The sequence below is a fragment of the Euleptes europaea genome, chromosome 1 (assembly GCF_029931775.1).
Source record: "Euleptes europaea isolate rEulEur1 chromosome 1, rEulEur1.hap1, whole genome shotgun sequence".
NCBI classification, from domain to species: Eukaryota; Metazoa; Chordata; class Lepidosauria; order Squamata; family Sphaerodactylidae; genus Euleptes; species Euleptes europaea.
This window is the reverse complement of record NC_079312.1, coordinates 147,537,182-147,681,360: the sequence shown is the minus strand read 5'-3', so window position 1 is coordinate 147,681,360 and position 144,179 is coordinate 147,537,182. Positions and strand designations below refer to the sequence as shown.

General features: G+C 44.9%; 2 protein-coding genes across 2 annotated transcripts; one reads left to right on the top strand and one right to left on the bottom strand.

The window, feature by feature from the left end:
• Positions 1–5,496: 5,496 nt before the first annotated feature.
• Positions 5,497–11,747, top strand: LOC130476921 (aquaporin-2-like). Its single transcript, XM_056848936.1, has 4 exons — positions 5,497–5,859; positions 7,709–7,873; positions 9,480–9,560; positions 11,562–11,747. Exons 1-4 carry the CDS (start codon positions 5,497–5,499, stop codon positions 11,745–11,747), a joined length of 795 nt encoding a protein of 264 aa, XP_056704914.1.
• Positions 11,748–41,334: 29,587 nt separating this feature from the next.
• On the bottom strand, positions 41,335–105,974 carry FIGNL2 (fidgetin like 2). The gene is made up of 2 exons (XM_056867065.1): positions 105,878–105,974; positions 41,335–43,955 (listed from the first exon to the last, which is right to left on the bottom strand). The coding sequence occupies exon 2, from the start codon at positions 43,942–43,944 to the stop codon at positions 41,785–41,787; it is 2,160 nt and encodes a 719-aa protein (XP_056723043.1). The 5' UTR covers positions 43,945–43,955; positions 105,878–105,974; the 3' UTR covers positions 41,335–41,784.
• Positions 105,975–144,179: the final 38,205 nt, after the last annotated feature.

The window sequence follows — 144,179 nt, the reverse complement described above, 5'->3', positions numbered from 1 at the left end:
CAAGGACCAAATGGGCCCTAGAAAATTTGGCTCAGGAAGAAGCCAAGCCTAAGGGTCCCTATAGGGATCACCCAGCTTGAACTCAACCAGGGGTGACTAGGACCACAAGTGCAGGTTCACCAGTTGTCTCCTCCTACGCTACTGCCAGTTGTGTCCAAGCTGAGCACGGATGCCACTGTTCTTGCTGCAGCTGGCTAGGTCTGAACTGAACGATCCTTGCAGTGGTGTCTGGCAGGCCACTGGGGCTCAGGACGGTTTGTTCTTGGCTGCTGCCGGATCTCTGTTGCCCCAGCACACCTGGAGTTTTCCCTATAAGATAAAGGGAAATTTTGCCCCTGCTTTCCTCTCCTCTCAGATGTCTTCTGCCCACCCTTTATGAAATCACTGGAAAGAAAGAGGAGGGAACTTCACCCAGGGGGGAGGGAATAGGGATGCCAGCCTCCTGGTGGGACCTCGGGATCCCCTGGAATTACAGAGATCAGTTCCCCCTGGAGAAAATTGATGCTTTCGATGGTACTGTGTTCCACTGAAGCCCCTGTCCTCCCCAGGCTCCATCCCCAAATCTCTAGGGCCGTTTATGCTTGGTAATTAGCAGTGTGTTCCAGGCTGAAGTGCCCCCCATATTTTTTTAATTTATTCATGCTGAACCGTCATTACAGCCGGTAGCTATGTTAGTCTGTTTGTAGTAGTCAAAAAGGGCAAGAGTCCAGTAGCACCTTTTTAGTTAGTCTTTAAGGTGCTACTGGACTCTTGCCCTTTTTGACGTCATTACAGCCGTCACTGCAAAGCTGGCACATGCTTTGCATTTCTTAAGAGACCCTTTTGTATTTGCCCCGCCCCCCGAATTGAAGCATTTACTGATGGAACCATGAAAAATCACAGCCGCGGCTTAGCTATGCAAACGACTTCTGCTAATGGCTATGCAAATTAAGGAACGAAGGAGTAGGCGAGTGGGGAGGTGGAATTTGTTTGACTTTCTTCTCTTGCATCGGGACTGTGAATAGTCATTTTAAAGAGCGGATTTTTAAAAAGCAGCTTTGAGCGAGCATCAAAATCGACCCTGCATAAATGGCCTAGGAGTTTCCCAAACTGGATCTGGCAACTGTACCCCCCCTTCCCCCTCTTGTGGCCAAGGGGGACCTGGCAACCCTGGGGAAGGGAAAGCATTTTTGGTCCGGTGACAGCAGCTGCTCAACTCAATGTCAAGTCATTCTTGCTCCTTTAAGGAGCAGTTGTCATCATAACTTATTTATTTATTCATCACACTTATATCCCGCTCTCCCCAGCAAAGTGGCTTACAATAAAACATAAATATATTAAACAATTAAAATGCATGAAAACATTATATACCAGTAAAATCCAAACCTGAAACAAATAACTAAAGACAGAATAAAAAGGGCATATCTGCAAAGATGGCGCTCCTTAGTTGTATATGCCATTGCAGGGCCTATGGGCAGTACGTCCCCCCACCAAGTAATTAATTGACTAAAGATGTTAAAAAGGGGGAGAGGGGTTAGGGAGACCAGCACTGATTGAAAACTGTAGCTGTCCTCAACCATAAGCTTGGCAGAATAGTTCCATCTTGCAGCCCCTGCGGAATTCCTTAAGGTCCTGAAGGGCCCTGATCTCATTGGGGAAGCTATTCCACCTGGCTGGGGCCAGGGCAGAAAATGACCTGGTCCTGGTCGAGGACAGCCAGACACTCTTTGGGCCAGGGACCACCAGCCGATTGTTACTAGAAGAACATAACTGTCAGGCCTTTGCTTCTTTTGAAGTTGGGGGTTTGGCAGTTGCAGGCCAGAGGCTGGCTTCCTGTCAAGAGCAAGTTCTGGCTGCTGGTCAAGGTCTTGTTCTCTTGCTGCAAATCCTGTTTATCCTGTATCCATGTTATGTCTTTGATTCTCTGGGAATCGTTATCTCTTAGTACGGCACTGTGGTTTCATTTTGTATTGCTTTTTGCCTAGAATGCTTTTATACTGTAACCCACCTGCATAGACCCCATTAACACCCTCTCCTGCGTGAGAGGCAGTCAACTTCTGTCAATCTGCCTTTTTGCTCCTAATAAATTAGCATTGCTTAGGTTCACCTGCCTGAGCATGTCTGTTTATGGGACGCTAGGGATAGACAGCTGAGCTGACAGTAACGTCCTCTGGGGAGCATACAAGGAGAGGACTTGCACTCAATTTCAAAAAAAGAAAAAACTTACTTGATTTAAGGTTATGAGTTTTATGTATGAATGAAATAATTGTGAATAATAATTCTGAAGGAAAAAAGCATACTGCCACTGGTAGTATTTGCAGCCACTGGTGCTACTAATTGGACTTCATGCTTATGCCTCCTCTCAATGTAATTGTATGCTACAAATACAAAGCTCCAGGCTGCTTTTGGGCCCTCCCTGGTGACCACAGGAGATGAGGCTTGGATTTCTGCCTCAACGTCCAGCCTTGACGATTCCATTGGCATTCCCTCATGTGTGGGAGATCCACTTAAATCTTGCCTATGGCAACTATCTTGGCAATTGTGGATATTTCTGCCCTGTATTCTTGGCCTATGGTTTTTATACTATATGACAAAAGGAACAGTACTGCCTGGTAATTCCTCCTAATGGCTATAGAAACCCCCCCTTCAATGTGCCTTAATGGTTCTGACCAACAACCACCAGGACTGGAAGAGACAAACCCCCACACTTGGGTTGCTAACCTCAGGTGTTCCTCCACATATTTGCTGTGAAGTCTGCAGCACTTCCACTGAGAAAGAAGCTGGATACTTGGCAGCTGAAGGTTTCTCCCTCCCTCTCCCCCAGGGCTCTAATGTGGGGTAGCTGATCAAGTGCGAGGTTTACCAGATTGCCTTGTGTCCTGGCTCCTGGCCCCCGCTGCCACTCTTCCCGCCAGAGGGAGAAAAAATTGGGGGTGGGAAGAAATGTAGCAACAACACTCCCATTTGTACCCAGAAGTGGTTTCTACCATAGATATTGGAGAATTCCTAGAGGGCCATGGCATCACTTCCAGGTACAACCAGAAGCGATATTGCAACATCACACAATGTTTCTCCACTCCCTCATTTTTGTTCCTACTGGAGCAAAGAGGCCGGCTGGCAACCCTATCAGTTATCCTGTAGGAGTGCTTCTGCATCTTCACCTGTGCTCTACCTGTTTGTGCTTCTGCATCTTCACCTGTGCTCTACCTATTTGTTTATAAATGAAGCAAACACCAAGAAGACACCATAAGCTTCCAGTATCTTACAAGGGAACGTGCTTAGATAAGCTTCTCACCACTCAGAGAAGTGGGGCACTGTAGGTTTCAGTTGGCTAACAACCAGGGCATTGCTCTCCAATGACTGTTTCTTGGCACTCCCTCCCCTCCACCCCCGCATTCTAACTTTGCTGCCATTTCAACTTCAAGGAGATCAAGGTCACCCAGTTTGTGTCTCTCTCTGAATAAATTTTATTTCTGACACATCAGGTCACAACCATGGCCAAAGAAGCAGGGGTTAGGATATTTCAGCATAGGAACATTCTGTACTTTTAATCTGTTGCTTTCCCTAAACTAAAAGCACACAAAAGTCCTGTATGCATATGCTCTGCATACAGAAGATCACAGGTTCACATCAGGGACTTTTTAAAAATCTTTACCAAAAATCACTATGATGTAGTGCAAGGATTCTCTATATTAACGTAACTGACCCCTCATTCACAGCTGCAATCTAACCGTGGTTAAACACTTTTAAGGCCCATTTATTTCTCTGGGAGAATTAAGCATGTGTTCAAATCCATAATCAATCCTGAGCCTTAAAAGTGCTTATGAGTGTAATCCGATTTAAGCCTAATTAAACATAGTGTAAACCATAGTGTAAAAAGTCTAGGGACTGCTTTGTGTCAAGTGCACTTGTGGCTCAATCATTCCCTTTAATTTTAAAATTCAAAAATTGATTCTAACAGCCACAAGCGCTGTTACAAATGTGACTATTTGTGTGCGATGTCATTCCATTCCATTTAAAAAGTGGGAAAACTACCCCCCCTCCGAATTATTTAATAAGCTTAGGATCCTTTCTAAAATGTACCTGACCTGATATGTAAATGCGTGTCACATGTACTCAGGATTGAGTCTAATGAAACTCAAAGAGTTAGTTCCACATAAGATCATATTTCATGGACTGCAATGAGATTCACACAAAGATGTCAGAGCGAAGTCAATTTGGATGCAGAATGTATCTTCACAAGCTTTTGTAGCTTTGTGTTGCTGCTGCTCTCTATGGGCATGATTCACACTGAGGTTGTGAGAGACCCAGCCATTCTGTACAGAGAACATGGAGTTTCTGAAGATACTTCCACTTCCTGGGAGATCATTCCTAGGTTCTTGGGTCCTGTGCAGAAGAATAGCCACAGGGTGACTGAAATAGTGATGGGGGGATGAAATTGTTCCACTTCTGCAAGCTCAGTTCTGCTGAGAAAAGAGCTTGATTTCATCCCCTTGTCCTTTCTAACTTCTATGCACTGTCCCATGCAGGTATTCCTCTGCTTAGATACTGCAACCCCGGGAATGGTCTTTCTGGGGAATGGAGGTGAATGTGGGAAAACTTTGTGTGCTTTTCAGAAGTGGATGGTTGGATCCACACCACTTGGGGGTGAATCCTAGACATCTACTTATGGTGGCGAGGGGAAGGGAGGCCATAACTCAGTGGTAGAGCATATGCTCTGCATACAGAAGATCACAGGTTCACATCTTGTTGTCTCCAGGCATTGAGAAAGGCTTCCCTCCTCTGCTCAAGACTCTACAGAGTCACTACTGGCCAGAGGAGACATCACTGGACTCAGTATACAGCAGCTTCACATATTCAAATACCTAATTTTTATGGTCCTGTCCTGTCCAACAGGCACTCCACAGTGGTTTGTGTGGTTCTTGCTTTTGTTACATCAACTTTGTGACCCACCAAGATAAACATAGCCCAGTCTGCCATAAACTGCAACCTACCAGTTTCTTGGACAACCTCTTATTTTTTGTAGTTCTAGTAGAAACAGAAGTTAATTGAACCCCTGCCAGGCTATCGTACATCACTTTTTTTGGCTTGGTGGATCATGAGCAGGCCTGAAATTTCTGCAGAGGACCTATGGAGACGATGCTCATCCTGATGATGCAGAAAGTAGTTGAGCAGGAATGCACTTGCCTAGTTTGAAAAGTTTTCTGTGGGAATATTCAGGATTCAACCGAAAGCCAAGTTTGGGCCATAAATCATGAACTGAAAAAAAGGCAAAGCTGAGTATTACTAATAAGGTCAGGATTTCAGAGGCAGGTGATGGGTGCTTTCCAAGGAGCCTCAACCCCAGTTCCCAGTCCCAACCCATTTCACATTTTTTCCCTATGTGTGTCCGTGTATAATAATATATATATTCTAGCCATCCTTCCAGCAGGGGAGAGAGAGAGAGAGCAAGCAAGCAAGCAAGCGTGAAAAGCCCTTAGAGTGTTGTTCATTGGCTTCCCCACTGCTGCTTGCACCATGGCAAATGAAGCTCGCTCCTTGGCCTTTTTCAGGGATGCTGCTACAGAGTTTTTGGCCACCATGATATTTGTCCTGATAGGCATAGGCTCTGCCTTAAATTGGCCCTCGGCACTCCCAGGAGTCCTTCAGATTTCACTGGTATTTGGCTTGACTATAGCCACTCTGGTCCAGTCTGTAGGCCATGTCAGCGGGGCACACATCAACCCAGCAGTGACTGTGGCCCTCCTAGCAGCACAAAAGATTTCAGTGCCTCGAGCCGTGGCTTATATTATAGCTCAGATGGTAGGAGCAATAGCTGGAGCAGGAGTGATACACCAGATCACCCCCTCAGAGATCCGGGGAGGCCTGGCTGTCAATGGGGTAAGTGCAACAGACAAGAGAATCCCTGTTGTTCTGATTAAGTGATAATGAGAAAGTGATAACGACTGTAACTTCAGAAGTCATTGCTTCTAGATGCAGGATGTTCTACTCTCAGGTAAGTGTACATAGGGCTGCAGCCGCATAAATCTACCTGCAGAATATGTTATGTTCTCCACTCGCTAGAACAGCATGACTGATTGATTTAAAATCTTTGTGTCCAACTTTTCCCCCAATTGATGATACTCATAGCAGCTAATAATAGCACTTATTGTAGACTGCAAGTCTTATCCCTCTGTTAAATAATGTGCTGAAAGGCTGATCTTCAAGTACTAAGAATTTTTGTGGATATCCAGAAGGCTGTGAGAAAAGTCTAGGGACTGCTCTTATCTACAGCCATAGACGCTCGAAGGAACAGAGTGGTTGTGTGCCGCCTGGTGAGTCTCTAGACCTCATTAAGCGATCTAGAGTCTCTTCAGCTGAACACTGTGAAAAGTTTGTCAAGTTGTGACTCTGGCTTTTTGTGGTACAAAGAACAAAGGGACTTGAAGGGCTGTCATATAGAGGATGGTGCAGAGTTGTTGTCTGTTGCCCCAGAAGGTTGGACCAGAACCATGGGTTGAAATTAAATCAAAAGAGTTTCTGGCTAAACATTAGGAAGAACTTTCTGACAGAGCAATTCCTGAGTGGAACAGTTTCCTTGGGAGGTGGTGGGCTCTCCTTTAGAGGTTTTTAAGCAGAGGCTAGACAGTAATCTGTCAGCAATGCTGATTCTGTGAACTTAGGCAGATCATGAGAAGGAGGGCAGGAAGGGTGGCATCAGTGATTGGCTCTCATGGCCCTTTCTTATATGCCCAGGGAAATGCTGATTGCCACTTTGGGGTCAGGATGGAAGTAATTTTCCTTCAGGCCAGATTGGCTAGGGATCCTGGAGGGTTTTAGTTGCATCTTCTGGGCATGGAGTAGGGGTCATTGTGTAGGGGGTTGGACTAGATGACCCTGGTGGTCCCTTCCAAATCTATGATTCTATGATTCAATCTGAGTCATACCTACAAAATCACAGTCTCTCTGTGCTGCTATTTTGGGATTCTCTCATAACACTTTAAGTTGCCAGACAATTGTGTCTTTGCTAAGTTGGGTCTTATTGCATGAAATCTGCTTTCTTCATCTTCCTCCTGTCCTTTCTTTCTGAAACCCCTTTTGTTTTCTAGCTGCTTTTAGGGATCCTTTGATGGTTTCCATTGAGGGAAGAGGGACAGTTGGTAGGTTTTCTTGAACAGGAGTGGGGGGGAGAGAGAGATGTACCTGCTAAAATCCCCTCTTTTGCACAACCGTCTTTGGCATGTGGTGGTCTTTAGAGCCACATCGGAGGTTAAAGAATTGGGTCTGCAGGTTAGTCAGCAGGGCTTCCAAGCCCACTGCTAGCCTACAGTTTCTGTTTTTTAGAGGTTAACCAGTGGCCGAGTTCCTCTGGCTACTACTGGCTCAAGTTAATTACCTAGACTCTTGATTTCTCTGTTGGTGCTGATCCAGCTCTTATTGCTGAGATACACAGACATTTGGGCCTGGGAGGGCTTCAGAAATGACTAGCCAGACAAACACATAATTATTACCTCAGTCATTGGGCAGGCCAGTAGTCAGGCTACGTGGGTGTTTTATGGTGGACTTGACAAACTGTTGAATTGTAGCCTATTCCTAGAAATCTAGCCTGTGGGTCCACTTTCCTTTTGCACACTAAATACTTCTGTGAGCGTAAGGTTTGTTGTTGTTGTTGTTGTTGTTGTTGTCTCTGTGATCGCCAAGGCAGCCTTTCTCTTCTAATCTGTGCATCATGGGTTTTTTCATCTTTCAGTTACAAAACAACACAACAGCTGGGCAGGCAGTGGCTGTGGAGCTGATTCTGACCTTCCTCCTGGTTCTCTGTGTCTTTGCCTCAACTGACAGCTGCAGAACTGATAATGTGGGCTCCCCAGCGTTACCTATTGGACTGTCAGTCACAACTGGTCATCTCCTGGGGGTGAGTGTGGTTGTTTCAACTATACAAACAAACAAACAAACAAAAAGGACACAGTTTGATTCTAGGTTGACTGATTGCAGTTCTTTCCCACCCCCTTCCAGCAGAGGGTGCTGAAGTAACTTGGAACAAATAGTGCTGGAGCCATAATCACATGGTTTGTTACTGGAAACGTGACACATTTTACTTTCTCTGAGGACTTTCTCTTGTCTTTTATGGTATGGGAGCCACAGGGGTACATGAACCCTTTCCCAAATAACACATGTATGGAGAAACCACATGGTAAAGGCTAATAACCCAGTTTCTTCAGGCATGTTAGAGGAGGGGCACAAGGAACCAACAATCATCAATCACTACAGTCCAGTGGGAACCAGCAGATCAAGTTTAAGTGACGAAGAACCAGCACCATAAATTCCTCCTTAAAAACGAACCACCCTTATACAAGATCTGTTTGTTCCTTTGAGCACCTGGGAAGGGGGTTCAGTGGTAGAGTACCTGCTTTGCATCCAGAAGCTCCCTGGTTCAATTCCTGGCGTCTCTAGTTTAAAAAGGACCTGGTTGTAGGCAATATGAAAGACCTGAGACCCCGGAGAGCTGCTGCCAGGCAGACTAGACAATACTGACCTTGATAAACTTGTAGTCTGAATTGGTATAAGGCAGCTTCAAGTGTGTTTGAAATTAGACTGCTTCCAGTTATATTTTTCTGCCTCGTGTTTTTGGCCCTTGCCTCCTCTGAGGAGTTTAGGACAATCTGCATTAGGGTTGCCAACCCCCAGGTGATGGCTGGATGTCTCCTGGGATTACAAGTTATCTCCAGGTTGTTACACCAATTAGAGGGGTCTCGTTTTACTGGGGGAATTAGCTTGGAGACAAATGTAGCTTTATGAGAGGAGGCGTAGGGGATATTTAAGCTTATTTATATGAAGGATGAGCACACCCATGGAAATACTCTGAATAAAGAAGTGTTTTATAAATTTAAGGGTTTTTTTAAGGTTTTCAATAACACACACACACAATGCACAAACAAGATACACATAAGGTCTAAGGGAAGAAAGGGTTAGAGGGGGATTATGTTTACCCATCAGAGGAGGAGGACCAGGATGGCAGCAGCTGCTGGGGGAGCAAAGATATCAAGCGTTCTCACAGAAGAAGCTGTACTGAGAGCACAGGGTGCAGTGTTTCAGATCCAGAAATGAGACACAACTTCCCATTGTGAGGGATAATATTTATGACCCGGTGTTTGCACAGGGGACCTTTACCTTTACCTTTTTCTGCCCTGAAGTGGGAGGACTCGTCACGGGCAATGGCAGTCATTGCCTAGTATATAAAGGTTTCATTGCTTCCGGATTGGGTTACTACTTGGGTAAGAAAGAAGTGGAGGTTTGGGGGAATGGCTGGATACTTGAGCCCAAGTACCTTTACGTGCTAATTATAAAAAAGTAGATAAAGGGAGATGGCTCAGGAGATCTTTCCCAGGAAGCAGCAAGGTGACTCAGATGGGTTCGGCTGTCTCTAATTTACAAGTTATCCAGCTGTTTGCCAGTAGAATATCTTCATAAACTCTAGGAGCTTTCCTTACTGACATGCATCTATCTTTATTGGCTTACAGATCTATTTCACTGGCTGCTCCATGAACCCTGCACGGTCTTTTGGTCCTGCAGTTATAATGGGAAATTACCAGGATCACTGGGTAAGTGAATCCTTATGTCTTCTATCTGACACAAGCTACAGCTGAGCCTTCAGAATGACATTCACAGAGCCCAGGATTGCTTGGAGGAAAGGAAGGGCATGAATCATCAATCTAGACCCTAAGTCCAGATTTCCAAGGATTTGGCAAATAAGTAAAAGTAAAGGGGAGAATTGCTATCCCTTCAGTAGCTGGCAGGGGGATGAATGGCCAATACATTAATGAGCTGTATACAAACAGGATTAATTCCTTGTAGGGCTGTGTCTTAATTAAAATCAGTTGCTTATGAAAAACAACAAATGTTGATCGTGATATATGAGCCATGGGCTTATCTTGTGTGTGTGTGTGTGTAAAGTGCCTTCAAGTCGCAGCCGACTTATGGCGACCCCTTTTGGGGTTTTCATGGCAAGAGTTTCATGGCAAGAGACTAACAGAGGTGGTTGGCCAGTGCCTTCCTCTGCACAGCAACCCTGGTATTCCTTGGTGGTCTCCCATCCAAATGCTAACCAGGGCTGACCCTGCTTAGCTTCTGAGATCTGACAAGATCAGGCTAGCCTGGGTATCCAGGTCAGGGTGGGCTTATTTTAGGGCCTGTTTATTCCATCACTTATTCTGGGAAATCCTTCTTTAACTCACTTTCAGTGTCTAATTTGTGTGTGTGTTCAAATGATGAATTAGAGGCCACTGAAAGTCAGCCAAATCTGGCATGATCAGAGGCTCTTGGCTCACCTCCCCATCATCCTGGGATAGCAGAACCCTTGGTAGGCAGAATTCACAATTCCAGAGAAAAAAATAATGACCTGCAAGCGCCAAAACTCACAAAGGCAGAGAGTGTAGAATGGCTGAAATGTCATGAAAGTCCTTTTTTCTGAACAAATTTCTTATATTAAAAGGTAACAAACATGAAAATTTTGATTGTGGAAAAAAGCCTAAGTAGGATCATATTACCATATTATAAAATATAATGGAAGTTGTCAAATTCAGAATAAAGAACTCTGTCTCCTGCTCATATAAGTAACAAACAACAATATGTTATGTAGGCTTCGATTTTGAGAACTACATTATGAAAGCATTTAAAGGCACATTTTCCTATGTCAAAGATACATGGAGGTTTTGACTGCAGCTCTGGTTGACGTAGGATGCTCAAAATGTGCTTGCATGGGATGTAAGGAGCTGGCTTTGGCTAGAAGTAGCATCACCAGGAAATACTAGGAAAGTTCTGTGTTCCTAGCACACTGTATGATGCCAGAGAGAAGCCTGGGCATGTCTAAACTTCCCCTGAACAACTCAAGATAATTGTGAAGCCATTTGGCTATGTTCTGTTCCAACTACTCAAGCAGAACAGGGATTTATATATGTACTAAAATCAGAAACTCTGGTCATTTATGCATAGGAGTTTTACCTGAGGTTCGTTGCTGGCTGGACCCACACTTTCCTGTTGGGAATCTATGCACCAGCAGTCTCCAAGCTCAAATCAAGTCCCCACCCCTTTAAATGCTGCTTTTTAATTGGCTTGCTTGTAGTGCGTACTGTGAGAGAACCCACCCCCAAACCCAATTGCCACATAAAAAAGCATTTTAAGAACAACAACAAAAATGAAGCAATCTGAAAAGGAGAAATCCAAGCCTTGGTTTTAAAAAGTCTTTCTTGTGCTCAGAAAGAGCTCCCAGGAAGAGGGAATATTTGAATCCCCGCCTCTGGACATGCTACTTTGTAATTGGCTGTGAGCAAAACCAAGCTTGCATGTCCTCCACTTTGCCTTCTGCATGGGGATTTCACCTGGGTTTTGCTCAGGGAAGATGGAAGAGTCGTGTTAACAGAGGAATGGGAAGACCTGGACATTGCGAGGGCTGGCAACGAGGTCATCACTAATAGACAGAAAACTCATGCATAACTCAAGGAACAATAGAGACAGACTAGGGGCGAACATGAGTGAAAGTACCCATGCATAAACAACCTCTGTTTGGGAGCAAGTAAACATTTTTTTTAAACCCTCTTCTTTAGGTCTTCTGGGTGGGACCTCTGGCTGGTGGCATCATTGCATCCCTGATCTATAACTTTATCCTTGCTCCTGATGCAAGAAGCCTTTCTGAGCGGATTGAAGTCCTAAAAGGGACCTATCAACCTGAAGATGATAGGGTGGAGAAGAATGATCAGAAGTACTCCGTGGAACTGGTGGAGAAGTTCTAACATACCTCGAGGCATAGGAACCCTCCAGACTGATCAAAGGCAAAATGAAAATTCCACTCACAAATTTTTCACTCTCTTCCCTTAAGGGCATGCTTGTCCCCTCTCAGCCTCCCCTATTCTTCATGATCCCCAATATCCCTATAAGATTGTACATTAGTATGAAGTCATGAAGCTTGATATCAGCTACCCTAAGGGAAGAAAAAGGACAATCTATAATGTATGTCTGCTGCAGATAGGCGGAAAGGGTGTGGGTTGTTGCTAAGTATCCCAGATGTATATGATTAGCTGCCAAAGACTGCCAATGGGTAGTCCATGCACAAGGACCTTGATCACATCTTTTTACTTATTGAGTGGGATCTCTAGCCTGCTAGATGGGACTGTGTTTGGGGCATATGGACTGGTGACACTTGAAAAGGCATACAGAGACATCACAAGAAGGAACCATTTCTGCTTTGGTCCACCCCACTTCGTGGTCTTCTGCTTTCAACTATATCTCATCACAGCTTCCCTGTGGCTGGAGCAGCCTCCCATTCTCTATGTGAGAAAATTCTTTTACTTCCTTCCTTAACATCAACTTATTTAACAATGTATTTGCTTACTCATAGAATCATAGAGTTGGAAGGGACCACAAGAGTCATCTAGTCCAACCCCCTGCACAATGCAGGAATTTCACAACTACCTCCCCTACACTCCCCCAGTGACCCCTACTCCATGCCCAGAAGATGGCCAAGATGCCCTCCCTCTCATGAACTGCCTAAGGTCATAGAATCAGCATTGCTGACAGATGGCCATCTAGCCTCTGCTTAAAAACCTCCAGGGAAGGAGCACTTGCCACCTCCAGAGGAAGCCTGTTCTACTGAGGAACTACTCTAACTGTTAGAAAATTCTTCCTAATGTCTAGATGGAAACTCTTTTGATTTCATTTTAACCCGTTGGTTCTGTCCGACCTTCTGGGGCAACAGAAAACAACTCTGCACCATCCTTTATATGACAGCCCTTCAAGTACTTGAAGATGGTTATCATATCCCCTCTCAGTCTTCTCTTCTTCAGTCTAAACATACCCAGCTCCTTCAACATTTCCTCTCAGGACTTGGTCTCCAGACCCCTCAACATCTTTGTTGCCCTCCTCTGGACATGTTCCAGCTTGTCTACATCTTTCCTAAATTGTGGTGCCCAAAACTGAACACAATACTCTAGGTGAGGTCTAACCAGAGCAGAGTAAAGCGATACCATCACCTCACGTGATCTGGACACTTTACTTCTGTTGATGCAGCCCAAGATCGCATTTGCCTTTTTAGCTACCGCATCACACTGCTGACTCATGTTCAGTGTTTGGTCTACTAAGACCCCAAGATCCTTTTCATACACACTACTGCTAAGACAAGTCTCCCCCATCCTATAATTATGCATTTGCTTTTTCCTACCTAAATGCAGAACTTTACATTTATCTCTGTTGAAATGCATTTTATTGGTTTTAGCCCAATTCTCCAGCCTGTAAAGATCATCCTGTATCCTGGCACTGTCTTCTACCATATTTGCTACCCCTCCCAATTTAGTATCATCTGCAAATTTAATAAGCATCCCCTCTATTCCTTCATCCAAATCATTTATAAAGATGTTGAACAACACAGAGCCCAGGACAGATCCCTGAGGTACTCCACTAGTCGCTCCTCTCCAAGTGGATGAGGAACCATTAACAAGCACTCTTTGGGTGTGATCTGTCAACCAATTACAGATCCACCTAACTGCATGACAGCTGCATGACCGCTGTCTTTAAGATGTGCCAAATATTGAAGAACCCAATGCTCTGTTACTGGCCAGCATTCAGGACCCCCCAACCTCCTGGTGAATGCCAAAAAACGCCTGGCTGCCGCTGAATACGCCTGAAAAGTTGATGGAGAAACAGATAAATAAATCCCGTGCATTATGGATCGATGCCAAGCGCCCACAGCTCCTCCGGAAATTCTGCTGGAAAGGGATCTGCCTTCGGTGCTAGGGTCCGAAATCTGTCGAGCTGTAAACGAGATAGAGAATCTGCAATGCAATTATCAGTGCCAGGTACATGTTGAGCCATGAATGAAAGGTTAGCAGAGAGACAAGTTAATACAAATTTGCGCACCAACTGCATCACACGGTGTGATTTTGAAGTCTGGCGGTTAACTATGTGCACTGCTGCCAAGTTGTCGCACCAGAATGTAATATGTGTGTCCTGAAATAAATGCCGCCAAATTATCACTGCCACAACCAATGGGAAGAGTTCCAGAAATGTCAAATCTCTTGCCAAGCCAGTGTTAAGCCAGTGTTCAGGCCAAGGCTGTGCGCACCAGTGTCCCATGCAATACAACCCAAAGCCGATGCTGCCAGCCGCGTCTGTGTGTACCTGAAAGTCCTGCCCAGGTGCCCAACTGGCTTGCCAGAGTGAAATCCCATTAAAGTTGTCCAAAAACTGCAGCCAAGTGAGGAGATCTTCCCTTATTTCCCGGGTTATTCTGATTCTATGGTGAGGAGCTTTGATGCCCACCGTGGCCCTGCACATACGTGCGCAAAAGGCCCTACCAGGTGAAATTGACCCGGCATGCAAAATTCAAATGCCCAATTACGGACTGTAGGTCTTTTAATGTACACTTCTCTTTTGCCAACATGGAGCTCAGTAGGTGTCGTAGAGACAGTAATTTATCCTCTGGGAGCTTGGATGTGCCTGACACTGTGTCAATCTCGATGCCAAGGAATTTCAAACGGGAAGATGGACCCTCCGTCTTTTCTTGAGCTAGGGGAACCCCAAGTTCAGAGGCCAGAGTCGTGAAACTTTCCAATAAAGTGGCGCATAAGGACGATCCCTCTGGTCCCACCATCAGAAAATCATCCAAATAATGAGCAACCAGCCGGCTGCCAGTTCTGTCCATTAAGGCCCACTCTAAAAAAGTACTAAATTTCTCAAACGCGGCACAAGCCACGGAGCAGCCCATAGACATGGCCTTGTCAACATACCATTGGCCCTGAAATTGTAAACCCAGTAGGCAAAAGTCTGATGGGTGTACAGGTAATAACCGAAAGGCCGACTGTACGTCGCACTTAGCCAACAGTGCCCCCCGGCCACAGCTCCGGACAATACCAACCGCGTGATCAAAGGTCTGGTATCGCACTGAACAAAGCTCTGGGGGAATGGCATCATTTACTGAATTACCTTTAGGGTAAGACAGGTGATGAATGAGTCTGAATTCCCCGGGGACTTTCTTAGGCACAACTCCCAGGGGAGAAACTCTTAAATTCAACAAGGGGAGCGAGTTGAAGGGGCCGGCCTTCCGGCCTAGCCGGCATTCTTTAGCAATCTTATCGTCCAGCACGTCAGGCAATTCCAGCGCAGTTTTTTAAAATTGCCGGCTGCCATGGGTATTCGGGGTAGAAAAAATGGAATTCTAAATCCTATGGAAAAGCCTTCCCATAAATATCTGGCTGCCGGTTTATCAGGGTAACAAGTAAGCAATTTTGCCAAGGCATCTAACCGGATAGGCGATTGTGCCAGATGAAGTAAACTGTCTTTATTATTTTGCCCCTGTAGTGTTGAGGCCAACATTGGAGGGCTCTTTTTGGGATGATAAAGCTGATGGCCGCTGACCCCGAAAGGAAGGTGCACTGTTTTGACTGCGAATGCAGCTGAGTTTTGGGTGGGGGCCTGAACAGAGCTCGCAATTATGGTCAAAGTGGCATTTTGCTCGCAGGCATTTTCCAGCATTGTATTCCCAGCAAACGCGTTTGCTGGCCTCTCTGCGAGCCCCCCCCCCCTGTTCCGCTTCCCTACTTCAGTTTTAGCCTTAATGTGAGGCCCGACAGTTACTAGCCATAGTTTGTCATTGATTAAATCCCAACTAGATCTTTCGCTTTGGGATGCCCTTTTTCTAAATGCTTCGTCATAGTCAATGGCGGCCATGTCTCCAGCTAGGCTCCGAGCCCGCAACACGTTGGACAGGTGGTTCACCAAATGCCAACCCCTAGCTGGGTAAGCTGAAGATACCACTCCCATGAATATAGTATAACCTGCCAGCCATTTTTCAAAAGTTCTATCAACCGAGTTCCACCTATCTTTTTCCTTCTTCTTATCTTTTGAAGAGAGCCGTGATCTGCGTCCCTCTTCCACCTCAGGTTTTATGAGGGTAAAGAGGTCTACGTAAAACCCATCTAAAATATCTTCCCTCAGTTCCCTGGGGAGGTGAATGCCAGGGGGATCTTCGTCATCATTGAATGGAGGGGGCACTGAAGATTGTGACAAGCTTTTATTCTCCTCCCAGACCCTTCCTGGGCCGTCTTTATCAGGGGGAATGGCAGTAAAGAAACGACGCCGGATGGCCCAAGCAGGTAACCCTGGTACATTAGCTGCCGCCAACCAGTATTCCCCTCCCAAAACCCCAGAGATGGAACTAGATGAATGCTCACCATCAGAGCTGTCTACTGGTATCCTCCGTGATGCCCGTTGGGAGTGATGATGAGTTTTATGCCCCCTATTGCTGCGTCTGCGTTGAACTCTCCTTTTAGGAGGTGGGCTGGATGACGACGAAGAAGAGGTTGCCCTAGCTAACGCCCTTCCACGTCTGGTAGCTCTGGAAGGGGTAACCCCACTCGGGCCAGCCACTTCAGCGGCAGGAACCATCTGGGCACTTGAGTAATCAACGTGCCCGCCCCTAGCTGTTGGGGAACCTGCCGAGGCAGCACCAGAAAATGCAGGGGTAACCCTGCAACTCCGCCTAGTGGCCTGTGAGGTGGCTGCCCTTCGCATATGACCCGGCCCGGCTGTGGAGGCTCCATCGGGGGTATTCATGCCCCTCAGGTTGGATATATTTGAGGGTCCGGGCGCCCCTGATCCACACCTGGCCCCCCTCTGCCTCGGGGCCAAGTGCTCCCAGGACTTTCTGGCGGCCCCGGCCCTGCTCCTCGTCCGAGGTAGCGATGCCTGCCTCTTCCTGACACCGGGGGTCTTTTGGGGGGACATGGCAGCTCTGGAATCCTCACCCACGCAAGGGTAAAGGAATCGGACCCCACGCAAGGGGTAGTGATTGTCAGCACAGCGATTTGATTTTTTTTTAGCTCTTTTTTTTTTTAAGCCCGGTGGAGTCTCTGCTCCGCGCGACGGGCTGCCCAATAGCTCGTGACCGAGCCAAACGCTGTCCTCGCCTTTCCGCTCCTTCGCTGCTGTCCCCCAATGACCTGCCTCCAGCGATGAGAACGGCGAACTGAGAGGGGTCCGCCTGGCCCTCCCTTTTTTATACACTGAAAGCGGACCTGAGTGAAAACTCCCCAGGTCCAGCTTTCTGACCGGCTGGCTTTTCAAAATTAAACGGGGGCTGCCTGATTGGCCCCCTTGCCCCAACTCAACTCCTCTGATAGGTGGAGGCTCCCAGGTTGATGCGTGCACCCCCACGTGCTGGTGCCACGATCCGGGCCACGTGCATGTCCACCCACGCCTCTGGGAGCCTCCGATTGCCTTTTTGACCCCTCCCGGCCCGGGCTCTGCAACCCAGGCTCCAGGTGAGTCCTGGAACCTTTTATTTCTTTAAGTACCTTTGGATGCAATTCATCTGGCCCGATGACTTTGTTTCATTTAAAGAAACTAAATGTTTGTGCACTACCCCAATGCCAATCCTCGGCTATAAATCCCTTCCCTCTATCGCGGAAGCCAGCGGGTTATCAGTTGGTCCAAAACACGCCACCAGACTCCAGCTACTAAAAAGTGCTTAGTTTATTTTTACAGTGTATAATACAACACTCACTCCCGGCAATAGCTTCCGAAACAATGAGCTTCACATTCTTCTTAGTTTTATACATTTCTACCCCCAGATATCAATTAGGCCACCTGCTGTTACACCCACAGCGTTATATCAGCCTACTAGCCATATCTGGTTTAATCCAGTTCATTCTGCTGCTTCCAGGCCCTTTCAGCCTCTTGCATCAGACCAGATCCTTCTGATCTGACAGTTCCTTGACAGCTTTACTGACCACCTGTCTGTCACAATATTATAACATGCTTGTATTTCTGACACCCTCATCATGTGTTCTGTTTATGCCATGTTGAGCACTGCTCCCCTCACAAGAAAAGACTGAGGAAAAATAGGAATTGAGTTCTGCCCACTCTTCATCTCCTGTTACAATTTCACTTTCTGGTCCCCACAATGGGCTTATCTTGTCCTTGTTCTTATTCTTACTCTGTACATAGGAAAAGAACCCTTTTTTGTTGTGTTTAGCATCCCTCACTAGCCTAAGCTCATACTGAGCTTTAGCTTTCCTAACACTCTCCCTACAAGCACTAGTTATTTGTTTATATTCTTCTTTGGTTATAAGGCCCTCCTTCCACTTCCTAAATGAGTCTTTTTTATTTCTCAACTCTTTAAAAAGCTTTTTATGGAGCCACCCTGGCCTCTTTAGGCTCCTCCCACTCAGTTCACAACAGTTGCTCTTCCGGTGTCAACTGAGTCACCCATTCCCTCTGCTTGTTTGACAGTTGCACATCTTTCCTTCACAGTTCTGCTGTTCAGTTAACATGTACTGTAAGCCCTTGCAGGCAAGAACCCTGTCATTTCTGTGCAGCACATAGCATACTGCTAGAGCTAAATAATATTAAACAAATAAATATAAATAATACATACTAATTCTAAGCAGGCAGACACCTCAGACCTGCTAATGGAGAAGTACAGATGGGCCTATTGTATTAGGCCTGGACCTCCCCTCCACAGCATAATTCCAATGGCCAGTCACCCTGAGAAGGAACTGAGCCAGCAGGTTGAGAAAATATCACCTTGTTGGGCAGTGCCTGCAAATGATTGGCTAGAGGCTCTGGCTCCTACGGTTATGGAGATAATTGTTCTAAACTCTTATTGGTCTATTGTGTACCGGCAGGTGGGAATTCTCACTCACTTTATCCTGTCTTTGCAACCATTTGGGGGAGAAACAGGAATGTATTGGGACTTGGGGAAGAGACATTTCCATGGGATTACATGCAGCCAACAGTCAACAAAATCCTCTTGGTGCTCCTGAACAGTAGTGGAGATGGAATGACTAATAATGAATATCCTCAAATAGGAATAATAGGAATGTGCTGTGGATGCAAGCAAAAACCTGACGTTAGCTGGTTCACACCCTCAGATAATGTACACTGTTTTTTTAAAAAAAGCTACCTTTCTGGGATAATGAAAAAAGCACATTTTCATGGAAATTAAACACAAAAAAGAGTAGGCCCACCATGACATTCTGTAGATGCAGAGGGAGGGTACATGGACAAGCCAGTCGCACAAAAGGCCATTTCCTGAATAATTCTAGGCAATGGCCTGTCATTTTTGTTACATGATCCAAATGAACCTGACAGCTGGTGTATTTGTGTCCAGAGATAAATGTCTGCTGTCAGAATGTTCCTCTGTCCCTCAGCCACTTGTGCTGTCAAATAGGCAGACTGAAATTTTACTTTAGAGCAAAATCTGTCCCTAGGAGGATGGTATCGTAATTAAGGGGAAAGTCTGGGAAGTGAAGGAGATTGTGGGGCCTGGGTCATGGAACAAATTCTAGTGTTGGGCCACCATCAAAAGTAGGAGCACTTCTCCCATTTGACATTGATGGCATGAGTTGGGTTTTTGGAAGGGCTGTATTTATCTGTTTCAGACCAAAGCTAAACCATAATAAGGAAGTAAAAGAACAATTCTTATAAATATCCTATACACCCATGTGAATGTTTTACCGGCGCTAGCCCATTCACACAATCAAACTTGGTTGCATCCACACATTATTGGATTTTGTGCTGTTGTGCGTCAGCAGTCATTTAGAGCTGGATGTTCTGCCAGGTCTATAGTTGAGGGCAGCAATAGGTTTTCATCATATTATCTAAACTGGGGACCCTGACTGTTTCCCCAGGCCAACAGCAGACCTATGCTGTAGATACAAATCGAAATAAATAATAATATAATAAAGAAATAATTCTGAAAACTCAACATTTGGATCCCTCCATTACCCCCCCCCCCCAATTTGGTTTGGTAACACTGGTGCGCTTCCTGGTTTGTGTGAGCTCACAAGTGTGTGAATGATACTATAACAACAAATGTTCAAGAAAAACCGAAAAGGTCAAAGAGGTGGCGGAGTGGCGCTGTATGTGAGGAGAGGGATTGCTTGTCTAGAAGGTCAAGAGAAGGAGGGTGACAGCCTAGTAGAAAATATCTGGGTGAGGATAAGAGAAAGAAGGAAAACATACTATTAAGTTTTAAAACCCAACATTTAAAATAGAACAGGTAAAGAAGTCGTTCCAGGTATTTCCCAACCCAGAGTTGGCAGCCCTAGCACCCATAGAGAGACCTTGTATGCACAAGTCTTTGTAGGCCCCCTCCTTAAGTCTGGCTGCTTCTGATGATGCCTCTGGACTACCTGAATAGTTTCTATTGCCTTCTGAATAAATGAATTGGTCGCAGGGCATTGCAACTTCCATGCACTCTAATGGCAAAGAACACCCCTGAACATACTCCAGACAATCCAGGGTTTAAGGAGAAGGTCTGCGCAGCCTGTCATGCTCCTAACAAGCCCAGCCATCCCTGCTGCTGAACCACTCTTCTCAAGGACAGGTTTGACTGGCTGACAGCACATTATAAACTGGGCCAGAGGTTGAAGGGTGTGTGGGTAGGGTTACCAACTCTGGCGTGGGAAATTTGCTAATCAGTGCATAGATTAGCCACGAGTTGCTGAAGGGAGAAAGGTGGCCAATAAACATCCAAACAAATATTTTTGGAGTAGTGCTTGCTAGAGAGACCTCCCATACCTGGCCTCCTGTTCCCCTCTGCTGCTTGGTGCAGCAGCATGAGCAAAATGGTGGGGGGGGGGGGGACACAGGAGCACCATCATGGCAGCACTATGGCATCACTTCCAGTCCTGTAAGCTGATGAGATGTCACACATCGCCATGATGCTCTAGCAGTCCTTCAATGTATGCTTCTGTTGATACATCTGGAATGCTTGAATAGTTTCCAGTACTCCCTGAATTGCCCCCCAGAACTATAGAGATTTGGGAGTTTGCTAGAATATTGCAGCAACGCATGATGTCACTTCCAGTTATGCAGTCAGAAGTGATACTGTAAGATGCTTAGCCTCATCTCCCAAAACATCCAGGGGTTGCTAGCCCTTGGCAGGCAATAGGGTTGCCAACCTCCAGGTGGGCTATGGAGATCTGTTGCTATTACAACTGATCTCCAGATGTCAGAGATCAGTTCACCTGGAGAAAATGACCACTTTGGATGGTGGACTCTATGTCATTATACCCCACTGACATCCCTCTCTTCTCCTCCCCAAACCCTGCCCTCTTCAGGCTCCACCCCCTGAATCTCCAGGTATTTCCCAACCCAGAGCTGGCAACCCTACTGCCCCTGCAGAGCAACCCTAGACTTCCTTGGTTGTCTCCCATCCAAGTACTAACTTAGCTTCTGAGATCTGATGTTATCAGGCCAGACTGGGTTATCTACTTTATGCTTCACTGCTCTTTTAAGGCTTCATTACATCCTTTTTTAAAAAAGCATTTATTCAGCAAATCATCTGAAGTGGATAAATCCTTTTTAAAAACTAAGGAAGTTCATTCCCATATAAGTTATAAAGACTGCAGTTTGGACATGAAAATATGAAGTCCTGGCTGAAACCACCCCACCCCTTTATTTTTTATTTTATTTTTTTGCTTACATCCAGCCTATTGAAGACTTGTAGAAAACTCAGAAGTTTGCACAGTTTTATGTTACTTTGGCCGGTCTTAGTGAATAGTGTAACATGGATTTTACTTTTGGACAGTACATTTTAGAACCTGCTTGGGACTTTGGTTTACAAAAGTTTATGCTGGAATAAATACATTGTTAGTTTTTTAAATGTTTCACCATTCCCTTTTGTATTTTCTGCAACAAACTAACTGCTACATCTCTGGAATTATTTTCATGGTGGGGAAATGTTTGATTTTATGCTACTTAATTTAAGAGTAAACGTCGGGATGTGATGTCACCCCATGGGTCAGGAATGACCCGGTGCTTGCACAGGGGACCTTTACCTTTAAGAGTAAGGGAGCCATCCTAGGCAGGTCTAATTGGAGGTAAGATCTATTTTATTCAGTTAAGTTTTGCTCCTACTCCCTGGAAAGAGTTCATAGAACTGCAACCTACTTTGCTGCTTTGACATTCTAGCAAAGAGTGAATATAATTTTAATATTTTTGCAAGCTTTGCACATTGCTATAACAGCTAAATGAATGTGGAATGGGTCTTGCCACAGATTTTAGACCCAGTAGGAGCGGGGACAACATAGAATGTGAAATTAGCTGCCCAATCATTAACAAGCATGCGTAATTCAAATCTTGTATCAGCTCAAGGCAATTTTCAGCCAATCAGCAAACACATAGTTAAATATAAATTCTCTGCTCCTGTGTAAAGCAGTGACTTTCAGCATTACTTTCTTTTAGGGTGGCAGCATCAAGATCCTTTGCTGATGACAAAAAATGACTCGCACAAAGCAAACAGCTCATAAGTCCACTGGTGGCAAAGCACCAAACAGCTGGCTATAAAAGCAGCTTGAAAAAGCGTTCCTGCAACTGGCGGTGTGAAGAAACCGCACCACTATTGGACAGGGTCTGTAGCTCTGCAAGAAAACCGCCGGTATCAAAAATCCACTGAGTTGCTGATCGTGCACCTGGTGTGGGAGATCGCCCCAGGATTTTATGATTCTGTTTGGCCAGACTTCCGGGAGAATGAGTGCCTACCATTCTACAGTGCTTCATTTAGTGCATTAAGGCAATCGCTGCTGCTCTGGGGAAGAGTGATGGCTCAGTGGCTTTGCCTACAGAAAGTTCTGGGTTCCATTTCTGGCATCTCTTAAGTAGTGGGAAAGACCCCTTTCTGCTCTGGAGAGTCACTGCTAGACGGAGTAGATAATACTGAACAAGGTTGTCTGAATACAGCTTCCTATGGTCACTTCTGTAAGCAGGCAGGGGCAAACAACAATGCCTGGCTGTATCTTCTGTATGCTCTCACGCGTGAGTTACAGGCCTCCTTTACCCCCCCCCCCAACAACTACCTTAAACTGCTGTTTTCAATGTGGAGAGTTTTATTTAGCTAAGACTCATTAAGGTCCCACTTTTTTCTCCATATCATTTTCTCCATATCATTTAAGCAGTGATGCACAGCAACCATTTCTCCCTGCTAGAAACATGACTGTTTCTTTCCCAGATTACAACAGTGGGCTGTCCCTTTTAAATCAGAGATGGAGGGACAGTGAGCCCCTGACTGCTCAAACAAACAAAAAGTCTTGTGGCATTTTGAAAACTAATGGATTAATTGTAGTACAAGGTTTTTGGGATTATAGCCCAATTTGTCAGGTACACCAAATGTATCCTTGAGCATACAAGAACGGGAAAGTAAACAGTGTTGGTCAAAAGCCAACAAAATGCAAAATGTACAGTCTATGATATTTGAAGGTGAAGCTCAACTTATATAAGACCCAGTGTGATGTAATGTTAAAGTCTTGGACTAGCATGTGAGAGACCCAGGTTCAAATCCCCACTCTTGCCATGGAATCTTCCAGGATGAACTTGGGCCGGCCAGTCTCTCAGCCTAACATTCCTCACATGGTAGCTGCTATGAGGATTAAATAGAGGAGTGGAGATTGATGATCTAAGCTGCTTTAGGTTTCCATTGAGGAAGAAAAGCAGGATATAAACACCCAAACAGGTTAAGTATAGTGACGATTCTCAACAGCACTAATAGGTGAAAACACAGTTCTGCTTTCACTAAGCTACCTTAATGACTGACATGTGAAAAAGCACGGCTAAGGGACTGGAGACCTGCTGCAGTTTCTGGCCTCAGTCTTCAGCAGATGCAAGCTAGGGAGACTGCAATTCTGTGTGCACTTTTTTCCTGGGCCCTAACCCAATATGTTAATTCTTATTCAAGGCAAACCTAAGCTTCAACAAATATATCACAAAACAAATTCAGACTTCTGACTGATTTAATCAATGGGTGGGTTTTATTAGTTCCATTGTCCAGCAGAGAAAGGCTATGGTAAGGATTAGAGCTGCTTTATGGTTTACCAAGAATCTCTTTTTCCAAGCTATCCTTATCCTCTTCCTCTGTCTCACTATCTGCTTCTCCCTTTTTATCAAGCCACTGGTATGTGTAATAGATAGCACCACATCTGGATGAAGGGAAATTCATCTGAGGGAGGGAATCATAGCTAGGCTGAATGTGGTCCAGGTTTCCTTGGTTCAAGGTCCAGAAAAAAGTATAGAAAACTAGAGCCGCTACCAGGAAGGAGGTTAGAAATCCTCCAGCAATGCCAGTAGTCAGTGGAATGATCCATCCAAAGAGACTCCTGTTGTAAGGCCTCAGCGGCTTCTTCTCAGTGATAAGTTCTAAATCTTCCCATGCCGTTGGTTTGGCCTGATTCTGGGGCCAGCCTTTGTCTCTCCGCAGCCGGCCTTGCTCACCTTTCTCCTCATTCTCTTCCAGGAGCAGTGAGGAGGTGAGATGCTTGACAGTCTTGTGATACTCCTCCACGTTCTTCTTAATCTCTAGGTTCTTGTCCTGATTAAGGTTCTTCCCCAGCTCCTTTGAAACATCAGACCGCCCAATTTGCTGGATAGCTCGAGACAAACGGTCCCAGTACATGGTGTCTCCTTCTGTTCGCAGCCACTGGCTCAGGGTCTCCTTGCAGTCCTTGATGCTGGTGATGTCTCGCCGCCGTCGGGTGTGGATAGGGTTTTTACTCTCCAAGAGCCTGTCCAGCTCTTCTTCCACATTCTGATCAGGGCCAGTGATCTGAACATAGAAGGCTTGGCATTCTTCTGGAGACAGAAGTTCTGATATACGCCCCATCATGTGGACCCCAACGTCATCAGCTACTGTGTCATCGCAAGAGGCAGGCACTGCCAGCATGAAGAGAAGGATGCCTACTGGAGTGAGCATTGTGCAGGCCTGTGTGGAGAAAAGGGCACTAAAATAGGAAGGGGAAAAGACGGTGCATGCACGTGCGTGTGTAAGCCTTATATCTAGATATTTTCTGTATCTGAAGAAGTGAGCTGTGGCTCACGAAAGCTCATACCCTACCAGAAAATATTTTTGTTAGTCTCTAAGGTGCTACTGGACTCTTGCCCTTTTTGACTACTGCAAACAGACTAACACGGCTACCCACTGTAGATATTTTCTGTAACCCTTCTCTGTGATACATGACTCTGGCCCTTCATCAGAGATTCATTTGAGCCAGGGCTCAGCCCTGAATGTTTTTATTTTTTATTACTTCTGGTGTAACAGTATAATCTGTAACAACAACCCTCTCCACATGCTCATTGCTATCTATAAAATCAGATACATGTTAATCAAGATTTTGTATAGGAAGACAGATTTAGAATTTGCTGTTTTCCCCAGTTTATTGGGTTATGCTCCAGAAGGATAACCACAATTCCCCCATACATTTTTTTACTATGCTTGTCAGATCCAGATTTGTTGTGATCATTTATTTAAGACCAAAAAGACAAATGAAAGGTGGTGGTGGTTTTCCCTGATCAGGCCTAGAAAAGTGCATGAGATATTAGAAATAACAGCATCCCTTCTTTCTACAACGCAAGTGTACTGGTGAATGCATATTCATTGCATACGGAGGGTTGGGTTTCACACTAATTTTGTCTGATTCTACAACTGGTCAGGTCTATTTTACTTTAAGTAATAAATAGATAGTTGGTGTGTAGCAATAGGCCAAACTGCATATGGTCTGGTGATTGCTTTGCTCATCTGAAAGTGATTTATTTGACAGCCTTGTGTGCATTGCTATTATCCTGTTCATTAACACAAGGAATGAAATGGAAACAGGTTTCTAAAATAATAATTAAAATCAAAACTTGGCACAGCTTTACCTCTAAACACTACCAGACACGGAAATGTAGCTAGAGAAGCTTTTCTGCAAGTAAACCTCCACACCAGGAAAAGTTTCACTAGTTTAATGCCTATGTGTCAGGCAGCTGTCTAAGTTAGTAAATGTCACTGGAATGGAATAAGGGACACCATTGCATCTTAGGGAAGTGTGGATGGAAGTTACACCTCTTGCATTACCTGGAATGGTGGTGTTCTGAATAAGCCACACTGGACAACAGGAGATTTACCTTTAAATGGATCTCTATAATGCTCCTTTCTGGATGGCTGTGAGCTGTGTGGACCCCATATTGAGATTTCTCATCTAACCCTCCCTTTTTTTTGGCCCTGTGCCATTGCTTTTAAAAGCAACCAGACACACAAAAAACTCCCGCCTCAAAAGCTCACCACTGCAGGCAAAGCCTTTCTCTGTTTTTCTGCGTTTGAAGGGGAAGGAGCAGGAGTAGGAAATTTAAAGGTGGCAACCTTATATGCATCAAGATAGCAGACAGGGCTACTCAAAGGCTTTGAGACTCAGCTGAAAGACCCTTGAGCCAGTTGGAGCCGTGTATTCATGTGGCTCTGACAGTGAAGACCCCTGTGGGGGCGAAATGCCTGGGTCAGATAGGCCCCTTGCTTTACCTCCCCCAATCCCCCTGATGCTGGATATGGCTGGGATATATACTGGGAGCGTTGCTGCTTTCACTTCTTCCATCAGCGCTTATACAAGATTCATTACAGAGGGGAGGCGAAACATTTAAGGAATCTCAAATGAGTGTTGACTACTGAGCATTACCTGACCAACTTCTGGAATAAAGTATGTCTTCCTCAGAAGGCTCTAGATCATTTCACGTAGAACTGAAATGTCTGATGTCATAGACGGAGTGTCTGGGGGTTCCATTTCCTTTCTGCCTACTGAGAGAAACAGGACGTGTAAAGAGGCTTGATACACTCCTGTGTATTTCTCTGTCTCCAGCCTTGTAGAAATTAAACAAGAGAAATTATCCTCATCATTTTTATGTCTGCGCCAAGAAAAATTGCCTTTGCTATATGACTACGAATTAAAGGCACAAAATCAAAGTAAGACAGGAAAAGTGGTAACCCTAATTACTGGTCCCAGCACTCAGAGTGAAATCAGAACCAGTACTTAATGTTTAAATGCCATTTAACATAGACTTTTAACAGTGTATTAGCAAAACAGGAGTCCAGTGGCTCTTTAGAGACTTAATAGAGCTCATTGCTCCTGATGCATGCAGTGTGCATCCATTGGACTGATACATTTATATTGATAACAGACAGACTGGAAACAGCAGCATGGAGAGAGATGATACAAAGAGAGGCTAGTTTAAACCAAGATCCTAAAAAAAAAGAGAGAAAGGATTTACTACTACAGATTGCTTATCCATCTGGAGGGTATTCAATTGTGTATTGAATCTCTTGGTCAGTAGGTGGCAGCACACTTCCAAGTAAATTTTGTAAAAAGCCCTTTTAAAATACTCAGGATGGCCCTACACAGTTTACGCATTCTGAGGCACAGGGTGCATGTATTTCAACTTTACAAACAAAGATAGACATATCAGCTTGCCCATAGCTAGGGGCCTGGAGTTTTCCCAGAATTATATGTGACCTCCAGAATACAGAAATCAATTCCCCCGAGAAAATGGCAGCTTCCATGGCTTCTCAGTGAAATTCCTCCCCATCCACAGGCACAGACCCCAAATCTCCAGAATTCCCTAGGCCTGGGTTGGCAACCATACCTATAGCCCTACAGTAAAAAACATGGCTGAGCAGGAATGTGAAACTGTATCTAGCATGCATTACTTCCCCAAAGAAGCATTATATTCCAACCGATCTGGCAAATCTGGCTGGGTGAGCTTATCTGCTAGTTCTGATTTCAGTGTCAGGGGCAAGATTCTCAGTAAGTTTTAAATGATTCCTTGTTAGTATATTCAAGGGTAATTGCAGAAAACACTGCATTTCAAGAGCAGTTGGTTGTTTTCAATAACCAATTACAGAAATATTTGTTTGTTTACTTCATTTACACTCCACCTTTTCTTCCCAATGGGGAGCCAAAGCAGCTTACATCATTCACCTCTATTTTATCTTTAGAACAACCCTGTGAAGTAGGTTAGGCTGGTATCAAACCTAGGTCAGTCTCTCCCACCTTTTTTTAAGTACAGGGATGTGTGTCTTTGTAGACATATCTAGCACGTAGGTCTGTTTATAACCACAGCATGTAGAACAAGTGTGAGCAGGTCAGAAATACAGAAATAAATACACATGATCTGAAATAAAAGGTGGCCACTCCCCTCACCCTGGGAGGCACTAGGGTTGCCAACAGTCGGTTGGGAAATTCCTGGGGATTTGGGGGTGGAGCCTGGGGAGGGAGAGTTTTAGGGAGGGGAGGGAACTCATTGAGGTATAATGCCATACAGTCCACCCCACCCCCCAAAGCAGCCATTTTCTCCAAGGGAACTGATGTCTGTAGTGTGGAGATCAGTTGTAATTCCAGCAGAACTCCAGGCCCCACCTGGAGGTTGGCAATCCTAGGGGGCACCTTTGCTGTCGAAAGGAGTTTCTTTCACCGTCCAGCTTAAGAGCTGATCGAGATTCAGCAGCCTGTGGTCTACTAAAATTGATAGACATGGCCAGCCTGCAGTTAAAGAAACGTACCCTACTTATACAACTACTGCCTCAGCATGGAGTGTGTCAACAGGCCACAACGCACATGCTGGATTGGGGTTCCCCAGCTCACTTGATTACATTCAGTCAGATGACAGCTGCTGGGACCTAATTTTCCAAACACCAAAGGGGTCTGTGATTTGGATTGGGACCACAGTGCAGGGGAGAGAAGAGGCTTCAGCCTTCATTCCTGTGCTTTTTGGAGGTAGAGTCCCCAGGTTTTCAGGGTAGCTTCAAGGGACTCTCCTTGCATGAACCCCCAAGTTTGGTGAAGATTGTGTCAGGGGGTCTGATTTTATGGGGTCTGGAAGGGGTCACCCCTCTTCCATAGAAACACATGGTAAAGTTTACAATGTTTTTCTATGGGGAATGCGTGCCACCCCTCTGGGACCCCATAAAATCAGACCCTGTCCCAAACTTTTCTAAACTTTGGGGTTCATTTAAGGAGAGTCCCTTGCAGCTGTGCTGAGAATTTGGTTACTCTACCTTGAACCCCCTCACCCCCGGGAGAATTTTAAAAGTACTTATTTTCATAGCATGTAATGGCTGCATCCGTACCCGAGTCGAGGGAAAACTCAGTTTCCCATGACTGCTTGCAATGGGTCCGCACAAATCTATTGTTCCCCATAGTTTTGCAAGCATTCATGGGAAACTGAGTTTTCCCATGACTCTTGGGTACGGGGCCATTACAGACTGTGAAAAGTAAGTACTTGTAAAATTCTCCCCGGGTGGGGGGACATTTTTCGAGGCAGAGTCACCAAATTGGCAGTGTAGCTGCAAGGGACTCTCTTTGCATGAACCCCAAAGTTTGGTAAATGTTGGCACAGGGGGTCTGATTTTATGGGGTCCCAAAGGGGTAGCTCCCATTCCTCATAGAAAAACATTGCAAACTTTACCACACATTTCTCTGGAGAGTGGACGACCCCTTCCTGACCCCATAAAATTGGACCCCCTGTCCCAATCTTCACCAAACTTTGGGGTTCATGCAAGGAGAGTCCCTGGAAGCTTCCCTGAAAATTAGGGACTCTACCTCCAGAGCTCATTAATAAAATTTCCATAGGGGAAAGCCTGGGGAAAGCCGAAAAAGCCAAAAACCTATTTGGCCTTTTCGAGAATTGACTATTTGGCTTCAGGCAGATTCCCAGGTTTTGGTATTCGGTAAAACTGAAACCTGAATATCGCCGAAATGGCTACTTTCGGGTTTATTTTCAGTTGGGTTATATCAATATGCACAACCCTATTCCTAACCATGGCCACAGTTGTTGGTTCTGAGGCTGCTATGTGGAGAACTAACTTCTCGTAGCCTTAGGCCCTCTTTACATAGGGTTGCCAGCTCTGGGTTGGGAAATACCTGGAGATTTTTTGGGGTGGAGCCTGAGGGGTTTGGAGAGGGGAGGGACTTCAATGTCATTTTTGCCAACATGGCCATTTTCTCCAGGGAAACTGATCTCTGTCGCCTGAAGATCAGTTGTAATAGTGAGATCTCCAGCCACCACCTGAGGGTTGGCAACCCTAACTTTACACCTTCCTATAAATCCTACAGAGCCCATTAGAAATGCACAGTGGTTTCATTGTTCTCCCTTAGGAAGGCATGAACACACACACACACACCCTCCTTGTATAAAGCTACTGCTTTGCTGTGGAATAAAAAATAATCCACATTTTGTGATTGTGACTGAGAAGAGAGGCCCACCAAGGGCCTAGTTTTCTCTTTTAATTTCATTCATAGATTCCAAAATGCAAAAGATGTATGGCATTCAGAAAGGGGGGCTGCACATTTTGGCACCAAAGGAATGATAACCTAGGGGATCATCTCTATATCTGGCCATGGGACTGGACACCAGACATTCAGAGGAGGAGAGGGTATCAGGAAACGTTAAATAAGCCAGTAAAAGCTGTTACACACAGTATGCAGAATCACAGGCTATTATTCTAAATTGTAAACCATCTTGAAGGCAATGCAGAGGCAGTTTTTAAATACAATAAATGAAGGCAGTAGATTACTGGGCCTTCTTCAGATTGCGAAGTAAATATTTTTTTCATGCTGTCTCATGAGAAACATGTCCTTGAATGGAGTAAACAACCCTGTCAAGGAGAATGCTCTTTCCTAGCACCTGAGAACTTTTCACTGGACATGCCAAGGATGGAGCCTGGAACTCTTCTTCCTGTACTCTGTCACAGAGCCACAACTTCTCCCTAACACTGAGTTGGGCCCAGTGACTCAGAAACTCCTCGCTCCTATTTGTGGGATTCCAAGCTGTGCAAGTTTCCTCAGGATAACATGATTACAATCTTGGAGGTAGAGAACATTGTAATATGGAAATGGACCTTTTCCTCTCAGTCAAAGGCATACAAAAAAGGGCTGGTGGAAAGAAAAGACCCTAGAGAGGGGTTGTAGGCAGGAAGAGATTCCCCTTCATATCTGAAGACCTGCCACCAGAGGGTAGTAGGACTCCATCTCATCTGTTCTTCCTTCTCTCCTCTTCTATAGGTCCAAACGACATCTGAACAAAAATGTGTATTTAACCCTTGATGCTTGCAGCTTCAGGAGAGAGCAGTTTTCAGCAAAACAGCAGCATGTGCACAGTGGGGGATGCTTAACCCCTTCCCACCCATCACTTTTCTGCAGCATCCTTGCCAGCTGTTCCCTCCTCCATGGGACTCCAGATGAGCATTTGCAAGCATAGCGTGTAATTTTGTGTCCCACTTATCAGGCAAGGGCAGGTCCAGGACCACAACTTCAACCCAGTTCTGGCAACAGATAGGCAGTGTGTCAGCAGGAAAATGGTGCTGACGTGGGTATAGACTTTGAAAATGTGCATGGCACGAATATGTGCTTGAACTGTGTTCTTTCTTTAAAAATCAGCATAAAGCCCTTCACAGTCTGGGACCCACGTATCTGAAGGGTATCTCTCCCCATATGAATCCGTGCACCCATTATGTTTCTTCTCTCCATCCCTCCAGCCTGGGCTGTACACTCAGTCTGTGTCAGAGCCCCTACTTGTGGAGCAGACTATCAGAGGGAGTGAGGAGGGCTACATTGCTGTGGGTGTTCAGAAAGAGATGCAAGACTGTTTTAATAGCTTTTCAGTCATTTCTGACTAGGGGGAAAGTGCGAAATCAGTTATTTTAAATAAACGTGTCTGGCTTCTTTCTCATTTAGTAATTTGCACAATAGACAGAAATGCTAATGAATCAAATGCTGGCTCCATCGTATTTTTTTTTGCTCCTCCCCTCATGCTTCAGACTGGTTGACTGCTTGGGAGAATGAAACGTGGAAACACACACACATGCTTATTAATTTAGCTGTCTGTCCTTTGCTGTTTTAGAAAAATGGAAATAAGTTATTCTGGGGCTGGAGGTGGGTAAGTTTGTGATAGCACAGGCACCAGCCAATTAGCACACTGCACAGGTGGATCATCTGCATTCCAGCTCCACCCTGTAAAAAAAAAAAAAATCTTGCATGCACATTTTTTTGAAACACAAGTTGCTTGTTCACAAAGGAAGTAGACAGCCTCCACTGCGATTGCTACACACAGAACCATGGTCCATGTGGCTAACTGCATTGGAAGTACATATAACTGGGGGAAACATCACTGTTGCTGGTCTAATAACTTTTGTATTCAACAAGCACAGAGAACAGGTGGGATGGCCTGTAAAGCTTCCTTCTCTGAACACTTGATTACCAAGTTTTTCCAATTGTGTAGAACTTTGTAAACTTTTGGTCTCATCTACAAAGTCCTTTGTGCACCAGAACGCTCATAGCTTCATTAAGCGCTGGAATGCCCTGAAAATTATTTTATTTGGTTTGCTTTTATAAAGACTACAGAACAAAGAATGCATGATATTGTCGAAGGCTTTCAAAGTCAGAGTTCATTGGTTCTTGTAGGTTATCCGGGCTGTGTAACCGTGGTCTTGGTATTTTCTTTCCTGACGTTTCGCCGGCAGCTGTGGCAGGCATCTTCAGAGGAGTAACACTGAAGGACAAGATGCCGGCCACAGCTGCCGGCGAAACATCAGGAAAGAAAATACCAAGACCACGGTTACACAGCCCGGATAACCTACAAGAACCAAAGAATGCATGGTTCTCTACAAGCATATTTTTACAAGAATTATTCCAATAACTGATGTCAAAGAACGGATCGAACCATATATCTTCATCTCAAATATGAAAAATTATCCCTTTTTTCCATTGCCAGTTATCTCCTGGATAGGAGTTTGCTGTATTTTTACTGATTAGTAAGTTGTATCCCTGAGTATGCTTTACAGAATTGTTACAAAAGACCCATGACTTTTTGGTAAGCTTAAAAACAAAACTTATCCAGCAGCTTGTCATTCCATGTAATCTCTTTAATACTGTGTAATACTTTTCTTTTTAAAATACAGTATTTTCTGAGGTAGACCATTACAGTTCAAATGCATTTTTCCAGACATTAATAAGACATGAATTAAATACTTTCATGTACAATATGTTGCAAAATGAGGTAGAAATGGTTACAGAGGATGTACAAAGTCAAAAACAATACTTTTAAAAAGTCTTCAAAAATTCCAGTACCACTTTTTGGAGGGGGAGGAGATAAAAAGAGAGGAGCATTCTTCCTGTGGTGTGTATCTTGGCTACCTTTGACAATTTCCAGTGAAGGTATCAGCATGATGTCAAGAGACTGTACCCACAAAATCAAACACTACCAGTATCACAGGACCTTTAGTATCCAAAATTAATAATCTCCAAGCAATAGTTGGGCCTGGATGATGACCATACATACACAACCGTGTGTCAGTAATGTGGAGAGCATTAGGTTTATTTACAGTCATGCTTTCATTTTATCCCTTCAGGGACGTACTTCAGAGGACCTCTTGATGTTGACGTGTCTGCTGAGCTCACCTCACCTCCATATGCACTGTAAAAGATTCTAGGGAATATGGTGAGCCGGACAGTCAGCTAACAAAGAGTTCTCATTGCTGCAGAGTGTTTTTTTCAAGAAAGTTCACTTGTCCTTACTAATCTCACTGAGGAGTTCCTGATAAACATGGAAGGACCCTAGAGATCCCCAGAACACACAGCCCAAAAGTCACTAATCCACATCATGAGAAAAAAGTATGCCTTAATGCACAGAGGTTATTTTTGTTTGTTCTTTAAAACAGTATGGACTATGTGTGACTTTGCATTATATCTTAACATATTGCAAATCTGGGAACGACAACCGTCACAATATACACCCAAGCAGGTTCTCCCTTTAGATTCCTTACGCTACCATCCTGGTGAAATTTCCTTTTTAAAAGGTGAGGCTTTGTTTGGGAAAGCTTTCTGTAACTGGCACATGGAAGTGTTTGAATACTTTTTTGGTAGTGATGCTATACTCCCCACTATAGTTTTGTGCATATTCTGGTAGCATACTTAAAATAAAATACACTGTTAAGCAACAGCCACAGCTAAGATACATTAGGCAGATCATTAGGGGGAGGGCATCTTGGCCATCTTTTGGACATGGAGTAGGGGGTCACTGGGTGTGTGTGGGGAGAGGTAGTTGCGAATTTCCTGCATTGTGCAGAGGGTTGGACTAGATGACCCTGGTGGGTCCTTCCAACTCTGATTCTATTCTATGATTCTAAAAATGTTACCAGTTACTGGTAGGGAACACCTTCAGACTTTGCCATGTGAGATGTGGGTATGCTGTAATAGGCACTGAAATGCTTGTTTTGAAGCGCTAACTCATAGTAAACATGTAGGACATGTAGTATGCAAAAATGAATGAGGGAGATACTAACTCCGCACAACAGACAGCAGCCATAACAATTAGCTTGTTCTCTGTTGCTCCAGAGACTAGGACACGGAATAATGGATTTAAACTAATAGAAAAGTGATTCCACCTAAACATTAGGAAAACTTCTTGACGGTGAGGGCTGTTCGATAGTGGAATGCACTGCCTCGGAGGGTGGTGGAGTCCCCGTCTTTGGAGGTCTTTAAACAGAGGCTGGATGGCCATCTGTCGGGAGTGCTTTGATTGTGGGATCCTGCATGGTGGGGGGAGGGTTGGGGTCACTGGGGATGTGGGGGGGGTAGTTGTTAATTTCCTGCATTGGGCAGGGGGTTGGACTAGATGACCCTGGTGGTCCCTTCCAACTCTATGATCCTATGATTCTATATGTTGTTCCACACCATCCAAAGAAATGTGGACTTTTAAATAACCACAGGACTCTTGAAATGGCACAGACAGAGAGAGATACACACAAAGACATGGCCACACATCATTTAACAGAACGATTAAAAGTATTTGCTGTGATGAGAATGAGAAGGTTATTTTTGAGAGTGCTCCACTGTATAGCTTCCTAGGTGGAGCCCCCAAGCTGCACCAGAAATCCAGAGCAGTGGGGCTGAAGCTGTTGGCACCAAAATGGATACAAACACATATGCTCAAAATGTTGGAAGCAGCTTGATCTGTCCCCTTTTCAATGAGCATTGTGCAAGTACACAACCTTCCAGAAGCAGCTGCCCCCCTCCCAAAAAAGAGGAAGTGCTAAGTCTCTCTTCTTAACTACTCTTATGCTCTCCCTCTGGCCAGTTTCCTTCTACCTCCTCCACCCCATGGAAGCCTCTGCCATCATCCAAGAGAGCTAAATGGAACGTCCGTGCTCAGAGACAGTAGACCTGAATATTGAAATACTGAATCAACAGGGCAACACTATTGTCCTTATAGGCCAGAAACTGAGTGGTCGGGGGAAGTGGAATCTGAACCCCACACACCAGCATCTTTCCATCACTTCCTCTTAAATTAGTTCCCCCAACAGCACTTCCACTGCCATAGATTCATTCCCACCAGATTCCCCACTTCATTTCCCCACCACTGTTTCCCACTTACAGCAGACAGAATTCCCTTTCCCTCACTCGTGTCAATAAGACAGTCTGGACTAGTATTTCTCTTATGCAGTCTGATCCTGCATTAACCCCATAGTTGCTTCACTGCTCCCTCCATCCTCCGTATTATAAGAGACCAAGTATGTGTGTTTTTGTGTGTGTGGGGGGGAGGGCAGCCATCATGCCAGTGACAAGGCAGGCTCTTTCCCCCAGCCTTTCTCCATGGCCCATGCATACAAAACACATGGACACCCACTAACAGGGCCCAAGTTTTGCCTATGGGGCAGATGAGGAGCAAATGCCAGTTGCACACTGCTGCCACCACCTCGGTCTAGTTCGCACGGGCCAGCGAATTAAGTGAGCAGGAAGTGCTACAATTAGGAAATGGCAGTATAGACTGCACCACTTAAGACTGCAAACATTAAACCTTTGAACAAATAATTTTAAAGACCATACAGGAGAGGGTAGGTGTCATGGCATAGCCCGATCTCGTCAGATCCAGTCAGCTAAGCAGGGTTGGTACTTAAAAGGGAGACTGCCAAGGAAGTCTCAGTGATTGGCATGAGGCTGGGATAAACAAAGGTTACAGAAGCAGAAACACAATGGGGATGGTGGAATTTTTCACTGACCAAAATTGCATTGATGTAGAAGTTATGCAGGGCCTGGCAAAGAAGTTCATGGAGGCTCAAAAGCCTCCATACTTCCCAGCAACAGAAAGTTGCCCCGATACAAGACAGCTCCATCTTTTTGAAGTTTTTTATTTTTCTGGAGTGTCCCGCAGAGCATTGGTCTTCAACCTTCCTAGCCTCAGGACTCTTGTAAAGAGGGACAGCCCGAGTAATGGCCTCATTGGTGTCAAGGACAGGCCAGTGGCAGCTGGCTGAGAGATGGGTTCAGGAAACACTGGCAAGTTCTAGGAGTGTGCCACAGTGAGGATCAAGCTACAGGTCAGAGCCACAGAGGAATCTTCTCCTCTGCGGAATGACCTTGCTGCTTCTCCTCTTTGTCTGCACGCAAAGAAGACAGGTGTGGCTCCTTTGCACCCTGGCAGCTGATCCTCCCAAAAAGCAACTGCAACAGCAAAAAAGAATGGAAGGGTTATAGGGGCTTACAACCCAGTAGGTGGGGCTCCTGACCCTCACAGGCTGGAGACCATGAATGCTGAACATCCAAGGGGGAAAGCCATGTGGATATCTGTGGGGCTGCTAATGAAGAACCAACAGGTGGGGCAGCTCAAATCAAAATAAATTGGAGGATACAGCTCCCCAACTAGGCTCTGGTGGGATAAGGGGAAAGGTGGTATGGATGAGAAAGATTGGCTTGGGCCACTCTGGGGGGGGGGGTGGAAATCACTGAGCCAATGAATACCCATGAAGAGTACAAGGCAGAAGCTTGCTTGTTCTTGACAGAGGAAGGGATGGTGCTGCTGCTGGAATGCTATATAAACCTCTCTCTAGTCTGAGTGACAAGTGAAGTTATTTTTCCTCTGTAAAACAAGCACCACCTTTACAGGTATATTCATCCAAGGTGACACAACTTCAGGCAGCATTCAGACATTACAAACAAAGAGGTTTTACTTGTGATGAAAGTGCACTTTGGCTTCTTGTTGTGCTCACACATGGTGGTCAATGGAAGACTTCTTGGTTTCAGAAATCTTCCAAGTCCAATTCATCATGACTTCCAAATGAAGACACAGTGGGGAAAGGCTTAAAGTGCCCCTTCCTGCCCAATTCCCCCTGCAAATGTTCTTTCTCACACATGCACGTTATAAGCCAAACACAGGGTTGGAAATAAACGGTTTAATCCTGGTTTAGAATCCCAGTGTGTAGAGAAGAAACAAACTCCTGTTTGTTCAGGTATCTGCATTTCAATGACATGAAAAACAGGAAATAGACTGAAGAGTTCTGAAAGCAGGAAGTCTTTGATAGTGCTCCATGCCTGAGAGAGGGGCTAGGAGACAAGCAAGGGTTTCCAACTCCAGTTTTGCCTTGCAACGTTAACTCCTTCCTGATCAATATTTTAATTGCTGTTCTTATGTCTTTTACATATTGTAGCTCCGTTTTAACGAAGTGGGTGTTTTGGGGAGGGTTAGTTTTAATAATTTTAAAATGGGATTTTATCAGGAATGCTTCAGTTTGTTAGCTATCGTGGTGGCCCACGTGAGGGCAGAATAGTGGCATATAATTTTTTTAAAAATAAACAATAACATGTGGCTTTGGGGGATTTGCAGGGAGAATTGGGCAGGTAGAGGTGTTTAAGTCGCCTCCATGATTCTCCCTTGCAACTTCTCCCCTGGTCAGTTTATTCCTGCCCTCTCCCATCTAGTCCTTAGGCTTGAAATAAGGCTTTCTGGGAGGCAAGTGGCCTAGGCAGTGTAGCTGTGTGTGATCAGTGGTAGTGGTTAAGCCCCCCCCCAAAAGTGCTGGTCTCCCCTGCTAATGCCCTGCCTCCTACACATACACTGCATTAACATCGCATGGTGAACACGCTTAGGAAATGAGCATTTGCCAAGGAAATGTGTCATTCTGCCCTTGACCTGTAATTCTGGGAAGTGCAAAGGGAAGTCCCCGATTTCAAGCTGCTTCCTCCCACTCTTAAGCATTTAACAGTCACTAGAAATCAGACCCAGCGACTAAACACCTCAAGACAAGTCAGAAAGAAAAACCAGCACATGAGCATAGCTCAAGCACGCAGGAGCAAATGAACGAGATGTGAATTCTCACACCAAAGAGGCCATCTTTTCTAAGGAAAAAAAATAGAAAAATGTTACAACTACTTTTCTTGTGATGAGAGTTATATAATTCCAAAATAAAGTGCTATCAGATTTTCTTATTACAAACTTTTAAAATTCAAGTCCCTTGAATTATGGCTGATTTTTAAAAACTTAGAAAGGTCAATTTGTTCTTGGAGACTTCCAAAGATTACCATTTCTACAACACCTACCACCTTCAAATCAAACCCCCCCTTTTTTTTCTAAAATAGAAATTAACTGGACAGAATGTCATGATCTTGATTGTCCCAAAACTATTACACTGAAGATTTAGTGCAGCTCTCTTGATGACTTTTAAAGGGAGACTGAGGTGAAACCACAGGTTAACGGCAGATGGGCCACTTTGCAACTCACATTTTAGGTGTACATTTAAGGGCCAAACAGTCATCAAAGGTGTATCTCCATTCCCCACCCTTTAAAAAAAGAAAGAAAAAGAAACCATGGACAGAGAAAATTCGGAACACAGAGCTGGAGTGTGCGGAGGGGGCTGCTTAACCCTTTCCTTTCCTGCCATTTGTTCATTCAAACCTGATTCCCACCCCACTGCTTTTCCACCAGCACAGGAGGAAGATTCAGAGGAGTATCTCAGCTCCCTGTTGAGTGTTTTCTTAGTAGCCAATTTGAGTCTGCCCCGTGTAATGTGTTCAGTGATTGGTAATGTCAAGTGCTGTGCTCACGTGAAAGAGCCATTATTGACTAAACATGACATATTCTAGCTAGCCCACCTCAAACAAGAGGTTTTCCTAATGACAGTTCACACTATTTAGCTGTTAAGTCATCAGTTTGTTGCACTTCAAATATGCAAAGGGCTTAGCAATGTTTGCCTCACAAAGTCTGTGACACCAGTTGCCATTATTTCCATTATACAAAGGTGTATGTGTGTGGTGGGGACAACTGAGACTCAAACACTGTGACTCACCACAGCTCATGAGATTCACAGCTAAGTTGGGATTTCAACCTAGGTTTCACTGTTCATCTCTCTATCTGGTGTTAAGTGCTTTGGCTTCTCAGATACTTAAGTGAAAGCAGAATGAAATCTTTCCGTTCAGAAAAAGAATTTTCTAAAGCTTTGCCCCCAATGATCTTTGTGCAGAATTCTTTAAGTGATCCGCAGTGCTCTCAGTAGCCACAAAGAACATATGAGAAATCTGACTAAGGAGCGTGACCATCCTAACATGCTCCACAACGGCTTCCACTGCCAGGGCCTTCCCAATGATTGGAGGAGAAACAATTTTCTACTATCCACCATTCAGTTGTCACCTGCTCCTTCATAACAGGGTATGTACAAGTAAGCCTTGTTGTGGGGGAGAAGCAAAGAGGTAGTTTTGCTGCATGGGTACACAGATGGCTAGGTCTTCAGCTCAAGCACAGGTTTTAAAAATGATTGCTTCCACATTGGTGTTTTGCTCCACCCAGGCTCTCAAACTGGAGTGGGTCCTTTTGGAGCACCCACACAATGTCACCTTGCAGTTGTCCCCCTTCCATGGTTTCTCCTGGTTTGCACCAATGTTTCCCAAACCCTCTTCAATCTGATATTTTTGGAAAGAAGGGTTTGCCCACTGTGTGGACAGGAAGGAGTAGATTCTTGAACCTCCCCATCCACATTGACTCCACTTTCCCTCAGTATCCCCTCACTATTTCCCCCCTGTGGATGCTCCACTGCTGTGGCACAACAGGGAATCACCATCATGTGGAAGCAACCACATTCTACATACTGAATGGAGTGGAGCGTCTGGTCTCCATCTCTGCATTTTACACTCCGGTCCCATTAACACTTCTATCAGAACTCTTAGAACAGGGAACATTATCCAAAGATGGCCTCAATTTCACTCGTCTTCCCCAACTAAAAGTATCAAAAGTTCTATTTATATAGCAATCATTTTTTTCATAACAGAATTAATCTACATAGAGGGGTTAAAAAAGAATCTCACTATTTCTAAGTCCAAGATATTTGTAGCTGGCTGCACATACTAGAATCCAAGCTCAAAAACACCAAATACCAGTCTCATGGAGGTGTAGCTCTGTCAGAAGAAAAAGACTTGCAGAACAATCTCAGAAGGAAGCCCAATAGAACTTTAGCCCTCCATACAACCTATCAGTGCAGTCCTAAACAGAGTTATATTAGAAGGGTGTAACTCTATTTAGAGTATTTTCATAAGCAAGGTATACACTGGTCTTATTTGAATCCATTTGTTAATTTGAATGCCATAATCTACCCTGGCTAACATGGCTGTTTGCATTTGTATGAACAATTGTTAAGAGTTCACGTGTGAGTGACAGTGAGAGGTGTTCAAGTCAACTAAAGGAAACATCCGTAGCCTACTTGCAAGGGAGATGGGCCCTAAATTGGCTCATGCAGGAGGCAACGGATTTTAATAGACTCCAACACAGTGTCCAGACTATTGCACAGCAAATTGAGACTGAACAATAGCAAACATGAGCCTTCGCAAAGTATAATAGTACAGGGCCAAGTAAGTGTGAGAAGAGGGCTATTCCAAATACACAAGCTATGATTTTCATCTGTGGAGTACTGGAAAGGACAACCTATGTGTGTACAGGGGTGTCACCTTTTAAAGAAGAAAAGTCTTTAGTACAGTTTCACAACCTCGTGCACATCCTTTAAAATACCACTGCAGTCAGGAATATGTCATAAGTACTCGTTTTGCCTCAAATTACACTTTGGGAAGCTTAAACTAGTATTTTTCTTGGCTTATTAGAACAGATTGGAAAGCTCCTGTTAGGACATAAGAGCGGAAAATGCTCAGAATTTGGAAATGTAATAGAAAGGTTCCTTCAAAAAGTGGTACTAGCCATGGCTTTATAAACTACAACACTAATACTTCTTACCATTTGAAGACACATTACTCCACCAAAATGCTATGGTAAAAATGTTTTCTTTAAAAAACAAATAAAAGTTATGGCATAACATATTGTGAAAAGCCCCTGAAATACATTCAACTTTCATCTTTGTAACAACTTCAAGTTTATTCTTTTTTGCCTTTAATATGGAACTCAAATGTGCATTAAAGTACATTTGTAATCCCTCCAGATCATTTTAATTTTCCTTGAGTTTTTTTCTTTTTAAAAAAAATCTTTTTTTGTTTTGAGGTAAATTATTTTTCCTGAGTAGTTAAAAAAAGGGAAAAATCACTACATACATTACAAAAATAAAAAGGCCTAGTATATTAAACGGTCTACATTAAAAAAAATCCAAAACCCCTTCCCTCAAAACCCATTGATGCCATTTTTTTTCAATAATGGTGTTCTTGATGGCTTTAAAGAGAACCTAGGGTACAATATACTCCCCCAGGAATTAGCCTATTGTGGTATGGTGTATTGAATGACACATAGTGCCATGCCAAAGGAAGTTAAGGAGCAATAAGAGTTAAGAGAAATATTCAAGAGGTACAGTATTAAAAAAGAATGGGGAAGGGGGACAATACCTGGCTGAACACTTTACAATGCTGGTATGGAAAGGGCTGACTGGGAAAACAGATTAATAATAAATAGGTTATCCTGAGTTCATTGCGCAACTACTTTCCATTAACATAAGAAACCCAACAACCACCGCACAGTCAAACTTTCAGACATTTTTAGAAAACAAAAATGTGGGTCAATCAATATAGGGAAGTTCTTGCATTCAAAAAGTGTGACTTTCCAAAAGATAAGAATGACTCCTCACCCATCTCTGTTTCTCACTGATGGGTGGCATGCCATCTCTTGGAAACTGTAGCACTCAATGCCACAAAGCTTCAACAGCAAAAGGAACTTCTTTAAAACCTCAAAAGCTCCCAACAGCTTTCACTCAAGAGATCCAAGGTGATCTACAGGAAGCAATGGCCACTAATGCTGAGAACCATACATTTTATCCCATTCCATATACAAGTCAAGCTCCTTCTGAGAGACAGCAGGGTGGATCTTGCAGAAAATGCTTTCAAAATCCTTGTAGGAGGTGGGCTGAAGCTGGCCTGGCAGGTTGTGCAGCTTGTTTGCCCCAGCCTGCTGACAAAGCTGAAGGAGCTCGCTACCTGAATAACTCTCGGTGAGTTGTACGATAGAGGCCATCTCCCGCTCACTGAGACAGTAATTTTGCTGGGCCAGAGCGTGGTGCAGGATCTGCCGCCTGGCAACACTATCTGGTGGGGAAATGTAGAAACGCTTAGCAAACCTCCTCTGGGTGGCTTCATCAAGGTTGCCAGGCCTGGTGGTTGTTGCTATGACAACCACGCTCTGCTCGCCTGAGGTAGCAAGGTTATCCAGGTAGGAGAGGAGCTGGGACTTCAGGATAGCTGAGTCTTCCAGGAATGATTCTACATCTATGAGGAGAACGACAGAAGGCTGACGACAGTTGGCCACAAAGAAAGTCGCCTGTAGGATCTTTTCAGCTTCAGCCTTCCACTTTGAGACCAAAGCTGTCCCACTGAGCTTCAGCAGGGTGGATCCCAGCTGTGTAGAAATACACCTGCTCAGCAGGGTCTTCCCTACACCACGAGGCCCAAATAGCAGGATGGTTTTGGGTGGGCGGCTTGCCCCAGTGTAAGCTCCTGGCCTCAGAATGGGCCACACCAGCTCTTCCTCTATGACAGCTTTGACAGAGACTTGCCCAGCGATATCTGTCCACTGTACTGGTGGGCCACAGTCAATTATTTTGTTGTTCACCAGCTCCAGAACGAAAGGGTCCATGGCTTTTGGCTGCTCTTCTACTGTCGGGTCACTGTTGTCACTGCTAAATGTTGGTGGTTTGGACTGCATCCTGAGAGAAAAGGAATCTCCCCCATGCTCACCATTGGCAGTAGGAGGAGTGAATTTCTCAAAGCTCTCGCTGGGTCTCAGCGGGGCTTCACCAACATTGTAAGCTGGAGAAACCAGTCCTTTCATGGGCTGGCTGCTGTATTTCCCAACAGGCTCCTCTGAAGCCACTGTTGTCACTGCTACTCCCGATCCCGCTGGCCTTTTGCCCCCTTTGAAAGGCACCTCAGAGCTTCGGTTGAATCCATTCCCTCTACATTCACCACTGTCGGACATCTGATATGGGGACTTTGGTTGCTCATAGCTGTATTTTCGATACCTGCCTTCGCCATCATCCTCACTACCAGCGATATCAAAGGCTTTCCTTTTCAGAGAGCTCCCTGACTCACCACTGAGCGGAGGCACTGTGAGGGAGCTCTGGTAGCTGTACCCAGGGACCACAGGGGGTCGAGAGGATGGGGGAATGGGTGTAGGGGCAGCAATACCTGAGGGTAAATATGAGGCTGATGGATGGGGAGGATGGATGGTGCCATAGCTGGGCTGTGGTGGGTAGCTGCCTGAAGCATAGTTGTACATAGGTCCTGAGGGGCTGTAGCTGGGGACAAGAGTTGTGGAAGGATGGCTAGGTTGTAGGAGGCCTGAGCTATGCAGGGTAGATGGGTGAGGAGGTGGAAGCGCTGAAGCAGGCTGGCTACAGTAGCCTGATGGCAGGTAGGCCCCACTGTAGCCGGAGGGATACTCCTGAGATGCCCCAAGAGTTCCAGAAGTGGTGGGTCCTCCACAAGAGTTACTGGGATAAATTGAATCAGAGAGATTGCTAGCAACCACAGGGGAGGTGCCAATACCATTACCAGGAGCGACAGCAGGAGGCACAATCACTTTGGAGCTGGATAATCCATCGTGAATTGGAGTCAGAGGGTAGGCCCCTTCTGAGGTGTGTGCCATTGGCCAAGGCTCCATCTCACCCTTCTGACCATTGAGTGGTCCAAAAGTGCCATCCCCATAGGTGTTGAGTACTGATGGCCTGTCGTAGGGAGAGTCCAGTACTCCAGAGTACTTCTCAGCATACCTCTTCAAGAGGTTGGAAGCAGTCAGAGCAGAGATGTCATCATTGGCCCAGGCATAGTTGAAGCGCTGCCGGCTGCTGTGGTAGAGGTCAGACTTATGCGCAGGTGAGGAGGTTGTAGAGGAGACATCAAGATGCTGCTCCGGCCACTGATTCAGAGGCTGAGCATGCTCTGGTGTCCAGTGCATCTTTGATAGAGCTAGGAAAAGAGGAAAAAAGAAAGCAAGAATTAGATGTTGTCTGGTAGAGAAATACCCTTATGAAATAAGTCTTAAAGATAACCACTGGCATCATATTATTATCGATCACCTCCCCAGAAATACCAGCATACAAAGTGTGGCAACATTAAGCACCGACTCTGTTAGGTTGAAAATTAGTGACTTGTCCAAAGCCGCAGAATGAGTTTCATGGCTGAAGACCCAGTGGTCAATAAATTCTTTCTAATTACTACTTGATCAACCTCCCTATAATGTACTAAGTTAAAGGAAAAATTTTTTGGGGGGGAATGCATCTTGCCATTACACGTAGACTGCAAAGGGTGATCCCTTCGGATATGAGATGTCCAGAACAGGGATAAAACATGGCCACAATCCATGACCATCAGCACCTTCCATTGGTGGTTTACTGGAGCCAGATCACTAAGCTATCCACTACAGCCCCAATATTTCTTTCCTAGTTAGTCACAGCCTCTTTAGATTCCCTCTCCGTTGCTTGTATCCATTGTAAAAACTGCCTGTTTATTCTTACTCTCTACTTCCAGTCCCTAACTGAACGTCCTTTTTAATTTTATTTACTTCATTGGTTCTTGTAGGTTATCCGGGCTGTGTAACCGTGGTCTTGGTATTTTCTTTCCTGACGTTTCGCCCGCCTGCGGAAAGAAAATACCAAGACCACGGTTACACAGCCCGGATAACCTACAAGAACCAATGAACTCTGACCGTGAAAGCCTTCGACAATATTTATTTACTTCATTTATATCCTGCCTTTCTCCCCAATGGAGACCAAAGAGGCTTAAATTGTTCTCCTCTCCTCCATTTTATCCTCACAACCCTGTGGAGTAATTTAGACTGACAGTGTTTGGCTGGCCCAAGGTCAACCAGCAAGCTTCCATGGGAAAGTGGGGCTTCAAACCTGGGTCTCCCAGATCCTAGTCTGACACTCTAACCACTACACCACACTGGTTCTCTGTCTTTATGCCAGTGTTGTTAAATCTACTCAGGAACCTCTGATGAGGGATTTGTCAAAAGCTGTAGTCCAAGGATTAAAAAAACAACTACTACTACTGCTACTAGAACAGGGATGGGGAACCTCAGGCCCGGGGCCGTATGCGGCCCCCGAGGACATTTTTTGTGGCCCTTGGCATCTCCGGGAACCCTGCCGCGGAGGAGGGGCACAGGGCGGCCCTCCCTGAGGGTGTTCCAGGGGCCACGGCTTACAGGGGCGCTGTAGCACCCTTTGGACCTCCTCTCACCGACTGTCGGTTGTTGGTCGGTAAGAGGGGAGGGGGAGGGACGCTTCCCAAGGCTGCCCCCTACAGCCGCGGCGTGCAGGAACACAGCGGCACATTGTAAGCCCCTCTCGCTGCCTGTTGGCTGTTGAGCAGCGGGGGGGGGGGGAGAGGCCGGCAGCTCCCGGCAGCAGAGCTTGTATGCGGGAGCCGATCGGGCTTTGGGGGGGGGGCTTTTATGGACTCTGGGGGGGAGGGCATGGAGACTGGGGCCCGGTTGCTCGGGGCTCCCTGCGCCGAAGGGTGTGTGTGTGTGTGTGTGTGGGCGGGGGAGGTGGGGAGGCTGGGGTCCGGTCGCGCGAGCCGGCATGCGCAGGTGTGTGTGTGTGGTGGGGAGGCTTCTCTCTTCCTCTTTTTCTGTCACTTTCTCCTTTCTCTCCCTCTCTTTCTCCCTTTTTCTGTCTCTTTCTTTGTCTCCCTCCGTCCTTTTCTTTCTTTCTCCCCCTCTCTCCATTTCTTTCTCCCTTTCTCTCTCTTTCTCCCTCCCTCCCTTTTCCTCTTTCTGTTTTCCTTCCTCTCTTGCTGGCTGGGGCCCACCACTGGCTGCCCTCCAGCCTGGGAGGGGGGAGCGGGGGCGCCCTGAAGGCCTTCTCTGTGTAGCCTCCCCTGGGGTTGCCAACCTCCAGGTGATGGCTGGAGACCTGGCAACCCTAGCCTCTTCCCCCCCCCACCGGGAGATCTACACCTGGTATGGCCCCCAAAAGATGTTATAAATGTGCAAATGGCCCTTGGCAGGAAAAAGGTTCCCCACCTCTGTACTAGAAGAAGATTTGGTTTTTATATGCTGACTTTCTCTACCACTTAAGGGAGACTCAAACCTTACAATCACCTTCCCTTCCCCTCCTCACAACAGACACCCTGTGAGGTAGGTGGGGCTGAGAGAGCTCTAACAGAGCTGTAACTTGCCCAAGGTCACCCAGATGGCTTCCTGTGTAGAAGTGGGGAAACAAATGTAGTTCACCAGATTAGCCTCCACCGTTCATGTGGAGGAGTGGGGAATCAAACCCGGCTCTCCAGATCAGACTCCACCGCTCCAAACCAAGCTGGCTGTGCAAATCTCTGATTTGCTGCCATTCTGCGATGCCACCAAAGAACTTTGAATACCCAGAGCAGTGCTGCATTTTTAAAGATTTTTTTTTATTAATATGGTGACAACATAAGGCTAATTGGATCTACATGCATTTGTGTTTTTAGAAAAATAAATGAAACAGAAGGCGTACCTGAAGCATGAGGAAAGAGGTAAGATGAGCTGGCATGCATGTCTGTCAACCAAACTGCTCCTTACAACTTACAAAGATCTGCCTTTGCCTTAAAAGCCTCACACTTTTAAAATTAAAAGCAAAATCCCTTTCCTCTCACTACAATTGCTTATTACTCAGGATGTCTCATGTAGAGAAAGCCATACCGTCATTAATTGTTGCCACAAACAAGGGATGCAGAGACAGAACTTGACACTTCCTAATAGTGGTTATATTTGAACTGAAGAGAGATAATTACATTTGCCAAATTCTGCCCATCAAAAGCAAAGCTCATAGTATGAATTTCTCAGTAAATCTCCATTTCAGATAGTAGTATATGTATATTTCTAGATGTAAAACAGGGTTGTTCTTACTTGCACCTGTTGTTCATCAAGTAGTCACCTGTGCAGTGCCACATGGGTACTGTGTGTGCACAGGCATACCACAGAGAGGTTTTTGAAACTCAAAAAATGCCTGAGGGCACTCCGACCTCTTCCTCACACCGTTTCCTGAGTGTTGTCTACTCAGACTGGGAGTAGCTCTCCAGGGTCTCAGGTAGAGAGGTCTTTCACATCACCTACTTGACTGGTTCCTTTAACTGGAGATGCCGAGGATTGAACCTGGGACCTTCTGCATGCCAAGCAGATGCTCTATCACTGAGCCACAGCCCCTCCCCCTCTTCAGTTCTGAGACTTCCCAAGCTAAAGGACAGGAAGAATAACTACAAAGACAGTCAACTCAACATTGAATAGAACAGTAAAGATACTCTTAAAAGAACAGCAATGTCTAGTAAGAAAGAACAGTGTAAACAGGCAAGAGAAGGAATTAAGATCTCTCTATTGCTGTGGTCCCTGATCACTCTGCTGCTTCTTCTCTCTCGTCCATTCTTCCTCTTCCTCTTCTTTTCCTTTCCTTTTTTTTTTTTTTTTTTTTTTGCAGAAAAGTATGGTTAGCCCATCAGCTTAATTTGATTCTTCTTGGGCGGGCAAGATGCTCTCCATATCACAGAGCAGAAGGAACCCTCACAGTGAGTATCCAAGGTTCCGTTTTCACTCTGAGGAGGGCATCTTTTGGCTTGGGACCTCCAAAAGCTTCTTCCTTATTTGGGTGGGTCTAATTTATTTTCCATAACCTGCTGAAGCACCCTTCGACCAAACACTGTGTCTGCTGAGGAAAAGGCATTTAATTTGTAGTGCTTCATGAAAGCTGATATTGAAGACCATGTGACAGCCTTGCAAATCTCTTCAACTGATGCTTGCCTGTCAAAGGCCGCCGACATTGCTGCACTCTTAACTGAGAGGGAGGTAATACTCCTTGGGACTGGGATATTGCCAGCAATGTAACCTGTTCTATGCACTGATGTCTGATGGTATAACTTATCACTGCCCTGGATATGCCTTTGCCTCTACTTGGAGCAGTCAGAGATATGAAGAGTGCTTAGGACTTCCTGAAGGACTCGGTCCAGAGAATGTAGATCCCTTTAAGGTCTAACATGTGCCACTCCTTTTCCCTAGGATGGTTTGGCTGAGGGCAAAAGGAAGGCAAGTGAATCTCCTGAGCATGATGAAAGGTAGAATTCACTTTGGGCATGAAGGTGGGATCAGGACGCAGGACAACTTTGTCTTTAGGGAAAATGCAGAGACCCTTGTTGACCAAAAGTGCTCGGATAACCTTCTAGTTGATTTCACTGCTTTGAGAAATAGCACCTTCATGTGTATCCACTTAAGAGGAACTTCTCTCAGGGGTTCAAACGGAGGCTTAGTTAGGGCATTAAGTACCACAGGGAGAGACCATGTGGGAGACCTATGGACAGGTGGATTGAGATACACCCCTCAAATGGGCTTGATATGTGGGTGTTTTGTGAGTGGAAAATCAGATATGGTAGGAATGACTGTAGAGATAGCTACCACCTGTCTATGCAAGGTGGAGGCCTTCAAGTTTTGCCTCACTCCATCTTGCAAAAAGGCCAATATCTGTCCCATATTAGGTTTGATTTGGTCCACTCTCTTCCGCTGGCACCACCGAAAGAACACCTTCTAGGATGTGTTATAAATGATTCTGGTCAATGTTCTTCTGGAGGCTAGATTAATATCAGCTACCTCAGGGTCTTAGCCAAGATCTAAAAGCCAGTTCCTTTCAATGCCCAAGCAGTCAGACAAAACCAACTCAGGTCTGGATGCCTAACTGGATGTTGGTGAAGCATGTCCGGTGTTACTAGGAGTTGCCATGGTTCCTGCATCGACATCTCCATCAGGGATGCGAACCATGATCTTTGAGGCCATTCCTAAACTATGAGGATGACTGATGCCCTCTCCTGGCGTATTTTCCTGAGCACCTTTGGAATGGTGGGTAGAGGTAGAAATGTGCATTTGGAGTTGAGGGTTACTGTCTGCTCCGCTGCAGTGGGTTGGTACCTGCTGAAGAATCTCTGAAGTTGCCGATTTTTTGCTGACATGAACAGATCCACTCTTAGAATTCCAAACCTTGATATCATCCTCTAGAACAGCTCTTCTTTGAGTTTTGATGTTCCTATGACTTAGCCAGTCTGCTTGAATGTTGAGTATACCTTGGATGTGTTCTGCCTGGATCAAAGCTATTTGACATTCTGCCCAATTCAGGATGAGCTTGGCATCTCAATGGAGAGAGGAAGACCTGGAGCCCCCCTGCTTGTTTATATGGGCAGAAATATTGTCTGTCCTTATTAATATGTGTTGCCCTGTGATCTGGTGCCAGAATGCTAGGAATGCCCTGTAGATTGCTCTAAATTCTAGCACATTTATGGTCAGCTTGTTTTCCTTCTTGGACCATAGACTCTGTGCCGGTTGATCCAATAGGGAAACCCCCAGCCTGTCAAGCTAGCATCGGTGAAAATCTGCGTGGGAGCTTCATGGAAGTACAGCCGACCCTTCTCTAGGTTTTTTGGTTTGGTCCACCCGTTTGAGAGAAAGAAGAATGTCCATTAATTTGTCCAGCTTTTAAAGAATGTCCTTCTGATGGGGTCACAGGAACCACTGCATGGGTCTGGAATGAAAGCGAGCCCATGGGACCAAATTATGCAGAATATCATGAACCCAAGGAGACTGGTTAGCATCAGCAGCCTTGCTGATTTTGTCTGAACAACTTCCTTGGCCATGGTCATGATCTTGAAAACTTTGTCTTTGGGGAGAAAAATATTGTTCATGTAGGTGTCTATAATTACTCCAAGGTGTTGCAGATGCTGACCCTGAGTAAGGTGACTCTTTTCTGCATTAAGCAGGTAACCGTGGTCTTGTGGTCTACACGAACTGATCCATGTGACTCTCCACCAGATGTTTGAATGGGGCACAGAGTAGGAAGTCGTCGAGGTATGGATGTATTTGAATATCTCGTTGCCGTGCCAATGCCACCAGCATCACCAGCACATTGAAGAAAACTCTTGGGGCAGATGCCAGGCTGAAAGGAAGTGCCCAGAATTTGTAATACTGGTCCATATAACAGAATCTAAGAAACCTGTGATGATCCTGGGCTATTGAGATATTGTCAGGTTGTGTAATGCCAATACCTGCCATAATGTTTGTAGTGATTTAGTTGTTTTGGTAACTGGATCAAAATGTTGTTTTGCATGACCTTTAGTCTGAATCCCAGGCAGGAGTTGGGAAAGTGGGTCAGTGTGTGTAGAGGAGGTTTTCTGTAAATTCTCACAGCACTGCAGAAAAATGACCTTGAGAGGTGCAGATAATGCTGGAGGCCTCTGGGAAAGGGAAACCACCTGGACATAAGGGGATGGGGAGCCTGTGCCGTCTATAACAGGAGACTATTGGAATGTGTATGTTATTAGAGTTTTACTGCTTGTACCCGAGCTATGAGATTTTCTGAATGCTCCGTGGAATTACAATAAACCACTGGTTATTGCTGAACAACTACTGAGTCCCTTTGGTTATTGAAACATTGCCTGGACAACGAGAAGCCTCACAGATATGCAGGTACACTTCCATCAGATCGATGGAGGACAGAAAGGCATTCAGATGTAGAGCTTCTGTGATGGAGTGTAGAGTTCCCATTCGGAAATTCTTCGGAATGATGAACCTATTGGTGTATTTGAGGTCCAGGATCACCTTCCATCCTTTTCTGGAACACTGAAAAAGATGGCGTAGACCCCCTGAGTAGCATTCCAATGGATTGATCTCCTCTATGGCTTGAATATGGACCTGATGGAATATCACATTCATGGCCCTTGAATGCTTTTCTGTCTTGTGTGATCTGAGGGAAAGACCAAATCTGTCCAGGGGAAGCATGTGATTTTCTATTAGATAGCCAGATTGAATTATTTTTAGGACCCATGAGTCTGGTTTGGATTGGGACCACTGGTTCAGGAAGAGTTTCAGCCTTTCCCCCACCTCCTGTGACTTGGTGTCACTGTTTTTCCTGCCTGAAGGGCTTTTTGTTCCTGTCTGAACAGGGCTGCTGGAAGTGTGAGGGTCTGGTAAATTTATGTCCTCTCCGGAAAGAGCCTCTGCTGTTGTTATACAATTGAGGCTTCCTCTGGCCTGCCCTGTAGCGGGGGCAGGGTATGAAAGGAACGAAAAGGAGTTGAGGAGGTGGAGCCTCTGCTATCTCTGTGGAGGTGCTTAGGCATGGCTTTCCTTTTGTCTTTAGTTTCTACTAATATCTTATCAAACTTGTCCCCAAAGATGGTCTCCCTGAAAAAGGTAAGCAATGAGTGCAGATTTTGAGTGCAAGTCTACTTGCCAAGCTCTTAACCATAAAGCCCTTCTGTTAGCCATGTTAGAGGCTATGGATTTGGTAGTGAAGACCATACTATCTAGGGACACATCTGCCGGGAAGGTAATAGCTTTCAGCATTCTATTAGCACCTTCTGAGGCCCATCTATTTTCAGGTGGAATTAACCAGCTTTCTCCACCATGCAATAGATGCTTTGGATAATGGGAGGCTAAGGCCGAGGCTCCATGAGTTCTTTTGGTGGAAAACTTGGCTTTCCTGTCCAGGGGATCCCAGATCGAGCCCATGCCGTCCTCAGAAACTAGGTCAAAGGTTTGTAGAACTGCCAATGGAGCGTCCGCCAAGGACAGCTGAAACATCTCCATGGCATGAGAGGCTATATTGTACAGCTTCTTGGTGGAAGCCGGGAATTGTCTATTGGCCATGGGTTTTCCCCATTCTGCCTTGACCAGGGTTTTGAAATACTCAGGGAATGGTACTGAGCAATCATTGACATTGCATCTGGGAAAAACTATTTCACCCCTTTTGGCCTAGGTTTCTTGCCAGCAGGCTCCTCTACTGTGTCAGAGACTTCTGTGAGATCTAGGGCTTGTATCGCCTTGGCCAAGAGAGACTGGTAATCCTCTCCATTAAAAAGCCTATTCTGCTGATCCTCTTGAGGTGATTCCTCTTACTCCAAAGATAATTCTTCTTTCTCCCTATCCTCATCTTCAGACATCTGGGAAGTAAATGACATGGATCTCTGTGTCAAGCTACAGCACCCACCTGAGGAGACACAGTCTTCATTGCTGCTTTAGTGGGCCAATGCCTGTGGGTTTCTAAGTTGGAACCCTGTGCCATTGGTTCGTAGTGGGGAGAGCATGGGTAAGAACCCTATGATCTTCTGAGAGATGGAGCTGGAGATGGCAACTGGAGCATTTGTATCCCCTCTCTAAATGCATTTCTAACCATCTCTGCCAATTCAGTTTGCAAGCCCATCTGTCCCAACCCAGGCTGAATAAAGGGAGGGGGGAGTACATTATCCCTCAACTAAGCCTGCTCCGGGTGTTGGAGGTCCAAGGAAACATCTTCAGGGGGGCTTGCTGTGCTGTCATTGCCGCTCAGGGCCAATCCAGTAAACAGTAGGGCCGTCTCCTGTAATGGCATCGTCTTCCTGCCCTTTTTTGTGGCTGTGTTTTGCCACTTCCTTTTCTGCGACTGCCATGGCTTTGGCTGCCCAGTGTTTCGCCCCCTTTGCCTAGTATTTCACTATGGCTGTGGCTGCTGAAGGCTTCCGCCGCTAGCTGGGCTTGAGAAGGAGACTTAATACCTGGTCTTCCTCAGAGAACTCATCGATGCTCATCGAGAGAGCCAGTGTGGTGTAGTGGTTAAGAGCAGTGGTTTGGAGCGGTGGACTCTAATCTGGAGAACCGGGTTTGATTCCCCATTCCTCCACATGAGTGGCGGACACTAATCTGGTGAACTGGGTTGGTTTCCTCACTCCTACACAGGAAGCCAGCTGGGTGACCTTGGGCTAGTCACAGCTCTGTTGAGAGCTCTCTCAGCCCCACCTACCTCACAGGGTGTCTGTTGTAGGGAGGGGAAGGGAAGGTGATTGTAAGCCGGTTTGATTCTGCCTTAAGTGGCAGAGAAAGTCAGCATATAAAAACCAACTCTTCTTTTTCCTCTTCTCTGGTGGTCCGACTCCCTAGGTAGCTGATTCCACTGTCGAACAACTCTTACTGTAAAAATTTTTTCCTAATATCCAGCCGGTACCTTTCTGCCTGCACTTTAAACTCATTATTGTGAGTCCTATCCTCTGCTGCCAACAGGAACAGCTCCCCAACCTCCTCTAAGTGACAGCCCCTTCAAATACTTAAAGAGAGCAATAATGTCCCCCTCAACTTCCTCTTCTCCAGACTAAGCATTCCCAACTCCCTCAGCTTTTCCTCATAGGGCTTGGTCTCCAGGACCCTGATCATCCTCTGAACCTGCTCGATTCTGTCCATATCCTTTTTGAAGTGAAGCCTCCAGAACTGCACACTGTACTCCAGGTGCAGCCTGACCAATGCGGTGTACAACGGAACTATGACATCTTGCAATTTGGATGTTATGCCTCTGTTGATGAACCCCAAGATCTCATTAGGTTTTTTTTGTTGCTGCACCACACTGGCTGCTCATATTTAACTTACGGTCCACCCGTACCCCAAGATCACGCTCACACACACTGCTGCCCAGAAGTGTATCCCCCATCCAGAGTGCATGTCCCTCATTTTTGTTACCCAGATGTAAAACTCGGCCCTTATCCTTGTTGAATTGCATCCTGCAATTGCAGGCTGGGGAGAAGAGGGAAAGCGTAGAGCGTCCCCGTGGGCCAAGGAGACAGGAGGGCATCTGTCTGCTCCACTTGAGGATGGAAGAAGAGGGAATAGAATCGAAGTTTGTGGTTTTGGAACGAGGCAAAGAGGTCCACTTGGAGAGGGCCAAACCTTTCCATTAGCATCTGGAAGACTTGTGGGCACAGGTTCCACTCTCCCTTCTTGATTGCATGGCGCCTCAGTCAGTCTGCCTGGACTTTCTGGGAGCCCTGGATATGTTCGGCCCAGATAGCTAAGAGATTCTTTTCTGCCCATGTGAAGATCTTTAGGGCCTCCTGGTGAAGGGACGATGATCTGGACCCACCATGTTTGTTGAGGTGGGCCTTGGCTGACACGTCGTCCGTCCTGATGAGTACATGTCTGTTTGTTAGGATGTGTTGAAAGTTCAGTAGAGCTAGACAAACTGCTCTTAGCTCCAGCAAGTTGATGTGTTGTTTCTGTTCCACTGTAGACCAGGATCCCTGAACAATGTAGTTTTCTGCAGTGGCCCCGTCCTTCTAAACATGCATCTGTGAAGACCTGGACAGGTTCTGGAAGAATGAAGATCAGACCCTTCCGGAAATTGGATGGCTGGGCCCATTATAAGAGTCTCTTTCGAACCGGAGGGGACACTGAGATAAGCTTGTCACTTTTGAGAGTGATGCGTAGTTGATATGGCTGTAGTAGCCATTGCAAGTGCCTGTATGGAAGCGTGCCCAGGGAACAGCAGGGATACAGATCATGAGACCCTGTAGCAGGGCCAGGGACATGAGCCAACCCTGACGTACCTTGGCTGTAGATCTTGCAGGGCCTCCACGATGGAAGAGAGGGTCTCCATCCCGAAATGCCTGGATTGAACAAACTTGTTGAAATATTTTAGGTCTAGAATGGCCCTCCAGTACCCGTTTTTCTTGGGGACGGTGAAAAATATATATGCCAGTGTGACACTCTGAGGAGAGTACAACCTCTACGGTACCGCTCTGCAAAAGGTGGGTGTTGACATCCAAGGTCCTTGTGTGTTTGGTGATGGATTGAGACACTGGGGAAGGGATGAAATGATCTTGCAGGTTGGTCTTCAACTCAATTTGGTAACCCTGTTCTATCACTTGCAGCACCCACGCGTCCAGATGGGAAAGTCTCCAGTGTGGGAGAAAGAGCTGCAACCTTCCTCCCACAGGAACAGAGTTGGAGTCACTGCTTTCCGGTTTTGGGGAACTTGTCCCCTTTGTCCCTTCTGGACATTTGGTTTGGAAGGGATGGTAGAATAGAATCACAGAGTTGTAAGGGATCACCAGGGTCATCTAGTCCAACCCCCTGCAAAATGCAGGAAATTCACAACTGCCTCCCCCACACACCCCCAGTGACCCCTACTCCATGCCCAGAAGATGGCCGAGATGCCCTCCCTCTCATGAACTGCCTAAGGTCATAGAATCAGCATTGCTGACAGATGGCCATCTAGCCTCTGCTTAAAAAGAGGTACCAGTAGTTTGCCATTGCCTGCCTCTGCCTGGGCTGGAGAGAGAAAGCTACCGAGTCTTTTTTGCCATTTTGGGGAGGACGTGTGTGGATATTTTAACTCTTTTTTGCCATTTTGGGGAGGGTGTGTGTGGATTCCCCCCCCTTTCCAAGGGTATTCCAACACTGAATGGTTGCCAACATTTTAGAACCTAAGCTAGCTGTCCTTGCAGCTGTGCCACTCCATAAAACGGGTTGGAAATTCTGGATCACTTACAGCGAGGGCAGCCATCTCTGCTTTAACCTAGCTGAGTGGCTCCAAGGCGCCTTCTCCCCCCTCCCATCCCCCTCCTGGCCTGGGCTCAGCTGCTCCATAGCAAGCAGGCAGAGGAATGCACACGATGAAACAATCAAGGACAGAGATGGTGGAATGCTAACAGCACATCACCAGTCATCCCCCCACCCCCACTTAAGCAATGTTTTTTTACCCCTGCCCGTGGCTTTCTCTTCCTTCTGATCTAATGAGCAGAGACATTTTGGGAGTGTTGCTGAAGGGCTCGGCAAATTCCAAATGACTGTGGAGAGCGAGAAGAGGGACAAACCAGGAGCGCCTTATCACATTACACAGGCAGACATAACTGTTTTCTGCCAATGGCACAATGCTTTTGTGGTCGCCAACCCAGTTCTGCATGTGGGTCCCTTAATTTCTATTGTGGGTGTGTGTTTCTGTGTATATGTATTCTCTCAAACGTCCTCCTCACGCACACACACACACAACCCCCATTCTCGCTCTCTAATGTCCCTCCTCCTCTTCTCATTCACAAAGGCCTCAGGGAAAGCTGAAGTGGAGGCCAGGGAGAGCTGCCATTCAGCTTTTAAGCCACTTTGTGCCCAGAGTACAATTAGATTACCTAATGCTTTAATTGACTTATAGGGCATTTGTCCTTCCACTCTGGATATCAAACTTACATAAGAGGATTTCAATGGCAACTTTTAACTGGGCTTTCTCCAACATCCTGCCTTCATTTCCCCACCATTATATGAAAAGTACCACCATAAGTAAATATCTACAGAGAGATGCATCCCTATTCCCATCTAAATAAATAAGTGCAAGGACTTAAGGGGGGGGGCTTTAGAAAAATGACAGGGGGCATCTAGTAAACAGCAGCTTTGGTCACACAACTTCAAGTCTAGATTTGTTTGGGGGAAAGCTGGGAAGGGAGTGGCCATGATGTCCAAACGGCAGCAGAATCCTGTGCGCAGCAGGAAGCTATTAAAGAACAGAGAATTTCATAGCCCCTTGAGGATCAAGAGAGAGATTATTTAAAAAGTGAAAGGCACACAGCGTGAAATGCACATGACTATTAAACCTTGAAAACAATGTTTTTTTACCTAGCCCTGGCCTCAAGACTTGGCAAACTAACTTGACTCCAGTTCACAAAACACTATTGATAACATTAGTCTGACTCCAATTTAGCTCATATCTGTAGTTATCTATAGCTCTTTCTGCTGTAGCAAATGCTCACAGCTGGACTTTCCCGGTTGTGAAAGATTGCTATCATGCAATGATCATTTTGTACGTAACAACATATGGATACAGTCTGTGAATTGTAGTTCCAGAGCCTCATCACAAACTTTAATCCAGCCCATGTTATCATACATCTGAGACTCACTGATGTCAACAAAACTGATGCATATATAATTGTGGGGATAGATGCACATATGTACCAAACCACCACCACTGATTAGTACAGCTGGCCACTTTCTAATTCCTGTTGTAGAAAACTGGAAGCCTTGGGAAGCCAAATCTTTGTTAACCCAAAGTTCAAGACCTCTTGTTTGCTGCCACTAGGGAAATGATCCTTTGCGGTCAGGATGAGGGAAACCCATGGTACACAAACATCAAGTGCTGTTGGGCCTGTTCTTGACTGCACATTTCTGGGAAGAAAGAGGAGGTATTTCCTTCATGGTGACCATGACACCTGAATACCAGCAGTACTAATCAGAACACTAGGACTGTGGTGAAGACTTGAGACTTTGCCACTGAAAAGAACAGATGGGGGGGGGGAATCATCTCCAAATTTTATTATTTGTTGTTTGCTTAAATTATGAGTCTCTGTGTATTGAGGCTTATTGCACTTCATTTAATTGTTACTGCAATTAGATGTTACATGTTAGAGTCTGTGATAGATGTTTTAATTCCTGTAAGATGATCTTGGCTGCAAATATAATAAACTACACAGAATAAGTCAATACAATGGGACATTCAATAACCAAGGCAACAGGCTTTGACTTGTAGAAATCTGGAACCAACTAGAAATCTGAAACAGAGGTGAAGCAAAGCATAAGTATTAACATGATATATTAAACCATTCAAAAAATTACATAGCAGTAACCTACTTACAGCAACAGGTAGTACAAACTATACACAGTGGTATAGTCCAGTTCCTAATCCTTTACTCCCACCCTCTTTCTGAACCATTTTGTTACAGTACAGCCCTATTTCCTATGTAAAATGCCCTCCTAAATAATTCAGTTTTGCATAATTTGCGGAAAGCCAGGAGAGTGGAAGCCTTTCTGACCTCATCAGGCAGGCCATTTAATAAAGTGGGGGCCACAGCAGCGAATGCATGTGTATCTGTATTTGCAAATGCGAGGTCTTTTCATATTTATACCTGTAGATTACAAATAAAAGACATGGTTCACAAAACAGTGACACAGAACCAGCTTCAGTAATGATTCGTGTCTCATTGAAAGCAAAGATGGGACTTTAAATTATCTGCAACTCAGAGCTCAGGCAGACATCTGGACTATCAATAGGCAAGGACCTAGAGTTCTGTGTTGGGAACACAATTCCCAGGCACATGGCGGCCTGATTTGGATTGGGGCCACAGCACACAGGAAGAAGTCACTTAAGCTCCCTGCCCCAACCATGTTTTACAGACCTGAAATGGCACTTAGAACTGCTAGTTGCCTTTGGGTAAACGTATATATAGCCATCATTATGTGCAAAGTATCCCAATGAGGCAAACAGCGGCTTCCTGGGAGTTTCGGGTTGGCTAAAAAGTGGGGCAGCCCATTCTCCCCTATAGGCTGTGGTTCCAATCCAAACTGGGTCCTGTTGGGTTAGAATTTAAGAAGAGGGGAAATAGAGGAGGAATTTGCTTCAGCCGTCACTGTTTAACAATGCGGGTGATTAACCACTGGAACAGCATCCCAAGGGAGGGAGCTGCGGATGAGCTGCTCTTCTGAAAATGTTACTCTTTAACAGAACACACACTGGTGGCGATGATTTTATCATTTCTAGTAAGTGGTTTAACTGTTAACTGTATTTATTGTAATTGATATAATTCAGGTTTTATTGTATATTGATGTTTTATGATGTGATCTGCTCTGAGCCTGGCTTTGGCTGGGGTAGAGCGGGATACAAGTGCAAAAAATAAAAATGGTCTCTGCTGTGCCTTCTTACATTTTAATATGGCCAAAGATAAATCTATACAAAAATATCTGCCTTAGGTCTTTACGCAAATATTTCAAATAAACAAATAAAACCCCTCTGGCACCAAGCATGCCAAACTGAATTTTAGAATTCTAAAGGGGGGGGGGGAGAAGAGACACTGTGAATGCAAGGTTAAAAGCAAAACCAAACCAAATCAAAAACCAATCTAATGCCCTTACAAAAATTAGAAAAGGGAGAGAGGACAGACCAGGAGTGGAGGGGAATGGGGCCAGGAGGGAGAGAGGAGAAGTTGTCAAACATTTGAAACGGAACGTGAATAAGCGCTGCAGAGAAGGCAGATGTTTCAATGCTCTCCCTTGGCAGTGTGAGAAAATTACTGTCCAGTGACCAAATGGTATGTCAGTTTCCCACCCTCTCGGCTTGCCCATTATCTAAAGCGCAAGACAAAAGGAAGGAGGGGGGGCTCGTCAGGAGAGAATCCCATTGTCCCCTCGCTCTCTAATTATGGAAATCTGGTTAATCTATTCAGGAGCAACTATGAACTGGTTTTTTTTGGGGGGGGGCTTTTAGCTCAGGCTTGCAGCAAAAGGTTTCCAACTGTTCAGTTGAGAATACTTCTCTCTGTTATTTCCCGTAACAACAACACTGGTCACTACTACTATAGCCTCCAGAAGGCAAAGTGCAGCTTCTAGCAAGCAGACACAGCAGCCATTGTAGAGCCTATATATCACAGACACATTTTGCAAACAGTGCTCATTGGCACATAGTATATTCTACTCATATGCACACACATGCATGGCACCCGATACATGGGATGCATATCCCACATGCACCAATTAAACATAATGTGCAGTCATGCTACACACAGCACTTGGACACAGGCAAATCGATTTTTAAAATCAGGAAAGATGACTGAGATCAAACCTGCCCTACAGCAGCAGACAAACAAAATGACAATAAATTCAAAACTGGTCCCTCTTGTTTAGCTGCTTAGGGAAAGGCATCAAGCTTGCATCTAGGAATGAATCATGGAGGAATTCTTCTTGAACAGCACAGGTTAATGTTTCATTGCAAGCATTGTAACAGGAAATAGTGAGGAAAGCCATATGAAGACAAAAATAACAGGGAACCAAAGTAAACTATTTTAAGGCCCATGTATTTCAACAAATGTTAAACATAACCTTCAATCTCTCCCATTAAAATTAATAGCATTTAACTTGGCTAGGATCATTCCTTGTTTTTTATTTTTAATGTTCTTTTTAATTAAATCAAATAAAACAGTACACATGGTTGTATGCTATCTGAAAATGTAGTGTTGCAGTGTTCAATAAAAAAAGAACCTAGTTCTTCACAAATCTTTCTTTCTGGGTTTCATGCCTCCCTCTTTTAAGTCAGCTTAGTATGAAGCGCTACATTGCAAATCTGTTTATACCAGTCTTAATGTTTAACACATCTTATGGAAACATATTTTTTCTTAAAGTATACAAAGGACGTAGCAAGTCTTAGCATATGCATACATTTCCCCCTGCATTATCCTGAGTATCTTTTATCCAAGGGTGGCTGACACAGTTTTCCCTTCTCCCATTCACAACAACTCTGTGAGGCAGACGGGGATGAGAATGACCGGTCCAAAGTCCAGTCCAGTGAGTTTCATGGCAGATAGGGATTAGAACCTCGATCTGGCACTTCAATCACTATATCACACTGGTTTATATAGATGGAGTAAAATGCAATAATTCAAAAAAGCAGTTCTAGAAGTTATAATCATGAAGTATTTTTACCTTTTTTTTTTTTTTTTACCATGGTCTACAAGAAACTTGCCATGCATGTGGACAGCAATCCTAAATAGGTCTACTCAGAATCCTACTCAGGTCTATTCTATAGGGCTCACTCCCAAAAAAGTATTTGTAGGAGTGCACTGTAAGAAGGCAGCACGTATCTCTCCCTAAGGCCAAAACAGCCCTGTACACATGTTGCAGTGAATACTCATACAATTCACCTTCAGTGTAGATGTGGTTTTTGTTTGATTGCGCATCAAGTAATTCTTGCATTCAGAGATGTGAGATGGAAATTGTTCTGAAATACATATGATAACCCAAATAAAAAAGCAAGTTATGAATTCACCTGATTGGCTATGCAGGTCAATGAAAAACAAAGCTAAACTTACCGTATATGCTCGCGTATAAGCCGAGTTTTTCAGCCCAAAAAAAGGGCTGAAAAAGCTGGCCTCGGCTTATACGCGGGTCAATACGGTAGAGGAGGGAGGAGGGAAGGGAACTTACCGCCGCCGTCATCGCCACCGGGCCCCCGCAGCTTCCCCCGGCCAGGAGCGCCCTGGGGGGGGGCCTCCTGTGGCCGCTGGAAGGCCGCGCCGCCTCCGCTGGGCGCTCGTGGCTCCCCCCGGCCAGGACCGGCCTGTGAGGGCCTTCTGCGGCAGCGGGAAGGCTGCGCCGCTGCCACCGCCAGGCACGCAGCTCCCCCCGGCCAGGACCGGCCTGGGAGGGCCTCCTGAGGCTGCGGGAAGGCCGCGCCGCCGCCGGCCGCGCACGGCTCCCTGCGGCTAGGACCGGCCTGGGAGGGCCTCCTGCGGCCGCTGGAGGCCCGCACCGCCATCGCCGCTGGGCGCGCCCTGCTCCTCCCGGCCACCGGCCTGTGAGGGACTTCTGCGGCCGCAGGAAGGCTGCGCTGCCGCCGGGCGTGTGCTGCTCCCCCCGGCCAGGAACGTCCTGGGAGGGCCTCCTGCGGCCGCTGGAGGCCTGCGCCGCCATCGCCGCCGGGTGTGCCCGGCGGCTCCCGGCCGGCACTGGCCTGGGAGGACCTCCTGCGGCCGCTGGAAGGCTGCGCCGCAGCCCCCGCCGGGCCTGGAGTGGCCTGCGGGGCCTCCTAGGCCGCGGGGGGGGGGGGCGCCGCCGCCTGCCTGCGCACCTGGATAAGGTAAGCCTGCTGGGGGGGAGGGGCTATAAGCCGACCCTCGGCTTATACGCGGGTGCCTAATCTTTCCCCATTTTGGGGGAGAAATTAGGCACCTCGGTTTATACGCGGGTTGGCTTATACATGGGTATATACGGTATTACTTGAATGTCTCTTCTCATATGGCTGGCTTGGATACTGCCAACACCAGTCTGATACAGAACTAACAAGTAATGAAGTGCCGCAGTGACTTCCATGGACAAGAGTTAATGTTCTGTTGAAATACATGAGTGGACAAACATGTCCACAGCACACTGTGCATAGTTTGCTGGGTGTGCTAAAATTAGCATTAGGGTTAAAGCCGGGCTTTAAACGGTGGGTAAGTTAACCCAGCACCTCCATAGAGACAAAGCGTATCACATTGTATCTCTATGGAGGCACCGGGCGAACTTTCCCACCCACTGTTTAAAGCCCGGCTTCCCCATTGAGAGACCTTGCAAAGATCACATTAAAGAGTCACAGCCAATTTGCCATTGCATTTCAATGGAGGATGGGGCGACCCCTTCCAGACCCCATAACCCTGGACCCCGACCCAATCTTTACCACACTTGGAGGTTCTTGCAAGGAGAGTCCCTTCTAGCTACCCTGAAAATTTGGGACCTCTACCTGCAAAAATGCCCCCCCAGGAGCCGCGGAAAGACGTTCCCAAAAAAGCCAGCCTTTTATCCTGCTTTTTCAGGAATGGCAAATTCGGCTTTGCCAACCTCCCGGATTTTGCTGACTCGGTAAACCCGAACCTTACCGAATTTGCATTTATTCGTTATTTTTCTGGTTTGGTTTTTACCGAATCAACAGCCCTACCCACCCCCCACGACTGAGGTCATAGCTCAGCTCATCCTGTCATGTGGCGATGATGCAACGGGTTCACATCTCAGTTAATCCCATGTTGGCTCCTGGTGGGTTAAAGGACGTTCCTGGGTCTGGAAAGGTTGAAGACCACTGAAACACTCACAATTATTCTCATAGGATTTCCCACCAGAGAAATACATTGACCTTGACATCTCCTCTGAAATGGCCTTGTTTCTTGAAAGCTTCTTCTGAAGTATCAGTGACAGGATACTCAAGCTGCATGCACCGTTTCCACTTTGCCTTCAACTCCCAGATTGTTATCCACAAAGACGGTGCAGTCAGACACTTGTATATACTTTGCAAATCACACTGAGAGGAAGGCTAGTCATTAAGACAAATTTTGCCAATATATTCCAGCAAGCCATGACACTGACCCTTGGCTCAGTGTTATTTGGCTGTGCATGGCTTTGCATAAGCAACATCCATTATTTACAGCAAACCGTTTGTTCACATTTAAAATAAATATAAAACAAAATATCTGCCTGACTGAAGCACCCTATTCATGTAACAGAAGTTCAGCTCTAAGTAAAAGCAAGGATCTCTCCTATTCCCTTCCTTATTTTGTTCACTCCCTGTTAAAAATGAGAACCACAATCACGAACACACACATCTGCAATGTCCCCATTTATAATACACATTTAATCCTAGGGCAGTAATGAGTTCCTTCCATCTCTGAAGATAATAGAAGGTTGTTAGACATTTTGAGGGTTTTTCCCCCGAAGGGAATACCTTTCCCTTTAAAAACAGACGCTACAGATAATTCCGTAGTGCAGACTTGCCCCATAACCATGTGCCCGATAACCATGTTCTGGAAGAGCATTGTTTTTCATATAAAAGACACTCTGGGATATGGTTTTCAACACTGACTTAATAAGTAATTGGTTCAGTTCAGACATCACACAAAACCATGATTTAATAAAACGAAGAATGGTTCGTGTAACCATCTGAATGTGGGCCACTTCATTAACAATGATCAGTTGTGGCCTACCATACCAGGATCTGAAGCCGATTAAACACGAGTAGATTTAAACATAGAGATGTAGGAATGCCTGTTTAATCCTGGTTTGTTCCTTGCTGATGCCCTCCCAGGCTACAATGAGAAGGCAAGGAAATCAGCATTTGCCAAGGCAAGCCAGGATTTGAGTGATCATCTATGAGCAGAATCCTAGTCTTTGAAACGAAACGTAGTTAAAATAAACCATGGATTTCATGTGATATCTGAGCTGACCCAAAGTCTTATTAAATTTGAATCTAGATACACTTAAACTCAAGGGAGGGGGAATCAATTAGAAACTGTTTTGTAAGAATACAAAAATGATTTGCACTGCCAAAATTATAGTACAGACGGAAAGGTGAAATGGCAACCTCACGTCTAAGGCTTACCTGAAATGTTAATCCCTCTTCATAAACTATATATTCTATTTACACAATATGACATTAATTCTAAGTCACATTTATGTATACTGGAAGAGTCCCTGTTCAAAAGCTTCATTTTTATTATGACCTATGTTAGTCCTTGTCCAGAAAAGCAACTTGATTTTTTAATTCCTCCTACCCTTTCTATGCTCCCTTTTTAATGACATTTCTTGTAGATTTTTACGACTGTAAAATTGAACATCTTCACTTTTGCAAAATACATTTGTCATAGAAGTTAAATAGTTTTGCTGTTCATGTCTATGCCTTCTTAGGAAAACAATATTTCTTCTTCAGACATGTACTAGAACAGGCGACACAGATTCTGGTATGCAATCCGAGAGGGTCTATTTTGGTGTTGTCCCACAGGTATAATACCCCTAGAACAGGGGTTCTCAATCTTGTTGAGTCCATGGGTGCCTTCGGAATTTTCAGAAAGTGTAGTGGGCACCACCATAAAATGACTGCCATTTCAATATGTTGGGAAGTACAAGCCAAACTTACTCCTACAATGGCGCCAACTGTATTTGAATGGGCTCCAAACATTATGTCTCTTGGGACTTACTGAATCAACATTTTCCTCCATTGATAGTCAGGATGGCTTTGTGGAAGGAGTGTTTGGGGGGGAAGAAGCAAGAAGGCACCAGGAAACCCATCAGATAACACCACAGTAAGGATCATAGCACTAGAATAGTCCAAATCTGTAGATCATCTAGCTTCATGTCCTCTCCTCCTTCCACTGCATTTTGTAATACAAATCCTTGCCACAAGCAAAGCATTTATGTATTAAGTGCATTATTATCTCACTTTTCTTCCTTCATGAAATTCAAGGTGAGGGACTGTGGCTCAATATGGAACAGCATCTACTTTGTAGGCACAAGTTCCAGGTTCAATTCTCGGCGTCTCCAACTAAAAGCATCAAGCAGTAGGTAATACGAAGACCTCTATCTTAGACCCTGGATTGCTGCTCTGAGTCTGAATAAACAATTCTGATGATGGACCGATGGTCTGATTCAGTATAGGGCAGGTTCATATGTTCAACACAACTTACACAGGATTCCCAGGTCTCCTCCCATCCAAGCACTGTCCAGACCCATAACTGCTATAGCTTTAGAAAGGTGGCCCTCTGACCATACATACCATCACGATGACTGCCATTTCACTATGGGTGCTATGCACATGATGGCTAGTTGGTCCCCAGAATCTGGCCATCAAAGGCACAGTGTGTCTAACCATGGAGGTTCCACTCCAGCTATCATGGCTATCAGCCACATCTGTACTTTTAAAATGAAGTTTTACCACAAGAGCAGAATTGTGAGTCCTGTATAGACTATGCAAACTGAGCCAATAGATGTCTAAGCTTATTTTGCTGCTGCTAGTCATTGGGAGGGGCAAGGTGTTCTGCAGGGCACTAAAATCCCACACCATAGACTATCTGAAATCCTACTGACACCTCCCACCTTTGAAAATTGCTTCAGGCCTTGCCCACAGACAATCCTGTCTTTGCAAGCTGAAATGTTTAAGAGTCACTTTTGTGGTCAATACCAAGTACTGTGTCTGTTCAGAATTGTGGAAGTTACACAGCATTGTTACTTGCTATTGACAGAGGATTGAATCCAAAGGTTCTGCGTGGTGTAGTGGTTAAGAGCGGTGGTTTGGAGCAGTGGACTCTGATCTGGAGAACCGGGTTTGATTCCCCACTCCTCCACATGAGTGGCGTAGGCTAATCTGGTGAACTGGATTTGTTTCCCCACTCCTACACACGAAGCCAGCTGGGTTACTTTGGGTAAGTTACAGCTCTGTTAGAGCTCTCTCAGCCCCACCCACCTCACAGGGTCTCTGTTGTGGAGAGGGGAAGGGAAGCCGGTTTGAGTCTCCCTTAAGTGGTAGAGAAAGTCGGCATATAAAAACCAACTCTTCTTCTTCCTCTCACAGTGGAAGAAGTGTGTTCCTCCAATGAAGTCTCCCTGAGTCAGTGGAAGTCTCCTTCTCCCAGAAAAAAGCTCCACCATGAGATGAAAAGAACCTTTGGACTCAACCCCAAGCATCTTACATATACATTGTTAATTCTTTTCAAAAGTCACCTCGATTACTTACTGTTAACAGGGACAATAAGTTGCAATCGTTAATTCATGAGTTGTATTAAATAGTATGTCCTTTGTCCTATCTTGAATCTACTGCTTGACTCCCAGTTCTAGCATTTTGTAACAAGAATAATTTTTCTCTACTGACAATAATACACTTTGGCCTCCATTCCAAACCTGACTTTTATGACAAATTGAGCTACTCAACCAATAGCTATTACATCAGATTGGATTGTAGAACTGAGATAGAAACAAATCCAGAAATGTGACATTTTAAAGACCAAGCTACAAGGAATCTACTGACCCATTGTTCAAAAAACAACTCCAGTTCTGCAAATCAAAGATACAGGTTCCACTTATTTAATTTTGCATTTACTCACTTCAATTTTTTTTTTTTTAGTTCAAAAAGCTTGGTTATATTCTGATGTTTGCGCGCACATGGGCACATATGCTTGAATGTGTGAATGAGTGACTATATGGATAAGAAATGTGAGAAATAAATGCTTGAATAAACTAATAAATACACACAGAGACATTTTTCAGCACATACTTTTTTGAGCTTCAGGTAACATGAAGAATTTTATTTTTCCAGATATTTGGTAATGGTCAATTGGTGGAAGGAACATTAAGAATTTGAGATATGCAAATGACCACATTGGTGGCAGAAAACAGTGAGGACTTGAAACAACTATTGATGAAGGTTAAAGCAGAAAGTGCCAAAGCAGGATTATAGCTGTATACGAAGAAGACAAAAGTAATGACTACTGAGGAATAACACAACTTTAAGGTTGATGGTGAAGAAACTGAAATTGTTAAAAGATTTTATATTCTTTGGTTCAATCATCAACCAAGAGAGATTGCAACCAAGAAATCAGGAGATTGAGACTGGGTAGGGTAGCCATGAAGGAGCTAGAAAAGATCCTGAAGTTTAAGAATGTGCTGCTGGTGACCAGCGATAATTCCTACCATAACATTCCCCATTACTATGTATGAGTGTGAAAGTTGGACAATAAGAATGCTGACAGGAAGTTGGTTCATTAGAAATGTGGTGTTGGAAGAAAGTTTTACAGATAGCATGGACCACCAAAAAGACAGTGGGTGCTTGATCAAATCAAGTGTGAACACTCCCGAAAAGCTAAAATGACTAAACTGATGCTATCTTGCTTTGGTCACATCATGAAAAGACAAAACTCAAAACTGAAAAGGACTATAATGTAGGAAAGGTTGAAGGCAGTGGGAAAAGACCCAATACGAGATGGAGTGAGTCAATAAAGGAAGCCTGCAGTTTGCAAGAACTTGAGCAAGGCTGTTACTGATAGGAGTTTGGGAGGACATTAATTCATAGCGTCACCATAATTCAGAAGCAGCTTGATAGCAACAATTATAATTGCTGTTAATTCTCTTGCCCATGTTTTAAGCTGTTGAAATATTAATGCTGTTGGTTTTCATTTAAATTATTGTGCGTTTTTCCCCCCTGTGTTCTGTAACAGACTGTAAGCCACTTTGCAGACTTTTCTTTTGTGGTGGGATACACATATTTTACATAGATACATTCTGTAACAGCAAAAAACATAACCACCCTCTAAGGCAGGGGTCCTCAAACTATGGCCCCCGGGCTGGATCCGGCCCCTCAGGGTCCTGAACCCAGCCCCTGGCCTAAAGTATTCGCTAGGGAAGCAGTAGTTCTTCTTAAGCCCGCCCCGCCGTTCTTTCTCTTCTCTCATTGACTGGGAAAGACACCCATCACCGTCCCTCTCGGCAGCCGGCAACTACCAACCACCTTTCATCCTGTTTCCCTCCCTTTGCTTCATTCGTCCAAGTTAGCATTCTACCCCGCCTTCTCGTGGCGTTGCTGGCCAATCAAAACACCTGTTGACGTTAAAGGGCCTCAACACCCCCTCTTCTCTACCCAGTTACCTCGAATTGAATTTTTTTCTTGGTTGCCGCGCGCCACAGCCCCCTCCTCTCCCTACGCAACAATGCCTTTTAGAGAGAAGAGGCGGGGCCATGATCGCCGCACCCCCTTTCTCGGCGGCACACTGTTGCTGCCTCAGATGCGTGCCATTTTGTGCCCGGCAGCGAGCTCTTTTCGCGCCGTTTCGTGCACAGTCACGTTCTTCACGCAGCTTCACTCCACATCACACACGCAAGGAGGTGGCGGTTCTGGATAACCAGTAAGATTCGGAAATCCCCCCTCCTCCTAACCGTCCCTTTCCCTGCAACGGTCGTTTGAGGCTGGGCAATTGAAGGAAGGGGGGGGCGCGACGAGAGCGGGAAGGGTCTCCCAAGGCAGGAGGAAGGAAATGAGGACTTAAAAAACAAAACTAGGTTAATTTCTGTGAACAAGAATTCAGTGACATCTCTATTATTCTCTCATTTGCTTAGGTGTCTCACAACCTCTTGCCACACAATAGTGTGATGAGTTTTATCTGTTGTCTGTAGGACTCGTAATGTTAAGATAGGGTGATGCTTTTTAGTGCAGGTATAGCTCACTGCCCATATGCCAAATTTTAGGCCCTGGGGCTAATTCTTAAGCTTCTTAGACATGAGTATGACTTGGCCATCTTTCTCAAAGGGAACAAGACTTTTAATGGCTGGAGCACGTGCTGAGCATAATTCAAATTCCTCCCTGCATTCAGAGCACTATACTGCCAAACCTGTTGGTGTTTCACTTTTTGCCCTGTTGCATCATGCATCTTTTCCAGTCCCAAGAATGTTAGCATCTATCATTTCTTTATTCCATAAGCATTCCATATATGGAACCGGATATTGACCATCTCATTAGCCAAAAGCAGCCCCATACTTCCCATTGAAATATTATAAGTTTATGTTGATTAAAATCGTTCATTTTAAATATTGCATTGTTTCTCTTATTTTTTGTGCACTACAAATAAAATATGTGCAGTGTGAATAGGAATTTGTTCATATTTTTTTCAAGCTATAGTCCGGCCTCCAACAGTGTTTGAGGGACAGTGAACTGGCCCCGTTTAAAAAGTTTGAGGACCCCTGCTCTAAGGTATCATTGCCCAACTGTACATGGGATAGTAAGCAAATTGTTCCCAAGGGGATTTAACAATAGATTTTATTCACTGATTGTCAGGGGCTGAACTGAAAAGGAATTCTCCACCTAACAAAATGGGTATGTAACTGCTGTGATGTGTAAAGGCTCACCTTATTTGCTATGTTTTAGCTGCTCTTTGTAAAGGCATTCCTGGTCACAGACTGCAACTTGTTTTCTATCCCCACTCCTGCCCACTATGCACAATTTGTGCCACTGACCAGGGCCTAACTACACGTTACATTTCAACTGAGGATGTCCCCAGATTAGATTTACAGATGTGTTCTGGAGTTCCACACTGTCCAGCCATGAATAGGTCCAAATCAGATTGGGATCATGATTATGGTTGCCAGGTCCCTCTTCACCACCAGCGGGAGGTTTTGGGGCGGAGCCTAAGGAGGGCAGGGTTTGGGGAGGGACTTCAATGCCATAGTCCAATTGCCAAAGCAGCCATTTTCTCCTGGTGAACTGATCTCTATCGGCTGGAGATCAGTTGTAATAGCAGGAGATCTCCAGCTAGTACCTGGAGGTTGGAATTCAAACAAAACAGCACAAGAACAAAAAGCCAACCTATGCCACATAAATTCCAAAACTGGAAATTGCTAATAGAAGTGTATTATCAAAGCAACCAACAGGTGTACAACCACAGTTGACAAAAAAATCAGGTGCAAGACCAACAGGTCAAGTATCACAATGTACATAAAACTCAAAGCGTTTGAAAGTTCAAAAGCAACAGAGTGATAAAGATGCAATGGGCTTTTGGTAAATTCCCATTTCATAATGATTTTTTCAAGCTTCCAAGTCTTCCGTATGCTTGAGAGTCCATTTTATGAAGCAAAGGAGTGTACCTTCCTAGTAATCACAGACGGCTAGCTGAGACTTGGAGGTTGGCAACCCTAATCATGACATGCAGGGAGAGGGAGCTTAAAGCTTCCACTGTGCACCATTTACCTGACCTGAAACACCCCTGGAAGACACTACTTACACTGTTTGAGAACTAGAACATACAGCCCATCAATACACATGGTCAGCAACTAGTTTTACAGAGGAAATTTCCTTGGTAAAGGTTGGAGGGTAGCAATTCAGGTCCAGGCCCAAGTGCATAGTCAATAAATCTTATGGCAGCACACTCCACTTATTCTCTCTTGGTTGGTAATCCGGGGCGACAAAGGGTGCTGGTGGGCCGGGCCGGCCTGTGGCCAGAGAGCCTCAAGTTACCTAACGCTGGAGGGCTCAACAGCAGGCTGAATGCAATCGCCAGGAACGCAGGAGTCCCACAGGAGTATTGCTGGGAACAGGAGTCAAAGTTGGCACGCAGCAGCAAGGTCAGTAGTCCGGTCCAAAGGGTCTTATTATTATAACAGTCTTATTTATTGATTTATTTACAGCTTTTGCCAGAATATAATAAACAATTACAATCTTTAAAAGGATTTTAAAAGAGTAGGTATCAAATCTAAAAGTATCTCCATAGCTTAACAGAAATATATTAAAATGATAAAATAGTTGCAATAAAAAATGTTATACTAAAATTTACCTAAGAGTTGTGATCAATATTGGTATTGCCATTAGTGATCTCTCTCAAAAGGACCTTAATAGGTCCACTGAGCAAAATTTAGCAACTTAGGAAAGACAAAAGTGTCTCCTTCCCACAGCAGAAATTTCATTTCCTCTTCTTCTGAAACAAACTTCCTTAGGTTCACCAGTGGATGAATCAACTTCTGTCTAATGTCCTTATAATAATTACACCTCAGAATAACATAGCTAGAGTCTTCAATTTCTCTGGCTCCACAAGGACATTCCCACTGAACTCTTGGGAGTTTTCTAAATTTTCCCTCCAACGCTGCTGAGGGAAGTACGGAACCTCTAGCAAGGGTTAAAGCTCACCTTCTACTTCTATAGTATGAATATACTGAGCAGGAGCCAGCCGGTATCTTACCTTGGAGGGAGCAAGGTAAGTTGGGGAGGACCTAAGATCCGTTTGCCTTTCAGTGTCATATAATCTTTGCCTCACTATCGCCTTTGCTAGTTTTTTATTGAGCGTTAGGTCCAAAGGGTCAGAATTCCGTTGAGTTGTTGCAGGGAATCATCATCAGCAAAAGCCTTTGGCTTTTTTTTGCAAAGTTGCTTTCGCAATACGTTTGTCCTAGGCAAGCTGCTTTTTTCTGCTTGTCTCAGCCTTCATCCTCTGAAGACTCACAGCTCTCCATATTTCTCCTTAGTGCTTCTAAATGGACATTGTGTCTTTTTGCCTGAAGCTCCGCTCTATCCTGTTGCCTGTGATGTTTAACTACCTCAGGTGAGCTGGGTGGGTTGTGGGTCTGCTGAGTTGCAGCTGGAGCTGGGTCAGTGAAGTGAGGGGGTTGTGCAGCCACTCTAGAATCCTCAGCAGGGCTGGTGTGCGGTTCTTCCTGTTGGGGTTCAACTTGGCATGGACTCTCGATTGACTGAGGTTCAGGGGAGACTGGTTCTTCCTGGCATGGCTCTTCCTCTGACAATTCCTCGCCTGGCAAGGTCTGGGCCACAACAGTCTATCCCTGTTACTAATTGCATGGATTTGAGGCAGGGTTGATTTAATTTAAATCACTAGTCAGTAAGACTTGATTTAAATCATGGTTTTCTACATAAAGACTCTTTCTTGGTGGTATAATTTTAATATTTACAACCAGATGAAGGTTTGATTTTTTAGAATAACAACTTTTCAGATTAGTTTTATAGTTATATCCAAAATTACTTATTTGAAATACATAGATTATGAAATTACTGCGAGGTGAACTATCTCCAGTTTCATTTGGGCCACCAGGCCTTGTATTTCTTTGTGGCAGTGTTTCCATTTTGCACACGTGCCTGCCTTACCCATAGGTAGACTAACTTGATATTCCCAAACTGGGGCTCTTCTATGGCCTGCTGCCATTATAAATTTTCTCCTCCAGGGACAGAGTAATATGATAAACCTCAGGCTATACACACAAAGATCCCAAGATATGTGGAGAATTCTGCTCAGGTTTCACTTTCATTTTTACTGCTTGCCCCTCCCTCCTCACACTTAGCTCCTTGTGCAGATCTCTTCAGCTTCAAACAATCTTCTATTCATTGAACTTGTTGAAACTGAGCACTTAAGAGCTAAGAGGTGTACATTGATTTGTAAAGGAACAATGGGATTAAGGCCTTTTTCTCAACTCTGTATGTTTATTTTATAACATTTTTACTGTGAAGAAGAGGTATGTTATCTCTTGGCAGACACAAATTCAGTTTTGAGAACCGCAAAACCAAGCATCTGTGATAATCTCTTATAGATAGAAAACTGCCCAAAATAATCTTACAGAAACCTCTGAGAGAGCATGAGATTGTGAATGGATTAATGGAATTCATTTACCCAAAAAAATTCCACATTGCATGAATATACAGCCTCATGCTACATAATTAAAAACTAATCCTTATTTCATGATGAATAACCTTTGGACTATAATGTATCTTAAATAGCAAACTATTTAAACCATCTTTAGATAAACTTTTCCTCAAAAAGCGGTTTTTTTTTTAAATCCGATTTAAATTAAAAAATCCATGGCGCTGGGTCGGCATCTTCACAGGAAGTCCAATCTAGTCCCTTTATAAGGATAAAATGGAAGAGAAAAGAACTGTGTCCTGTCCTGGGCACCTTTAAAGAAGAACAGGACAAAAGTGTACTAGTTAGTTAGAAAGGGACTAGATTAGAAAGGGCAATCTAGTCTCTTTCTAACTAACTAGTACACTTTTGTCCTGTTCTTCTTTAAAGGTGCCCAGGACAGGACACAGTTCTTTTCTCTTCCATTTTATCCTTATGATGACTATGTGAGGTAAGCTGAGAGAGAGAATGACTGGCCCTAGTAAACTCCATCACAGAATGTGAATTTGAACCTGTGTCTCCTCAGTCCCACTCTGACACTTTAACCATTACACCTCACTGGCTCCCCTCCTATAGTAATGGATGTCAAAAATGACAATCGGACCATCAAAGGCAACGGAATCTGCAAAACCGTCTTTCTGCTTTTCCAGGAAAGCTTCCTGCATTGACAACTGAGCGCTACAGAGTCCAACCAGGAACTTGGACAGCTGTTGCATAGTGACATACCCTAAAATTACTAAATTATTTCCACTGACTTGACCAAGATGACAGAAGCACACACATATTTGAGAAGCAGGGGTGACTGCTGGGCTGGAAATCAATTTTTAAAAGGAAAAAGTCCCAAGACTCATGCTGCTAAGGGAAGGAGGTAAAAAATTTGGACCTGCTTGTCTAGTGTGCTGCACACAATACACAAACTCATGACTCTTGCTGACAAAGAAAAAGGATGGTTTTGCAATCAAAGTGAGGTCAGTGTACATATGTTAAAAGGATTGAGGCTAACTTAAATGGTGCCCTTATTCTGCCCCTACCCTCTGGAACACCCACTGCCTGGAATCAGGTTTCAGCTCTTTTTGTTGTTTCCACGAGCCCTGTGGCTTTCTAATGTCCACTCTCCGTCCACTCATATATCAAGGGCAGAGCAGCTGGGCATCAGAATGACCAATAGGCCATTTCCCATCTGTGCTATTTTGGTGTCCATCCAGCAAACTGAAAAATTAATATGTATCCATTTGTATGTGCCAAGCAGCTGAGCATCACCCATCTGTCAGGCTGACAGCAGATAATAGCCAAATGTGAGTGAGAGAAAGAGATGAGCGAGAGACCTGTGTACAACACAGGCCCCATGGACTTATCTAGGGCACTCTCCAGGATAAGGAACACTCGCCCCTTTAAAGCATTGTGTGGAATAAAGAGTGGAAAGACTCAATATACAAGGAAATAAAACCTGAGAAGGGACAGAAGAGCATTTCTTTGTGTTCATTGATGTGGATATTCAAACTCTGAACCCCTGAAAATCTAAGCAGTGGTTTTCAAAGTCTCTTGGCTTTCAAGGAGCACTTTCCACACCAACCTGTATACATCAGGAACTCCTAAGCATCTGCCACACAACCCTTGCATGCTAAGAGCATTTTTAATGGAGGACGCAGAAAACAGATATTTCATATCAACTGAGGAATTCTCAATAGGCTTTTGAGAAGCCATTTTAGAATGCACAGCAAAGAAACAGAATATCTTTGTTTCCTGCTCCTAAAATATCAGTGGACAAGCCTCTAAGTTGGCACACCTTAAAAAAAAGTGAAAAGGAAACTATCTTTTCCATCATCTTTAGGACCTCTTATCTATAGGACCTTTACATATTTAAATCAACAAAGGCGGTTTCTTTAGTTCTTCAGGAGAAGTCTGTATGGGCAGCTGCTAAATGATATTCTAAGGAGCTGGAAAAACAGCCAGTATAGCTTAACAAAAGGGACTATAAAAACCCCTTCACTGAAAACACAAATGAACTCCCACAATTGCATGTTGGCTACTTTCACACATGCCAAATAATGCACTTTCAATCCACTTTCAGTACTCTTTAACGATCGCTTGCAAGTGGATTTTGCCAGTTCACAGAGTAAAATCCAGCTTCAAAGTGCATTGAAAGTGGACTGAAAGTGCACTATTTGGCATGTGTGAAAGTGATACAAAGCAATCCAAGGCACAAAGCAATCCAAGGCACAAATCACACTACCCTATCGTCCTTCCTTCTTCCCAGGGAATCCTGGGAATTGTGGTGATGGTGGGAGGCTAAGCTTTTCTAACATTCTCAGCACCTCATTAAACTACAGTTCCTAAGATTCTTTGGAAGAAGCCATGACAGTTAGGGTGTTCTAACAGCAACATAATTATGTGCAGCACATCTGAGCCTGAGTCTCTGGATGACCACAGAACAAGTGCCTACTCTTTTCTGAGGCAAGCTCAGGGGAAGGCCTTGGCCTCTATGCCCTGTTTGCTAACCCTCCAGGGCAACCCACTGTAGGATGCAGCAGGCTACACTAGATGGACCACTGGTCTGACTCAGCAGGACTCTTCTTATGTATGTACTTATGTACTTACCTACGTTTCTCCTCTGCCCCAAGTCTGTCAAAGGAAACGCTTCAAGAGCAGTGATAGGTAGCTGATAAAGCACATTTCTGTGCCACAGGAGTCTTGTTTTAGCTGGAGCTTTCTGCTTATTTGGTCGATCGTACAAAATAGTATATCATCTTTATAAATATTTCCCTTCATTTAATTCACAACAGTCAAAGGGCATTTACTACATTTCCTTAGATGTGATGACAAGTTTTGTAATAATTAAGGCAACAGAACTGTCCCCTGCTCTTCCAGGAACTCCTTTAACTTCAGCTTAGTTCACATATGCAGGACAATGATGGGAGAATGAGGAGATTGAATGTACTACTCCATGGCAGCCTGCAGATATGGAATTAATCCTCTATGATAAAAAAAATTCCTGGCAAGCACAAAAGAAGCACAGGAATAAATGAAGAGGGATAGGACATTTTTCCTTGTTCATAAATATATATATATATATATATATATATTCGCATGGGGGCTTTAAAAAAAAGAAACATTGAAATCTGGACTTCAACAACCTACAGTGTGAAGTAGTGCAGTTCATTTAACACATCATTCTGAGTTGCTCAGCTTCAACTGTCTGATGCTACTCACTGCATATCACTATGGGTACCCAAGAGGGTCAGAAGGCAGGCTAAAATTGCATTGTCTTCTAATTATGTAATCCTAGCCCAATGACCTTGTGCACAGTGCCGCATGATTACATTGTTTTTGAATTCTGAAGTCTGCCTTGAGTCTCGAAGAAGAAGGTGGGCTATAAATGGAGTAAAGAAATAAAATTAATTGCTCCTTTCCAAAAGTACACAAAGGCCTTTTCCTTATACACTAAAGCCTCAGGCCTACCCAACACAAAACAGACCAGCAAAACTGTAAGCCCTTCTTAAAGGTAAAGGTCCCCTGTGCAAGCACCAGGTCATTCCTGACCCATGGGGTGACGTCACATCCCGACGTTTTCTAGGCAGACTTTGTTTACGGGGTGGTTTGCCAGTGCCTTCCCCAGTCATCTTCCCTTTACCCCCAGCAAGGTGGGACCTCATTTTACCGACCTCGGAAGGATGGAAGGCTGAGTCAACCTTGAGCTAGCCACCTGAAACTGACTTCCGTCGAGATCGAACTCAGGTCGTGAGCAGAGCTTTGGACTGAAGTACTGCAGCTTACCCCTCTGCGCCACAGGGCTCTTAAGCCCTTCTTAGCCATCTCATATTACTCATGTAAAGTGGGCAATTTGTGGCTAGCATTTTTCCCTACATATCTCTCAGTGGCCCATGCACCATACCAAAACTCAAAATTGTGGATATCCCAGTGCAATACTGACAGCTGCCATTTCCACAAAGCGCAGCCTAGGAATTCCTTTATCACCATTCATCCCTTTGACAAGGATTTGTTTTCATCTACAAGTGCAGTTGAGAACAGAGGTATCCAGACGAGTGAGACACTCTTTACAAAACAACCTTAACCTCACATTACGCAGCAATTTCTGCTCCCAGGGCATATAACAACTTTGTAAGGAGTTGAGACTTGCCCTTCCCTCTTTGCAATGAGAAAATGTAACAAGTGTGAGCCCTGATCTCCAGATAATCTATGATTGGGACGGAGCCTCAGCCTTTGTCTGCCAGAGCTCAACTGACAAGTAGCTATTTAGAAAGCTAAAATGAAAGCTTTGGGAGGGAATCCCTGTCAGGAAAGTGGCAGATCAAGGCCAAGAGACAGGCTGACCACTGCAGCTCAAATTTCCGCTCCTGTTTATCAATGGATGCACTCAGGAGATTTCACAAAACAGAGATCTATAAACAGAAGTAGCTTATTCCGGGGGAGTGATTCTAACATGCTCAGGAGATCTCACCGCATGAGGCAGGCCTTTTGACGGAAGCACAAGCAGTTGAAATCTAGGGCAAAAATTCCTAATGTTCTTAGTAACCCTATATTTATGGAGATATTTTGCCTTCTTTATATATATTCTCTATCTTTCTCTTTTCCTTTGCAATGCTACTGCGGACAATTAGTGTTAAAATTGTATAAACTCTTCCCGTAAAAAGATGAAATGAGGCAGAGAAGAAAACAAGCATTACAAAGGCATAATTCACTCTAGCAAAAGAGGAATCTGCTAATGCAATACAGGCAAAAAGAGTATTTCATATATGGAACTCCACAAACACTGAGAACTAAGAAGAAGAATGACAAAGCGGCAGAGAGCTGCTAACAGTGAGTTCTTGTGGAGAGCCTCACGCCCCCTTGCCAAGGGCCCCATGGCTCCTAGGGAAACTAATAGGAACCATGTGTGTGCATGAGTGGTAGGAGGCAGCAGACTCTGTCAAGCAATCTGTAGAAGAAATCTTGTTTATTAGAAACCTGACTAGGGGCTGGTTTTTCTAACTGCAGATCAGGATGTAAACCTGTTCCTGGAAAGTGTTACATCAAGCTGCAGGTGAGGGCTCGACCTCACTGGACACTCACTCCTTCAAATGGATAAGGATTTTTTTGTGTGGTAAAGTTTTCAGTGGGGAGCCGGCGTAGTGGAGTGGTGAAGAGCGGCAGACTCTAATCTGGAGAACCGGGTTCAATTCCCCACTCCTCCACATGAAGCCTGTTGTGTGACCTTGGGCCAGTCATTCTTTTTAAAAAGGAAGAGATAACTTTTGTTCACTAGAATATCCCCTTTTCTACCTGCAGTAAAATATACCTGCTGAAGTGCTTACTGCAACTATGGAAAGAAGAGGCTGGGTATACTACGGTGTCACCAGAAAGACAGAAGCCACAGCTGCTTGTCCAAAACCTTTAAAACAAAAGGAACTGCGTCTGATTTTTTGTGTGCTGAATTTTCTGTTTCCAAGTAAGCTGTATGAAAGCTTACGTGCAAATGTGCTGAAATAAAACTTTGTTTGACTTGAAGGTGCCAGAAACTCTTATTTTGTTGCAAAGGACTAATACCACTTCACCTCTGGAATGATTATGCATCTGAACTGGAAAGTGCCAATCCTACCCTGGATAAACAGTTTTCACTTACCTGTAATTGACGTTCATTGAGGACTTCTGTGCGCACATTGGGACTGTGCATGTGCAGGAGATTTTACCAAGCGCTACCACTAGGGCACAGAGCACATCAGTGTCATATGCATGTTCCAGCCCAAAGGCAATCACATCCCTCCCCTCAGTTCATACTAAGTCGCTGGCATCTCTCACCCATACTACCACATGAGGAGAGTTCGCTGAGGGGTAGGAGGGAGGGAATGTGTGCCTGCACAGAAGACCTCAATGAACACAGGTTACAGGTAAGTGAAACCTGTTTTTTCAGTTTCAGTCTTCTGTGCAGTCCCCCATTGGAATTTTAACAAGCTTCTTACCATGCTGGTGGGTCGAAGCTCTCCTTAGACACTGAAGATGGAGTGCAGGATGGCCTTTCCCATCTCTCTTCTCGCCTGCAGGTCTAAGGCATAGAGTTTGATTAAGGTTTCTGCTGACGAACACGTGGCAGCTCTGCAGATCTCCAGCAAGGGAACGCCACTGAGGAATGCAGCCAATGTGTCCTGGTCAAATGGGCCTTCAGAGTTAATGGGAAGGGAGCCCTGCTAGCTCATAGCACCTCTTTATGGTGAGACCACCTGGACAACGTCTGAGGGGTTGCTTTCTTCCCTTTGTTTGGATCAGAGTGGCACACAAAAAAGGCTGAATCCTTTCTGAATTCGTTGGATCTTTCCAAATAAAATAATAAGGCCCATCTAACATTGAGTGTGTGTAACATCCTTTCACTATCTGTTGTTGACTTTGTGGGAAAAGTTGGTAGAATTAACTCCTGAGCCAAATGAAATTTTGAGATCACCTTGGGTATGAACTGTATACTAGGCCTCAAAATTACGCTCTCTGGAAACACCTTTAGGAAAGGGGGATCCATGCTCAGGGCAGCTATCTCGCTTATCCTCCTAGCAGAAATGATGGCTACTAAAAAGCAGACCTTCATAGATAACAACCAAAGTGAAGTTGTGGCCAAGGGTTCAAAGGGTTTTGACATTAATTTGGCCAACGCTAGTGATAATGACCACTATGGAATTATATGTATCTTAAATGGATATTAATTGAATAAATCTTTCAGAAATCTCTTCGAGGTCTTGGGTGAAACACTGTGTGTCCTGGGTTGGAAGCCAGCCTCCCCTCCAACCCCGACTCCATCCTCCCCGCCGACACTTACCAGGGAGCAGCCAACAGCCGGAAGAAACAGTGGCTGTCAGAACACAGGGGGGCTGGAGGGAACCTCCCACGCCCAAGCCGGCTGGACACGTCTGGGGGACCTGCCCAGGAGGTCGCCAAGCCATGGGAGTGCCGGCGAAGCCAGGCGGGTCCACCCACCCGACGGGGACGCCCAACAGGCGACCAGCCTGGCCTACACGGGGATGCCCAGAAGTGCCGAGGCGCCTGGCAGGGCGGGGGAGGGAGCAGCCCAGGCGACGGCAGCCAGCCAGGGAGGCCATGCAGCCACAGTACTCCCAACTGCCGCACAGCTGAGAGGCAGCTGGGTGAGGGCAGGGCAGCAACAAGCCCCCAGACCGGGCGGCAGGGAGAGTGACGGGGGGAAAGGGAAGAAGCTTGGGGGAGCAGACCAGGGGGGCAGAACCCACTGATTGGGGGCGGCATGGGGAAGGTTGGGTGGGGGATAAAAGGCAGGGCTGAGCAGAGGCCGAGGAGGAGAGCAGTGATAGCCAAGGGCGCTGGTGTTACAAGCGGCAAACTGGCTACTACCTATGGGGAGGACAGTTCAGACTCCCCGTCGGACTGGACTGAGGCCGAGGAAGCTCTCCTGAGCCGACCAGGGGCGGGTACGACTGGCCAGGAACCCGGCCTCGACAAGGCTTTGCCCCAAACCGTGGAACACTCCACCCCTTTATGGAAGGCCGAGATGGTGGCCAAATGAAACTTCATGGACGTAAAGCTTAAGCCTGTTGCCTTCATGGCTTACAAGTAATGGAAGATGGTTACTAAGGCTGCTTCTAAACTTTTTCCTTGTACCACTTGGTGAAAACAAGTCCACTTGATCTCGTAAAGACCGCCTAGTTGAAGGCTTGCATGCTTGGAGCAGGATGTCACACACTTCAGCAAAGAACTGGCCACTATTCAGACCCTCCAGGCTGTAAGGTAGAGGCGAGGAATGTCGAGGTGACAGTTGTCCCCCAAGACAACAGAACTGGGACTAACGGGAACCTGATGTACTGCCCCGATGATACGTCCATCAGGACAGGGAATCACACTTGTCTGGGCCCAAAGAGTGTGATCATGATCCCCTTGGCTTGCTCCTACATCATGTTTCCCAGAACTCTGGGAATAAGTGGAATAGGAGGGAAAGAGTAGCAGAACCTCCTCTGCCACCCTATTTAAAATGCATCCCCTAGTGATCCTAGGTCTCTCCTTGCCTAAGAGCAAAACAATTTCACCTTTGTTTTGACAGCTGTGGCAAAAAAAAAAAAATCGATGTCCAGGTACCCCCATAACTGGAATATGGGTTCCAGGTACACATCTGCTATGGACCATTCATGTGCTGCAGGGAAGAACCTGCTGAGCATGTCTGCCCTAACGTTTAGCTCCCCCAAGATGTGGACAGCTTTTCTTCAGCACCAACGTGCGATGGTCCAATGAATGAGGAATGTTGCCTCCTGACAGAGGCATTGGGAACCAGTTCCACCTTCTTTGTTGAGGTAGAACATAGTTGCCACATTGGTTGTCTGAGCGTCCCTGCAACATATCTGCAAAATGGCTAATGGCGTTTTTCATAGCATGAAGCTCTAGAACAATGAGGTACATTCTGGCCTCCCCAGCAGATCATATACCTTGTACCTCTTTGCCGAGACAGTGTGCTCCCCACCCCATTAGAGAAGCATCTGTGGTGAGGGTAACATCAAACTCCTGTATCCCAAAAGGGACACCCTCCCAGAGGTTGGAGAGGTTCACCACAGGAGTGATTTCAAGAGAGGTCCAGGGACTGAAAATGTCTTATACTGGGAGTGCCACATCGATTTAAACAATAAGAACCAGATTTGCAGAGAGCGCATGAATAACCGTGCATGTGGAAGAACGGCCGTGGTAGATGCCATCAGACCTAACATGGTAGATATGTGCCATCACTTGATGTTTCATTGGTTGATTCTGCTGGTGCCCTGATTCAATTACAGCTTTCAAGCCGATAAATTGTGACACTAGCTGCTGCCACTGAAGAGTCCAGAGCTGCCTACCACCTCAAGCCTTGGGCTGGAGCAGCACAACCACTGTGTGACTATTAGAATCAAGTGAATGTATTATGGCTTTAACTGCAGGGTTATTCCTTTTCAACCTATAGTTCCTTTCACAAATCCATAACTGAGCTTTTCTAAGTAAAAAATTTCATGTCTCTGAGACAGAAAGATCTCTAAGAACGTTTGCAAACATATGGGGGGAGGGTGCAAATTCAAGATAAGGTACTGCTTCTTAGCCCCATTTATGCTGTTCTCATTACTGCTGGGATTAAACATTTGCAGAAGTGAGATAATGACCATGGTGCATGAGGAAAGGACGCTTCAGGCTTCCCCTGCAACATTTTCCTGACCTGAAACCACCTGGGGGGCACTATTTGCCCCATTGGGGGGCTTGTGTGCACTGATGGGAGTACTCCTAGGCTTCCCCAGCATGGTAAATAGCTCCCTACTGGGGCCATGTCAGGTCAGGAAAATTCTGTGCGGGGGTGGGGGAGAGACTCAAGCCCCCTCTCCTTATATGCCCCAAACTGTGCCCACATGTGCCAGGGATTAAGTTCCCAGCCTGGAACTCGCAATAATATGTTAGGGTTGGTTTTTATAAGATCTGCAACGTATTACATTTTTATCCTTTACTTGATTAGAACTCAAAGCAGAACTGAGGGTTGTCTCCTATTCATGCTCATAGCAATCATGTGCAGTTGTGATGAAGAAATACCTTTTTGAGAGTGGGGGTGGCAAATGTTGATACACCAGCAATCTGTAAACTACAACTAAACCCACGGTTGCCGTAAGAGAGCGCTGGATAAGTCACCTTCCAGGAAAACAGCAAATGTGTCTCCAAGGAGCTGTTTCACTTCCATTGTCTTTGCAAATACAGTTCATGCCCTGCCTGTATGGTGAAGCCATAGTCTGGTAAGTGGCCAGTTAGGAGGCAATCTTGAGGATCATCTGCCTTGACAGTTTTTCCTTTCCTGCCTCATTTGCTTTTTAAAAAGCAACAGTTACAAGAACCAGCTTCAAAGCTACCTTTCCCCAGGCCCAAATCAGCAAATGACACTAGGCACCTTCCCTCAAGCCTACCTGGCCAAGAATTCCAAATTCCCCCCTTGAAAGTGCACTTTTTCCTAAGGGGAGGAGGATTACAAACCACTCATATTGGGGGAATTACTGTTCCTCGTGGTTCGAATGAAGAAAGGAGCATGCAGAGCATCTGCAGGCAGAGCATCTGCTTAGAATATAGAAGGTGTCAGGATCAGCCCCTAGCATGTCCAGTTAAAAGCACCAGATAATAGGTTTTGTGAAGGAGACCCTGAGCCTGAGACACTGGAATGATACTGCCAGTTGAAGTAAGCAGCAATGACCAATGGTCTGACTCAGTATGAGGCAGCTGCATGCACATAACCCTGTATCTTAAATGCTGGCTAAGCAAAACTACTAGGAATGCAGAGTGACAGCAGAGGATCTATTTGGTTTATTTTTTACACTGCTTAGAACTGATAATTTTATCTCTCTGAATTTACCAATGAAATACCTTTTTAAAGTTCCAGTTCTCTAAACTAGTAGTGCTACAAGCTCAATAATCTCTCCACACATCTTAAAGCTGTCCACCTGCCCCACAGGCCCCTGTCCACCACAGCTTGCCCATGCAGCCTTCCCCAGCAGTTTGCTCACTCCTGAGCCCTCCTACCACCTCTACTCCCAGCCATATACACTACCTGCATGCATCTCCTCCGATGGTGTCAACAGAATTCAAGTAACTTTTTAAAGTAAATCTATACTGTCATTCCATAACTAGCCCTACTGCTCTTAGGATCTGTACTCAATCTGTCCTTCAGCCCCTTCCAAACTCTCCACAGCAGCTGTATTATGACTGATCCTCCCTCTGAACAATCAGAATGCTCATGAACATTCTGTGACTATCAGAGCAGCTCAGCCAATAGTAAGGCTGGACCTCGCAAATTAGAGGCAACCAATAATACAAATGTCTAAAGAGGAGAATCTGTAATGTTCAAGGCAGCTTTGGAATGAAGGTCAGTCTTCCTAAAATAATGAACTTTACTTAAAAATAAGGGACATCTGGTAACTGTACCTCAGGGCACCAGCACCTCCTTTTGAAGGAAGGGTAGCCCATCCCACCTGTAAAACCTGACTTGCAGGCTGCCCTGGCCTTTGGTAGGAATTAACCCTTACCACTCTGAGCCATGACAGCTGCAGAAGGACTCTATGTTTAGGACAAACTCACCTAAACCAGCAGACACTCAGGGCCAGACTAAAGGCCTAAGAATGTTTTCCTGGGAGTAAGCACAACTGAATAAAATGGGACTTCCAAGTAGACCTGCTTAGGCTTGTTCCCTAAATGTTTTAAGAGCTATGGAGCTTGTGCCATCCCATGTCCCTACTCTTTCTTCCTTGTAATTCAACCAGTATGAGACACAACATCACTGTGCCATGCTTGTCCCTGTTTTAAAATAATTTAGCTCTCACATGAACACATGAAGCTGCCTTATACTGAATCAGACTCTTGGTTCATCAAAGTCAGTATTGACTACTCAGACCGGCAGCGGCTTTCCAGGGTCTCAGGCAGAGGTCTTTCACATCACCTACTTGCCTGGTCCCTTCAACTGGAGATTGTCAGGGATTGAAGATGGGACCTTCTGCATGCCAAGCAGACGCTCTACCACTGAAGCTTAAGGCCCAAAGGAGAATTGGATTACAAATTGCCCAATGGATTTTAACACATGCTCTCATCAGAGGCAATGAGTGAAAGTTCTCCAATACATCAAAAAGTGTTTCCTAAGAGTTTCTAATTCACACAACACATGCCTAGAATATGGTTGCCAGCTAGAATATGGTTGCCAACAGCCCTAGAGAACAGAGGCTTAATGGCATGTTATTTACCTTCATGCCATGGAAAGCTTCAATTGTCCATTTCCATACATTAAGCCTTCATTAAATGAAGCCTAAGTAGAAGAAATGCTTTATGGTCTAAAACCACCTTGTCTGTCTAGGACTGAATTCCTGGTTCCTTCTATTAACCTAGTCATCAGGGCCATGTCTAAGAAAGTGTATCGTCAAGAAATCTACATAGTCTCTTGTGTAGACCATGTGTGCAGATTTAATCATAGAATCATTGAGTGGGAAGGGGCCATGCAGGCCATCTAGTCCAACCCCCTGCTTAATGAAGGATCAGCCTAGTGCATCCCTGACAAGTGTTTATCCAAGCTCTGCTTAAAGATTGCCAGTGAGGGGAAGCTCACCACGTCCATAGATAGTAGATTCCACTGTTGAACAACTCTGGGTCTGGAAGAGGGTTGCCCCTCTTTCTCCATAGAAATGCATTAAAAACCGTTTGTATTGGTTTTAATGGATGAAGGGGGCAACCCCTTCCAGACCCCATAACATCAGACTCCTTGACCCAATCTTCACCAAACTAGGGGGTTCTTGCAAGAAGAGTCCTCTACCTGCAAAAATGCCCCCCTAGAAGCTGCAGAAAGCCTCGAAATGGGTTTAATAAGTTTAAATGACCAAATTTTTCAGGAATCCCGAATTTAAAGCCGAATTCCCACCTTTACCGGTATAGGGGAATTTGGCATTTGGGTTTTCCCCCCAAAAAGGCCAATTAAACCTGAACCCAAATTTTCCCGATTTTCCCCCCTAATGATATGGTACTTAGAAATTTTGCAACATCTCTTAGATACACTCTATTGAATATAGGTCAAATATGGTGGGAAAATCTCAACTTTTAATATCGGGAAAAATTATCGTGCCAGAGGTGCAAGCCTTTGGCGCGAGCCGAAGGGCGAGAGCTAAAGGGCTATTAGCCTGGGGATCTGGCCTGGGGGCCCTGTAGGCAGGTGACAAGTTTCTACATTTTAAATCTGATGAGTGTTTTTGCTTCTCAAGCAGGGTGTCTTGAGAGGAAGTGTGTCAGGGGGAAGAGCAGGAAAGTCACTGAACAACTTCAGCAATGGATCACAGCAGCATGGCTAGTGAGGGAGCTGAAGCTGTAACATGCAAGGTCTGTGGCATGTTTGTAATTTTACCTGAGGGTAACAATAATTACACTTGCAGCAAGTGTAAGTTGGTAGCCCTGCGGGAGGAGAAGATACAGGGACTTGAGGCACACTTGTCCACACTCTATTTTATAAAGGAAGGTGAAGAGTTCATGGACAGAACACATGAAGTATTCTTTATGGGGCAACAGGAGGAGGAGAGTAAGGAATCTCAACAAATGGAGGAGCAAGCAACACACGAGGAAGGTGCATGGAATAATATGACCCACAGGAGCCAGAAAATCAGGAGTCATTCTGATCCTCTGTTTCTCAGCAATCAGTTCCAGGATCTCCCCACAGATACTGATTCTGGACCACTGGAACAAGGGTTACCCCCACCCAAAGCGTGAAAGAAATTTCTCAGGCTCCTGCGCATGAGAGGACTCGATCTTCTGCTTTCCAATGCAGAAAGAGGCATGTTCTGGTGATTGGGGATTATCTACTGGGAGGGGTAGAGTCTAAAGTGTGCCGACCAGACTTGTTGTCTCGAGAGGTCTGCTGTCTACCAGGTGCACGCACCCATGATGTCACAGAAAGGATAGGAAGGCTCATCAAGCCCACAGATTATTACCCCTTCTTGCTCATTCATGTGGTAACAAATGATATTGCCCAACACAGCCCAGAATGTATTAAAAGAGACTATGCGGCTCTGGGTAAGAAGGTGAAGTTGGAAAAAATGCCATTCTGACTACATTTGTGACCTGAACCTCCATCGAAAGGGAGGAGTCCAACATCACATCCAGGCTCCTGGAGGTTGGTGCTGGCATTAATCACACACCTTCAAGAGTCGGGAACCTATGTCTGAATCTTCCTGGCTCTGGAAGTGCATTTAACCCATTTGTTCTATGTCCCTAATCTTCTCAAGGCCTAGAATGAGGAAAACCCATTCTGCTAGACAACAGCTAAAGTTGGTCGTATACATCAATGACAGGCTGTTGCCTTGCGACATCACTAACTACCTAATTGGACTACAGGATTCCAAAATTCAACTCTGGATTGGTTTTGTTTTTCATACACAATGGATGAATTCTTGATTGCTTTTAAGCTTACAAGCAGCCCTTTGTGTCTGTGCGTGTGTGTGTGTGGGAGGGGAATTAAAGGCAGACAATCTACCTGAAATATGGTGGGAGGGTAAAGAATGGCAGCTGAATCAACGGAAGAATTTCTTGTCAGGATGTGTGTTGGAGGTATTGCGAAGGTGTGGAGAAAACAGAAAAATGTCTGTGATTCTTGTATATTTGCGCATCCCCGAAGTTGCCCAGCAGTTCAGTGTGGTTAGCTTACAGCCTACTGGCTAGGAGCTATACCAGGAAAGGAAGCATCCCCAAAGAAAGCCAGAGTGGGGATTTGAGGGCTTCACATAGTCTAGCTAGATATTTGGAGACGGGAAGCTTGCATCAAAGCCAGCTGAGCTCATGCTGAAAGTATTACAGCCTTTCCTATGAATGCAGAATATGAAGAAATTAGAGAAAACCTATATAAAATGTTCTACAGATGGCATATAACCCCAGTGATGATATCTAAAATGAATAGAGGAGATAGAGGATTATGTTGGAAATGTGGAAAGGAAAGAGGTACATATATGCATGTATGGTGGTTATGCAAAAAAATTAAAAGCTTTTGGAAAAAAGTACTGAGGGAAACGAATAATCTGATTAATGGCAGAGTAAAAAGGAAGTCAGTATTCTGTTTATTGGGAATTCCACCAAAAACTATGAGTAATAATGATAGGGTTATCTGCCAATATAGGTTTGCTGCTGCAAGAATTGTGATAGCTGAAGTTTGGAAGCAAGTGAATAAACCTTCAATTATTGACTGGAGAAATTATGGATATATATGAGGATGGCCAAATTAACAGAATTCCTACATGGAAAGGATATGGAAGAATTTAAAAAAACATGGTCTAAGGCCGCCTCATATTGGGATAATTTGGCAAAAATAGATTTTACAGTATTAATTAGCGAGTTATAGAAACTAGTTTTAATAACTTTATATTATTGTGTTAATAAGTACGGTATAATAAATACTGTTTAGACACTTCTTCGGAAGTCGGGTGAAGGGTCACTTTTTAGGTGGGTGGAGGGTGAAGGGGTATCTTTTTGGATTTTATAATTTAGTAATCATGAATGTAATAATTAAGGTATTTAGATACCCTTCTGTATTTTGTATTTTCTTTTTTATGTTAATTTCATTGCATTTGTTTGTTTTTGTTTTGTGTTATAAAAATTAATAAAAAATTATATAAAAAAGAATGCAGAATATGATCACTTACATTCTTATATAAGCTTAGATTCTAAGCAGCACAAGCAGAATCATGCTACAGAAGGCTATTTCTCCCTTAACCTCTGAAGCCCTCTGTAGCCCCCCAATTGTGCTTCTGTGGGTCAACAGTGTGGGACAAAATGGAGGGATGTAGGGAGAAATCATTAGAAATTGGCCTTCTTCGCCAACAGAAATGTCATTCTATCAGAGGGGCTGCTGTTATACCAATGAAACAGTAATTCATACACACACATTCTGCTGAGATTGTGCTTTACTCCCTCTATTATTCAAGTTTTTGCTGTACACATTACAAATGGTTGCATTGTAACCGGTCCACATGCACCCCTGTACAGAAATACCAATTATTTTCCTCAGAACTCAAGCACAATGTCTCTGGCACAAGCTTGTTACACACACACACTCAAAACACACATACCATGCCCTATCTTATCCCACCTGTCCTATCTCATGAGTCATAAAAGAAAAAATGTCTCTTTAAATAAATAAATAAATAAATTTTTGGCCAGCCCTTTCCCGAACAAGGCCAGGCTCAGGCTGGCTTACAGCCACATCAAGTTCCAACACTATTCCAATTAAAATACAAACCACATATTTCTGAAATGACATCAATAGGGCCACATTGTGGGCTTATAGCCAGGGCCAGGCCTCTCTAAACCCTCCAGCCCCAATAAGATGTCATCCCCTCCTTTCCACGCCCTGCTACTTGAAGCCTGACTTACTCCAATGGGCTGGTGCAGATAGAGTGCTGGATGCCCACTACCTGTATCTGCACTTAAATCAGGAGTCAGTCTTTGGAACACACGCTCCCCTCAGCTCTTTCCCTTCTTAAAACAACCCCTCCCTTATTAAACACAATTAAGCAATTCAGTTTTGTTCTCATAATTGGTTCAATTGGCTTTCTCATGGGCTGTAATTTTATTACAAAAATCAATTTTAAAATTGAGAATTTAAAACCAAAGAAAACAATGCTACTTTTATCTAATATAAAGCTATTGCATACCAAGAGGAAGGCTAGATGATCCACTGGTCCCTTCAGACTTTGGACTGTGAAATCTAAGCAATTACCCAGGGGTAACAAAAGCATTGTGTGAACATTCCGGATTCACCATGGAGCAAAGGGTGATGACCTCAAGGTAGCCTTGAACAAGGCTGAGACAGCACCTACTGGGGAATAATGTTCAGAACGTGCCCAAGACCCATGGTGGCAGTACTCACAAATAGAGTAGCCTACAAATAAGAATAATAGCTGAAAGCACTCTCACCATTTCAAGTCCTGCGCTTAACAGTCCTTGCATCTTGGATTGCAGCCTGTCCAAGAGGCTGGATCCCACAAATGAAGATTCGCCCTGAAACTAGGGAACATTTGAGAAGTTCAAAAGGAAACTCATATTCCCAGAGCCCCAGACCTCCCCATATGAAGACGAAGCTTGCAACCTATCAGAGAGCCCTCCCCTTAGAAGTGCCTCAGAGCACGACATGTTCAATCTGTCTCACGTTAGGGCCATTTAGGCCTCTCCAGGCTGCCTTTGTTCCCTGACCAACAGCTCTTTTCTAAAAGCCACCTCTATGGGCTGAAAGGTCTGGAGTGCCTGTTCTGTTCCATTCACTGATGGCTTTTCCAGAAGCACTAAGCTTTTTCCTTCGTAACCACTGGAGTAGGCTGTGCAGCCTGGATTCTTTCCACTCTGCTCTTCTCCTGCCACAATTCACAACATCTGACTTAAAAGAGGGTTGAGGAAGCATCCTACATGGTACCCTCAGCCCACCCACCGCCATTCATTCTTATGTGCACAAGCACACACTCCAGATAAGTGGGACTTCAGCAAGTTTTTATTTAAATATTACATATTATCTCACACTTCTGCCAAGAAGCTCTGGAGCAGTACGCTGGGCCTCCCTTGGGGGTGACGGGAGCTCTCCCTGTCCTCTCCAGTGTGCAGCTAAATCTGGGCTGAGCCCAGACTCTGGACAAGAGGATAGAGTAGAGGCCTTCAAAAGGCCCTCATCAATAGTCAGTACGTGGATTGCAGACTGATTAAATTACCGTAATTGTGTGTAAATTTGCATCTATTATATGTATTTCATTTAAGACATTTATTAGCCACATTTCTATCATACAAAACTCAAGGCTTAGTATAATATAAACAGAACCAAAAACATAAAAATACATAAAATTAAAAAAACACAAATGAAAATCACAATTTACAACTGCCAGAAAGAAGAGGAAGCTCAGCTATCAAATGCTGTCTTGAATAAAACTGTCTTCAGCTGCCTCCTAAAGACTGAGAGAGTGAGGGGGTGAGGTGCACCTCCCTGGGGAGCTTATTCCATATTCATGAGGCTACCACCGAAAAGGCTCTGTGACGGACGAAGGGTTAATCTTCAGTAGAAGCTGAGAGACAAGGAGTGGGCAGAGCCAAGGGACTCATTCTCTGAGTTCTGAGAAAGAATTCAAAGATTGGTAATGACTCTGTGAACCTGAGGGTTCAGTTTAGCCTAAGCTAGTGAAACACACAACCTGTCGAGTGACAGGATTGAGATTGGGAGGAAAAGGGCCCTTTCTTAGGTCACAAAGAGGGATTAGTCTCTGGGAAGGAGCTATTCCAGATATTGGGTAGTATGAAGGGATTACTGCCACTGGTGTGGGGTAGTTCAGTAGTGAGAACGGGAAGAGAGAAAATCTCCATACTTCTGCGTTTCTCTAGGGAATAGAGATTGAATGCTCTCTTGGCAGAGTCTGTGTAACTACAGTCATTAACACATGGCTGTTTTGTCTTGCCATTCTCCCGTGAATATAGCGAATCTCCGTTGTCTCAACGCATGATCCTCCCACTCCTGCGGCACCAACCCACTTCCAATGCGAAACTTCCCAGGTTTTCCAATCCCAGCTTTATCCCGATTAAAAACAAAGAAGCGCAGCAATTGCGAATGCCTGCCATTGCGTTTCAGCGCTCGGGTCGACTCCTCTTCCTTCCGACACTCCTCCATTCCACTTTCCCTTCCACTCCTCCTCCCCCCACATCCTTCTTGGTGAAACTCCGGAAAATGTCCACCATCGCCCATAATGGAGTGGTCAGTATACCGGTATACCAACGTATTGGGAAAACAGGGACGAGGGCCCTTAATGTTTCCCTCCTTTTCCCGAATGTCTTGCAAGAAAAGTCTTTGGTTTCAACCCCAACCTAAATCAGGCAGCTGTTCTCTTAGTTGATTGGAATCTTTGGGGAGGGGTCTTTTTCGCTTTTGTCTTTTCTTGCTCTTTGCCAGCAGCCACTGGTGTTTGGTTCCCAGAGGGAGAGGAGAGGGAGAAAGAAGCAGCAGTTAGAAGAATCACAGAGGTGCAGTGTTGTGGCTGGGAGCTCTGCCATTGCTCCCCTATACACACACACGCACACACACACATAACCCTCTGTGCAGCAGAGGCTGGGGCGTAGAGAAGGGGCACACACTGAGGAAACGAGAGAAGACTTCCCCCACCCCACCAAGAACAAAAAGGTAGCTATTCTCCAAGCCTCCCCCTCGCCATCAGAGCTCATTCATCAGCCAGGGACATCAGCACCCGCTCGCCCACCTTGCAGTGCCCTAAAAGTCATGGTGCCAGGCTGTTTTTATTTTGCAAAGCAGGGGGGAGTCCATAACCATGCTTGCTATACAATAAGAGGGGTTAATGTTGATACAATGGTATACTGCTATATTGGCATTTAAAAAAAGGTAAAGGTAGTCACAGAATTGGAAGGGACCACCAGGGTCATCTAGTCCAACCTGCACAATGCAGGAAACTCACAACTACCTCCCCCACACACACCCAGTGACCCCTACTCCATGCCCAGAAGATGGCCAGGATGCCCTCCCTCTCATGATCTGCCTAAGGTCATAGAATCAGCACTGCTGACAGATGGCCATCTAACCTCTTCTTAAAAACCTCTAGGGAAGGAGAGCTTACCACCTGCCAAGGAAGCCTGTTCCAGTGAGGAACCACTCTAACTGTTAGAAAATACTTCCTAATATCTAGACAGAAACTCTTCTGATTTAATTTTAACACATTGGTTCTGTTCCAACCTTCTGGGGCAACAGAAAACAACTCGGCACCATCCTCTATACGACAGCCCTTCAAGTACTTGAAGATGGTTATCATATCACCTCTCAGACTTCTCCTCTTCAGGCTAAACATACCCAGCTCCTTCTATCTTTCCTCATGGGACTTGGTCTCCAGACCGTTCACCATCTTTGTTGCCCTTCTCTGGACACATTCCAGCTTGTCTGCATCTTTCTTAAATTGAGGTGCCCAAGACTGAACACAATACTCTAGGTGAGGTCTAACCAGAGCAGAGTAAAGTGATACCATCACTTTGCATGACCTGGACACTATACTTCTGTTGATACAACCCAAGATTGCATTTGCCTTTTTAGCTACCACATCACACTGCTGACTCATGTTCAGTGTTTGATCTACTAAGACCCCAAGATCCTTTTCACACACACTACTGCTGAGACAAGTCTCCCCCAGTCTATAATTATGCATTTGATTTTTCCTACCTAAATGCAGAACTTTACATTTATCTCTGTTGAAATGCATTTTATTGGTTTTAGCCCAATTCTCCAGCCTGTAAAGATCATCCTGTATCCTGGCTCTGTCTTCTACTGTATTTGCTACCCCTCCCAATTTAGTATAATCTGCAAATTTAATAAGCATCCCCTCTATTCCTTCATGCAAATCATTTATATAGATGTTGAACAACACAGGGCCCTGGACAGATCCCTGAGGCACTCCACTAGTCACTCCTCTTCTAGTGGATGAGGAACCATTAACAAGCACTCTTTGGGTGCAATCTGCCAACCAGTTACAGATCCACCTAACAGAAATAGGATCTAAACCACATTTTCATAATTTGTCAACAAGAATATTATGTGGAACCTTATCAAAAGCCTTACTGAAATCAAGATAAACTATGTCTACAGCATTCCCCTGATCCAGCAAGGTAGTAACTTTCTCAAAAAAGGAGATAAGATTAGTCTGACATGTCTGCTCTGCTATAGAAAAATCTTAGTGCGGACTATGTACACTACAATTCTGCAGAAATATAGATAAGCTACAAGTAATGAACACAGATTTCAGTTTTCTAAGTATTTCATAAAATCATAGTTGGAAGGGGCCATATGGTCATCTAGTTCAATCCCTCACTCAATGCAGGAGCAGCCTACAGCATCCCTGGCAAGTGTTCATCTAGCCACTACTTAAAGACTGCCAGTGAGGAGGAGCTCACCACCTCCCTAGGCAACTGATTCCTTTGATGAACTACTCTTACTGTAAAAGATTGTTTCCTAACATCTAGTTGGTACCTTTCCACCCCTAATTTATAACCATTGTTGCGAGTCCTATCCTCTGCTGCCAACAGAGACAGCTCCCTGCCCTCCTCTAATTGACAGCCTTTCAAATACTTAAACAGAGCAGTCATGTCTCCCTTAACCTCCTCTTTTTCAGACTGAACATTCTCAAGTCCCTCAGCTTTTCCTCTTAGGGTTTGATCTCCAGGCCCCTGAACATCCTAGGCCATTTATGCATGAGAATTTTGCCTGAGGTTCATTTCTGGCTGGACCCACACTTTCCTGTTGGCAATCTCTGCACCAGCAGCCTCCAAGCTCAAATCAAGTCCTGCCCCTTTAAATGTGACTTTGTAATTGCAACGCTCACTGTGAGAGAAGATTCCCCCCCCCCAAAAAAAACCCAATTGCTGCATAAAAAACCATTTTAAGATTAAAAAAAGCAATCTGAAAGAAAGGGGGAGATAAATACAAACCTCCATTTTAAAATGCCTTTCTTTTGCTTAGAAAGAGCTCTGAGGAAGCAGGAAGTATTTGAATCTCCACCTCTTTACACGCTGCTTTGTGATTGGCTATAAGAGAAGCCAATCTTTTTGTGGCCTGGTTTTGCCATCTGCATGGAGATTTCAGCAGGGCTGAGCTCAGGTTAGAGGGAAAGGTGGATTAACAGAGGAATGGGAAAACCCGGACATTGCGAGGGCTGGCAGTGAAGCCATTTCTAATGGACGGAGAATTTGGGCAGAGCTCCAAGGAACAACCGAGTCAGACCAGGGCTGAACGTGAGTCCAAGTGCATAAATGACCCTAGTTGCTTTGGTTAGCTCTCATTTAAAGATGGCAATGTCTTTTGTTCCCCTGTGTATTAATAGTGTCGCGCAGTTGCTGACTGGGACCAGGCAACTGGAACAAGCACAGAAATGTCCCACCCAAGCTGTGACTCTAGAGAAGACACATCACCTTCAAAACACTCTACCTCCCTAACCTCCACTGCACTGATCGGGTTAGCAGTGCATCACCCCAGCCCTTTAATTACACATCTCTGCAACCATTAATCCTGGTGCCATCAATTAGTGAAGCTTTATTCCATTCACTAAAATAAAGCATTAGGGATCTAGCAGGCAGTCAAGTACTCCTCTCCTCCACCTGTCAATTACATGGAATCCTGTGCTTCTCAGACCCATGTTGCCATCCACATCAGAGTGCTCAGTCTCTCTTTCACACATGCACTGACTCATTCCATTATTTCCCCTACCCCTTTAGCAGAGTCCATTTTAACAGCACATCATACTCCAAAGGTCATTTGATGTATGCTGTCTTGACACCAAGGCAGGCACTAAAGGAATATAATTAGATACAGAATATCCTGCCGTAAGCTTTTATTTTTTAAAAAATGTTTTTTAAAAAACAACAGGACCATGAATTTTTTTTTTACTTAAAGAAATCCACAATCAAACCCACACATTAGAATCAAGAAAGCCTAAGGAAATATATACTCCGGCCCAAGCATAATGGCCCTTATGAAAAAAGCACGACCCAGAATACCCCAGCACACCCTTAAACAGAGTTACATCTTTCTAAGCACCATTGACTTTAATGAATTTAAGAAGGGTATACACTCTGTTTAGGGATGACACTGTGGAGGCTCCTAATCACAATCAAGATGCAATCTATTAAAATCAATGTGGGTTTTGCCACAGATTTGTGTGAGAGGCAAATTAAACTGTAAATGCAAACAATAAATTGGGTATAATAATTCCCATCTCTGTGTGCACCCACTCCCCACATTTTCTCCCACCCCTCTCACTCTGTATAAAAGGTGAGGGGGCAGTGAAGAAAACACCTCTCCTTGAAGTCACTGTAGAACTGAGGAGGGAGAAACATCATCCAAACAAGTCCCCTGGCCTTGAGTGTTTTTCTTTATTGTAATTACTCATACCCATAATCTCAGCTCTCCTTCCTTTCTTTTAAAAATTACTTTTAAAGGGCACATTTCTAAAAATCTCAAGAGATGTCTTCAGGTGTATATTGGGCTGCACACCTCCATGAGCAAAGAGTCTCATTTGAATAAGGCTCCATAAACAGATGCTCATCTTTGAAATATTCTGTTCTGACATGACCATCAAAAATGCAACTAATTTTATCACATTTAACAAGGCACCCACAGAGTTGCAAAACTGCATTTTGCTGAAATAAGGACATGACACTCTGGAGGACTTGTGCTTGGTTCATGGCAAGACACTCACTTCCTGTTCAGAGGAAAATTGATGAAGTATTCCTGGGGAGAGAAATCAACATACTTCTATACTTTCCCCCTTAAAAAATAAAAATAAATCCCAATATTTTACATGAAGTATTTCACCTGGCCCCCTCCTCTCTCTCCTATGCAGGGTAGTCTTTTATTACCACCAAATTTAGCCAGATTACTGTCACAAGGATAACTGCAGAGAAGTGCCCTTTGTCCAAGGAGAAAGAAGCCACAGTTAAATTATGGTTCAAAGTGTTCTTTTTCTCAAAGAGCATGAGAGAATTGGTTTTGTTTGAAGAAGCTGTAAAGGGAGAGAAGGAAAGGAGAACAGCAGACTTGAATAGGGACAAAGGCGAATTCAGCAACCAAATAACAGTATAGCAAGTTTAAAAAAAATACTTAGCTGTGTAGCTCCAAATTCAAACTACAGTTTGTGTAATACCTTTATAAGGAGCAAGTAAAATTCACAAAACAGTGAACGAGTTTCTGAGTATCACGGCACTTTTCCTCTGGTTCAATGTTAAACAAAAAAGGGGGGATAAATACACTGCTGGTAAAAGGCAAGGTGGAGATCAATCTACAATAAGGGACTGCCTTGAGATTCACTCTTTGCAGTTTACAAAATTAATATGCACCAAAGCATATTGGGGGAAATGAGTGATCGCCATTCTCCCTTTGAAAATATAAATGCCAGACGTTATTCAAAATCTAGGTCTTACGCTAGTCAAAACGCACAACCCCACTCAAGGTGGAGTGTAAAAGCAAAGATGTGATAGTTCTTCCATCAGCAAGGCTGGAAATTTAATTTTAAGCGATGCGCAGTGCTAGCAATAAAAAGTTACTTTACTTACTTGAGGAAACATCTATATTTTTAGAGCAGAAAAGGCAATGTTTAACTGGCAATGATTCGTGATCTAGAAAGCAAAGCAGTCAGTGTCCATGGGAGGGCCTTGAATAGGGTAATAAAGATCGGCTTCTGTTGATAAAAGGCTTCCAGGTCCTGTACTGTCAGAAGACAACTCATCCAAGCTGCCTGTCCCATTTAAGTCACCCAAACTGCAGCTGATGACAGGGTATAAGTCTAGGAAGAATGTTCCGTTCTGGCCAGCCAATCTCAGGGGAAAAAACCAGAAAGCTAGAAGAGGTGCACAAAGAGGGCAACCAAAATCATCAAGGGACTGGAGCGTTTTTCTTCACTACACAGAAAGACTACAGTATTTGGGGCTTTCCAATTTACAAAAACCTTGATGAAGATGGAGCACATGATATAAAGTAATATGAAAGGTGTGGAGAGATAAATCTCCCTTTTCCAGAAAATCTGAATTTGGGGGTCATCCAATGACACTGATCAGTAGAGGTTCTGGACAGAATAAAAGGAAATACTTCTTCATACACCACCTAGCCAATATATGTAATTCATCATCGTACAGTGTAGTGGTGGACACTAGAGATTTTAAAATGGAATTAGACACATTTGTAGGGGATAGATCAATTAATCATTACTATCCATGATAGTTACGGGGAATCTCCATGTCATGAGGCAGTATATCTGAGTACCAGATACTAGGAACAATCAACAGAAGAAAGCAGTTTCTTGGGCTTCCCAGAGGCACCTTGCTGGGTAGTGATAGAAACAGACTAAATGGATTAGATTTAGTCTGATCCATCAGGATTTGTATATTCTTCAGATATTAGATATATTAAGAGGACTACAAAACTGTAAATTAGCAAAGCTGCCTGGTGTAGAAAGTTACTGCTATGTTCACTGTGGAGAATACAAAGTACAATATGGAGATAACATACTGGGCTGTCTTTGGTTGATAGTATTTTTGCTCACACACTTAGGTCATTTATGCATGGTCGCTTTAACCTCCTTTATTCCCTGTTTCAGCCAGGATCAAAGTAACCTGGATTGGGGAAAACTGTATGCATTGGCTGGAATGATCAGGGACAAAGCTGTATGCTAATGGAGGCATGAATACAGAAAAGCAGTCTCCCAAGTTCAAATCAAGTCCACCCCTTTAAATGCTGCTCTGTAATTGGCTTACCTCGTGAGAGAAGATTTCCTTCCCCCCAAACCCAACTGCCGCATAAGAAAGCATTTTAAGAACAAAAAACGGAGCAATCTGAAAGAAGGGGGGGGGATCCAAGCCTTGTTTTAAAAAAGCCTTTCTTTTGCTCTGAAAGAGCTCCGAGGTAGCAGGAAGCACTTGAATCCCTGCCTCTGTACACACTGCTTCGTGATTGGCTGTGAGAGAAGCCAATCTTCTGTGCTTCCCCTGTTTGGCTATCAGCATGCGGCCTTGAAGAGGGGTTTGGAAAAGGGTGGGGTGAAGCTCAACCCGAGAAAGTTGTACGCTCACTCAGTGATTCCAGAATCCACAGTTTAATTTGGGCAAGAAAAGGAATGGGAAAAGCCGAGTTCGTTTTGCGCTGAAGCAGCGTTGAGCTTCCAAGGAATGAAGTAACGTGCATACCCAAAAATTTTATCCTGGCTGAAACAGGGAATAAAGGAGGGTAAAGCGACCATGCATAAAACCCCTTACAGAAGCCAGTCCACATTTATTTATTTGCTTCCCTTATACCCCACCTTTATCCACAACTGGGACCCAAAGTGGCTTACATTTTCCTCTCCTCCATTTTATTCTCATAACAATCCTCTCAGGCAGGTAAGGCTGAGAGTGTGTGACGCAAAAAAATCACTCAGTGAGCTTCCATGTCAGTGGGGATTTGAACCTGGGTCTCCCAGATCCTAGCCCAACACTATAACCACTACACCACACTGGCTCTCTCAATCTCAGGAAGACACTTTGCCAGCTTTATATTCATTCACCACATCAAAATCTCGCATTAAAACTTCTCTTGCCAAGATGATATGGCGAATTATGGGGCCTTTTCACCTTTTTGGCACTGCATTAGAAGTTTAAAATTTGACACGTGCACATTTGTAGTCCCTAGCCCAGTTAAATCACCGCCACATCAAAACTACTATAAAATCCAGATCCCCTCCAGGTAAGTTACTCCCACCTCAAGGTGGCTTTCAGTCTCTGGATCTTATGTAACTTTTCCCGTTTCAGGTGCTGATCTTAAAATGCTAGCCCAGGTGCAAAAAACCACAGGCATTTGGGGGTGGCATATGATGACTCCTTACCGTCATCACAAGACATGTGACAGAGTGGGCTGAATCAGCACTCCAGGTGGAGAGGAAAGAATGGACACTCAGTAGCTGTATCTTTTCCCAAACTGAGCACTCCTAGTAACGAGAGCAAGAAAACTTTAGGGTAAGATGTGGTTGCTGGACCACAGCCAGACAAATACCATACAGAAATCATGGAGAAATTGACTAGGCTGCCTATAAGAGAATATAATCATTGAGAGAACAGGAAAAGAGTGGCGCAACTAGCTTCCAGCAGTCACTGGTGGCCCTTGATTGGTTGCTGGAAAATCATAAGTACAAGCTCCCCTACATGGATCCTTTGGTACATCTCACAGTGTATGCAAGTCCAGAAGAGAGAGCTTTCATCTTCCCAGAGAGAGTGTGCAGGGCTAATGCTCTGCCTGCTCTGTGATCAATGCTGCATTTGGATGTCACAATAAACCATAATTTAATCAAACCTTGGTTAACTGTGATAAATGAATGAAGGCAGTCCAACAAACCAGGATTTTGAAGTAGGGTGGTCCGTTGAGACACCATAGGAGTTAAGCAGCATCACTGCTTGCAGCCACCTTGGCACAGAAATTGCTGTATCAGCAAGATGTCCTCCCTTACCACAAACATTTATGCACAAACTGGGATCTGCTGCTGGACTAACCAGAGCACAAACATGAGTTTAAACAATTTACGGATTATCACAATGTATGTAGCCTAAATCTGTGAAATTACCAGGATTCTCTCTACTTCATAGCTAATCTTTAGTGGGAAGTGGGCACACAAGGTCCACCCTTATTCAAGGATTACAGGAAAAAAAACCTTGCTTGTCTCTTCATCATAAACTGTCCAATATCCCCCTTTTCTGGTCAGCAGACAGACTAGCATGGATTCAAGTATCCCATGTGGTCCAAATGCATCTAGTATTGTAGAACAATCACTCTCATTCCTAAAAAAGAAAAACCCCACAATGTTTGAGATTTAGTAGCTGGGAAATCAGCAAGAAGAGACAGTTTAGTAAGAAGTTACATTCACTGCATGGGTCCCCACAAGGTCAGGGACGCTAACGGTTGTAGAGGTAGGAGAAAATTTAGTGTTAAGCCTCTAAATAATGGATGAATCAGAACTATTAAGTAAAAGAAACACAGTGAAGTTCTCTCCCAGGAGGTATTCCAGATAAGTAAGGTGGATATAGAGAAAGTTGTATGAGTGGCAGGGCTGAGAATCCAGGGAAAGTTTCACAGAAGTCAGAAGACAAAGCTGGAACAGCCAGAAGCAGAGCAAAGAACACGCAAGACAACTGGACAGGAAAAGTCTGCTAACAGGAAGGAGAAGTTCTATAAGGTAGGTACAGGCAAATGCAGGAGATAATCACAGTGGGGAAGAGTACAGCAAGTGAAAAGGGCAGGTAAAATACTTGAATAAAGCTAGACTGAAAGGGAAAAGGCAAGGCCACAGTTCTCTCAGAACTCTCTCAGCCCACAGGGAGGCAGACAATGGCAAACCACCTCCAAGGTCTCTTGCCTTGAAAACCCTACGTGCTCACCATAAGTCAGCTGTGACTTGACGGGACACTCAATCACAGTGGGGAGGTGGGGCAAAGTCAAGAGCCAGCAAAGTTACTGTGATTTTCCCAAAGAAATGCATGGCTCTGGAACAGGTCTTCAGGTTAACTCCTAGAAGATTTACTGTTGGATGACTCTGACAAGCAGGAATAAATAAACTTAAACCAATAATTTCAGACCTGCCCCCTCAAGGAGTATTGACCATGACAGCAAGCAATGGTCTTAGATTCTCTGGGTTGGTCCTCACCATTTAGCAAAAAGTGAAGTCTCCAAGCTATAGAAGGGCATCTGCATTTCACCACATGTTCTCTTAAGTGAAACATAACTAGCCAAGCTGCCTTGCCGTGTGTTCTGAATCTATGGTCAAAACACTGATTATCGTGCTCTCCCCAAGTCAATCTAATACAGCAGTTTCATGTGCTAAGTAGGTGGCAAATTCATTACAACGGACAGAACTTATCTCTAGCTCTGGGTGAAAACAGACTGCATTTACCAGGCTATTCACCACTCAGAATAACTCTGACAGATGACACTTCACAGATGCCGGGGCAGTACAGAGAACAGTTTCCATTGCTGCTGCTGCCACAGCACAACCTGGTGAAAGGAGGAGATCTTTGTCACAATCAACTGCCTTTGAGTCAAGTCAAGCCACACCTGCACCACAGCTAACCTTCTCGCTTCAGGGGTGTTGGATTATCCTTTAACCCATGGAGACCAGGGTGGCTTCAGTTGTAAGAGAGGACACCTGGATGCAATGAACATGTGCTAACCACAGAGCAACCTCTGAAAAAGTAGTCATGACTTCATCTGCATGCAGCATAAAGAACATTGTGATCCTTGCCCAACTCCAACAGGGTGTGAAAGATCAAGGAGGAAACTCACCCAGGGGGTCACCAGGTGAGTCTTGCGTACAAGCCACCCACAGACAAGTAGCAGTTCAGAGGAGGAAAGGGTTCACTCCGAGGAGCAGGAAATGAAGGAAGAGGAGCCCAGCAGTGCAAGGGAGAAGCATCTTGCTGGAAGAACAGGGCTACTGGGCATGTGCAATGCGCATATTCACTAGGGTTAAGAAACCAAGGAAAGAAAAAGATAAGGGAGAAGACTCGGTCAATACACCCAATGTGGGTTTTTGTTGGTAGATGTGAGAGAACAAGGCCCAACCTTTTCTCTAAGGAGGAGACAAATTAAATACATGCATGTGGAAAACCCTCTGCTGTCCATTTCCCAGTTCTGTAGTAATTGTTTTTGAATTGTGGTCATTAGCATCCTACACAGTGGGATGGATCCCTCGGAGAATTTCAGCAAATGTAAGAGGGAGGTGGTTTTTGCCAATTCCCCTCCCTCATGCAGATCTTGGGGTTCCCCCCCCCCCCGAGAAGCATTTGGGAGGCATCCCGGAGAGCTGCAGGAGAGGTGATGAAGTTCCACTCTATAGATAGAAATCCATTCTGTCAATAGAAATGTTCTACATGATCCAAGCTAGTATCCTCAAATGCGGCCACACTCTACACTTGTCTAATGGCATTATACTACTCGCTGTTTTATTTTCCTTTCCTAATAATTCCAAACAATGAATTATTCTTTTTTCATTAATAGAGCATGCTGACTTGAACTTTTCTGTGTGCTTTCCTCTGTGACCCCAAAAATCTCTTTCTTGGATAGAAGGTATCAAGTTACAACCTTTCCATAAAATCTGTGAAATTAGGGTTTTTAAAATGTATTTGTTTGGTTGGTTAGGAATGCCTCCCATATTCCCTAGCATGGTGAACAATATAGGGAGGACATAGGAGAGCCATCAAACCCCTTCCACTTTCAGGGAGGCCCAGATATTTTGGAAACCAAAGTCCACTATAAGTTTTGTCCTGTGCTGTTTTCCAAGTAGAAAATGTAGCTTCAAGAAGTCCTTCCTAACCAACTCCACATGACAAGCTAAGAAGCAGAAACCTAAAATAAATGCTTCGAATGGGAAGCGAGGGGGGCGGGGGACACAGCCAGAAAGAAAGCAGTTTGTGTCTCTAACAGAAGCCTGGCCAAACTGGCTCTACAGGCAACTCTCTGTTGCCTCAAACTGAAGATGCTATTATTAAAAAAATACCAACTCTAGAGACCTGCCAGGGAGGTGCAGAGAAGGGGGCAGAAAGCAGAGAATCTCCCAGATAAGCAATTGTTAACATGATCCATATGGTGCACAAGTTGTCTTTCTGTTTAACCAAAATGATAATGGCAAAAGGAAAGAATGCAGGGAAAGGGGGGGGGGGTTCCTAAGAGAGAATGGAAGCCAGGACAAAGCCTGCTAGCTAAAGTGTTCCCTGGAGCTGAGCTAAAAGGAAACTCATTATGAAAGAAGCTTCAGCTTTCTGCTGCTTTGCAGCTTAAGCAGCACAAACTGCCCCCACCCCCAACATATCCAAAATGCAAAGCCCCAAAACCTGACACCCCCCACACACACACACACACACTCACAGGAGCATTTTAAAAGCAGATTCTAGCAAGATGCCTTGTTTAAAGAATACCAAGGAGAAAGGGATTGCAATGTATCACCCATGAACCCCATACTTTAACTGTAATAATGTACCATTGTAAACAATCGGGTGTAAAAGGACTTTTTTTCCTTGAGGGATACAATACAGTATCTGTCACAGATTCCCTCCAAAGAGCAGCAAGGGAAAGTATAAACACACTCATGGCTAAATAAAGAGAACTGAGGCCAATTTTTTAATTTAGTAAGCACACTATACCCCTAATCACCATTCTGGATCACTGCTGAATTCAAAGAAAGCCCGAAAAGGCAAAAATATGTGTGCTTACACCTTTGGTAACGGTTTAAAAATATTGCTTTGAGAACTATGAAAACTGTACCAGCTCACACTTTCTTCCCCATCAAAACATAAAAGGACCCTTCTTATCATTTAAGATTGTCATGGCAGACTTTTAAAGGAAAGTCTTTACTTATATAATATACTTACCACTCTAAGAGTGTAATCCTACACAAATTTACTCACAGAAAATTCCTCTGTGATCAATGGTACTTATTCCCAAGAAAGGGGTTTGGAGGATTGCAGAACTAATTGTGTCCAATGCTTTTATTTGTGTGTGTGGGGGGGAGGTCCCTGAACCAGTGTCTACCAATTAAAGATTTTTAACACCATTTACAGCCTTATTTTTAATCTGTATTTTTACAAATTCACTGATTACATCACCAGAGCCTCAATATAGATGTCCATTGTGTGACTGAAGGAAATGTAGCCTAGTTTTCATAAATTGATAAAGAAGTTGGTAGCCCTCCTTATCAGAATGAAAGAAACTGTTCACTCATTCTCTATTATAGTCAGTCTCAAAAATAAACAAGTGTGACCTTAACTCACACCACCAACAACTCAAGCTGGCCCCACCAATTAATCCACTAAAACCTCTGTTCATTAGTCTTCCAATTAACCCACTTATAGCTCGTGGCCCCATTTTTATCTATCCAGTAGCCACAAGACAGCAAAAGAATACTCCACCCACTGGACTTTTTGGCCTGCAAATCTAACTACAGCAATTTGGAAACCCAATCGCCAATCTATTAAAAATAACAATGAAATACTCTTTCCAATTAGTACAGTCGATGAACAGTAATTTCCAAATTGATGGCTAAAGAGAGGAGGCAGGATCCTTGGGCACTCCATTTGGCCACCTCAATCTGAAGACTGCTATAGTCATGCATACATTCTATATAGGTGTGTATGTATATATTTGAAAAATGAAACGATCGGCTCCTGTATCGAGTAATGAAGAAAGTGGAGACCTGCTTTTTGCACATTGATGCGAGGGCCATTTTCCCTCAGTACAAATGCGCATGGTAAACAGGAACAATGCCTGAACTTTAAACATACAGCCATGAAAGCCAGAGGCCATGTTCCAAGCTCAAACTATCCCAGACCTTCCAGGGAGCAACCAGGAGGGGAAAACAAAACAGTTATAAGAATATGTGCTTGAAGGAAGCTGAATGCTGCATAAAACAGAAAAGAGGCAAGCCTTCCACCCGACCTGCCCAGAAATTAAGATCAACAGCACTACCGAGATCATCCCGCCTGACCTAACACAGGGCAGCAGAAATCAGAGCGCTCATGCTGCTTCGTGATGTCCTGCTAAAGCATACCTTTTCGGACAGTGTGTGGTTTCAATAGAGAAGGTGCAGGAGGGGGAGAGAGGTTAATCGCTGTCATTGTTTTGAAAGCCATTTATTTCCTTGTGCTCCAGAGCTTGGTGTGCTTCTCCACTCTCCCCCCAAGAAAAACTGAATGACAGCAAACAGGCAGCACAGCATCCCACGCTGGGTGCGAGATACAGCTGTGCACTCGCAACAGGGCACCCACAATCCGCCTGGAAATCCCACCGCTTCTGTTTGCGGCAATGTCAGGACATTGCTTTCTCAAGAGTGTCCAGCAAACCGGCAGGAGTGGAGACAGATCAGAGGGGCTCAAGCTTGCCTTTAGGGATTCCAGAAGGTCTTGTTCTCTGCAGGGATCACCTGTCTGGCGCTCGCTTAAGTTTTAAACACCTGCACCGTGTCTGTGTGTTTGAGCTACGAGGCCCTCGAGATCACACCCTGGAAGGGCCCTGGTGAGTCTAACCAGCAAACCTCTGTACAGCCCTTTCTTCCCCTGCTCCGGCCTCCATTATCTGCCTGGGGTTTGCATTGCTAGAGTATGCAAAATAACATTGTGGATGCTGAGAGAGACGCAGGCTGAACAGGACAAGGTTTGAATCCACTCTGCACAGGGCTCCCTGCAAGCGTGGCGAACTGACAGACAACTAACCCCACACAGCCGGACGAGATTTGCAGAAGCAATCAATAGGAACGCATGCTGGTGAGGGAGGCTCCCACTTTTAACCCCCCCCCCTTAACGCCTGCAAGATAGAGACCCCGAGCAGTGGCAAAGAAAAAGGCCACTGCCACGCTGAATCAAAATTCCTCCGGAGATGGCTGCTTCTCTGGCCCCAGGGGTCACTGCAGACACAGCATCCAAACAAAGGACGCGGGGTTTTCTGCCGCCCCCAAACGTACCCGCGGTCGGCTCCTGTTCGCCAGCCTACAGAACCGGTGCATCTTTCCACGTTACCTCGCCCCCCACCCCACCCGAGAGGATTCAACTATACTGCACTAGGGAGCAGTCCCTTCCTCCCTGAAGAGCCCGCAAACCCTATAAGTCGCACCCCTTCTTCCCAGCCTGCCCCCTCTGGGAACCTCGTCGTGCAATCTCGCCTTGCGCGCACACCGCCCTGTGGCCCGCAGCGCCCGCCGCGCTCCCGGCCTCTGCCACCTTTGCTCTTGTGTGCAGAAGCCCCGATAGAGGCCTCTCCCTTCCCCCCCCCCCCCGGAATCAACCCCAAATCCTGACTATTCCCCCCTCCGGCGCAACCCCCTCCTCTCTGGACTGACATAGCATGAGCAGCACTTCGAAAAATGCTGGGCTAATGAGGAGGTGCCCCAGGGGGCTTCAAGGGGTCTGCGGGAGAGGCAACCCCACCAAATAGCGGTCAGGCTTTCAATTAAGAAGATTTGAGCAACCCTGTCAGAGAGAGCCTCGCCACCCCCCACCCACCCCCCCCCACCCCCGGGCAGCGTACACACACACACAGGCCATTTCGGCACGGCGGGTTTTGCCCGGGATTTGGCCGCTCGCTGGAGCCACTTTTCCCCCCTCCGAGTCCTCGGAGCTCTGCCCGGGGGCGGACTGGGGAGTCTGCAGGGTCCGGAGGGGGGAAAGGGGCCTCCAGCGAGCGGCCAAATCTCGGGCAAAACACACACACACACACACACACCCCGGGGCAGAAATGGCCACAACAAGCTTTGTCCGTCCTCTGCTGCGATTCGGCCCTCCCGTCCCGGAGCTGCGCGAAGGCAAAGTTCCCCCGAGACCCCCCTCCGTCAATCCGAAGGACCTCGCCCCACGGGCGCCTCTGCAAGCAGGCTAGCTCCCCCCCCCCGGGACGGCCCCCCGGCCCACACACCCCGCCCCACTCCCACGCCGGGGACTCCTCGTGCTAGGAAAACAACCCCCCTCCTCCTCCCCGACAGGCAGCCCGGCGCCCCGGCCGAGTGAGCCCACGGCCCCTCCCCAGCCCCAAAGGTCCCGCCGAGAGTTGAGCTCCTCGGACCCGGCGCCGTGGTCCGGAGCCCGGCCCCCCGCCCCCCTCGCCCGCCCCCCTGCTCACCTACCTACTCATCCCTGCTCGCCCCTAGCGGAACCCGGCGCAGCCCCCTCGTCCGCATGGCCCGGGCGCGCTGGCGGCGGCTGGGGAGGCGGTGGGGCCGGGGCCGGCCGCTGGACTCGGCATCCTCCTGCCGCCGCCCGGAGCTGCCACTGCTGCCCCGCCCCTCTGCGGGCAGCTGAAGACTCCGCCTGGCCGCCGCTCGCCTTCCCCCGGGCCCGCCCCCCCTGGCGCCTCCGGCTCCACGGCGGCCCCTCCCACTGCCCGCCCCCAAGGAGCTGGGCCCCCCTCCCTCCCTCCCTCCCTCCCGGGCTTCTGCTCGTTGCAGCCCCGCCGGTCAGCGGCGCGTCTTGGGCCGCCGCAAGACTCGCCGAACCTCTCCCAAAGTCGCGGGGAAAGACGGATCCTGCCCTCTCGCCCCCCCCCCGCTTCCATGCGGGTGACCTGGTAACTACATCTGCCCTGCTTGTGGAGACCGTTTCTCATAACTTGGTGCAGGTTTGCAAGCTCACGTGGCCCTGTCAGAAGTGCCCGCCCCGCATCCCAAAAGTGGATCGGAATGGCCACGCCCCACAAATAAACAGAGCGCGGGGAACAAACAACACCGAGGGAGCAAACAAGCAGGTCTCCAGCCACTGGGCCCCGGAAACAAGGGCGAAAGCGAGCTGCCCGAAGGGGAGGGTCAGTGTGCCTGGGGCGGCCTGCTGGCCCCGCCCTCTGCTGGGTGAGCCCTGAACTGTGGAAGGCCCCGTCGTTCTTGCCCTGTGGCTCTCAGCCCGGGGCCCGGGCCTGCAGGCCCTGCAAGAGGCTGAGAAGTGTGTACTTCCTATATGTGTTCAGCGTTTTGCTTCTGCAAGCAGGGAGTCTAGAGCGGCAGTTTGTCGGGGGAGTTATCGGGGTAGTGAAGGAAAAAACGGAACCACTTCTGCAATAGGTTGTAGCAGCCTGGCTGGTGAGGGAGCCAAGGCAGTGACGTCATGCAAAGTCTGGGGCATGTTTGCATTCTTGCCTGGGGGTAATAGCAATTATACTTACAGCAAGTGTAAGTTGCTGAGCCTGGTTTCGGCAGGGGAGGGTGGGCTAGAAATATAATAAATAATATAATAATAATAAGTTGGTAGCCTACTGGAGGAGAAGATGTAGGGACTTGAGGCACGGTTGTCCATACTCCATTTTATAAGGGAAGGGGAAGAGTTCATGGAACAGAACGCATGAAGAGGAGGAGTTGGGTGCTAATGGAGGAGCACCCATCACACGAGAAGGTCACATGGAAGAATGTAACCAACAGGAGCAGGAAAATCAGGAGACATTCTGAGCTCTGGTGCTAAGCAATTGTTTCCAAGATCTCCCCACAGATATTGCCGTAGCTAAAAAGGAAATGTGATTTTGGGCTGTGTCCAGATCACGCAAGGAGATGGTATCGCTTTGCTCTGGTTAGACCTCACCTAGAGTACTGTGTTCAGTTTGGGGCACCACATTTTAAGAAGGACGTAGACAAGCTGGAACATAATAAATAAATATACGTCTACAGAAGGGCAAAAGATGGTGAGAGGTCTGGAGACCAAATCCTATGAGGAAAGGTTGAAAGAGCTTGTTATGTTTAGCCTGGAGAGGAGACAACTGAGAGGTGATATAATAAACATCTTCAAGTACTTGAAGGGCTGTCATCTAGAGGATGGTGTGGAGTTGTTTTCTGTTGTCCCAGAAGGTCAGACCAGAATCAATGGGTTGAAATTAAATCAAAAGAGTTTCTGGCTGAACATTAGGAGGAACGTTCTGACAGAGCGGTTCCTCAGTGGAACAGGCTTCCTCAGGAGGTGGTGGGCTGTCCTTCTTTGGAGGTTTTTAAGCAGAGGCTAGATGGCCATCTGTCAACAATGCTAATTCTGTGAACTTATGCAGATCATGAGAGGGAGGGCAGGAAGGGTTGCGTTAGTGTTTGGCCCTCGTGGCCCTTTCTTACATGCCCAGGGAAACACCAATTGCCACTTTGGGGTCAGGAAGCAATTTCTGGGGTCAGGAAGCAATTTCTTAGCCAGATTGGCTAAGGATCTTGGAGGGTTGTTTTTTTTTTTTTTGGTCATCTTCTGAGCATGGAGTAGGGGTCACAGAGAGGCTGTTTGATATGGTTGGGGTGGTACCTGGAGGCATGTAGACATGTTTGCTGATCTGTCGATTTCTAGTATAATGTGGTGCTTGTATATCCATACTGTGGTGTCCTGGAAACGTATTTCTTGTTCAGAGAAATTCATAGTTAGATTGATCGTGGAGTGGAAGTTGTCGAAAGCCTGGTGAAATCTTTTGAGGGCTTCTTTGCCATGAGTCCAGAGAAAGAAATTGTCATCAGTTAATCTCAAGTAAAGGAGAGGTGCCAATGGATAGGAGTTCAGAAAACGCTGTTCTAGATCTACCATGAAAATATCAGCATACTGTGGAGCCATGCGGGTGCCCACAGCTGTGCCACTGATCTGAAGGTTAAACTCCTCACCAAACCTGGAGTAGTTGTGGGCGGGAACAAACCTGCAAAGTTCAGTGGCAAGGTCCTTTGGGCCATAGGAACAGGTCTTTTAAGGCAGTGCATAAATTGTATAATAAACACACAAGTACATACTAGCAAACAGGAACAAAGCCCCAAAGAATCATGGAAATTGTAATTTAATACATCAGGAAGGTAGGACAGGACTGTGCTTCAGCTGCCATTTTAACTGAGTCCCTCATGTGGGCACTGGTTTCCTGGGGGGCTCAGCCCCCCGGCCAAGTTCGACGGGGCTCGAGCCCCTCAGCCCCCCCATAGTTTATGCCTATGAAAGTATGTATCCCGTTTTTACAATTCGTTCTCTAGTTTATATAACCAAAGGAGCCAAACATGTAATTTAAAATGCAGAGCTTCAACATGAGATGTATTTTAACCTTACTTATTTAGTATATGTACAACAGTGCATCCACAATGAAAGTTCTCAAGGCATCTGTTAAAAATACAATCTAGTCAATAAAACTCTACACAATATTAAAATAAGCCAAGCACGTTAGAATATATAACAGACAAATTAGTAGTAGCAAAAAAAAGACACACACACACACCCCGGAAGGAAGATTAAGACATGCTGTGTGTGCATTAAGTGCCGTCAAGTCGCTTCCGACTAATGGTGACTCTATGAATCAATGTCCTCCAAAACGTCCTATTGTTAACAGGTCTTGCAAACTGAGGGCTGTGGCTTCCTTTATAGATTAAATCTATCTCTTGTTGGGTCTTCCGCTTTTCCTGCTGCCGTCAACTTTTCCTAGCACGATTGTCTTTTCCAGTGACTCTTGTCTTCTCATAATGTCACCAATGTACGTTAGCCTCAGTTTAGTCATTTTAGCTTCTAGGGCAGTGATGGCGAACCTTTTAGAGACCGAGTGCCCAAACTGCAACCCAAAACCCACTTATTTATCGCAAAGTGCCAACACGGCAATTTAACCTGAATACTGAGGTTTTAGTTTAGAAAAAACAACACATACATTAACATCTTTTGCCTTAAAAGAAAAACACAATAACAGAGCTTTCAATGATACAAACAACTTTTTATTGAAAGGTAAAAGTTTGCATTTGGCATGCTTTTGAACAATTAATGTTTGTTCAAAGCCCCTAAGCTGGGCAGCGGGCAGTCCAGGGAAGGGGGGGGGGCTTTTCAGGCAGCGCGGAGCAGTTCAAAGCCCAGGGAAGGCAGACGCGATGGCTGCTCAACTTACCCGCGCGTGCCCACAGAAAGGGCTCGGCGTGCCAAGTCCGGCACGCGTGCCATAGGTTCGCCAACACGGTTCTAGGGTCAGTTCAGGCTTGATTTGATCTATAACCCACTGATTTGTTTTTTTGGCAGTCCACAGTATCCGTAACACTTTCCAACACCACATTTCAAACGAACCTACTTTCTTCCTATCAGCTTTCACATCCATACATAGTAATAGGGAATACGATGGCATGAATTAACTTGATCTTGGTTGCCAGTGACACATCCTTACACTTAAGAATCTTTTCTAGCTCCTTCATGGCTGCCCTTCCCAGTCTCAATCTCCTTCTGATTTCTTAGCTGCAGTCTCCCTTTTGGTTGATGATGGAGCCAAGGAATAGAAAGTCTTGAACAATTTCAGTTTCCTCATTGTCAACTTTAAAGTTGAGTAATTCTCCTGTAATCATTACTTTTGTCTCCTTGATGTTCAGCTGTAGGCCTGCTTTGGCAATTTCTCTTTTAACTTTCAGCAATAGTCGTTTCAAGTCTTCACTATTTTCTGTCAGTAATGTAGTATCATCAGCATATCACAAATTGTTAATGTTCTTCCCCCAATTTTCACTCCACCTTCATCTAAATGAAATCCAGCTTTCCTAATGATATGTTCTGCATACAGACTGAAGATATAGGGAGATAAATACATCCTTGTCTAACACCTTTGCCAACTGGAAACCATTCTGTTTCTCTATATTCTGTTCTTACTGTGGCCTCTTGTCCAGAGTACAGGTTGCGCATCAAAATGATCAGATGTAGTGGCACACCCATTTCTTTTGAAAGCAGCCATAGCTTTTTGTGATCCACACAGTCAAAAGCTTTGCTGTAATCTATGAAACACAAGCTGATTTTCTTCTGAAATTCTCTCGTATGCTCCAGTAACCAACATAGGTTTGCAATATGATCTCTAGTGCCTCTTCCTTTTCTGAATCCAGCTTGAACATCAGGCATTTCTTGTTTCATATATGGTAACAGTCTTTGTTGTAAGATTTTGAGCATCACTTTACTTGCATGAGAAATTAATGTCCAGTAGTTGCTGCAATCGTTGACGTCTCCTTTCTTGGGAATTGGAATGTAAATTGATTGTTTCCAGTCTGTGGGCCATTGTTTTGTTTTCCATATTTGTTGGGATATTCTTGTCAAGAATTTTATGGCTTGGAATAGCTCTATTGATATCCCATCTGCTCCTGGTGATTTGTTTCTCCCAAATTCTCTCAGTGCAGTTTTCACTTCACTTTGATAAGCTTCCAGAGGATGTTCTTCAACTGCTTATCCACTAAATGTAGCCAGCAATTGCAGGGGGACAGGACACATAACTGAACATGTTGTTTAATCTGTTGAAAATAAAGTTAGTGATGCCATTAAAACAAGTCACTGCCTATTATTATTATTATTATTATTATTATTATTATTATTATTGCACTGTTTTTTATTAATATTATTAACAAGTCACTGTTAATAAGACTTGAATAAATTTACATGATCCAATGAGAAACAGTATGGTGTTACATAGTTTTTGATCATGTAAATTGTGCATGTACAAAAATATTTCACTGCAGATTGAAACTATTATACCGAACTCACAAATATTCAGTTTGATTCTTGGATCAGCATTTGTCCGGATAATTAGTACATATTGAGCTGATGAAGCTATCGAAACGTGTCCTGACCGGTTACACATCCTCTTCCTCTTCTTTGATCCTCTAAACCCGATCCTCAGAGGGGCTTCTCTGTACCTACCTACACGGCTTTGCCGCAAGTATTTCTCCGTTTATGCCTCCAGATCAGATTTGTATGTTCTTGCAATGAACTTTGCAAAGTTTTTTTCGGACCGCATTGCAGAGTGATAAAATTGCAATTCGCCATATATGGACTTATACCTTACTAATGACCCTTCTTGGGAAGATTGTACGTGCAACTTTTGATGCAATTAGTTGCATAGATTTTTCTGATACAAAGTTTGTTGTATTGATGTTATATTGTTGTACATGGAAGTGCATATAATTTGTTTTTTTGTTTTTGGTTATTTTCATAGGAATTGGAGCATGCATTAATGCTCATTAAACTTTGTATTAATTCAACGCAGTGTTATTAATTCAAACACTGGTATATTATGTGGAGCCCTCGTGCTGCTTATTTCCTTAGTAATGCTGATTACAACACAGGTTGATTTTTTGTTTAACCACCTGGAGGTTGGCAGCCCTACCTAGTGACCTTCCCACAGCTCTGACCTGACCTTGATCCCATAGGACATCTCACTTCTCTCCCTAACCCAGCCACTGAGCTCAGCTCACACTATGAAGGCACTTTTGAGGTAAAACTGTAGTATTTAAAATGTGGATTTGAATTTTGAATCTCAAATTTTGTGTTCAAATTCTGAGCTGCAAAACTGGAGCATTCAACAAATCATGTATCTGGTTGACAAGTCCTTCCCAAGCAAAAATGGGGAGATTGTATCTATAGGATTCACGAGGGCCCTTACTCAAAGCAGACCACCCTACCATTACTGAAAAATAGAGATGGGCCAAAAATATCCCTCTTTTGTCCCATAGAATTGACAAGCTGCCCAGGGAAGATCCCTGGCAACACACTGGCATACATGCTCAAGCTCTGGGTCAGCTGAGACTAAAACTTTGGGTGGCTGAAGGAAAATAAATAAGACAATTCCCCACTGTCCCCTTATCCATCATGGAGGGAGGAAGCAAACAGAGCTCCCTCCTAGTTCTAGGCTTTTTAGCAGTAGGCTTTATATCTGGTTCTGGCATCAGATGTTTGTTGTGTATGAATACACATGTGTACACACCCACACAGACCTGTGGATGTTGATGCAAGACTTTGAATCATTAGGAGTGAAGCAACAGAGAATCTGCTTATCTTCAACCACTAGTCCCCTTTCGCCTTCTCTTGCTCTCTCTTTTCTTTTTTTTTAAAGGATACACACTGTAGGAATGGTTATAGTCACATTGTGAACTCATTCCCTAAAAATATTCTTACTGGTGCTAGAGGAGAAGAGTTTTCAGGGGCACTATGCATCTGAGGGGCTATGACAAGCTTTTGAATTTATTTACTGTGGGTTCAATGACATTCATGAATAATACATCATTCCATTTTTATGTCATATGAAACATCCCCCCTCCAATAAATTGTTAATAACCACAAGACAAAGATGCTAGCCCAGATTCTCATATACCACTGCAATTAAAATTAGTGGCCGCTTTGCCTTTGGCCTGGATGGATGAAGGATAAGGCTTCACATTTATGGGGTGTCTCCATGGAAACGAGAGGAGTACATCCCCAGAAGGAAGGGCAGAGAAGAGAGGAAGAATTGAGCCGGAGGGGAAGCATCAGAGTCACCATCTACTGCCAGCATGAGTATGATGCTGCAGGGTTGAAGCGGGCGATTGGGAATGTTGTTAATAGCCTGTGAAGCAAGTACACATAGTTAAAACAACAAACAGAAAGGGTGGGTTTCAGGGGCAACTGCACAACCAGTAGACCAACTGCAAACAATCTGAAAACAGTTGAGTTTAAAAGCCCAGAATCAAGGGAGGGACTTCCTCAGTAGGATAATGGTACATTTGAGACCTTAGATCCCTTTCTCTCAAATCATGTAGATCATGCTGATGATAGTAAGATCAAATTGTTGTTATCCTCCCGAGATTCTGAGACTATTGAAGCTGTGGCTAAATTTTTTGATGAAATTGTTAAGAGGCGGAGGTTAAATGATGTTTAGAGGGTTGGTTTTATTTGATCGACTGCTTGATGATATGCCAATAAAGGTATTGAAATTTGACATTTGAGACCAAATCCACTACAGAGGCTGAGATGATTTGTATTATGATTTCAAATGAGCAGAAAGCACACCATATGCTTCAGGAGGAGACCACATATTAATAAAGTAGAATCCAAAGCACTTGGGTTCCAAAGCCAAACTATACTAACAGAGTACAGCCCAAAACACAGAACCTCTCTTTGGGTAATGAATAAAGGTGGTTTGGATTTTTCCTTTTCAGGATGCATTATAAAGGCGATTGTGGGATTGCATTGCTGTGTGCCCAAAATGCCATTTTACTGTGCCAGACAGCACATTGGAAAGAGGGTTGGACAATGGCATAGTAAAATGTGGTTAAATCATGAAAATTTAGGATCTGGAAGCTAGAAGTGACAAGGGTCATGAGAGGAGCACAGAGGAGCACAAAAACAATATATTCAACAAGGGACTGGTAAGCAGGACGACACGCCAATAATTAAATTAAACCACACCTTGATTTCCCCCCCAACTCTACCTTCATAAGAACAATGATAAATTTAATGCCTGTTTTACCGGGTCCTGATTTTAATCCTATATAACCCAGAAGCAAAACACTAATTTGAGCACTACATGGAATTTAATACAGCCTACACAAAGATACTGGAACAAATTGTGTGATTTTAACTATTTTATTTCCTGTTTGATTTGTCATTTATATTGTGCCTTTGAATCTTTTTCATATGCACATGGAATTTCATTTTGCAAAGCACCCTGATCCTACCAGGGTCATAAGCAGGGAACCAAATTAAAATGTAACATCATTACCAGCATATGTTGATTTAGTCCTATTTGTTTTGGGGATTTTTAATAATACAGTACAGGTGCTGAACCAGATTTTTGATCAAAAGATTTCTTCCCCTTGCCTCTCTTCTCCTCTCTGATCCCCCTTCAAAAGTAACACAATGATCAAAAAGTCTTGGCTGGTTAATTACCTCTCTGTTTAATCAGCCATAGACACCTTCAGCAGAAATCCATGCTGACACCTCCCTGTTAAAACACCCGGCTGATCCCATGGGCAAGTTGACATTCCTCAAAGCTCATTAGTGGTTTAACAGCAAAAATATGATAATCCCAAGGTCCAGGATTTTTTTTTGTAAGAACGTGTGATACCAAATAATTCTTTTTTCTCCTGGCCTGTTGGTTTACCTGGGGGTGAAAGATCAACAACAATTTCAACAAGCAGTGTGCAGCTGATAATTCCAGAGGAGTAGCTGTATTAATATATTGTAGCAAAATAAGTACAGTGGCACCTGCATCTGCAGCTTTCTTGAGAACTTATTACTTCAGATGGTGGGGCAGAGATAGGTGAGCAGCTTTTTTTCCCAAGGATGGGGGGCGGGGGCTTATCAGATACCAAGAATGTCATGAAAAATTAGCCCCTGGCTTGCCGAGAACGTCATTTTCCCTTGCTTAGGATAGCATCACTGATCCCTGTTACATGACACCCTGAGTAAGTGATAGCAAGGGATGGAGACATGGGGTTACCTACCCTCTGAGTGCCACAGCCCCTGACTCCCTGCAAACATTAATGCTTTTAGCTGGGGAGGTTCCTTGCATGTTGGTCAAGGAACGGTCACACTTAACAGTCATTACGGCTAATTGATGGCCCTATTAGGCGTCATTTTATAGCTGTGTAGCTATTCAGGAAAGAGACCTTGGTAACACTGTTGATAGCTTAATAACAGTACCATCCTAAGCAGAGTTACACCCTTGAGGACACAGTATCTTTGCTTAGGACAGCACTGTAAAACATTCAGCTGCACTACACCGTTCTGTTGTGGAAAAAAGGAAGGCAAACTCTGAGCAGGATAACCTGCAAAGCCCTAAATGCCCATGTTACAGCGTAAAAGGTCGCTTCTACTGTTATATTCCATCATGACATTTCAGACAGCCCACCATCAATGCAGCATCAGGACACACAAGTGCATGAAGGGAGATGTTTTCAGGGGTTGCCATTTGACTTTGGAACTCTCCATCCTCAGAGATCTTTTAAAGCCCAAATCTTTGCATCTTCCAGCTTGTGGTGGCCAGTGATGGGAAATGATAGAGTTCAATACCTAAGCCATGACCTTGTGATGGGCTATAAAGCCAATGAAATACATAAATTAAAATCTCATTGCATACATCCAGCAGGCACCCCAAAATACACGATTCCTCCCTGGCATTTCCCAGTACCGCATTTAAAATAATCTTTAAAACACTACAATGCCGGCAGATATCTAGGTTCTCTTTCTTCTCCACCTCCCCATTTTGTTCTGTGGATTGGCTGCACCAGAATAACCTTCTTAACCTTTTGCAGCATTCCCCTTCCAATTCTCCCCAGATCATAAGCAGACCATGTGACTTACAGAGAACAAATAGGTTTGTTTGTTTGTTTGCTTGCAATTTTAAGTTGTGAAATAACTGGGTAATCATTATTAAGACAGGGAAGTGTTGAATTCAAAAATAATTTGCATCTTTCAATCTCAAGTGGTATAGTATCTGCTTTGTATGCAGAACACCCAGTGTTCAATCCCTGCCCTCTCCAGTTAAAAGGATCAGGTAGGTGATGTGAAAGCCCGGACAGCCACTGCCAGTCAGACTAGACAGTGCTGATCTTGATAGACTTGGAGTGTGTGGGCACCTTTGGAATTCTGGCACAACCAGGGTGGTGGGCACAACCACAAACTGGCTGCCACAGGAGGCAGAGCCAACCACAAAAGGAATAAAGTTATAACTGTAAGAAAAACGGTTCAACATGTCAGGCTCTGCTTAATAGGATGCCTTTAAAATCAACATACAGTTTAAAAATATTTTTCTTGCCTACACACAGCTTATCTTCAGTGACACAGTGAAGATTCTTGTGTTGTGGCAGCTGGTGTGGAAGCATTTTTTTAAAAAACTATGCACAGATAATCAGATTTCTAATGGCCAATCAGAAACCCTGCTGGGCAAAAGCACCACCTGGCCACACTTTCTAAAAAGACTTGGTGTGCACTAAGAAAAAGATGTCAGTGAGCCCGTGGGTGCCACACTGGGGACCCCTGTGATATACTGATTCGGTATAAGGCAGTTTAATGTATGTGTATAATAATAAAAAATAATGTAATAGTAAACATTTATATAGTACTTTTAGTGTTCAAAGCACTTTACATGCATTATCTCAGTATTCCTTACAGCAGCCCTGCAAAGTAGACTAGCGTTGCTGTCTCCATATTGTTGATGGGGTACTGAAGCTTAGCAATAACGGCTTGCCTTGAGGCCTCCTAGAGAGTTCATAGAAGTGATTTGCACTGGTGGTCCTCTGGGTCTTATTCTCTTTGGACCAAACTAGACGTAACATTTTTAATGGGTTTGGGTCTATGTTCCCTGTGAGGAACTATTTGTCCAAGCACAGCAGAGACCCAGTTCAGATTGGGACCCCAGTGGGGTGAGAGGCTTCAGCCTCTCACACCATTTTCCTGACCTTACAGACCCATGAGAGTATTATTTGCCCTACTGCAGGGCTCCATGCTCAGTACTGAGAGCAATTAACACCCCCTGGGGCCATTTAAGGTCAGGAAAATGGTGCGGTGTGAAGGCTGAAGCCCCCTCTCCCCCTCCAGTTCCATTCCAAATGGTGCCCCTGCAGCACTTGAGCACTTAATTCCCCACAGCTGCTCTCTGCTCAGTGGAACCTAGGGTTGCTACCTCTGGGTTGGGAGATTCTTGGAGATTTGGGGGTGGAGCCTGGGAAGGGCGGGGTTTGGGGAGGTGGTAAGCGCTCCTTCCCTGGAGATTGTTAAGAAGAGGCTAGATGTCCATCTGTCAGCAATGCTGATTCTATGACAGGCAGATGATGAGAGGGAGGGCATCTTGGACATCCTCTGGGCATGGAGTAGGGGTCAATGGGGTGTGTGGGGGAGGTAATTGTGAATTTCGTGCATCGTGCAGGGGTTTGGACTAGATTACCCTGGTGATCCCTTCCAACTCTATGATTCTATGCCATAAACCAGTGTTTCCCACACTTTTGATCCCAGGCGGTACTGATTATTCTGAATTAAAATTGAGAGGCGCATTTTACTCTCAGAAAGTTACATATATTGTTTCTTCATCAGCTCCCACAACCATAGGATGATATCCTTGCAGCCTACTTGTCCCACCTTTCCGAATGCCCAGTCAATAGGGATCAAGGACTGGTAACACTGATTCTTCTGGATATCTCTAGCATCTGTCATGTGGAGAACTTTGCATTCCCTTGTCCATGCCTTCATATTAGCAGAGAAATGGAGAATCGCTGGGCCTCCAAAGAGCATTGTGTGGTGGACAAACCCAACATTGTGACTTCATTTTGGAACATACACTTCACCCCTGTCTCAGCCCTTGCACATACTTTTGGATATCATTTCCAAGAAAAAGGATATAGTGATGTCCCATGTCCCTGTCAGAGATGTCTTTAGTACATGGCTGCGTTTGTATGGGAGCACAAAAATGTACCCCTGACATGGATGCAGCAGCAAGTGGGGGGAGAATGGGCAGAAAGAGCATCTACACATGCCACATTCCCGTTTTGCTAATTGCTCCTGTTGCCCCTCCACCCTGGCTCCTCTTTCTGTTCCCTGTTGTGCCTGTACAAAAGCACACGTACTCAGTGGTGATCCTGCCAAGGCGACCTGAGGCTCAGAACCCTCCTACCTTTCCCCTTACTATCCCTTTTGCAGCTAAGCCATGCTGTAATGGTACAGTGCACCTTGGTAGGAAAAGGCAGGAAGCCTTTTAAAAAGATAAACTGGGGCAGAGGCAAGCTGCCCTGTGCCATTCTGAAAACAGTTTAGTTCACACACACCCGCATAGTGGCAATGGAAGGAGCATCCACACAGACACTCCCCCACAGCCACCTTGAACCAGCGCAATGTAGGTTTATTTTTGTTCTGGTTTAAAGGGGGAAGTCCCAAGTATGCCACCGGCCATGCTCCAAATGAGCATTTCAATTCTGTGGACCTTCCCATTAAATGCAGGGATTTCCTGGTCCTCATGCAGGGAAAAATTCCCATGAGGAATCAGTCTGTGATGACAGACTCTCAGGTTTAAGATGCTGTTACAACTACCTGAGAATGGTCCAGTTGACATGAACAAAAGCATGCTTCAAACTACTAGTTGTCAAAAGCTTTCTGACAAATAGTAATCCATTCAATGTCTCTTTCTCAACTTTCCTAGGTGGTTCCAGTAGGGAAGAAATCAAGCTGCCCCATCTTCAAGGTTTGCTGCATCAGCAAGCAAGCACTGAGGATGGGAACAAATTCACCCAACACTGTGTTGCAAGGACAGTGTTAATGCTGAGGACTATGGAAGAAGCTAAAACAAATGGAAGCAGTTAAAACAGCACCAGACCAAAAACCTTACAGTCCATTTATACTACTTTGTACTTATCAATGTAATGAGTAGTCAAGGAAAGCTTCAATTTTAATATCCCAGCAAGCAACTCACAATAGGCTTGTTCTTTCAGTGTAGAAATTTGGCCACAAATAAAGATTAAAAGGGGCTCCTCCCCAGTGCCTGCACTGTTGTGGTTATGGCCTCAAGATGAACAATTCCAAGGAATGTCACTCAGAGTCCAGCGCACAAGAAGAAAACTCGAAGGCCCAAAGGATTATCCCTGCTGCAACATGTTATGAAAGCAATTAACAGATCCATTTCCCGCAGTTGTAGTATTCCATTCCACATTCCCTCCTATACTTTTCACATAAATTGGCTGTTGGGGGTGGAGGTGGTTAGTTTAGGATTGAGAAAATGTATATGAGACACACACACACAAATGTAACATAAGACAGGAATTTCTACACATGAGAATTGGAGAATGGAACAAGAGTTAGCTGCCTGTAGTCAAAACACTCATTAATGTAGACTGTGGCACAGTTAATCTTGCCTTTGCACTGATGAAGAAATTTGGCGCATATTTATCTTTGAGAGATCAGTGATGTTTCAAATACAGGTTAGTTTTGTTTTGTTTTTTTTAATTGAAGGGTGCTATTTTGCTCCCAAATAATTTGCAATTAGAATCCAACAAAATAGATCTGACAAAGTGAACTTTGACTCACCGAATCTTATACCCTGGAAATTTTTGTTAGTCTTTAAGGTGGTATTGCACTCAAATTTTGTTCTTCTACCACAGACTAACAGGGGTACCCACCTGAAATAGCAATTAAAATGCTTTGTTGTGATTCTAAAAAAGTGACTCCTTTCCCCAGCCTCTCCAGTACATTTCCCCCACATGGCATTTCTGTTCTATTTTCACAAGCTAACAGTGGCATGCTCAACCTCTCCCTAAATCAAAAGAGGCTCAGCTTGCTGTCACTCCAGGGCAAATCAAGAGTGAGTATGAATGAACAAGTCTTCTGATGAGCACAAATCTTATAGAGTCTCCAAACTACTGAGGAAGGTTAGCTGCTGTCAACAAAATCCAACTGGGATGAAAGAGAGGAAGGACAGGGATGTGTCTCGACTGAGGCGCTAATCTGCTTTACATGGTGTGTTGGAAGCAGTGCCACACTTCATGCAGCAGCAGGATGTTTAAAATGGGGGGAGGGAATAGGTATATTTTACCAGGGACGGAGGTCCAGGGTAGCCCAAAGAAGCTGCAAGCCTTATGACTATGGCATGGTCTATTTATGACATTTCGCAGGAGGGAGGGGAAGGTGTGTTTTTTTAGAATTTATGAGAATGTATGTGACAAAACTGGGTCCTGAATTACAAGTTTTGGTATTGAATCCAACGATTGGGAGTCTGGGCTGTGCATAGCAGGCGCAATTGCATCCATGTCACACCTAGCAGCAGGAAACATGCCAAGTGTGGATGTGCTCCCACGTGCCTAAATACCCATGTGCACATAACCTAATTTGATCAGGCTGCCCCCTCCCAAAGTACATAAATGGGCATTTAAAGACATGGTTATGTCATCTACATTTGATGTGTTTGCTGCAGTGACTGTGACGGCTGCATAAAGTAGCCTCAGATTAGAACAGGAAATGATCCTAGTCCTGCAGATTTCAGATGAGTCTTGTTCTACAAACATACTAAACGGGGGGTGGGGGTGGGGGTGGACTGGCCATTTAAATTACAGAGTTAAGCTGCTACTGCACTCAAATGTTGTTGTTCTACCACAGACTAACAGGGGTACCCACCCGAAACAGCAATTAACTGGTGGTGGCCAAGAAGAATCTTTTGAAGAAGAACCTACAATTTTAGAGAGTAAAGTGAAAGCTGCACTGAGAGCAATTGGGAGAAACAGATCACCAGGATCAGATGGAATATTAAAAGAGCTATTCCAAGCCACAGAAACGAAGTTCATCAAAATCTTGACAAGAATATGCCAACAGACATGGAAAACAAAAAATGGCCCACAGACTGGAAACAGTCAATTTACATTCCAGTTCCCAAGAAAGGAGACATCAAAGATTGCAGCAACTATCGGACCATTGCATTAATTTCTCATGCAAGTAAAGTGATGCTCAAAATCTTTCAACAAAGACTGCTCTGAGGCCCCTTCCAACCCCTACCTGGCATAACGCAGTCCCTGCATCCTCCTGGGCCAGCCCAGGAGGGCTGCAGCCTACTCACCTGGGTTTAATGTTGATATTATGGTACACTGGTATACTGGCATACCAGCAAAATATATATATATTTTTAAAAAACCTCGTTGTTAGGTCAGCCCTTAACTGGCATCAGCCAATCACAGAGCACTGACGAAATAATGATCACCCCCCTACTATCCAGCGGTGCATCACTCAGGAACATCCCTCCCTGAACTTTTGTGGGATTGATGCAGGATGGAGCTCACCGTGCATTCAGTTTTTGGCTCCCGGGATAAAAAAGCGTGAGACGTGACAGGGAGAATTGCAAGACAAATCAGCCACGTGTTAATGGCCTGAGACTCCTTAAAGGCAGAGAAAAGTGGGGTATAAAAACCAACTCCTCTTCTTAAACCTCAGCAAGGAAGATGGAGTATAAATTAAGTAAGTATTAAATAAATAAATAAATAAATAAATAAATAAATAAATAAATAAATACAAAGAACTTCCTTGTCCAAAACACAGAATGCAAGACTGCATTGAGCTCTGGGAGGGGAACACAGCTGCTGTTCGTAGCTAATCCACATGTTGGAGAATCCAACCATGAATCACCAATGTTTTGTGTACTTATGTGTTTTGACATAAGCTTTTGTGTCCTAAGGGCCCTGTGGCACAAAGTGGTAAGATGCAGTACTGCAGTCAAAGCTCTGCTCACGACCTGAGTTCAATCCCAACGGAAGTCTGTTTCAGGTAGCCGGCTCAAGGTTGACTCACAGCCTTCCATCCTTCCAAGGTCGGTAAAATTAGTACCCAGCTTGCTGGGGGTAGAGGGGAGATGACTGGGGAAGGCACTGGCAAACCACCCCGTAAACAAAGTCTGCCTAGTAAACGTCGGGATGTGACATCACCCCATGGGTCAGGAATGACCCGGTGCTTGCCCAGGGGACCTTTACCTTACCTGTTGTGTCCTAGAGCCCACTTCCTCAGTTGCGTGAAGATAAATTGTATAAATGGCTGTTACTTTAATTATGCAAAGTAAGGATGGTTAAATACCAGCCAGTTTGACTCACGTCCTGATCTCCAGTCGCAATCAAGCAGCCGTTTTTCAATAATAAGTTCAACTGCTTGTGACCCATTCATGTACTCCTTCCCATAGAGACAACATAGTGCAGCATGATCAGTTTTCGCGCACATTTATTGTCATGGAGCCCAATAGAGTTTTCTCCCCCTCCTCAATCATTGCTGCATACTGCCTTTCTCCACAGCCAAAACACAGATTTAATCAGTCACCAAATCTGTAACCTACTGGCTAATCAACATTAAATATATATATTTAATATATATATTAAATCCTACCATTTGCTGTTCCTTTCTGTATTCCTTAGCAATGGTAATGGCTGCCCATCTGTCTGGACTGTGAGGATTTTTGCATGTGCATAACTGTGCAAATCACCATGGAAGTTATAGTCCCTCATGTCAGTTTTTTAAATCTTAAAAATAAAGTCAAATTGTTCAGCACAGTAAGAACCCCCCCAAGCATTTTGATATTAAGCATGCAAAAAAAAAAAAATGTGAATGGTGGATGAACTGTTTCAGAAAGCCTTTCCTTGCACTTTCTAGTTTCTACCAGGCAACCAATTGCATCATGACAAGGACTGGTCTGATTTACTACCTTCACATGCTCAAGCAATTAAAAGCTAGCAAGCACCACTACTGTGCAGTCACAAATCAGTTTGCAAGTAATTTGCTACCAAACCAAATAAGTCTGAAGATCAGCTCACCTTGATTGTGGCTATCAAACCAGTTACAGTCGACTGTCACCTTTTGCTGAAATTTGCATCTTGTGTAAATATATACATGGTTTGCAAACCCTGGCACGATCTTTCAAATGCATCTCAGGACTTACTAGATGATTATTCTAATCTGCGTTGATATCCATTTTTAAACTGGATTTATTAGACCTATAATGGCAACCCAATTCATAGGATCCTTGAGTCTTCTAGAATTTGCCCTCGAGAAATATTAAGTCCAACAAGTGTTCTGCCACCATTTCTGAAAGTAAGAAATGTTACATTCTGAGAGGCCATTCCTTAGTGATGAGAACAGAGCCAGCAGCCATTTATGCAGGGCTGTTTCCCTGTGGTCACCCCGCCAACTGCTTCGGGGCTTCCTTTTGATAATGCATGCCTTTCCTGACCATCAGAAGTCACCACATGTTTCCGCACATTTTGCCCATGTTTTCCAGATTCTAGCTAAAACAGCATCCGGAAAACGTGGGCAAAATGGGTGGAAACGTGCAGGGAGAGCAAGGTGACCTCAGATGGTTGGGAAATCAAAAGGAAGCCCTGAAGCAGTTGGCAGGGTGACCCCAAGGGGAAAAGCCCTGCAGAAATGGCCAAAGCGTTATGTTCTGCATTCAGCCCTGTTTACACAGTTCTGGGTTTGAAATCAGACAAGGTGAGATTTATCCATCGCATAAGCAAATCCATTGCCTTTCCCAGCCACTTGGAACATCCTGAAACAATTCTCTTCCTGTCAGGGCAATATATAAACCAGCTCTGTTGCCTGCTGGAATGAATAAGGATTCTGATTTTTAAAACTAAAAACTGAAAGAAGAAAAAAAGGTACCATAAAAGAAGAGAAGCTGAGATTGTAACTCTCCCAAAAGAACCTCCTTGGAGAGCACAAAAGAGTGGGGTTCCTCAGCCTCACCTCCAACATCTGGTTGTGCTTAAAATTCATGTAGCTGTTGGGGGAGGGTCTGTCTTTTTTTTAAAAGCCTATCAGATGGATGAAGGAGAATGCCGGAGCTAGAGGCCCTGTAGGTAGAGAGGAGGACCCCCAAAGCTGCAGCGCTTAGGAAAGGGAAAATACAGCCACCACAAAGTTTGGTTGAAAAGAATGGGGGCAGGGGGGGGATCCCAACCATGTATGTTAATTTCCTAGTAGCACATGGCAGCTTGCAATGTAGGAACCCTTCTGGCAATTAAAGTTGACACTTCTTTGTTCACCTTAAAATATGGTCACCAACTTATCTGGAAAGAAACATCCTGTGGCCAGTTGCTGTGTTTTAAACAACATTTTAATATGCAGGAATCAGCAGACCAAGAGACTTTCACAACATGAAGCGCACGGTCAGCTACTACTATCTAGGTATCAAAGGACCAGTAAAGCACAGGGGTGGGTAAAAATGTTGGCACCCCCTACTGCGAAAGTGTGGCCTTATTTTCATACAAATGAAATCCAGTTAGCGACTTCTGTCTATTAATCACTTTTAATTCCCAGTAGCAGACACACTCTCTTCTCCTAGATGGTACATGAATACCAAAAAGGTCTAACGTGATCAAATGAAAAAGGAGGTCATCATGAATCTGGACTGAAGCACCAAGCAATGTATTGCCTCTCATTTTGTCCTTGTCAACTGTGATGCTGCAGCAGGACAAGTAAGGATGACAGGGGTCCCAACCAAACAATTGTCAAACTGTCCCTGCATTTCTCCCCTGCTGTGTCACTGGAGGGCTTGGGGAGGGGGGTGTTATAGAAACAGAACTCCTATTTCTTTCCTGGAAATGTAACTGAGTGGTTCTGGGTTTACTGGGACCAGTAAACTCACCAATAAAGCAAAAAAGCTTTATTGAGTATAAAATTAAGCAAAAGGTTTAAAACCACAGGTTACAGGTCAGTGGCTGAATTACAGCACAAGAATAAGAAATCTGTTTAGCTAAATACTTACTCAAAGATGTTACATAGTTAAGGTGGTAATTAAGGCATGAGATCTGCTGAGCAAAGCATGGTTCTGAGCAACAGCATAATGAGAAGAAAAGATGGTGGAAGAAAGGGTGAGCTAACTTCTGGATACCCAATCTTTAAGGAAAAGCTGGCAAGTAACAGGTGACAACTAGCATCCAATCACAGGGGTAACTGGAACTTTCTGGGCGCTTTGGCGGGTTCAGGCCTTACCTGTGTTCCCAGGGGAAGATGAGCAAGTCCCCTCCTCCCATCTCCTTACTCAGATGTTTCTCTTGAGCTAATTAGCTTGGCTCTGGGAAGAGAATTTGAGAGTCCTAACAGATAGTGCACACCTGCAGCTTGATGTGAAGCACTAAGGCTTAGGATGGAAATGTACAGGCTGACCAACTAGAGAGGACTCTAGATGTTAAAGAGACAAGATGACTTTCTGACTTGACAGGGGTCTTTTAAAAAACCAGTAATTGCTATTACAGTGCAGCCCAACAACATTGTAACAGCCTGTTGCCACGATCTACTAGTTCCTCTGAATTCTCCGATTCTGTAGTTCTGCAAAGAGAAGGGCTATAGGACAGTTCTAGCCCACACACATTGCTCTCCAACCCCTGATGAGCTTCTCTTATCCCCCAAGTCAGATGGGCTACTTGGCGGTTGTGGCCAGTGAGGTGATGGTGGTTGCAAGTAATCAGCCTTGGCCCGGCATGGTGAGAAGATGTAGCAAGATTGTGCTGGGGGCAGAGAACATCAGGGACAGCATCGTGCAAGTACAGAGCTCTCGACTGGCCAGCACTGACCTGCACGGGCCGAAGCCATTAACAATCTGCTGACCAGTTAGAAGCTGTGTGCATGCATGTGGCTGGCTGATCCAGCTGCTCCTCCCTCTACCAACACCCACCAATAAAAACTTGGCAGATTCTCTCCCTCTCAGTCACAATCCACCACACCACTTCACCTGCCACTGTGCTGGGTACTGGCAACTCCAGTGTGGGCTGTCTGCATCACTGGCTTCCTGCTTTGAACACATGGGTGTCTTGGATGACAAGGTTTCAGCCATCCCTAAGGACAATTCTAGTTGTGCATAATGCAGTGAACTGAGAGTACAGCAGGCTTCCATTTGGCTTGCCCAAAGAAAAGTACCTCCTTCTGGAGAGGTTCAAGATTCCAGACTTATTGTGGGGAGATGAGGCCTTGTCTTTGTTTTTGTAACTTTAGAGATTGGCAATCCTGGGAGGCATTCTGTATGAAGGGGGGGGGGATCAAAAACACATGCACAAATTAAAGCCATCAGAAACTCCAAGACTTGTGGGCAAACTCTTGGGATACTGGATTCAGTTTCCCCAGAACATTCTCTGTCTTGCACCAAGGCAAGCTACTGGAATTTTGGAGCAAGATAACTGTGCAGTCAAGAGGGTTTCAATTAAAGAAGTGTATCCTAATTTTCAACTGAATGGCCTGCTTGGCTGATGCATTTAACCTGGAGTGGTCTCTAAATACTAACAGGCAACTTTCCTGTTTCAGGCCACAGCCCAAAGGGAACACAATGGAGTCTTGTTTCTGGTAACTCGAGAAGCCTTATTCCTGGCTCTTTAATTTTAGACTCCAACATGCTTGCATTCCTCAGCATTACAATGGCAGATATTTATACCCTGGAATGCAGCACCCAGTGCTAATTTAACAAGCCTGGGGTAACCAGAAGCTGTTCTCTTAACTTGGCTGGAGCAGAGATAAATCTGGAGCTGGGCAAGGTTTTATGGTGCTTACAAATCCTGGCATTTGTCCTTTTCTTCTCCCTCCTATTTCTCATAAAAAGCTGAGCTGACAATCCCTGTAAATTCACTGGCCACCTGAATGGACAAGCCAGCTGCTACTAATGAGAAATGTGAAATGGCAGCGAATCTCAGCGGAGGCAAAATTGGAAGTGTTGCAGCATGACCGGACTGCCGAAGGCAAGAGAGGGAGAGAGAGAGAGCTTCTTCTCACAGAGGTGACATGAGTGTTTGCTTTGCTTACACAGCAGCTCTTCTTTGATGGCTCTTCAGAACAGGGATGGGAGTCCTGCTAATGGAACAGAGGAGACCTGGGTCATTGGCGTCTCATGACAGCCACGAGAGTAGGAGAAACAGTCCTGTCTTGCCATATACTTTCTCTTTTAAGCATAGGCTTTTCTTGCCATTTCCCCCAAAAAAGTGTTTGTAATTGTTATCCTTTTTCAGTTGAATTTGTTCCAATCCATTGTCAGTTGCACCCAATCCCATATATTTTGTGAGGAGATTGCCCCCGGGTGTTGGTACCACACCCCTCCATCATCCCACCGGAGCTCAAGGCTGATGCTTCCTTGGCTTCAGACATGGCAAGGGAGGAGTCAGAATCCTCCTTGCTCTCCCTGGATGCTCTAGTGCCTGTTGTGAAGGCCCTGGGCCAGCAGCCTCTCCTCCCAGGCCTCAGCATTCCAATCTCAATTTATAGAGGGGTAGCCCTCCCCAGCCCTCCCAGACCCCACCCCCTGAAGTTCATATAGGGAGCTTTAGTCAGGCCTCCTTTGGGACATGCATTTAGCATATGTTCTTTGCCCCACTGCTCGTCTGCTGTTGAGCAGCCACGACACAACTCCGGTAGGTGCGGGGGGGCAGGCAAGCCTCGATGGGGCTTGCCCTGCCCAAGTTGCCCCGGCCGTTGTCTGGGGCAGGAGGCAGCCTTGGCCTCCTTCTCCCGGCCTCATCCTTCAGGTCAGGGGTGGCGGGCAGCCTTGGACCCTTTCTCCCCACCCCATCCTTTGGGCCCCAGGTAAAGGTAATGGTGTGTGTGGGGGGGCGAGACATGGCTGGCTGCATATTTTTTGCATTTTAAATTTTATAAATTTTATTTATTTTTTATAATTTGGGGGGTATAAAGTGTACATAAATTTGGTGATGTAATCATCCTGCCTGAGGGAAGGAAAGAAAGAAAGAAAGAAAGAAAGAAAGAAAGAAAGAAAGAAAGAAAGAAAGAAAGAAAGAAAGAAAGAAAGAAAGAAAGAAAGAAAGAAAGAAAGAAAGAAAGAAAGAAAGAAAGGCTGGCTACAGACAAGTGAGTTGCAAGCAATGTGTGAGAAGTCTTGCTTCCTTTTTCCCACTGCCACTGCTGATCAATAGGTTTTATGGGTTTTGAAACAGCATGCTACAAAACCTGCAAAATCTGTTTACAGAGCCTCAACACTCCCTGCTCCAATTGACCTCCAGCTTTCTGAAAAGATATAATGTGTCTCCAGTCAGCGACACTATTGGAGGAGAAGGACTTGAGATGCTCCTCTGACCTTGATGTCACAGACACAGCAGGTACTTGAGGCATCAGTATATTCCTTACATAATATTGTGTGTGTGTAAAGTGCCGTCAAGTCACAGCCGACTTATGGCAACCCCTTTTGGGGTTTTCATGGCAAGAGACTAACAGAGGTGGTTTGCCAGTGCCTTCCTCTGCACAACAACCCTGGTATTTCTTGATATTAGTGAGTTAAAAACTCACACCTGGAGAACCTGCATTATCAAACTGAATGTAACGCTCTGGAGAGAGGGAGCATTCTAACAATAGAAAGGGGTAGGTTTTTTCTCTCTCCATGTTTTCATAGGTAGGATGGGGTTTGGTTTCTTCCAGGACATCCAATCAGAACCAGTGCTTAGAGCATACCACAGAGTTCAACCACCAAGACTGTTCCTAAAGAGGTCTGCAGACAGAGATAGGAACAGTCACATTGGAGCACAGCCCCTTACACCAGTATACTCAATTTACACAGGTCAACAACTTCCACCTCTGTTCGTAGACTGGACGAAGACAAACGAAACAAAGAGAAATCACAGTGAGTTCTTTACTTCCTGGTTGAACCAAGTTTTCTTTTCACTTTGCATTACTGGTTGTCAGTTTTGTCCCTCCTCCTATATTTCAGGTGGGCAACTCTACTTTTTTTATTGCGTACAGTATCACATGAACATTCACTTGTTCATTCTTCCTCTTTAAAACAATTGCCAATCCATTCTGCGGACTGGGGAGAGACGATGACACAGGTGTGGTCTGCAGGAGACTTTTGCTGTAAACTTGCAGGATGAGCTCATCACTGGAGAAGACAAAGGACTTTTGGATTAAGTACAGTGAGGACAAATTTCAAACTGGCACCATCTAACAAATGTTATGTTTCTCTTCACGCTTTATGCGGACTGTTCTGTCAGGTTAATAGTTATGGCCTGATAATGAAATCTCTTTAATTGAGCATCTGTGGCCCCGCAACATCACCTGGCCTTAAGCCAACACAATCCCAGCAAGATACAGGTAGGAGTGATGTCATCTGTGGAGCCATGTGGACATAACTGGAGTCAAACCAAAAGAAATTCACCAAAGGGCAGCAAGAAGGCAGGATGACCATGGGGGAGGGCAAGCCCGCCAGCCCCATAGCGGGATTCTTCCTAGTGGCTGTTTTACAGACAAAGCATAGAAGGGTTTGGACAGCCCCCTCCCCCGAATTTGTTTCTGGCTATGGGGATCATAAGAAAACTCCCACTGTGAAATTGACCAAAGGGGGGGAATCAGCCCAGCTCTGTTCCTCCCAATGTATGTAAGCACATACTGTGAAATTGACCAAGAGGAGGGTGGGGAATCAGCCCAGGAGGTCAGGAAATCTTGTCTGGGTCAGCCAGCACCCCCCTTTTGTTTTTGTTTTTTTAGTGCAATTATAAAAATGCTAAAAATTGTAAATAAAAATGGAAAGCAGCTGAGGGAAAGAACATGTGTTCCCTGCCCCCTGACCAATTTAAGCAACTCAGTGGTAAATTGCCCAAATGGGGGGGGGGAGTGAGGGAACATAGGGTCTTTCCCTCAGCTGCTCTTAATTTATATTTACAATGTTAGTGGTTTTTTACTAAATGCACTAAAAAACAAAGGGGGCAGCAAGCTCTGGGTCACCAGCCCCTGCCAGCCCCACAGTGGGATTCTTTCATTTGATTTGAGCCAAGCAGCCATTTTACAGGCGCTAGTTTTACATCACGGCATTCTATATGTTTGCTCATTTGAATGTGGCTTCTTGATTAAGGAGCTATAATCCCAGAACAACAACACCCACTGCTTTGGTAACCACTTTGGCAATCTATCCTCATATAACTTCCTTAAAGATACATGGATGCTGTGCACACTTTCTCCACTAAGCACTGTTCATAATGGTCTGAGCCTGAACTTGTTTATTCATTGTTATGCTTGTATTCTTCCCTCAAAGGAGGTCAGAGTAGTGTTATCAGCTCATAAAGGAGGGGTTGCCAACTCCAGGTTGGGAAATTCCTGGAGATTTTGGGACAGAGCCTGGGAGATTGGGAAGGGACCTCAGCATGTTACAATGTCACAGAGTCCACCTTCCAAAGCTGACACTTTCACCGTGGGAACTGATCTCTGTAATGTGGAGATCAGCTGTAATTCCAGGAGATCGCCAGGCCCCACCCAGAGGTTGGCAAGCCTTCTATGGAGTAAATTAGGCTGAAAGATAATGACTTGCCTAATGCAATTCCAGGGAGGTTTAAAAAAAAAAACTGGACAAGGATTTGAATCTAGAATTTTGTATTCTAAAGTTCAGGCCTTGAATTTGAAATATTAATAAAAAAGAAACAAGAAGGGGATCTGCGGAGACATGTGGCTATGGGGAAATTTCATCCCTTCTAGCCTCCTCAAGAGAGAAGGCAGCATAGATTAGCTCAATTTTGTCAGATCTCATAAGCTAAGCAGGGTCAGTGCTTGGAAGGGAGATCTCCAAGAAACACTCTGCAAAGGAAGGGAATGGCAAACCACCTCTGCTTCTCACTTGCCTTGAAAACCCCTTGCTGGGGTCGCCAGAAATCAGCCTGTGACTTGATGGCACTTTACACACAGCCCACTCCTCCTTTCCTCTTGTTCTCCCTCTATTACTCCCATCCCCTATCTACCCAGTCTCCCTGCAAACCCACCCAGCCATCTCTTCCCCCCTGCTCAATTACCTAGTTCTCCTCACTCAACCATATTTCCATCATTTACTTCCCCCAGCTGATCCCTACTTAAAAAAAAAAATTTTTTTTTGCACAGCATCTTGGATTGCTAGGTAACCAAGGTACGCTAGGCAGCCCAATATATTGACCAGGCTTTTTTGCTTTGGCCTTTTTAATAAACAGTTTTTCCCCCCTTCAACTTTTGATATATTGGTTCCAACCTGGGAAGTTACCCCAGGTTTGCAAAAAATAGATCCGGTCTTGTGACTTTTGACCCACACAGCGGGTCCACACATTGCTATTAGAAATGTAAGGCAGGTCATTTGGGCATGCACAGAGAGCATTTTCATCACCCTACCCTAACCACAACAAGCTTTGATATAGGTAGAATGTGGGTGCAGGGTTTCCATGCTAAAATCACACTTCAAGATAAGACTGAATTCTGAAATCTTTCTTTGTTAGGTTTCTTAACCACAGGCTGCCACTCTCCATCATGTGTCCCAACAGGCTAATCCAGAGATACGACAGGGGCACAGACCGTAGGGATGGAGAGGTGATACGAAACAGCAGGCAAAGTCTATATGACCAATGATCGCTAGTGTTCCATCATTGTAAAATTCTGGTTAAGAGTTGGAGAAAATGTCCCAGAAGTGATGCTGAGTTGAGTACTAAGTGATTTGTTTTGGCTACTAAAGTAGGTTGGAGCCAGTAGTTAAGAGTGGGAGATTCTAATCTGGAGAACCAGGTTCAATTCTCCACTCTTCCACATGAAGCCTACTGGGTGACCTTGCGCCAGTCACAGTTCCCTCAGAACTTTCTCAGCCCACAAGGAGGCAGGCAATGGCAAAACACCTCTGAATGTCTCTTGCCTTGAAAACCCTATGGGGTAGCCATGTCAGCTGTGACTTTTGGCACACACACACACACAAGTAGGTGGTTGTAGACTTAGTATGGAGCAACCATCACCAAGGCACTCTGAGGGCCCCCTTGTTTAATTCTAGCATACTGCTACTTGCACCTCGAGAATATGAGTTTTTGAAAGCTGAGCTCTGTTGTCTCTAGAATTGATGTGAGAGCAGCATTAACAGCCTGGAACCCAGTCTGGTCAAAAGCAAACGATGGCTGGCTCCATTTGAATAATAAAATGATTTTCATATTTGGTCCCCATTTGACCAATCCTGGCAACCACCAGGAAAGGAGAGATTCAGCCAGCTGAAGCTAGGAGGCAGCAACCCATAGCTCAGGCTCCATAAATTATCTCCATTGCAGGGCCACAGTTGTATAGAACCCACGTGTGAATGATGAGAAGTCATTCAGGCGCCTGCAAAGAGGTTCAAACTTTTGCTGAGTGTGGGGCAGGCAGCTAATTGAGAGAAGAGCAGCATTAGCAGATAAGGAAAAGGGTCAAAGACGCAAAAGCTAAATCCTTGACCTGTTATTTAAGAGGTCAGGTAGAGTTCAATAGACTACTCCGGGCCAATTCACTCAATTAAAATATTAAAAGTCCAAGTCAGAAGCTCAGGGATGGGAGCTAAATCTTGCTTCTGCACACAGAGCAGAGGGGGGGACGACTAGGGATTATGAGAACATTCCTGCCAGGCAGTGATGGAAAATGTGGGGGGGGGGAGGGAAGAAGCCTATAAGCTTTGCAAGGGAGCGGGTAGGAGGTGGAATGGGTGGGGTTTCAAATAACATTAATTGAAAAAAGCACAACTTGGTGTGGATGTACCAGCACCAGGAGATAATGTTCACTGGCATTTCAAATGAAGGGGACCGAACATTGAAAGTATCAGTAGGATTTACTGTTGCGCTTCGTATTGTGTGTTTGGATGGTCAGTATTTTCATCCAGAATTTTAAATTCCTACTCAAACCTTTTGAGCTTGTTAGAATCACTGCTAGCAATGTACTGGAATTTGCCCTTTTCCCTCTTAAAAAACCAAGTTTCCTTTTCTGGAAAAAGGAGGTGGAGAACAAAGAAAGTAAGGATTGTAAAAATATATTGGGAAAAGTTAATGTTGTCATAGGAGTTTGTTGGGGAAAGAGAAGGAATGGTTACAGGAACCGAAAGGCTGCCGATTAATGTGTGTGTGTGTGTATAGCAAAAGCCTGAGGGCTATTTCTTCACCCTTGGGAAAGGGCCATTTGGAGTGAAGAAGCTGCATGGGGAGTGTGTGTGTGGGAGGGAGGGTGTCTGTTTCCCCCAGGAAAAACCGTGATGGGGCTTTTGTTACATGCATGCATGTGATTATGTAGTTAGACCCTTATACCAGTGCTGTACAAAACAGCTGTTTTATTCAAGCAGTCATGATGGAACTACATAGTGTGGTGGAAAGTGCCATCAAGTCACAGCTGACGTCTCATAGGGAGAGATGTTTGCTGGTGTTTTGCCAGGATTGATGCGGAGGAGTGGGGAATCTAACCCAGTTCTCCAAATTAGAGTCTGCCACTCTTAACCGCTGCACCACGCTGGCTGTCTACATAGAAACTACAGAAAAATGAAGACCAAAACATGCAAAAATGTAAAGTGCAGGAAGGCTGGAATGTGACTGCATGGCCGTCAATGGATTCACAAACCTTAAACAAGCACCTTCTGTTTTGAATAGATGCACAGCATTAGTGGGAGAAGTGCTGAAGACATGCTGGCATGTGTCAGATCACTCTAGACTTCCACCATTTTTTGCTCTCCATACAAGGGACTGCTGTATGCATCACAGACCAGACTACTATAAAAATCTTTATTACAAATCTAGGGGAAGGAAAGTTTTAAAATGTAACCAAAAATAAACTTGGGGTGGGTGTGTAACTTTAAAAGATGCTGATGACAGAAACTAATTTCCATTGAAAAGAAAATGAAATACAGCAAACACAGCAAATGAAAAGCATTTGGAAGCATTCGCAACATACACCGAAATGTCACAAAATATCATTGTGAAGACAAAATGTTTTCAAACTTTGGAATATTTAGGTGCTATTTGCAAATTTGGATAATCTGAATCTGAAATTTCATAAATTAAAATGGGTGTTTCAAAGAGAAGATTTAAGTCTGCAAGCTGGACAGTGAAGAAAGCTGATAGGAAGAAAATAGAGTCCTTTGAAATGTGGTGTTGGAGGAGAGTGTTACAGATACCGTGGACTGCCAAAAAAAAAACAACAAATCAGTGGGTTATAGATCAAATCAAGCCTTAACTGACCTTAGAAGCTAAAATGACTAAACTGAGGCTGTCGTAATTTGGTCACATTATGAGAAGACAAGAGTCACTGGAAAAGACAGTCATGGTAGGAAAAGTTGAGGGCAGCAGGAAAAGAGGAAGACCCAACAAGAGATGGACTTTGGTTCTTGTAGGTTATCCGGGCTGTGTAACCGTGGTCTTGGAATTTTCTTTCCTGACGTTTCGCCAGCAACTGTGGCAGGCATCTTCAGAGTAGTAACACTGAAGGACAGTGTTACTACTCTGAAGATGCCTGTCACAGTTGCTGGTGAAACGTCAGGAAAGAAAATTCCAAGACCACGGTTACACAGCCCGGATAACCTACAAGAACCAATGAACTCTGACCGTGAAAGTCTTCGACAATAAGAGATGGACTGACTCAATAAAGGAAGCCACAGCCTTCAATTTGCAAGATCTGAGTAAGGCTGTCAAAGATAGGACATTTTGGAGGACTTTCATTCATAGGGTCACCATGAGTCAGAAGTGACTTGATGGCACTTAACACACACACACACACACACACACACACACACAGGAAAATTTAGGCTTCATTGCTGGGGGAAGGTTAAATTTGGGTGGCAAGGCTCACATTTTGCCACTAGATTGAATAGATGTCTAGGATTCCTGTCTCATTACCAATGCTGATTTTTCCACGCCTATTACCCTTCTGAATATCACACCTAATCCAATCCTGCCTGCTATTGTCATTTACCTGCTCTTGACATTTACATGCTATTGCCATTGGGTGCCTGAATTTACTCTTCTCTACTTAAGGACAGATGGACTCACATTCTGGTAGTATCTGAAGAAGTGAGCTGTGACTCACGAAAGCTCATACCCTGCCAGAAATTTTGTTAGTCTTTGAGGTGGTACTGGACTCTTGCTCTTTTCTACTACATTTTGCCACTAACATTGCAGTTTTGAGCACCAAAACGATGACATTCTGAGACACTTTTATATTTTGGTTTTGACATTTTAAAATATGTAAAATTAATTACATTTGAATAGAAGCTGTCTTTCGTTTTAAGACTGGCCATAATATTTGGGTACTTGAGAAGAGGGTGGTACACCTGGACAGCAGAATGAAACCTAGGAGTGTTGTGTTTAGAGGTCTCCCTAGCAGGGTTGCCAACCTCCAGATAGTAGCTGGAGATCTCCTGCTATTACAACTGATCTCTTGCCGATAGAGATCAGTTCACCTGGAGAAAATGGCCGCTTTGGCAATTGGACTCTATGGCATTGAAGTTCCTCCCCTCCCCAAACCCCGCCCTTCTCAGGCTATGCCCCGAAAACCTCCCACCAGTGGCAAAGAGGGACTTGGCAGCCCTGCTCCCTAGTCATGGACTCAGGGGATAGCCATTCCATTCCCAGTATGCCATCTGTAAAACAGGAACAACAGCAACATAATTCATAGGTAATTCACAGTGGGCAGCCGTGTTAGTCTGTCTGCAGTAGTAGAAAACAGCAAGAGTCCAGTAGCACCTTAAAGACTAACAAAAATATTTTCTGGCAGGGTATGAGCTGTGGCTCAAAAAAGCTCATACTCTGCCAGAAAATATTTTTGTTAGTCTTTAAGGTGCTACTGGACTTTAAGGTACTACTCTTTAAGGTGCTACTCTTTTCTAATAATTCATAGGGTTTATGTCAGGATGTGCAAAAGAAAGATGGTAACACACTTGGCAAAATCAAAATGCTATTTGAAATAATAATAAAAGTGGCTGTAATTCCAATATAATCTTTACAATGCTTAGAATATCCCTTCACATTCTGCCCCACATTACTGAATTTACATGCACTCACCACTGGCTTTGAGTCTAATAGGAGAGAACACCCTTGTCAAGAGCCACACCTAGTCAAATACAGAGCAAAACAGAATTGTTCAGGAGGGCATTCTTGTAGAAGGAGCAAATATGTGCTGTAATTAGGGTTATCACGTCTCCTGTTATGGCAGGAGACCTCTCACCAGCAACCCCCATTGCCCGCCAGCACTCTGTGTGCCAGCAAGAGAAAAATAAACAAAAAAAACTGCCATCAGCCCAATGGCATTATGTCACTTCCAGCAAAAAACCCAGAACTGATTTCATGTCTCTCTAGGAATCACTGGAAACTCTATGGAAGTGATGCAACACCATTGCGCTGGTGGTGCCTCTCCATGTCGCCACCTCCCACCAGTTTCGGCTGTTGGATGCTGCTGGCCGCCAACCCTAGGTGTAATGGATCAGCTCAGGAAGTAACTTTTATCAGGCATGCAGTTTTTCCTTACAATTCCAGCCCAACTGCCTTGTTTTTTTTCTTACTAGGAATCATTGCTGTTAGATTCAAACAAGTGGGTGCCTCCAAAACTCACCGGTGGGGAGGGGAATCCCCCCCATCCCAATCTCAGCTCACCAGCCACTCTGCCCCCCAGTCCCAATCTTGGCTGGCAAGCCCACTCCACATATGCAGATGCTTTTTTAAGAATTGGAGGGATTTAAACCTCCCTGGGTTGATGTTTTTTACTTTTCAGATTTTTTTTTTTTGCAGGCCCCCGAGTCTGCAGAAAAACCTGTTGGGGGGCAGTGTGCCCCCTATCTGCGGATTTAAGTATCCGCGGGCAGGGGGCACATGTGGGAACTGTGTGTGTGTGTAAAGTGCCGTCAAGTCGCAGCCGACCTATGGCGACCCCTTTTGGGGGTTTTCATGGCAAGAGACTAACAGAGGTGGTTTGCCAGTGCCTTCCTCTGCACAGCAACCCTGGTATTCCTCGGTGGTCTCCCATCCAAATACTAACCAGGGCTGACCCTGCTTAGCTTCTGAGATCTGACGAGATCAGGCTAGCCTGGGCCATCCAGGTCAGGGCATGTGGGAATTAGCTATACAGATATTGTTGTAATTTGTAAACGCTCACTGATTGACTGATGTTATATTTTCAGCGCAATCTGGGGAAGGGGGAATACACAGGGAGTTGACTAGTTGATACGGGGTGCTAGCCGGTGTGGCGTGGCAGTTAAAAGCTGTGGATTCTAATCTGAAGAACTGGGTTCGATTCCACACTACAGCCATGCAGTCATATTCCAGCCTTTAGGCAATAGGCATTCTTATCTACTGGCCATCTAGTTCTGCAGGGGGCACCTTCTGTGAGTTGGCAGAGGTACTGTCAGATGTGGTGCTGGAGACTCCTTGACTGATCATTCTGGAGGACTTCAACATTCATGCTGATGATTCCTCATTGGGACCAGCCCAGGATTTTATAGCTTCTTCGACTGCCTTGGGTCTCTCCCAAATTGTGACTGGCCCAACGCATGAAAGAGGTCACACCCTGGACTTAATCTTTTGTTCTGAGCCTTTGAGGGAAGGTTGGGTTTCAGAGCTGGAGATGCAACCTGAACCAATCTGACCACTACTGATTTAAAGTCAAGGTGAATGTGGCCCTGACACCCTATATGAGAGGGGCCAGGTTAAAATGGTCCGCCATGGAGGCTCATGAATCCGACTGGATTCCAGAATGCTATGGGGGATTTTAGGATTCCAAACATGTCTTCTGTTGAGGCCACAGTGGAAATGTGGAATGTGAAGCTCCTTGTCGCTATCTACAAGGTTGTCCCTCGTCGACCTCTCACACCCTTCGAACAAAACTCAGCTCCTTGGCTTACCACAGAGGTGGGTGATCTGAAAAGGGCTAGGAGAGGTCTAGAATGGCACCGGCAGATAAATTGTTCTGAATCTGACAGATAATGCTATAGAGCTCATTGTAAGACCCATGAAGTGGCAGAAATGGCATCAAAAAAAATTACTTTTCTACTATTACAGCATCAGCTAGATCACATTCATCCAAATTCTTCAAGGTAGCTTAGCATTTGCTCATGCCTAAATCTGAACCTTTAATGTTCCAGAAACAGATAATTAGCTGTGATACTTTTGCCAAGTTTTTGCTGATAAAACATTGAGAATACACTCTGATCTGGATGCCAGTTATGACATAGGTACCCCAGAATAAAGGCCTAATACACCACCTGGGCTGTTTATTGATCTTTTTGACCCAGTTTCCATGGTGGATGTGGACAAGATCCTGGGATCTGTGAAAGCCACTAATTGTACTCTGGATCCTGGCTGCTAAAATTATGCAAGGAACACATGAACAAACCCTTAGCATCAATTATAAATCAGTCACTAATTCAGGTTACCTTCCCTTGGCCACTCAAACAGGCAGTTACCGTATCTGTCTACTACTTAAAAAACATCCCTACTGAAAACAATGTGGCCAGTTATCACCTGGTTTCTAATCTACCCTTTCTGGGCAAAGTGATTGAGAGAACAGTAGCGGACCAACTTCAGGTCTTCTTGGATAAGTCTTCTGCTCTAGGCCCTTTTCAGTCTGGCTGCATGCCAGGCTATGGGACAGAGATGGCTCTACTAGCTTTAGCTGATGACCTCTATCTGACTGTAGACAAAGGCTAAGTCTCTCTGCTGCTGTTATTGGATTTATCTGCAGCAATTGATATAGTAAATCATATCATCTTGTTGAATCACCTGGAGGCAGAAGTTAGTATCAGGGGATGAGCGTTGAACTGGTTCAAATAATTCCTCATGGCTCAGACTCAATGGGTTGCTATTGGAAACCAGTTATCATCAGTGTGGGACCTATCTTGTGGGGTTCCACAGGGTGCAATTCTATCCCACGTGTTTTCAATCTATCTATAAAGCCCTTAAGACAAATCATTCAAAGTTTTGGGGTTGGTTGTCATCCATATGCTAATGATACTCTGGTTCACAAACTTACCTGGATAAATTATTAGAGAGTGCCTATTGAAAACCATTTTGTTTCTCCATATTCTGTCTTAACAGTAGCCTCTTGCCCAGAGTATAGGTTGTGCATCAATACAATCAGATGTTGTGGCACATGTAGTCCATCTGCCCAATGGGACAAATAATGGCTCCCTGGGACATTTTCAAGTTGGAAAAATGGCATGAAGAGCACCCTTTCCCCACAAGCCACAGTCCCAGTCCAAACTGAGCTCCGATGTTCTTGGGAATTGAGCTCCCAGCACAAAACTCTCCGATCGCATCTGTCAACAGTCCACACGTAGCTTTCTTTTCAACATGTACCATGAGATGTCTAAGCCTGGAGAAGGGACTTTAAAATAGCATGTGGGAATTTTCAAATGTTGAAAGTTTATGCAGAAATAGTATTACTGTTTCCCAAAACATGCTTTCCCCTCTTGAAATACCCTTTAAAAAACTGAGATCTTCAGGCCATGTTTGGTACTGGCAAGGGATCGTCACAGTAGCCTGAACTGTTTCTTTCCTGTAATGTAAAATCTCTCTTCCTTTCCCCCTTCCCCCAATAAAGAAGGCTATCCCATTACCACCCAACCATGCCTCCTCATTCCCACTGCTCCCACCCCCCTCTCCATTAAACTGAGTTAGATTAATTGCTGACACATCTATATTCACCCATGTCCCCTCTTCTTTTGATTACCCCCTGACAAAGATTAATTGAAGGTGCTATAGGAGGTGAAAAGGCTGGCTGGGCATCTGTGTGTGTGTGTGCGTGCGCACGCCTGCACATAAGCACATGAGGGTGTACTTAAGGAATTTTTGCTGGAGGATTTGGCAGTTGCTATGCATGTAGTGCAATAAAAGAAATCTGATGTCCTGGATGCCATGTTTGGGAGACTGTTATGGCTATATATCGCCTGCTTTTGTCCACTATATTAAAGGCCATTATCAAACTAGAAAATGGAATTTGAAATTGTGATATTATCATCAAAGCTGCAATCAAACAAGCATTTGTCATATGAGAAAGCGGCCCAGAACAAGCAGTTGTACAACATGGCTTTGTGCTTCCAGCAAATAAAGTCCTCCTACTTGGATATTCTTCAGCCTGACGATTTTAACTCAAGCTGAGGCCACACAAAACATCACCCAGCAATACCATGTTTGGAAAGCAATGTACTGAAGGGTTCCTTTCCCTTCCATTCTCACATAGGGTTGCCAACCTCCCGGTAGTAGCTGGAGATCTCCTGCTATTAAAACTGATCTCCAGCCGATAGAGATCAGTTCACCTGGAGAAAATGGCCGCTTTGGCAATTGGACTCTATGGCATCGAAGTCCCTCCCCTCCCCACACCCCGCCCTCCTCAGGCTCCGCCCCTAAAACCTCCCGCTGGTTGCCAAGAGGAACCTGGCAGCGCTATTCTCACAACATTTCAGGTGCCTTGACTTTCCCCCCTCCTTCTTGAGACTGGGGCCAATTATTTTTGTGCACCTTCTGATGGTGCATCCAATGTGCCCTTAAGCACAAGGTCTGTTTCCATGACTGTTAGATGTCGAATTCCACCCACAGGCAGCCCAATCCAGGGGAGGGGAGGGGAAGGGAGGTAGATCCACCATGGCTGGGAGCGGCCTCCTCAGTGGCTTCCTAGCTGCAAAGTAGAAAAACAAATGAAAAGAAAAACAAAACTGTCAGATTGCCTTTTGGTTCTTCACTGAATGTCTTCTGAGTCCTTGCCTAGCCATGCTTGGGCTGACCCATATAAGCGGTCAGGCTCCTGACATGAGTTAGGCCAGTGTTCGCTTGTTTACTTTGATGTTCATTTGCTCTGTTCTTCCCACTCCCTGTCCATTCCCCCCTCCCTTGCCTTGGCCTTGAGCGGCTAACGAGCAGCGCCGTATTTAGGCTCCGTCCTCCTCCTTCCTGCCAAGCACTGTTATCTAGTCATTTCCCAGGCCGTTTGAACCTGCACCTGTGATGTAATGATGCTTTTAAGTTATGCCTAGTAGCCTGGCTCCTCATTAGCAGCTTTGAAACTGCAAGTTGCCTTAGCTTGACCTGTTGCTTCTACAATAAAGTTTACCTGCTTCTGACTTGGCTGTCTGAGCGAGTGGCTTTTTGGGAATTGCCCAGGTTGGCTGGAGAGCCTAACAAAAACAACCCAAACCAGCCCATTGAAATCAACAGGGCTAGGCCACCTTTTTGGCCACGCCACTGTGAGAAGGGATGCTCCTGCAGTAGAAGGAGTTAAGAAGCTGCCTATAGGCAGCTCCACCCCCAGGAATGCCTCCCAGGATGCCGGAATGGGGACTTGCCGGAATGCTGCCGGGACTTTCCCATCTCCTCCATGCAGCCCAATAAGCCCTCTTGAAATTTTATTCCTGGGGATCAGTGAATCTTCAGGAAGAGCATAAGGGGCAAGGGGAGAGTCTGCAATGTGAGGGGGCAAATGAGTGACTCCCCCTATTCCAAGGATGGAAATACCCTCAAGTCTTCAGAACAGCATGGTCAGATAATTTTAAAAAAAATAATGGATTATTTGGGCTCCTACCTTGTTTGATAACCTTTATTCTGATTTTTATGGTATGCTTTTACAGTTTTGCTGTAAGTTCCTTGATGTGCCTCATTGGTGAAAAAACAGGATAGGACATACGTAAATATACATAATAAATACACACACAATACAAATATCTCTATATACATGTGGAGCTTGTGTCTTTCCCCAGAAAATTACATTCATATATTTTACACTAAGTGGTAGAAGGTCACCCACATCTACCTCCTCTGGAAAGAATGAGACCCTTTCCACTAATTTAACTTTAAAAGAATAAATAAAAGCTTTCAGGAAAATTAGCAGCAAGGGAAAATACACAAACACTAAGAAAGTATTGGCATCTGTCAAAGAGAACATCAATATTGATTGACCAGAGAGGTAAATATTAACCAAGTCAATGCTGAGGTCAATGCTTAACTCAAGGGACAATAAATTTACATGAGCTGGGACAACAAAGTATGTGTCTGCATGGCTACTCACATTCAGAAACAGGCATGACAGTCTGCTGAATTGAAGTGTAGTAGATTCCACTCAGCAGGTATGTGCTTACTGGGACCAACAGCTTATACCAGAGGATGTAAGATACCAGAGGTATAAGATAGACCACAGTTAGCTGGGGAAACCTTGACCATTTTCCAGTGGACTGGGATTCTTGTAAAGCACGTTGATCCTTGGTCTAATTCAGGAAGGCCCTTCTTATGCTCAAAAATTAGTGTACACGATCAAGCTCTCTTAACATCAATTATTTATGCCTTATTTATGCCTCTCTTGTAACAGTTATCCTGATTATACAGTGATGGTTTGTACAAATGAAACATAATGGTGGACTGCAGGGATTCTAGTAAGGAAAAATAGTAGGCCATCCAAGATTGGAGTTGGTCAGTCCTAGTTTATACAGAACAAAAATATATTACTGTTTGTCAGGGCCTCTATACATTGGTGGAAAGTTCTGTCAAGTCACATCTGACTTACAGCAACCCTGTAGGTTTTTCAAGGCAAGAGAGGATCAGAGGTGGTTTGCCATTGCCTGCCTCCGCATCTCAACCCTGATATTCCTTGGAGGACTCCCATCCAAATACTAGCCAGGGCCGACCCTGCTTAGCTTCTAAGATCTGATGAGATCAGGCTAGCCTGGGCTATTCAGGTCAGGCCCTCTATACATTAAAGGTAAAGGTCCCCTGTGCAAGCACCAGGTCATTCCCGACCCATGGGGTGATGTCACATCCCGGCGTTTACTAGGCAGACTTTGTTTATAGGGTGGTTTGCCAGTGCCTTCTCCAGTCATCTTCCCTTTACCCCCAGCAAGCTGGGTACTCATTTTACCGACCTCGGAAGGATGGAAGGCTGAGTCAACCTTGAGCCGGCTACCTGAAACCAACTTCTGTTGGGTTCTAACTCAGGTCGTGAGCAGAGCTTGGGACTGCAGCATACCACTCTGCTCCATGGGGCTCTTACTCTATACATTACAGCATTTTAAAAAGGTACATACAAAGGGTATGTGACAAGCTGGTATTAAAAAGCTGTTGCATCACATAGGAATGCTCCTTGCAGATTCAGCACTGGGGGCAGGCTAGGGTTGCCAACTGACCAGTTTTTGTCCTCCTTCTCCTTCTAGCCAGTTGTTAGATAAGGAGTTTTTTCATATACTGGATGGAATATGTCAGGAGAAAAGCCAATTTTCAACTTTTTGTGATTTTTAAGGTAAAGGAATTTGCTGTGCAGCATCTTAAAGCCTCCACAGAGCAAAGCTTGCAGCCGATTTCTAATTTCATTTTCAGCCTGGGCTTTTCTATGCCTCAAAAGCAGCTTCTCTAAACACTGCAGCTATTGTTGACTGTCGTTTCTTCCCTGCTGTTATGACCTCAGTAAGAAAACTGAAAGGGGGGCAGAGACAGGGAGCTGTGCACTGTAGATGAACTAGTATTTTCTGCTGGTGCTGCCTCTTGACCCCTCTGTGCTCCAACCCTCGTATATGCGGTGTCTGTGTGACCAATGTGTTTGGCTTTGCCATTGATTAGGGACTGCGTTGTCAAAGTTATGCCTTCCAAAAGTTAGCAGTCCAAGCTGCAGTCGTTCCTTGTTGAGTATACACCTGAGTTTGTCACCATGTAATGTGATAAAGTGGCACTTCATAAATTGGACATTCCCTGGTGAGACAATAGTGAGTGCCTTTGTTTGTATTTGGAGGGCTGTGTGACTCCACTCTCTCTCACATCCAAAGACATTTAATATTAGGCATTGTGCATACAGAAACCAGTACTTGGGCTCCATGCATACCATTCAATCTAAAGTAAATTCTGTTCCTCTCTCTTCCCATAGGTACCAAACAGCTTTGCTTCTAGACTATATGAGAGAAATTTAAAAGGATCCATAAGAACGTTTATATATATATAAGTGTGTGGTCTAAAGCAAGTGTGGTTCAGTGGCTTTGTTATTCCTTTAATTACAATACCATAGCTATACTATATATTGATCTAGTGTACTTCGTTTGAAGGATGGGAGAAATCTTTCACCTCATTCCTGAGGGTGGGGGGAAAATGGGCTCAGGAGGCAGGAAAGGGCTTGCGTTGGCGCAAATGCCACTTGTACTGTCTAAACTGGCATGGGCACCAGCGGAAGAGAAGTTAGGCAGGTGCAATGGGGTGGCAAGCTCCATCATAGGAGCGGAGGTGCAACAGCCACACCAGTGCCAGAACAGCACTGGGGCCCCCGCCATCGTCAAAGGGGGTGTCCCCAGGGGCGTTCCCAGAGGTAGTCCTGTTCTGGCACTAGGTTTTCGTGGTGTAGTTATGCCAGATATTTACCTGGTGCTGTCAGAGTCATGCTTCTTTCTGTTCCAGTTCCAATGTCATGCTTGCAGGGCTTGCAAGGGTCATGCTGATGTCTGTATCTATTTGTTTTGCAAATGTATCCATTGGTCTTGCTGTTCAGCCTGCCAGGAGTCCAGGCAGGCTCTTGACATGAGTTAGGCCC

Bases quoted from the DNA above. Each gene is read 5' to 3' on its own strand.
- LOC130476921 (XM_056848936.1), top strand. From the start codon at position 5,497: ATGGCAAATGAAGCTCGCTCCTTGGCCTTTTTCAGGGATGCTGCTACA. The intron at 7,874-9,479 runs GTGAGTGTGGTT...ATTGGCTTACAG, and splicing joins CAACTGGTCATCTCCTGGGG to ATCTATTTCACTGGCTGCTC. The intron at 9,561-11,561 runs GTAAGTGAATCC...CCTCTTCTTTAG, and splicing joins GAAATTACCAGGATCACTGG to GTCTTCTGGGTGGGACCTCT.
- FIGNL2 (XM_056867065.1), bottom strand. From the start codon at position 43,944: ATGCACTGGACACCAGAGCATGCTCAGCCTCTGAATCAGTGGCCGGAG.